Source organism: Schistocerca gregaria, chromosome 1 (genome assembly GCF_023897955.1).
Source record: "Schistocerca gregaria isolate iqSchGreg1 chromosome 1, iqSchGreg1.2, whole genome shotgun sequence".
In the NCBI taxonomy this organism is placed as follows: Eukaryota; Metazoa; Arthropoda; class Insecta; order Orthoptera; family Acrididae; genus Schistocerca; species Schistocerca gregaria.
In genome coordinates, this window is record NC_064920.1 from 182013623 (window position 1) to 182157801 (window position 144179).

General features: G+C 42.3%; 1 protein-coding gene across 1 annotated transcript; it reads right to left on the reverse strand.

Annotated features, from left to right (window-relative positions):
* Window positions 1-43390: 43390 nt before the first annotated feature.
* LOC126336388 (glycoprotein 3-alpha-L-fucosyltransferase A-like) lies at window positions 43391-107691 on the reverse strand. Its single transcript, XM_050000083.1, has 5 exons — window positions 107594-107691; window positions 97759-97909; window positions 71271-71500; window positions 63418-63646; window positions 43391-44070 (listed from the first exon to the last, which is right to left on the reverse strand). Exons 1-5 carry the CDS (start codon window positions 107689-107691, stop codon window positions 43597-43599), a joined length of 1182 nt encoding a protein of 393 aa, XP_049856040.1. The 3' UTR covers window positions 43391-43596.
* Window positions 107692-144179: the final 36488 nt, after the last annotated feature.

The following is a 144179-nucleotide window of genomic DNA, read 5'->3' on the forward strand; positions in this document are numbered from 1 at the left end:
TAAAATGTTGTTCAGTACTCTATCCTCAGACACCAATAAAAATATCTGTACTTATACCCCTGTCACCTTATATAGCATATATAACAAATAATACAAAATAAACCTAGGTGCCAATATGTACTATATGAAAGCCATCCTCGAAACTTTCTGGTTAATACAAATTTAACGCAGCTAGAATTTGGGAAGTTTTGATGCACAAATACATTTACTTACGCTATACGAAAGGAAATGACATAACGGATCTTGCCCTGTAATGCACAGGATAATTCATGACATAACTGAATCAAATTATATTTTTATCATAATTTTTTAATTAACGCACAGATATAAGTGCAGAGATTATACTTATTTATTATCGAAGTTTTAACTTCAGGTAAACGTGAGTTTAGGTCTTTCCTACATGAACCCCTGTCTGTTATCCTATGATTTCTAAAGGCCACGGTATGCATGGTATGTTTCACTTGATCGATTAAAGGGGAAATTAGAAAAGTGTTCAGAGAAATTCAAGGCGGCCGTTGTGGCCGTGCGGTTCTAGGCGCTTCAGTCTGGAACCTCGTGACCGCTACGGTCGCAGGTTCGAATCCTGCCTCGGGCATGGATGTGTGTGATGTCCTTAGCTTAGTTAGGTTTAAGTAGTTCTAAGTTCTAGGGGACTGATGATCATAGATATTAAGTCCCATAGTGCTCAGAGGCATTTAGAGAAATTCACGAATACAGAAATACAAGTCACTTAGGAATGAAATGAATAGGAAGAGCAGAGAAGCTAAGGCAAAAAAGAAATGTTTGTCGAAAGGACTGACTCAGCGTATACAAGTGTCAAAACAGCCTTCAGTGAAATTAAAAGCAAGGAAGGTGACATGAAGAGTGCAATGGAAATTCCACTATTAAATGTAGAGCAGAGAGCGGATGGGTGGAAAGATTACATTGAAGGCCTCTCTAAGGGGGAAGACTTGTCTGAATGACAAGATAGAAGAAGAACCAGGAGTCGAGATAGAAGAGACAGGGCATCCAGTATTAGAATAAGAATTTAAAAAAGCTTTGGAAGACTTAAGCAAGAATAAGGCAGAAGTGTAGGTAAAATTTCACCAGAAATTTTAAAATCATTGGGAGGAAGTGGCAACAAAACGATTATTCACTCTGATGTGTAGAATGTATCAGACTGGTGATTACTATCTTACTTTCGAGAAAACATCATTCACACAATTACGAGAGACGACAAGTGCGAGAATTATGGCACGATCAGCTAAACAGCTCATGCATCCAAGTTACTGAGAAGAATAAAATACAGAAGAATGGAAAAGGAAATTGAGGGTGAGTTAGATGACGATCAGCTTGGCTTTAGGAAAGATCAAGGCACCAGAGAGGCAGTTCTGACGTTGCGTCTGATAATGGAATCCAGACTGAAGAAAAATCAGACACGTCCATAGCATTTGTCGACCTGGAAAAAGCGTTCGACAAAGTAAAATGGTGCAAGATGTTCAAACTTCTGAGAAAAATGTGGCTAAGCTACAGGGAAAGACGGGCAATATAAAAAATAAACAAGAGCCGAGAGGGAACAACAAGAATGGAAGACCAAGAACGAAGATCTCGGATTAAAAAGGGTGTAAGACAGGGATGTAGGTTTTCACCCCCGTTGTTCAGTATATACGTCTAAGAGGCAATGACGGAAACAAAAGAAAGGTTCAAGGTGAAAGGATATCAGTGTTAAAATTTGCTGATGACATTACTATCCTCAGTGGAAGTGAAGAATAATTAAGCGACCTGTAGATGGAATGGACAGTCTAATGAGTGCAAAATACGGATTGAGAGTAAATCGAAGAAAGACTAAAGTAATAAGAAGTAGCAGAAATAGCACACCACAGAATAGCGAGAAACTTAACATCAGGATTGGTGATCACGAAGCAATGAAGTTAAGGAATTCTGCTGGCTATATCAGGAAGTAAATGAAGTTAAGGAATTCTGCTAGCTATGCAGCAAAGTAACCTACAATGGACGTAGTAATAAGAACATAAACACAGACTAGCACTCGCAGAAAGGGCGTTCCTTTCCAAGAGAAGTCTACTAGTATCAAACATAGACCCCGAGGAAGACATTTCTCATACTGTACGTTTGGAGCAAAGTATTGTATGGTAGCGAACCATGGACTGTGGAAAAACCGGAACGGAAGAGAATCGCAGCATTTGAGATGTGCTGCTACAAAATAATGTATAAAATTAGGTAGAGTGATAAGGTAAGAAATGAGGAGGATCTCTAGAGGATCGGCGAGGAAAGGAATTTATGGAAAACACTGCCAAGAAGAAGGGTCAGAATAGTAAGACATCACTTAGAGTAAATTCCATAGTACTAGAGGGAGCTGCAGTTGGTAAACACTGTAGAGGCAAACAGAGATTGGAATACATCCAGCAAATAATTGAGGGTAGGTGTTACTCTGAGATGAAGGAAAGGCATTCGCGGCGGATCGCATCAAACCGGTCAGGAGACTGATAATAATAACAATAATAATAAGAAGAAGAAAACTGTAGTTTAAAGTCTATTTCAAGCTCAAACTTAATATCCATGTTGCCAGATAAGGAGGGCCCTGTCACCATAGGCCGTAGTTTGCCGTACTGCCCCTCACGATGGTTCCAAAAGTTATGTCAGTGAATTCTTTCCTTCTTCCATCCCTGAAGATGGGTTCCTTACTCCTATTCTAGATATTTATGTAGCTCTCCAACAGATTTTCAAGTAGGTAAGCACCTCTGCTATTGGTGTCGCTGATTCCCCACAGGAGTTGTTGGCGCTGGCATCGCAGCCTACCAGTTGTTCAGTCAGCTGCAAACAACTGTATACCAGTCTTCTTACTTCCTGTGAAAGAGGAGCACGGTCTTCGCATGGAAAGTAAGTTGAGGCCAGTCCAATTTACCTCGTGCTCCCTTCCTCACGCTGTTTCATGCTGATGGTCGCTAAGACCCTGGGACAGAAGTTCGCCATCAGGATCAATGGATTCCATCCTTACTGTAAAGGCATGTTCTGAAGGTTTTTTAGATCTCTAGCATAATTCAGCTTATCATCAATTACACTGAGGTCTGATACGTATCCTTTACATAAGTAGGGAGTCTGGATCAGGGCCTTTGCGACCAAGGTAGCAAGCTTCCCACATTCCGTCTTCGACCAAAGAGTGAATGCTACGGACCTTCCGATGTCTTCAGATTAAAGCCTCATTAAGCGAATCGTCACAAACGGGCAGCCAATTCTGACGTTATAGTGAACACTCATCATACCATTGCTGAACGAAACCTAACGTTGCTGTATGCCTTCTTCACTCACCATACTCGGTCCGTAAATAGCACGAATTTTTTATAATGAACGTTAACATTTTGAATTTGACCGCCAGCAAAAATCGTTTTGGAGAACAAATTTCAAATTTGGCGGAATTGTTGTTTGGGCAATAAAATAACTCCTCACTGCTGAAGAAGAGAAATTAGTCAACATCGAATAGAAGCTTGTTAGGAATTCTAAATACTTTTGTAAGGAGCGATGGCTTGAATGAAGTAAGACTTGAACGATAAACAATTCAAACACGTAGAGTGTTGAAGCTTTCGAGCTGAATATGGAAGATGAAAGGCTAGACTGGATAACTAATGAGCAGGTACTGAACCAAATTGGGAAAAAAAATTGGCACGACTTAGCTGGAAGAAGGGGTCAGCTGAGTCATCAAGAAATAGGTAATCTGGAAAGGGAGTGAAGCATGCACGTTCAAAGCGCTGTAAGTAGCAGTAGTTTGCAGAGATGACGAAGGATAGTAGCGTGGAGAACTTAAGCACAACAGTCTTTGGGTCAGAGACCACAACAACAACAGAGTGCGGGTGCCCAAAGCACGGGGACACTGAATCTGCAAGGTCGTGCATGTACTGAGCTTTTCGAGTTCTGTCACATCAAGGGTACTCCGAGAGTCCTGTGATTTGCGAGAAACCGCCCCTGTGTCAATTTTCACAGGGAAATAATGGGTTGATGACAGGCGTTGCAGCCGTTGACAATCACTGTAAAAGTAGACAGCTGGCTATGCTCTAATTCATCGCTAGACTATAACTGGTGAATATTTTTTCCATCCAGTAATATCTCCTAGGAATAAAATACACATGAAAATCAACTCACTGCATTCAGAGATAAGCAATGGCACAGAGTCATCACATTGGACGGTATATACAAGCAGAAAGGTCGCCGGGAGTGGTGAATCTTGGTACACATTGTTATTACTCGGCAAAGGAAACTGAAGGCCTAGCCAGGGTGGCAGCAATGCCAGGACCATCGTGTTTACGTTCGAGCAATGCAACACAGGAGGGGGGGGGGGGGCGAAGTTTAGTAACAGCGTGCACTCCATTATTCTGACAAGTTGAAATGGCTGTAAGCACTATGCGACTTAACATCTGAGGTCATCAGTCCCCTATATTTAGAACTACTTAAACCTAACTAACCTAAGGACATCACACACATCCATGTCTGAGGCAGGATTCGAACCTGCGACCGTAGCAGCAGCGCGGTTGTGGACTGAAGCGCCTACAACCGCTCGGCCACATCGACGGGCTTCTAACAAGTAGAGCGTTTTCATATGGTACATTTCTATGCACCAATGTAAAATGTGCATAGCAAAAAAATTAAATGTATATAAGACCTTTCTTTGATAATTCACATTACAATTATGTATGAATTCTGGCTTCATCTAAATAAACCAGTGGCCGTTTTAATTCTTATGCTTTAAATTTTCGTCGTCTCGTTCGCTTTCCGAGAATGTTATCTCGCGCGATCGAAGACTTACCAGTGAGACCAACTTTACAGTGAGATAGCTGACACGTTAAGCTACATGATCATTCAGTCCGTTTCCTGATCCCCATATGTGACGCACACCCTACCTCTGTAAGATTTTCTTTTCCTAGCCTGGAAGTCCAGGTCTGTACTGATAGCACGTGAAGTTATGGCAAAGTTGGCATTTCTTTCGATTGTTCATAATGTCACAGAAACTGCTGCCCAGAAACACATTTATCCGTAACGCCCATGGAATATTTTTTGTGTACACTTTCCGCCTCAATTCCACTCACCTCAGCGCCGTGTTGCGCCTGGTGTAATTAGCCCACCATCGACTTTCTCAGCGTGACCACTTTGTTCTGTATCATGTTCCACCTGCAGTATCATTTCTTTCTCTTTCTCATCGCCAATAAATACGACGACGTTAACAACCTCATTCCGCTCCTCCGCCTTCTTTGGAAAAGCCGTTTACAGAACGATGGTCATCATAAAGGAAAACCTCGGCCGCTATTACCGATGATTTGAATTAAAAATTTAAGCAGTGTCTGGGTTCGAAACCGGGACCAGGACTTTTATGATCATTAGTCAAAGACTCTCCTTCCTTCCCCTTATAGCCCTTCTATTCGCTCGCCTTTAGTTGCCTTCTCGGCCTGGCTTCTGTGCCTGTCATTTCATACTTCTTGTTAAGTAAAAGCATTTTTTTTCTTTTATCTTGCTGTTAAATCATAATACTCATAATTCTCCTGAAAGATTGGAGAAATTGAAGGAAGTATCGAGTAGGTCGATCACCAGATCCGTCTTCCATCGAGCACATATGGGACATCACCGGACGGCAACTCCGGCGTCATCTACAACCGGCATTAACCGTCGCACTATTGACCGACCGAGTGCAATAGGCATGGAACTCCATCTCATAAAATGACATCTGGAAGCTGTACAACACACTGCATGTACGTTTGCGTGCTTGCATTCAACATTCTGGCAGCTACAGTGGTTATTAATGTGCCAGAATTTCACATTGGCAATGGCTTATCTCCTGCTCACATTAACTTGTGATCTTGTAATGTTAATACTTAAACATGTTACCTAGACAAATATATTCCCCAAATTTCATAACTCTACATTAATTATTTTTTTGGTGTTGCGATTTTTTTGTGTCTCTGTATGTATGGGCAAGGACACCTCTATGTACAGGGTGATTATAATTAAAAAATGGTTCAAATGGCTCTAAGGACTTAACATCTGACGTCATCAGTCCCCTAGGCTTAGAACTACTTGAACCTAACTAACCTAAGGACATCACACACATCCATGCCCGAGGCAGGATCGAACCTGCGACCGTAGCAGCAGCGCGGTTCCAGACTGAAGCACCTAGAACCGCTCGGCCACAACGGACGGCGATTATAATTAAAGTTAAACTTTCAAAACGCTGGTCAGAATTACGTCAACCGCATATTATCGGATAAGGGCGAAAACATATGGCAGAAGAAAAAAAAATAGTGTGAAAATTGATCAACAGATGGCGCTATATGTGTCAGTATACGTAAATGAAAACACCTTTCATGCACACGACCAATTGAAGTTGGTATAAAGACGCCGGCTACACGGCTTTTCATCGTTTCGCGTCTACGACGTTCGCCATGACTGTCTCAATGCACGATCGCGCTCTGCTTGTAAAGCTGTATACGGATGACTGTGCACACGTCGCTCTGCCGAAATTCCTGACACTGATGGGTTTGAAAAATGGCGTTCGTCCGAAGACTGCCATGGGTCTGCGGAAAATGATTCGGAAATTCGAAAAGTCGGGTTGTTTTGGGGTGCAATCTGGTAGTGGGAGGAAACGAATTGATTTGACGTCAGTGGAAGCAGAGGCCACAGCAATGTTTGAGGAGACGAGTGGTGGTGTGCAAACTTGTAGTGCACTGAGAATTGCCCGAACATTGGACATATCCGTGAGCACGATGCGTAAAATCTTACGAAACATCCTTCTTTGCTATCCATTCAAAATTACTCATGTGCACGAATTGCTTCTGGTTGACCTGCCAGCCAGAGATACCTTTGCTTTAGAATTTATTGCTCGCATCGAAGTGGACAATGACTGGATTTTGTGGACAGACGAAGCCCACTTCCATCTGACAGAATATGTCAATACACAGAATAGTTGTATATGGACAACGAAAACTCCACACTCAAATCAACCAATACCACTTCATCCTGAGAAGGTCACTGTGTGGTGCGGGTTTATGGCATCATCATACGGCCATATTTTTTCGAAGGGACAGGTGCTTCCGGTCCTGTTACTTGTAGCATCAATTGTAAGTACTATGAGTGTCTTTTGGCGCAGCCACGTCATTCCAGATCTCCAACAGCGGGAATGTGTGGATGGGATAATTTTTATGCAAGATGGCGCACCTGCGCACATTCCAAATCTAGTTAAGAAGCTGCTGAAGCGCCATTTCGGAAATGCTAGAACAATCAGCCTCCATTTCCGTCCCGATCACCTGACCTTAATCCGCCTGACTTCTGGCTGTAGGGCTATCTGAAAGGTGTTGTGTTCAGTGTTCCGATTGCAAACATAGCTGCACTGAAGGCACGCATTGCGCAACACATTCTGAACTTGACCCCGGAAAACACTTCGATCAGTTGTGGAACATGCTGTTTCTCGATTTCAGTTTGTTGCAGAAAACGATGGTCAGCATATTGAACATATTTTGTGCCAGTCACGCGGATATTATTAATCCGATTCGATTTTGATTTATGCTTTTTATGTGGTTTTTGCCCTAAGGTCAATTAAAAACCGATGTGGTTGATGCTTTTTATGCGGTTTTTGGCCTCAGAACAATTAAAAAGCGATTTTTCCCATCCGATATGATATGACATTGCCGTGGTGGATGGGCTTACGTAACTACCAGTACCACACCTGTACACTCATGCAAACTGAGTAGTACGTCAAACGTACACCTCAGGTATTGTTGTATGATTCGTTTGTCATTTGTAGTCGACCACTATTAAATTATGATGATTACAGTGCCACCTATTGCTGCATTTGTAGCTATTTATTTTTCTTCTGGCATAAATTTTCCATCATAATATTCCGGTGCAATTTGACTTCATTCTGACCGGTGGTGTTATTTCTACAGCGGTTTGAAAATTTAACTTTAATTATAATCACCCTGTACTTTCAGTGCGGATGCACCATATCTTCTGAAACCCTAAGGGACTTGGCGAGTGCTATGAGTAATACCACTAATAAACGGGGGAGCTAATTGTGTGCGACAGGTTGGAGATTGGGTCCACCATGAAGTGTGTCCGGATGGCCGAGGCGGTTAAGGCGACATTTTTAGAGAAGTGGAATGTTGCAGTCCTGGTCTGGCACAAATTTTCAACCTTCACCACTGATTTATTTCAGTGCCCGTAAGCCAATTGAAATCGTGTTCCTTCTAATATTATATCCCCAAATATTGGCCAATAATCCTGGGACACCTCCACCAGAAACAGCACCAATAGAGGAGCCTCTGGGGCAATAATGAACTGCCAATTATGATGGCACTGAACACCTAAATTTATGCATTGGATCACATACCACATCAGTCAGGTTTTATTTCTTTCGACATCTGTGACATGACTAACTTACATAGTAGTTTCGACTTACTAAGTCCAAGCATTGCCGAAACCCACCACATCGTGTTGTAATCGAACTGGTAATAGCTCATCTTTCACTACGCGCAGCACTTGCCAATACATTAAAAGAAATGGATTCTTCGACCTACTCTGAAGACAAGTTCGAAATTATAATTTCGCTTTCCGTACACTTTTAGTGACCTTAATAAAATAATTTTGTGCTCTTACATACAGAATATGCGTTCGAACTTGGATCTAACACGAATGTTATTATTACTCCAAAATTTTAATTATTTTTCCTATATTGGATTTATTTCGAAATTTACTTATTCAATTTTATTTTCGTTTGAAGTTATTAGCATTAAAACCGTTAATTACAAACTTTTAACAAACTTTAACAAATATCGATAAATAATTAATGTTTTATGTATAATAATTTCTTTGACACATGTATTATCTTTGTTCTTCTTGACGAATTAGTGTGAGAAGTTATTGATTTGTGTGATTGGCGGGAAGTTGTTGTACTGCGTGTGTCATGCCTTCTTCTGAGTTCTAGACATATTTGAATGTTGATATTGTGATGTCTCGTAATGAAGAGAACTAAACGCTCTGTGTGAAGGACAAAGCGCCTGCAGAAAGTTATTTCAACGTACATATTCCAAACCAAAACCTTTATATCTTCCTGCAAACACAAATAGCACGAATAGTTGCTGCGCCATAAATCTCATCGAAACACATCGAATAAAGACAATTGTTAAGTACTGAAAATTACTGACTTAATTTGTATCAATATCTGTGATACCTGCGTATGAATAATTCGTGCTCTGCTCGTATTTGTCCTTTGAGACAGATGATATCACGCAAATAGATGCAAAGAAATAATATGTGAGGGTTGTTATAAAATTAAGTATTAGATACGAATATAAAGGTTGGTGACTGAAATGAGAATAAAGGGCAAAAGTGTTGTTCCTTTTTTAAAGGCGAGAAGGGGGAAGAAATTAAATTATCCTTTACAATGAGCGAGGTCATAGGAAAGGAAAATGGAAAATTATCTACTAATAAATGAGGATGGTCCTTCTTAAAGAGATCTTCATGTCATTTATAAATTATGAGAAACGTAGACCTCCAAGATAAGGGCCTGTTATGAGAGCTGGTGCCCCCCCCCCCGCCCCCCTCTCCCTTCTCCCTTCCCCCCACCTCCTCTCCCAAATCCAAATACAAGCCGAATTTTTCCGCCATTTCTTTAAGTCCAGCCATGAAATTACGCTCATATAGTGGTCAACAAACTTTGTGTTTGGCAGCACAACGTGTGCCAGCATTTACAGAAATGAAGAACTGCTTTGAATTTTCACAGATTTGTGTTTCTGAATTGTCGACAATAACAAATAACTTTTCCAGGTTTACGGAAGAGAGTGTCTCTTTGACATAACAGTTTTATATCTCTCTTGTAAAATACTGATCTAATGTGTTGTACGCATGTCTACTTTACAAACGTGTGTATAGTATTTTGTGTTGTTTGAATATCGTACGAAGGTAGGCCAATTTATGACCACGTTTTTCGTATTAATAAAGCTTTTACTCTGTTTTTTATCTCTGTTAAAATAAGCTTTTTAATAGCTCACTAAAGCGTTCACTCATCCATTAATTAGTGCTCTATTTATAAAAGCTCTACATAAGGCAGATAGAAGCGGGGAAGCCAAACCGACAAATGCCGTAATAACTTCTAAGCGCCTCAGCAACGCACGAATACAATGTTTATTTCTAGTTTCTGTTCGATGGCAAAGATGCATTCCGTCAAATTGTGCAGCAGGTATTTAGTGCAATAAAAAAAATGGTTCAAATGACTCTGAGCACTATGCGACTTAACATCTGTGGTCATCAGTCGCCTAGAACTTAGAACTAATTAAACCTAACTAACCTAAGGACATCACACTCACCCATGCCCGAGGCAGGATTCGAACCTGCGACCGTAGCAGTCGCGCGGTTCCGGACTGAGCGCCTAGAACCGCGAGACCACCGCGGCCGGCTTTAGTGCAATAGATACTGATCTTTTTGACTACAGGATTGTTACATCTCGCTAGTTTGATGATTACTGCGAAGCTGTTCTTGTCGAACACTGTTGTGGTATCTGCCGATTTTATTGATGAGATTTGTTCCATTGAAAAAGATTAACGTTGAATTAGATCACTGATATTTTTAGTGTAATTCTTGAAAAGTTTGTGGTAAGATCATATGGGACCAAACTACTGAGATCATAAGTCCCTAGGCTCACGCGCTACTTAATCTAATTCAAACTAACTTACGCTAAGGACGACACACACATCCATGCCCGAGGGAGTATTCGAACCTCCGACGGGGTAGAGCGGCGCGGACCGTGCCGAGGTGTCCTAGACCATGCGACTTCCCGCGGGGCACCGTGTAATTTTGAACACCGTTTTACGATAGTCACTGTTTATCATTTCCATATACTAATTATACACTGCTATACCCTGCAAAACCTCATTTGGCTATCATTCATTTAGTGTTTGGCTCATACGTAAGCAACAGGCAGATCATTTTACTGCACCGAGTGGCATCGCATATGGTTAAAACGTATGGACATCCACGAGTGCTCAGTTAGCATCTCTTTCAGGTTCGTCAGTTGCCTCTAGTGCAGTCTTTCTCGAGATCTATTTTTCCGTTTAACTTATGTTTGCCTCTAGTATCATGAGTTATTTTAGAACGTCTGGCGCAGCTCTCTTTTAACCGTCACGGTTCAGCTTTCCAATGTTTTCACAGGATTCCAATTTAACTTTACAAAAACTTGACAAGATCAGGAATTGCACAAGTACGTTTTGCCACTGTCTTGGCTTTTGGACAGGGCTGACTATTTCCGTTTCACGTGGTTTTCTAGAAAACCAGATTTCTGGTACGGTGCTCAAGCTAAGTTAGCGGCCGAGATCACACGAAGGACAAGGAACGTTCGTTAATCACTGCCTTCGCTCAGCTCTTGAAAAGGTCAAGAAAAACTTAATGTAACCATTGATTCACAACATAGAAGTATATCAAAATCTCTTCATAAACAAAGCCGTGATCAAATAGCCAAAAAGCGGAAGAAACACATTTTTAAAAAGGCAAGAAAGACTCTCATTAGCTGTCGCAGACGATCGCCTGCAGCTCATTACGACTAACACAACTGCAGTTATAGTTCACGTAGAAAACTATGTCCTTCCCACAAAAACCTAGGATGTTACCCTCTTTCAGCTTCGTCAGTTGCCTCTAGTGTAGCCTTTCTCCATCAGAAATTCGCTTCAAACGGAGAGTTGCCTCTTGACCCATGATACTCCTGTTGATGAAACGTCATGCATTTTCAGCAACAGAAAAATTACAGCTGTTATCTATTCAACCAGAAAATTATTTTTGTCGGTTTAACCAGAAAATTATTGGTATTACCGATTTCCGAATAAAACCAACGCCTTGTTTGTGAAATCCTCCGGATGGAAACTACACTAATAGTAAAAGCTAAAATTTCCCAGACAGCAAGAACGCTGAAATTCTTTTGCTTCTCACGTCACAGGCGAGATTAATACTGTGAAGGATTAGCTGTCAGCCGGTGGAGAAAAAACTTAGGCAGAGAACAGATGCCGAATGAATTACCGTGATGGACAGCGCAATTAACGCCGCGTGAACGGTGCTGCCATCTCGCGGACGGGCTGCCAGGCGAGGTCCTAACATCGATTTACAAGTGTGCCGCTTCCCGTCCGTTCCGCCCCCAAAACTTCAGCGTGGCATGAACACTCCTCGACTATTCCTGTAATATATTACCAGGCCGTCAAAATGTAATACGAGTTCATTCACATACTATATACAGTTCCTGCTCGAAAGCAAACTGTATTCCTCTTTGGTTTTTGTTTCTAATGACATTTTGCAATTCAAGCTAAAAATAGCTTCTCAAAACAACATTTTATTGAAAAACTCGGCTTCGGTCTAGCTATCTTCATTTGTTACAGTACAAATTCCATTAGATTCCAAAAGCGTACTTGAAACATAGTGTCAGCGGATAAAATGCGATAAAACCAAAAATTCAAAACAAAAGCGCTTCACCCGCAAGCAGTACTCACGCTTCATGTGCAAGAACATATCTTACATTCGTAGGATAAAGACGTTATGAACGGTTGCATATCACAAAAGTGAATCTAACATATCCAGCCTGCAAAAACAAGCAATCTTGCACAAATACTCTACTGGAAAAAAGAATTAGTATACCCTCTCAGAGATTTCCAACTGACACAAGATTTATTGTTGCAGCAATACTTATGGAGTAATGAGATGATTACATTTACAGATCAATAGCACAAGCTGTTCCAGTGTATCAGGTATCGACCAATGCTGAAATATTCATATTAGTACGTGTGTAGATTCCACTGTCTAATTCAACAGAAGCCTCTGATACTGCGTGCTTGGGGTGGTGGCAATTATTGGAGGCAAAATCTCAATTTCTCAAGGCCTCTTTTATTCAGAAACGCTTTTCTTACCATTGTCAGTCTACATTTTATATCGTCACTTCTTCGGCCATCATAATTTATTTTGCTGTCCAAATAGCAAAACCCATCTACTACTTTAAGTGTCTCGTTTCCTAATCTAATTCTCTTAGCGTCACCTTATTTAGTTCGACTACATTCCGTCATCCTCGTTTTGCTGTTGTTGATGTTCATCTTGTGTCCATCGTTCAACACACTGTCCACTCCGAGCAATTGCTCCACCAAGTGCTTTGCCGTTTCTGACAGCATTACAATGTCATCGACAAACCTCAAAGTTTTCATTTCTTCTCCCTGAATTGTAATTCCTACTGCTTTACTGCTTTTTCAGTGTATAGACCGAACAACATCGGGGATAGGCTACAATCTTGTCCCACAGTTCTTATAACTGCAGTCTAGTTCTGTACAACTTGACACAGTCTTTCGCTCCCTGTATTTCGTGTCTCCTGCCTTCAAAATTTCAAAGAGTGTAGTCCTGTCAACACCGTCAAAAGCTTATCTAAATCTACAAATGCTATAAACGTATGTTTGCCAGTGTTTAACCTATCCTCTGGGCTAAGTCGTAGGGTCAGTAACGTCTCGCACGTTCCCACATTTCTCTGGAACCCAAATTGATGTTCTGCTTATGCAGATTCTACCATTCCTCTATAAATAATTACTGTCTGTACTTTTCAGCCTTGAGTTATTAAACTGATAGTTCGACAATATTCACACCTATCAACACCTGCTTTCTTTGGAATTGGAATTATTACATTCTTATTGAAGTCTGAAGTTATTTTTGGATTTCCAGCATGCAGTTGTATGTTTGTGTTGCCAACTGTCACTGAAAAACTTGCCTAAGACACAAGTGACACTGGAAGATTTCAAATAGATTATACACCCATCAAAAAATGTTTCGTATCACCTCGGTTCCGAGAGTTCCGGAACCTGTACAGAGAATTGGAGTGTAGATCAACATAAACATCATTTCCGACCTTTTTATTGCTCATGAAAACCACACATTGCATGTCGTGCCACCATACCACTATACAGCGAACCTATTCATCACGTAAATAAAAATACCTGAATTTCGCAACTTTGGCTGTTTTCTACATCAAACTGAATGTATCTCGCCTGTCTCGTATACACTGACGGAATAAAAAAGTAATTGTGCGACATAAATAAAGTTGGTAGGCTCGTTTCTACATCTTAAAAACGATGTCTATTCAAATTTCGTGCCATTCGCACAAGAATGGCTCTAGTAGCTCCATTATAAGGATGCAAATCAGATTCCATTTAAGTACATTCTGTAACGGTCGTGAGCGTTAGGTACCTTTGAGACTGGATATGGTGAGTTAATGTTAGTCAACAATGCCTTTAAGACCACAAAGGCACTATTAGCAACACCTCTCAGAGTTTGAACCAGGTCGTGTAATAGGACCACGAGAAGCTAGATGTTCCTTCTGCGATACTGCAGAAAGACTTAGCAGCAATGTAGCCACTGCACACGATTGCTGTCAGCGGTGGTCAAGAGAATATAAGGTTGCAAGAACATTGGGCTCCAGACGGCCACGTGGCGGTATCAAGGGGGAAGACCACCGTGTTCAGCGTATGGCTCTGGCTCATGCCGCATGTGGAGCAGCAATTTGAGCACCAGTTGGCACCACAGTGTCACAACGAACTGTTACAAATCGATTACTCAGAGGACAGCTCCGAGTCACATGACCTGTAGCGTACTTTACATTGACTCCAAACCACAGCCAATTGCAACTTCAGTGGTGCCAAGTGAGAGTTAATTGGAGGGCAGAGTGGAGGTCTGTTGTGTTTTCTGATGAAATTTGATTCTGCCTCGGTGCCAGTGATGACTGTGGGTTGGTTAGAAGGAAATCAGCTGAGGGCCTGCAACCTGTCTGCATGCTAGACACTGCCGGCCGCTGTTGCCGAGCGGTTCTAGGCGCTTCAGTCCGGAACCACGCGGCTGCTACGGTCGCAGGTTCGAGTCCTGCCTCGGGCATGGATGTGTGTGATGTCCTTAGGTTAGTTAGGTTTATGTAGTTCTAAGTGTAGGGGACTGATGACCTCAGATGCTAAGTCCCATAGTGCTTAGGACCATTTGAACCATTTGAACTAGACACACTGAACTGACACCTGGAGTTACGGTCTGGGGTGAGTTCGTGTTACACGAGGAACACTCTCGTGGTTATCCCACATATGCTGACTACAAATGTGGACGTCATTCAGATAATTCGACCTGTTGGGCTCCCATTCACAAACGGCATTCCAGGGGGTGCTTTCCAACAGGATAACGCTTTCCCACATGCCGCTCTTGTAACTCAACATACTCAAGCAGAGTGTCGACATGTTTTCTTGACCTCCTCGATTACCTGACCTGTCTCCAGTCGAGCACGTACAGGACATCATCGGACAACTATTCCAGAGTTTTCCACAAACAGCATTAACTGTGCCTGTACTGCCCAACCAAGTGCAACAGGCATGGAAATCCCATCTCACAAATTGACGCTCTACAGGTGTACGTCAGAATACATGCACGTTTGGTACCATTCATTCAACATTCTGGAGGTTACACCAGTTATTAATGTACCAGCATTTCATATTTTCTATGTCTTATCTCGTGCTTACATTGTCCTGTGATCTTGCAATATTAATATTTAAATATTAATGTATTCGCAAAATTTCATTTCTTCACATTAATTATTTCTTTAAGTTGCGATTTCTTTCCGTCAGTGTATCTTGCGCACCAGATGGAATAGTTTTTTCTTGGCTCACTCTCCCAAGAGTGTCAGTAATGAAAAATGGCGGCTGCCCCAGGGACCTTGTTTCCAAAAGAATTTTGTAACTGGATTGAGGATTTCTTGTTAGAATGGACGCAGCATTTTATCTTCGAGGGAAAGCCATCGACAAACGAAAAAGTAAATCTATGCGCGATCCAGAGTAATGTATTGGGACCTTTGCAGTTCGTGTTGTACATTAATGACGAGTCATACAGTACTAACCTCAGACTGATTGCAAATGATGCGGTTGTCTATAATGAAGTACTGTCTTAAAACGCTGAACAAATATTCAGGCAGTCATTGATAAGATTTCAAAGTGGTTCAAAGATTGGCAGTTTGATTGAAATGTTCAGAAGTATGAAGCTGAGCACTTCAAAAAACGCAAAAATATGACATATTGTGACTACAGCATCAAAGAGACAATTGAAATCAGCCAACTCATACAAATAATTGGGTGTAACAATGTGTAGTGATGTAAAATGGAATGAACGCATCGGCTCAGTAGTGACTTAAGTAGATGATACACCTCCGTTCATTCCTAAGATAATGGTGTAATTCAGTCAGTCTAAATGGGAAATTTCTTACAAAACACTCGTGCAATCCAATCTACATCTAAATCTACATTTATACTCCGCAAGCCACCCAACGGCGTGTGGCGGAGGGCACTTTACGTGCCACTGTCATTACCTCCCTTTTCTGTTCCAGTCGCGTAGGGTTCGCGGGAAGAACGACTGTCTGAAAGCCTCCTAGAATATTGCTCAAGTGTGTGGGACTTAGACCAACAAATAGGTTTACGAGTGGGAACGGGACATTTACAAAGAAGACCAGCACAAATAAGAGGTATGTTTGATCCACAGGAGAGTGCCATGGAAATGCCTAAAATCCTGAATGGTCAGAAACTTCAGGCCAGATGCCAACCACTCGCCGAAAATATACTTACAAAGAATAAAGAAGCAATAGTAAGCAGAGAGTCAATGGGAATATTACAGCTTCCTACATACGACTCCCTCAGGGAGGGCGAAGTCAAGGTTAGACTGAACTACGCACATACTGAGGCATTTGAAGTCATTTTTCCTGCGCAATGGCCAATGGTAAATCCTATGTACCACGCAGTTCACAGTGGTTTGCGAAGTATGATCTAGACTGTGGTATCTAAGTTTCATAATCACAGCTTCAGCGTACCAGCTTCATTTCATTACGATACAATGTAAACATGTTGCTCTCTGCGACCTATAGCAAGACGAGGGATGTCCAGAAAGTAAGTTTCGAACGGTCGCCAAATGGAAATGATTATGATAATCCGATAAAGCTTTTCACAGATGTGTTGGGCAGTGTCTCTAGTATGGCCCTAGATAGCATCACGTCGCTCTTCTCATTTCTGAGCTACAGTGAGCGCGTAAAGATGTCTAGAAAATAGTGTCTCCCGCTAAGTACGCGGACCTGGTGATAAATTTCGCCTGAAGCTGTGCAGCCAACATTACGTAACTGTCGTGCGGCTTCTTCTTCAAGGCAATTCTCAGCCGCATTATCAGGGGCAATGAAGATGCTCTTGCATCGTTTTCAGTTGGAAATGTTTGATTACCCACAATACAGCCCGTAACTGACTCCCTCTGAGTTTCATCTCTGCTCACATCCGCTGGCTATGAAGACATTTTGGCACAGCTGTAAGCCAGCGTAGAGAATTGGCGGAAAGCACTGGTGGCTGTCCTCTATTATGAGGGTATTGGAATGTTGGTACAACGCTATGACAAATGTCTGAGTCAGAACGGCGACCACGTACAGAAGTAGCTGGAAGGCGTAACTAACTGTTACAAATAAAACGTTTCTGATTTTCACTGTGGTTTCCATTTCGCGATCAACCGGAACTTACTTTCTGGACAGCCCTTGCATATATCTCTTTACTCTTTTGGGCGTTCAGTCGTCTTCGTCTCTACGGAGACGAGGATAACGCAAGAGAGATAAGTTTGGTGTAATCGGTTCAATAAATTATGTGCTTTTCTGTCAAGCTCTGCCAGATGTAATTAATCGCCATTACAAGAGGCATAATTATCCGTATTATACCTGAGGAGAAAGATTCCAGAGTGAATCTTATTCAGTATTGTACCTGAGCTCCCGTCTGAAACTCCGATAATTTACGTGCCATAAATAAAACAATGCAGAATAGTAATTAGATACTGCGCTACAAGCTTAAGCTATAAATTGCTCTGAAGCCGACGCCGCCATGTTTGATGACACAAACCATTAGCACACGATCGCTTCTTGTTCTTAATTTCTGTCGTGTGTGCGCAACAGTTCTTTTGTATGGAAAATTTCGCAGTGCTTTCGTGAATAACACAGCGTCAGACGCTTATCTGGTCTTAAGTGCACATTTGATTCAGTAATAACACACATTTCGTGTCGTTTTTGTTATACGTTTCGAATAACCAAGAAGGTATCTGACGCTTCAGCGAGTTCACTTAAGAATAAAACGTCGGTTTTTTATACTTTCGACTGTGCTCAGAATGATTAGTATGCTCGTAAATGACGCAATCTTACATTTTTGATCAGAACTCTTGTAAGAGGTCCATGACTAAGGAATTTATTGCTAGCGCACTCGAGCAGATGTAATTTCGATGGATTGCTCACGCGATGCCTGCGATAAGTAAGCTACAATAGAATCGCAGACCAGAGAGCAGTGTCGGCTGCTGTAGGAGCAGTGTAGGCTGCACTAGTAGTAGTAGTAGCTGGCAGTTGGGTGTATGGAGTTGTCGGGGCCGGTCGTGGAGAGCGATGGCGGTGCCTGAGGGATGTAGTACAAGGCAAAAGCAGCCATGCGCGTATGTAATTTGTAACAACTTATTTTGTATTATCGTTATATCAAGTCGCATGTAAAGGTTTTTTTAAAAAATCTTTTAATAATAATCTTTCTTTTAAAAATAACTTTTGACAATGATTCATCTGAATTTAAAGATTTTTCTAATTTCTCCAATCCATGGTCATCCCTATTATCGTAAAGAAAAATCATTTGTTTCTTTTCATACATAACAAATCTAGTGGCCGGCATTGCACTGGGCTGTGTCAGTAAAAATTTCTATAGCAGCAGATATATACGCCTAATCCGGCAACTTCAATGAGGTAAGAATTTTCAGTTTATTCAGAATGATTTTTCAGGGCCATAACGCAGCATTGCTGACGTCATATTTACCAATTTAGTTTCACAGAACGTTAATTATTGAAGCGTTATGTATGAGTCACAGTTTTATTGATAGATTAGTCACCATTATTATTCCGAGTATTCTGTGGTTACAGAAGTAAACTGTTGGGAGATTACACTAAATATGAATGTTATAATTATTTTTTCTGTTGGGAGGTTACAGTCTCCCACCAGAAGCTAGTGTTTGGGGTACCTAACATGGCGGATGTCTGTGACGTGATGACAATTCCCCTTATTAAACAAAATACTTGTTTCATCATTTCTCTGTATGAACTAATCAACCCAGTTTTTATGTTCCCATCTTAATATGTTACGTATTTCAAATTCCTCTCCACGCAAAGAAGCTACACGATAAACAAATGAAATATCCAGTAAAGGTGTTAGGCGTTTCCTTTCATTAATTAATTCTTTTTGTGTGTGAAAAGACGTAGCCTGATCTAGTCATCTGCTTTAGGCGCTACGAGCAACAATTTGATATGTGGCCTGTTGTGTACATAGTTCTGCGTAGTCAGCGAGTACACAACTTTTCCACAAGAGCGCGCTCCGCTAAGCACCACAGAGCAGGCGCATCGCATCGTCCATGTCCGCACTACGAGATGGCGCTGCCTTAGAGACGGACCAAACACTGCTTCCGCCGATCCACGTATTAAAATGTAACGCAGCCAATGAGATTGCTGCTAACGTTGAACCTTTTCTCCTCGAGGATCACACTCGCGCAGTGATACCTGAACGTGCGAGGTATTATAACGAGTGTACAGACCTCCGATTAGTCAGTCTGTACGAGCCTGCATTTGTCTGCACCAGTCCGTACCAGTTGGCATTAGTCAGTACCAGTCTATAGTCAAGTTTCAGTCAGCACCTAAGAAGATTATCATATTCCTGTACATAGCCATGAAGATAAATGAATAGACACTTTGGCAAGTATCAGAGATATGTGAGAGTAAGATTATGGTACCAAGACCAAAGGAAGTTCAGATTGTCAATTGTAAACAGAATCCAGAATCAAGTTACGTAATGTCTATGCTTTTTATTATTTTAATAAATGTGTGTTAAAATTAATCAAGTTCTGTTTAAAGTTGGTCACTGTCAATCTGCTACTCTAAGTGTGCAAGTGGCATTTCTATCGTCTGACCTAACGGCAGAAGATAAACACGCCACGATAAGACCACAAGACATATTGCTGACACTCGCCTACTTCGTTAGAGCGACAAGTCAAATAATCTGATGGTGTGTGTACCGAAGGTCTTACAGTACGCACACTACATGACCTCTACTCGAAAATAATCCTTAGCGATTCGTGTCAAATCGGTAATTTTCACAGGCCCACACTGTGACAACAGGATACACCTTTTGTTTTTTGTGTCGTAATAATCATCGGCCAGTATAGCGCAGTGCTTCCCAAATTACACTGCGCTCCAGTAGCGACAGGAAGCATATCGGTCGCGAAGGAAAGAGACAATGCATACTGATGCGTCCAAATGACGGGACGCCACTGACAGCGGTGAGTTTATACATGCGATCGGGGCTGATTTGCAACGAAGCCCGTCCTTCTCGTACATTATTTATAAGGAAGGGGTAATCGCCGGACGGAGCTTATTATCTGTCAAAACTAACAAACAGGGAAGTTTATTGGGGCGGCTCGGAGACGGGCGGCTATTAGACAATGCTGGCCGCGCCGCGCTCGCCTATCGTTGCTTATTGACTTCCTGTCTTTATTAAAGATGCTATCACGGCGGTCGAGCCATCTGGTGTTGAAACGCCGCCCCCGCAGCTCGTCCTTAATTTTCCGGATCATTTCACCGGGCTCCAATTATGATTAGCGGCGGAGATGTGTATCTGGCCGGCCCTGCCGAGGGACGACCCGCGCGCACCCTCGCTGGCCTCGCCCGCCCCCGCAAACCCACCCCCAGGCCCGGCGTTTAGTTGCCCCCAGGGGACGCCGGGCTACTGATCGCATAAACGTGCGTACAAGGCCTCTCACTTAATAAGTGGTTTAGAAACGACCTGTTTTCGTCAACAGCATTATACTGTATCTTCATTTTGATTACCTGCGCTTTAAAGTCCCTTTCGACCGGGTTGCAGCATTTTCACTCTTCCCTCATCCCAGCCCTTTACTGTCAGTACCAAAGGTAATTGCGGATGTCAATATTGGCGGATATCCGCAGCATTCCTTACTGTGCTGGTGTAAGTAGGCTGTTTAGGTTTTTATGTTGGTAGCATCACCTAGCGCTCTGTATGAAAATCACTAACTGTGTATGCTGTGTGCAGTCTGTGGCTGGTTGGCATTGTTGGAATATTCGCCATTGTAGTGTTGGGCAGTTGGATGTGAACAGCGCGTAGCGTTGCGCACTTGGAGGTGAGCCGCCAGCAGTGGTGGATGTGGGGAGTGAGATGGCGGAGATTTGAGAGCGGATGATCTGGACGTGTTTCCATCAGAGAGAGTAAATTTGTAGGACTGGATGCCTTGAACTGATATATATATATATATATATATATATATACTTTTGAACACTATTAAGGTAAATACATTGTTTGTTCTCTATCAAAATTTTTCACTTGCTAAGTATGCCTATCAGTAGTTAGTGTCTTCAGTAGTTTGAATCTTTCATTTAGCTGGCTGTAGTGGCGCTCGCTGTATTGCAGTAGTTCGAGTAACGAAGATTTTTGTGAGGTAAGTGATTTATGAGAGGTATAGGTTATTGTTAGTCAGGGCCATTGTTTTGTAGGGATTATTGAAAGTCAGATTGATTTGCGCTAAAAATATTGTGTGTCAGCTTAGTGTTGATCAGAATAGGTAAAGAGCGAAATGTCTGAATACGTTCAGTTCCGCTCAGCTGTTTGAAAATCAAATAATGTAAGAGGTTTATCAGCACAGTCATTCATAAATTTTTCTAACGGGACGTTTCACAGGCAATGATTGAAGAGGTCAGCGGGAAAGAGTGGTGACCCATAAGAGTGCATCTTAAGTCGCTGTTTGTTGGATTTTTTGTTAAATTTATAGGTAAGAACATAAATACCAGTATAGCTCAGTGTTTCCCAAACTACACCTTGTTATAGTAGCAAAAGCAAGCACATCAGTCTCGAAGGAAAGAGACAATGCATACTGATGCTCATAAATCACGAGACGCCACCGGCAGCGATGAGTTTATACATGCGATCACGATGACAAAAGTCATGAGGTACCTATTAATGCCGTGTCGGATCTCCTTCTGCGAAAGTGTCGCCAGTGGCCGGCCGCGGTGAACGAGCGGTTCTAGGCACTTCAGTCCGGAACCGCGCGACTGCTACGGTCGCAGGTCCCAACCCTACCTCGGGCATGGATGTGTGTGTGATGTCCTTAGGCTAATTACGTTTAAGCTAAGTCCTAGGGGACTGATGACCGCAGATGTTAAGTCCCATAGTGCTCAGAGCCATTTGAACCATTTTTGTCGCCAGTGCAGGATTTTGTGCACCTACTGACCTCTCGATTATGTCCCGTAAATGTTCAAATGGCTCTGAGCTCTGAGCACTATGGGAATCAACTGCTGTGGTCATTAGTCCCCTAGAACTTAGAACTACTTAAACCTACCTAACCTAAGGACAACACACACATCCATGCCCGAGGCAAGATTCGAACCTGCGACCGTAGCAGTCGCGCGGTTCCGGACTGCGCGCCTAGAACCGCGAGACCACCGCGGCCGGCGTAAATGTTCGACGGAATTTATATCGGGTGATATAGGTCGACAAATCAAGCATTGCCAACATTGTTCTTCAAACAAGTTGCGAAAAATTGTGGCCAGGCGACATGGCACGTCGCCATCCATAAAAATTCCATCGTCGTCTGGGAACATGAACTTCATGAATGGTGGGGTGGCTGCAACTGGTCTCCAAATAATCGAATATAACCAGGACCCAGTCCAAAATGGTTCAAATGGCTCTGAGAACTATGGGACCTACTGCTGAGGTCATCAGTCCCCTAGAACTTAGAACTACTAAAACCTAACTAACCTAAGAACATCACACACAGCCATGCCCGAGGCAGGATTCGAACCTGCGACCGCAGCGCGCGCGTGGCTCCAGACTGTAGCGCCTAGTACCGCTCGGCCACTCCGGCCGTTGGACCCAGTTCACTTCATGTAAACATATCCTACATCATTATGGACACACCGCCAGCTTGCACAGTGCCTTGTTGACAACTTTCACTGAGTACAACTGACAGCTCCACAAATGCACTGCCCACTCTTACATTGTGTATGCGATACTACCGCCTGAGGTATACGTGCATTTCGCTATCCCATGACTTTTGTTACCTCAGTGTATTTTCAGTCGATGCTTGTTGTATTTTTGTTAAATTTATAGATAAGAACCCAAATTCAAAAAGAAAAAAACACACAAATAATGTAGTAGACTGCTGTTTCTAGCAGTGCATATAGAAAAAATTTGCTACCAGAGCGTAATGTGTGTGTAAGCACTTCATCTTCAGGCCACAAGTGGCCCATCATCGGGACCATCCGACTGCCGTCCCATCCTCAGATGAGGATGCGGTTTGGAGGTGCGTGTGGTCAGCACACTGCTCTCCCAGTCGTTATGATGGTTTTCTTTGGCATCACGAGGCTGAGTGCACCCCGAAAAATGGCAACAGCGAGTGGCGGCCTGGATGGTCACCCATCCAGGTGCCGGCCCCGCCCGACACACTTAACTTCGGTGATCTCACGGAAACCGGTGAATCCACTACGGCCAGGCCGTTACCAATGTGTTTGTAAACACAACACATAATGGGATCAGATTAATCATCACTAAATTGAGGATTGGAAATTTCCTCCGCCGACCCTCAGTTACGTTGTGGCTGAAAGTGAAAGAGCAATACCTACATTACGATGCTTGTTTATTTACGTTTCAATCTTTCGTAATAATAATACACCGATGTGACAAAAGTCTGCCACACCTCCCAACATCGTGTCGGACCTTCTTTTGCCGGCGCAGTGCTGCAGCTCGACGTGGCATGGACGTAACAAATCGTTGAAAGTCCCCTGCAGAAATACTGAGTCACGCTACCTCTATAGCCATCCATAATTTCTAAAGTGTTGCCAGTGCAGGATTTGCGCATGGGTTGTTTTCTGGATCACGTCTTATAAATGTTCAATGGGATTTATATCTGGCGATCAAAGTGACCAAATCATTCGCTCGAACCGTCCAGAATGTTCTTAACTGCAATTGCGAACAACTACGGCCCGGTGACATGCCACTCCGTTGTTTGGGAACACGAACAGCTGCAAATGACCTCCAAACAGCCGAACATATCCTAGATCCCGTTCATTCCACGTAAACACAGCCCACACCATTGTTGAGCCACCATCAGCTTTAACAATTGCTTGTTGACAACTTGGGTCCATGGCTTCGTGGGGTCGGCGGATGATCTGGACGTGTTTCCATCAGAGAGAGTAAATTTGTAGGACTGGATGCCTTGAACTGATATATATATATATATATATATATATATATACTTTTGAACACTATTAAGGTAAATACATTGTTTGTTCTCTATCAAAATTTTTCACTTGCTAAGTATGCCTATCAGTAGTTAGTGTCTTCAGTAGTTTGAATCTTTCATTTAGCTGGCTGTAGTGGCGCTCGCTGTATTGCAGTAGTTCGAGTAACGAAGATTTTTGTGAGGTAAGTGATTTATGAGAGGTATAGGTTATTGTTAGTCAGGGCCATTGTTTTGTAGGGATTATTGAAAGTCAGATTGATTTGCGCTAAAAATATTGTGTGTCAGCTTAGTGTTGATCAGAATAGGTAAAGAGCGAAATGTCTGAATACGTTCAGTTCCGCTCAGCTGTTTGAAAATCAAATAATGTAAGAGGTTTATCAGCACAGTCATTCATAAATTTTTCTAACGGGACGTTTCACAGGCAATGATTGAAGAGGTCAGCGGGAAAGAGTGGTGACCCATAAGAGTGCATCTTAAGTCGCTGTTTGTTGGATTTTTTGTTAAATTTATAGGTAAGAACATAAATACCAGTATAGCTCAGTGTTTCCCAAACTACACCTTGTTATAGTAGCAAAAGCAAGCACATCAGTCTCGAAGGAAAGAGACAATGCATACTGATGCTCATAAATCACGAGACGCCACCGGCAGCGATGAGTTTATACATGCGATCACGATGACAAAAGTCATGAGGTACCTATTAATGCCGTGTCGGATCTCCTTCTGCGAAAGTGTCGCCAGTGGCCGGCCGCGGTGAACGAGCGGTTCTAGGCACTTCAGTCCGGAACCGCGCGACTGCTACGGTCGCAGGTCCCAACCCTACCTCGGGCATGGATGTGTGTGTGATGTCCTTAGGCTAATTACGTTTAAGCTAAGTCCTAGGGGACTGATGACCGCAGATGTTAAGTCCCATAGTGCTCAGAGCCATTTGAACCATTTTTGTCGCCAGTGCAGGATTTTGTGCACCTACTGACCTCTCGATTATGTCCCGTAAATGTTCAAATGGCTCTGAGCTCTGAGCACTATGGGAATCAACTGCTGTGGTCATTAGTCCCCTAGAACTTAGAACTACTTAAACCTACCTAACCTAAGGACAACACACACATCCATGCCCGAGGCAAGATTCGAACCTGCGACCGTAGCAGTCGCGCGGTTCCGGACTGCGCGCCTAGAACCGCGAGACCACCGCGGCCGGCGTAAATGTTCGACGGAATTTATATCGGGTGATATAGGTCGACAAATCAAGCATTGCCAACATTGTTCTTCAAACAAGTTGCGAAAAATTGTGGCCAGGCGACATGGCACGTCGCCATCCATAAAAATTCCATCGTCGTCTGGGAACATGAACTTCATGAATGGTGGGGTGGCTGCAACTGGTCTCCAAATAATCGAATATAACCAGGACCCAGTCCAAAATGGTTCAAATGGCTCTGAGAACTATGGGACCTACTGCTGAGGTCATCAGTCCCCTAGAACTTAGAACTACTAAAACCTAACTAACCTAAGAACATCACACACAGCCATGCCCGAGGCAGGATTCGAACCTGCGACCGCAGCGCGCGCGTGGCTCCAGACTGTAGCGCCTAGTACCGCTCGGCCACTCCGGCCGTTGGACCCAGTTCACTTCATGTAAACATATCCTACATCATTATGGACACACCGCCAGCTTGCACAGTGCCTTGTTGACAACTTTCACTGAGTACAACTGACAGCTCCACAAATGCACTGCCCACTCTTACATTGTGTATGCGATACTACCGCCTGAGGTATACGTGCATTTCGCTATCCCATGACTTTTGTTACCTCAGTGTATTTTCAGTCGATGCTTGTTGTATTTTTGTTAAATTTATAGATAAGAACCCAAATTCAAAAAGAAAAAAACACACAAATAATGTAGTAGACTGCTGTTTCTAGCAGTGCATATAGAAAAAATTTGCTACCAGAGCGTAATGTGTGTGTAAGCACTTCATCTTCAGGCCACAAGTGGCCCATCATCGGGACCATCCGACTGCCGTCCCATCCTCAGATGAGGATGCGGTTTGGAGGTGCGTGTGGTCAGCACACTGCTCTCCCAGTCGTTATGATGGTTTTCTTTGGCATCACGAGGCTGAGTGCACCCCGAAAAATGGCAACAGCGAGTGGCGGCCTGGATGGTCACCCATCCAGGTGCCGGCCCCGCCCGACACACTTAACTTCGGTGATCTCACGGAAACCGGTGAATCCACTACGGCCAGGCCGTTACCAATGTGTTTGTAAACACAACACATAATGGGATCAGATTAATCATCACTAAATTGAGGATTGGAAATTTCCTCCGCCGACCCTCAGTTACGTTGTGGCTGAAAGTGAAAGAGCAATACCTACATTACGATGCTTGTTTATTTACGTTTCAATCTTTCGTAATAATAATACACCGATGTGACAAAAGTCTGCCACACCTCCCAACATCGTGTCGGACCTTCTTTTGCCGGCGCAGTGCTGCAGCTCGACGTGGCATGGACGTAACAAATCGTTGAAAGTCCCCTGCAGAAATACTGAGTCACGCTACCTCTATAGCCATCCATAATTTCTAAAGTGTTGCCAGTGCAGGATTTGCGCATGGGTTGTTTTCTGGATCACGTCTTATAAATGTTCAATGGGATTTATATCTGGCGATCAAAGTGACCAAATCATTCGCTCGAACCGTCCAGAATGTTCTTAACTGCAATTGCGAACAACTACGGCCCGGTGACATGCCACTCCGTTGTTTGGGAACACGAACAGCTGCAAATGACCTCCAAACAGCCGAACATATCCTAGATCCCGTTCATTCCACGTAAACACAGCCCACACCATTGTTGAGCCACCATCAGCTTTAACAATTGCTTGTTGACAACTTGGGTCCATGGCTTCGTGGGGTCGGCGCCTCACTCGAACCCTATCAGCAGCTCATACCATCTGAAATCGGTACTCACCTGACGAGGCTACAGTTTTCCAGTCGTTTAGTGTCCAACCGATATTGTCACGAGTCCAGGAGAGACGCTGCAGGCAATGTGCTGTTAGCAAACGCACTCGCGTCTGTCTAATGCCACCATATCCTATTAACGTCAAATTTTGCTACCTTGTCCTAACGGATAGTTTCATCGTACGTCTCACATTGATTTCTGCGGTTATTTCGTGAAGTATTGCATGTCTGTTAGCACTGACAACTCTACGCAAAAGCTGCTGCTCAAGGTCGTTAAGTGAAGGCTATCAGCCACTGCATTGTCTGTGGTCTATGGTGAAAGGTAACGCCCCAAATTTCTATTTTCGGCACACTCTTAACACTATTGATCTCGGAATATTGATATGATATTGCAGTGCCTGAGTTATTATGATTACGGTGCAAAGTTACTTTTGACATGCATGCATGTCCAAAGGAACAGGCATAACGGCCGTTATGAAATACACTCCTGGAAATTGAAATAAGAACACCGTGAATTCATTGTCCCAGAAAGGGGAAACTTTATTGACACATTCCTGGGGTCAGATACATCACATGATCACACTGACAGAACCACAGGCACATAGACACAGGCAACAGAGCATGCACAATGTCGGCACTAGTACAGTGTATATCCACCTTTCGCAGCAATGCAGGCTGCTATTCTCCCATGGAGACGATCGTAGAATTGCTGGATGCAGTCCTGTGGAACGGCTTGCCATGCCATTTCCACCTGGCGCCTCAGTTGGACCAGCGTTCGTGCTGGACGTGCAGACCGCGTGAGACGACGCTTCATCCAGTCCCAAACATGCTCAATGGGGGACAGATCCGGAGATCTTGCTGGCCAGGGTAGTTGACTTACACCTCCTAGAGCACGTTGGGTGGTACGGGATACATGCGGACGTGCATTGTCCTGTTGGAACAGCAAGTTCCCTTGCCGGTCTAGGAATGGTAGAACGATGGGTTCGATGACGGTTTGGATGTACCGTGCACTATTCAGTGTCCCCTCGACGATCACCAGAGGTGTACGGCCAGTGTAGGAGATCGCTCCCCACACCATGATGCCGGGTGTTGGCCCTGTGTGCCTCGGTCGTATGCAGTCCTCATTGTGGCGCTCACCTGCACGGCGCCAAACACGCATACGACCATCATTGGCACCAAGGCAGAAGCAACTCTCATCGCTGAAGATGACACGTCTCCATTCGTCCCTCCATTCACGCCTGTCGCGACACCACTGGAGGCGGGCTGCACGATGTTGGGGCGTGAGCGGAAGACGGCCTAACGGTGTGCGGGACCGTAGCCCAGCTTCATGGAGACGGTTGCGAATGGTCCTCGCCGATACCCCAGGAGCAACAGTGTCCCTAATTTGCTGGGAAGTGACGGTGCGGTCCCCTACGGCACTGCGTAGGATCCTACGGTCTTGACGTGCATCCGTGCGTCGCTGCGGTCCGGTCCCAGGTCGACGGGCACGTGCACCTTCCGCCGACCACTGGCGACAACATCGATGTACTGTGGAGACCTCACGCCCCACGTGTTGAGCAATTCAGCGGTACGTCCACACGGCCTCCCGCATGCTCACTATACGCCCTCGCTCAAATTCCGTCAACTGCACATACGGTTCACGTCCACACTGTCGCGGCATGCTACCAGTGTTAAAGACTGCGATGGAGCTCCGTATGCCACGGCAAAGTGGCTGACACTGACGGCGACGGTGCACAAATGCTGCGCAGCTAGCGCCATTCGACGGCCAACACCGCGGTTCCTGGTATGTCCGCTGTGCCGTGCGTGTGATCATTGCTTGTACAGCCCTCTCGCAGTGTCCGGAGCAAGTATGGTGGGTCTGACACACCGGTGTCAATGTGTTCTTTTTTCCATTTCCAGGAGTGTACATTAAACCCGCAATTGCGATTGAAGACTACCATCAACTGTGGACCCCGACGGTACAGCAACTGGAACACCATGATTCTCAGCAACGTCCTGAATTTGCTCTTCGGTTCCTGGCACAAATCGAAGTTGACGACATGTGGCCGGGCAATATTTTATGGCTTGACGAGGTACATATTACTCTATAGCATACAGTGAACAGATTAATTTGGGATACTATGAAGCTGCGTGTTGCCCACGAAGAGCTATTACACTCGCCATTTGTGTGCGGTGTGGTTTCACAGGCACCTTTGTTCTCGGTCTTCTTTGAATAGAATGCACCCACAGGTGAACCGTGACCTCTGCACTTCTTGTACAGCATGTGATTCCTGCTTTCGAAGGGCGCAACTGGAACAACACCTCACGACGCTCGCCCGGTGAAAGATCTGCTTAATGCAGCGTTCCACAAACCTGTAAGATCACCTGAACTGAACCCATGTGGCTCTTGCCTCTGGGGATACCCCAGGGACACGTTCAGTCTCTATCTGATTTCAATGCCACTATGCACGAAACACGTTGTTCAGATTCCACCAGAACAGCTGCGAGCCACTGTTGATCAAGTCGTTTTACGTATGCAGCATCTCGTCGGTGTCTCTGTTTCTCACATCGAACAATTTGTGTAAGCGGCGGTTAATGAGAAAATCAACATTATGCCTTTCTCACTTGTCTAATAATTACGTAAGGAAACATTTCTATAGACCTTTCTACCATTCAAGCGCCAGATTTGCACCTGGTGTTAAAAACCGGAAATTATTTCTTTTCCAGGGTAAATCGGTTCCGCCTTAACGCATCAGAATATCTACTAAACTCGCCGACGATTCTTTAGGCGTATTTTTTAAAGATCAGCTATCGTGACCTCGTTTCAGATGATGACATGCTAAGAAGAATTGGTCCATGAATCCTGCATAAAATCGTTGCTGTTAGAAGATTAAAGCTTGCCGGGCATGTTCTACGCATGAAAGATGCAAGAATTCCCAAATCAGCTCTGTTTTGGAGCTAACGGAGGGGTACAGAAACAGAGCAAGACCTCGTAATACCTGGAAACGAACTTTTGCGAAATGTTGCATGACTTGGGAGGAAGCTGAAAAACTGACCGCTGATGGAGTGTGCTGGAGGGAACTTGTCACCCGATATGCTACCTAGCCTTGGAAGAACTAGGTCAAACAAGGAAATAGCCGACCGAGGTGGCCGAGCGGTTCTAGGCGCTACAGCCTGAAACCGCGCTATCGCTGCGGTCGCAGGTTCCAATCCTGCCTCGGGCATGGATGTGTGTGACGTCGTTCGGTTAATTAGGTTTAAGTAGTTCTAAGTTCTGGGGGACTGATGAACTCAGAAGTTAAGTCCCATAGCGCTCAGAGCCAAGGAAATATCACCAACTTGACTCCGTGCTTCAACGGAAAAAAGGATACTTGCACGATATCAGGCTTAGCAATCAATCCAAAGCGAAGAGTTGAGCCATAATTCTGACAGTACGCAGCTATGACTGTCTGAAGGTACAGCTTTTAAATTTCGCGCGCACTAGTTGTTTGTTAGTAGCTCCGCCCCACTGCCGCTCAGTTCTTGAGGGCGAAGTACTGTACAGCAGAGTGAGTAATACTATTGTGATAGTGATAATATGCTTTGTTCATAATGTCGGAGAGTGCGGTTTCTAACCTGTAGCTTGTGCTAGAGATCTCTTTCCTTTGGACAGTCTTATGCTGCGATTCACAAATGCGGTGTCAATGAGTGAAAAGAATAAGTGTCCCACTAAAAAAGTAACGCAGTTCTATTTCATTATTAAAGCCACAGTTATGCTGTTACTTTCTTTGAATTTTAAAGCTGACAGTGTTAAAGTGAAGTAGGCTACATTTGCAGGGAATGCGTTGTCCTCCAAAGTGATTGTCATAGTTAAATTGTAAATCAAAAATAATTAGCTTTATTTCGTAATAATTCTTCACTTGCTAGGTCTATTAAATTTGCTTTGAGGCATGTAGATAAAGCTGCAGAATATCAATACGAAAATACTGTTAAATCATACTGAACGCATATACAGGTTGTTACAAAAAAGTACGGCCAGACTTACAGGCTTACACACAAAGAAAGAAAATATGTTATGTGGACATGTGTCCGGAAACGCTTACTTTCCATGTTAGAGCTCATTTTATTACTTCTCTTCAAATCACACTAATCATGGAATGGAAACACACAGCAACAGAACATACCAGCGTGACTTCAAATACTTTGTTACAGGAAATGTTCAAAATGTCCTCCGTTAGTGATGATACATGCATCCATCCTCCGTCGCATGGAATCCCTGATGCGCTGATGCAGCCCTGGAGAATGGCGTATTGTATCACAGCCGTCCACAATACGAGCACGAAGAGTCTCTACATTTGGTACCGGGGTTGCGTAGACAAGAACTTTCAAATGCCCCCATAAATGAAAGTCAAGAGGGTTGATGTCAGTAGAGCGTGGAGGCCATGGAATTGGTCCGCCTCTACCAATCCATCGGTCACCGAATCTGTTGTTGAGAAGCGTTCGAACACTTCGACTGAAATGTGCAGTAGCTCCGACGTGCATGAACCACATGTTGTGTCGTACTTGCAAAGGGACATGTTCTAGGAAAAACATGGGGCCCAATCAAGACATCACCAACAATGCCTGCCCAAACGTTCACAGAAAATCTGTGTTGATGATGTGATTGCACAATTGCGTGCGGATTCTCGTCAGCCCACATATGTTGACTGTGAAAATTTACAATTTGATCACGTTGGAATGAAGCCTCATCCGTAAAGAGAACATTTGCACTGAAATGAGGATTGACACATTATTGGATGAACCATTCGCAGAAGTGTACCCGTGGAGGCCAATCAGCTGCTGATAGTGCCTGCACACGCTCTACATGGTACGGAAACAACTGGTTCTCCCGTAGCACTCTCCATACAGTGACGTGGTCAACGTTACCTTGTACAGCAGCAACTTCTCTGACGCTGACATTAGGGTTATCGTCAACTGCACGAAGAATTGCCTCGTCCATTGCAGGTGTCCTCGTCGTTCTAGGTCTTCCCCAGTCGCGAGTCATAGGCCGGAATGTTCTGTGCTCCATAAGACGCCGATCAATTGCTTCGAACGTCTTCCTGTCGGGACACCTTCGTTCTGGAAATCTGTCTCGATACAAACGTACCGCGCCACGGCTATTGCCCCGTGCTAATCCATACATCAAATGGGCATCTGCCAACTCCGCATTTGTAAACATTGCACTGACTGCAAAACCACGTTCATGATGAACACTAACCTGTTAATGCTACGTACTGATGTACTTGATGCTAGTACTGTAGAGCAATGAGTCGCATGTCAACACAAGCACCGAAGTCAACATTACCTTCCTTCAATTGGGCCAAATGGCGGTGAATCGAGGAAGTACAGTACATACTGACGAAATTAAAATGAGTTCTAACATGGAAATTAAGCGTTTCCGGACACATATCCTCATAACATCTTTTCTTTATTTGTGTGTGAGGAATGTTTCCTGAAAGTTTGGCCGTACCTTTTTGTAACACCCTGTATATGTGACTTTGCCATATCATGACCTCACGCAGGCAGGGCGTAACTGTGTTGTCGAACAAGATTTCAAAATACGTTGGATAGATGTGTTATCTCCCACCTCCTCTTCCCACGTTTTCAACATCCCGCGAACAGATGGCTCTGGTTATAGCTCCGCTCAACAGTTCTTAGCGGTCGGGCATGAGGCGTCTATTTGGGTGGAGCAACATCAAACATCAAACGGCACGCGAAAGTTCAAAAGCAGTATGTTATAACTGCGTACTATCAGCATTAAGACCCAAATTCTCGCGTGGGATCGGTTGCTGGGGCTGAATTCTTGCGAGTGTATTTTTGTGTCCTTGGAGCTTGATGTCGAATTGGTGACGTTCTCTTGTAAGTCTACATCTCCTTTTTCTGTTGTACCAGAAGCTTCCTCAAATCTGTTTCGTTTACAGTAACAAAGGCCACTTGTGATATTACCTAAACTGCCACAAACCGACATGAAGGCACGCTCCACCCATTGTAACCATCACTTATTGATCTGACTCCTGTTTTTGTATCTCACACGACCTTCCTAAGGGTCGGTGTAAAATTAGTAAATATATCAACGTTCTTCTGACGTATAAGAAGGTACTTCAGCGTATAACATATTGAGAAGTGTACACCGAAGCCATACCAAGTGCTTATATTTTTCACCACATGAAACACGAATAAAAAAACGAAGTTTGTGAAAATTTAAAAGGTAAATTTTCTTACGTTCTGCGACAGCTTTAGTAGCGTGAATGATGAACAGAAAACATTAAGAACAACACTGTTTTAGGAATAACTGTATTTTACTGTGTTTTTAGAAAAGGCAAATAATATTATATACTAATTAAAGTCGTTTGTCGTTCAGCTGTAACACGGGTACGTTAAAATAACAATTTTAGTTGTACCTAGAAAGCCCGAGCCAGGTGAAACCAAGAACCAATAATCTTGACCGACGGGAAGACAACCTTGATGGACTGTTCTAGGTCAGTTACCACTGTTTTTGGATTTAAAGACAGTTGCCTCTTCCCTAAATTAGTTCTGAGCATATGACACAATGTTCAAATATGTTTGCTTCTTCTTATCTTTCATAAGACTGAACACTGATGGTATGTAAGGACCTGCAGAGTAATAGTCGATCGTGAGCAATTAGAGAAAGTATTTCGCTTCATATTGAGAAGTATCATACAACAATACAGTTTCCTGCTGACACAGGTATTGTAGACTGAATTCGGTTGAAAAGCAACATGACCATTTTTCATATCATCATTATTGTAGTTGTCACCTCCGTCTGCGATAAGGCAACTCGGAATTTCCACCTCGGATTTTGACAGTTTCGGCATACTTTTAAAAAGAAAGTGAGTAATAGTGTTGCGAATATACCTTACATCCTTCCTCGTTTCATGTGTTCACGGTTGTCGGGTTGTCATCTACGTCTTTGCGTATAAGGTTTGCTGGTCTTTTATCCAAAACATCGCCGTTTGTTTTAACAGGATTCTACAACATTCTCGTGTTTAACAAGTGTTCTGGAACAGGTGTGTGGTTATGAGTACCATCCAAACTCGAAAATAAGTTTTCGATGCCTGCTGCAAATAATTTAACGTAACACCGCGAATTTTCGCCATAGCGTCGCCATCAGCGTTCTTCTGCTCCTAGAAATCGTCTGTAAGATTTGAATTTATAACCATGGCAGGCTAAAAAACGTAACTTTCGGCCGTATTTTTCGCTTCTATAACTAACCTGAACCACACAGAGATACGCTATGTGATTCTGCACAGATGTTAGCGAGTTACTGCTGCTTACAGGATTGACGAATTCGGTTAGAACCAGAATACCGCCCCCGATGACTTACACCTAGGGTCACGCAGTCCTGTTACCTGCGTAAGAGGTTGCTGAGTTCGAGTGTGAGATTAACGGATCCTTTTGGGGTCATTAAAAGTTGGCGAATATGTCCATAACTAGTACCAGGCGGTCATGTGACCCTATACTGCTGCCGTAATTCGTGGTAATGGCGTGGTGGGTATGTGGCAGTCCTTCGTATGGAACCATGAGTCGACGTGGAGATGAGAAAGAATGGCAGAAAAAGAGTGTTTGGACGTAATCTACCGAGAATGAATTCGCCCTATTTGTTGCATAAACGCGGGCTGTCCAACGTCTCTGCATAGAATGGTGTACCAGACAGCAATGTAACACGGCGTAAGAAGAGTGCTCGTAAAAATATCATAATCGATCGATAGGAACTGGTGACGAATGTCACTTCTTATATACTTATATGGATATGGTGTCTGTTCTTTCGTACTTACAGGACTTGGAAGAATGTCTTCCACGAGTAATGAGTATGCTGGGCAGGAACACTAGAATGTATTGTGTCGACATATAAGGTGACAATGTGGGCCTCGAGGGAGCCGTGCGTGAGATAGTCCCTGCAGTCGCACTATCCTCTGTGTCCTCGGTGGGCCAAATGGATAGAGCGTCTGCCATGTAAGCAGGAGATCCAGGGTTCGAGTAACGATCGGGGCACACATTTTCACCTGTCCCCGTTGATGAATATCAACGCCCGTCATCAGCTGTAGGTATTAATATATAATTCTAATGTCACTTCTTGTCAGTCACAGACGGTTTCATACCTGACAGAAGTTGCTGCTGTTAGTGAATGCACTCCACACAATATATTTGTGAGCGAACATTGCGAAGCGAACTGCATGCGATGGACACTTGGATTCGGATACTTCGCCAGAAGACTATTGGTCAGAGCGGCGAATAAAGCTGCACGTCTTCATGGCCCCAAACAAGATATAATCACGGTTGCTGATGAAGCCGTTTAGTATGGCCCAAGGAGTCGCAGCTTTCTCAATTTTGTAATCATACAAGGTGGGAAATATACTCACGGCTCAATGAGACGTTCCGTCCGCAATATGTGGAGGTTGTAGTTCCAGCCAAAGGTGGTTCTGTGGTGTCTTGGGGGGACGTGTTTATCGTAACATGACAAGGGTCCACTCAGTGTGGTTAAAGTGAACATGAACCAGGATGTTTACTGAAATGCTCACAGTGACCAAGCATAAATCTTTCGTCTACGAGTGCCGAGTTTCTGATGTCACAGCAGTGTGGAATAGCAAGTTGGGGAGTCTTTCCGTACGTGCAGAGCAATATCTAGCGTGTCAGATATCCCGAACGTGCGCTTGAACGTTGACCGATGTGATGGCACAACGCCACCTACGTCACATGGACGCTACCTCCCTTCAGCGCACAGTTGTCAGGCTCCATATTGGCTTCCAGTTGAAGCCTATATGTATATATGCCGTTTCTGAGCACCAGCAAACTGTAGAGCTCTCGAAAGCCCGCTATTAATCGTACGGTTCGCTGTAATAAAATGACGAGAAACGTCATATTCGTGGTAAAAGTATTGGCAAATGGTTCAAATGGCTCTGAGCACTATGGGACTTAACATCTGTGGTCATCAGTCCCCTACAACTTAGAACTACTTAAACCTAACTAACCTAAGGACATCACACACATCACACACATCCATTCGAACCTGCGACCGTAGCAGTCGCGCGGTTCCGGACTGCGCGCCTAGGGTAAAAGTATTATTGTACCTTACATATTGTGACAGTATGCCATTTGAAAGCAACGGCATGTTGAGGAGCCATTAAAACACATTGTTGGTAAAAGTATTATTGTACCTTACATATTGTGACAGTATGCCATTTGAAAGCAACGGCATGTTGAGGAGCCATTAAAACACATTGTTCTTGGTACAAATTGTTAAAATTAAATTTCAGTTAGTAAGGTAGCTACAAGTAAAGCTTTCAGGACGTAACAAGCTAGATGTGGTCACTAAACAGTCATGGTCACTAGTGTGCATTGAGTGGCGTCACAGATTTCTGTTATGATTTGAAGTGTTGGTAGTTCGTGTCTCAATACATTCAATTTTTTTTCTAGCCTTCATGTTTGCAATAGGATCTGATACTTTCTTATTAGTTTAATATAAGTATATACTATAATATTCGATGTTATGTAAATGTAAGTGCGCTTTTTCTGAGGGGTGAGTTTGTTCCATTAGCTTAATTTACAGGTCACATGGCACTACGTGCAGTAACATAATTTGCCCTTTTTTTCTTTTAACTTTTGTGATGCATTTTGTAGGATCATTAATCAAGTAAGAATGACCTTACGGGTTTGCTAAAAAGTAAGAATGATGAAATAATTTTTATCGTATATGGAGAACTATTGTAAATTTGTATCGCACTATTTGTAATGGAACTTTTATAAGCCGATACCCTTACTAACTGGACACGGTACTTTCCTTTTCGTCTGATAAAATTTTCAGGATACTAAAGTTTATATATATATGTACTACAGACAGAACAAACTGACTAGTATATGGACAAGGGAGAAGAGTACACTTTAATAGAGCTAATATAGGAATTTTGCGCCCGTCCATTTCGTAAAAGTGAGATTTACGAGCCAAATACAGCCGAGAACTGGCGCTGGAGTTCGTTGCGACTGCGCACCACGTTGAGACCGTCGCACCGACGCACAACTCGCATCGTTCCTGAGCGTTCAGCAGCACATTGAGCTCGGCAGGCTCAACGTTGACGTTCAGCAGCACAGTCCGTGTGCCGACGGTTTTACCAACCAATCATTATTGGAAGATTCACGTCGCTGCAAGTGAGTAGTGTAGACGTTGCGTCACGCGACAGATGGTCTCAGGGAGTAAGAACTGTGCGATGAATGGGGGCCTTACCGTGCTGCAACAAATACAGACCTCACCTGTGTGACTTGCGGCGAAGGAGTATAATTTCCATCATTCATATGTATTCTTTTAATATTAATACGCTTCTCTAGCTGTTCTTCCGACGATATTTACACTGTTAGCTTGTTAATAACAATAAGTTTTAATCAACACGTAAAAGACTAAAGACAGATTTAAACTAACTAGTATCAACGTACTATGTTCATAAAGTAAGGAAAGTCTATTGTATTACATAATTACTTGGATGTTTTTGTAAGCATATTCTTAGTTATTAACTGAACACTGACTTTCAAAACAACAATAGACTTTTCGTTATCAAATGGTTCAAATGGCTCTGAGCACTATGGGACTTAACATCTGAGGTCATCTGTCCCCTAGAACTTAGAACTACTTAAACCTAACTAACCTAAGGACATCACACACATCCATGCCCGAGGCAATATTCGAACCTGCGACCGTAGCGTCGCGCGGTTCCAGACTGAAGCGCCTAGAGACGCTCGATCACAAAGGCCTGCTTTTCGTTATCAATGTCCACAGTATTCCTATTACTCTGTCAACACAAAAATGGTATCTCCACAGCTCGTGGTCTTTCAGTCCGACCCTTTTGTGTTCTTCTTCGAGGCATAGCCTAAAATATAATCATGAAACTGAAAGTTAGGGGCTTACTTCAGTTTTCATCGTAGCGGCGGCAATGAGAACAAAGATAATTCCAATGCAAACTTCTAACTTTCAACTGTAATCATGACTTTAATGAAAAGTGGCAAAGATGTTAATCAGAACACTAGGAGGAGTTGTGGGCTAAGTAACAACATATTTATTCATACTTAACATGACAAGACAAAAAAAATACTAATGAAACGTCACACAAACATTTTTGTTTCACAAACGCTTTCGCCAATATGCGGTCTATGGTGAACAAAGTGGTCAGTTGGAGATCATCACGCGACACTAACCAGAACTAATCGCTTTACCTGACTTCATACACTTGTATCCGTGCTATGGTCCAAAAACTACACTACTTTCAAGAATCTGTACTCTACTATTCCATAAATAAAAATATGGCTCCAAAGAGTAGGGTGCTGAGAAGCATATATTGGAGCCCTACGCCGTAGGCGTAGCAGCGATTACTTTACGCCCCTGCTGGTCAGGGCGGCACATCACGATGCGCTCACCGACTGAAGTCATGGACGGCAGCAATCTGTAATTAATGGTGCACGACCGAAAAATGCATGTACGCGGTCTCGTGTGCGGCTAATCCGGACGTAGGTACTTCCCTATGAGCCTCTGAAACCCCGGTGGATTCCAGTGTGCAGGTGGGCCCGTTTGCTGGTCTGCCAAACCAGTTTGACTCCGTGCCACGATTATGCGTGATGGAATATTTCAAATGTTTAGATGGCTGACTCGGAACAAATAAGTATACACACGCACCACTTGTTGTGAGATGATGCTAGAAGCAGTACCTCTCATGGTTCAGATGGTGATTGGCACAGGGTCTGTGGCACACTAGCAAAGGACACAAGTCTCACCGTTTAGGTAAAGACCTGCAGTTCTCTACTAGCGAAGTGCCTTTGCAAGAGCGTCATCTTCTCTTTCTCTCCACTTTCCTCGCCAGCTCGGTAGCCTAGCACATTTACATCTTAGACTACTCCCACTTTAGCCAATCCAATCAAGAGCTAATGCATGGCACTCAAAGCAGGAAGACCGCCCCTTGCTCTACATAAACAGATTTGACCAATCAGCGTCTTGAAAAATTAATTGGGAGAAAAGGAAAAAAAGGTTCAACTTCACGGCCTCTTTCCCAAATGTTTATGCCATGTCTTTTGCTAATAGCTTGATCTGGATGGAACCACAGACCTCCATATAAAGATCCTTATCTGCCTTTTTGCATCGATTTCGAACTTTCCAAAGAACGACCATAAACTCCCTAAAAGCCTCGTGCCTTCACAAATATGTTTTGTAGCAGGGTCTGGACATCTGGGCGTCACTGACCTGTCCTATAGAAATTCGTCTCATCGGCTTCCTCCCTAACAAGGGCCCATTATCTGCATTACAGCTGGTCATCATTGCTCTATCCATAGCAGCGGCGACTCCTCGGCGCTAGTCAGCCTAGCTGGATGCGGCCACCAACCGACTGGCGCCATATAATGTGTCTGCCCAATGAGACCAAGGAACTCCGCAGTCAGCAACGTTTTCACCCAGGTTCCACAGAAAATACGCTCCCCTCGGCCCTTAGCCACCGCACACTTTTACTGCACTCGTTTAAATCGGCATCCTCTTCCTTTGAACGCAGATAAAGTTATCTTCACTAGAGCACACAAACAAGAGCGTTAATTACTGCTAACCATTTCATCATATGAATGAAGTCAGATCGTATCCAGGTGTAGCAACCAAGTAATAAACATCAACTTCCCTAAGAACATTACGAAGCATAACACCATATCATAAGTGACAGTGCCCTATAATCTTTCACCATTTACACTTAGACAGAACTAAGCGAAAAACCACGACAGTAAACAATGTCTGTACAGTCAGTGTTGGCCCCAATAGCATTGCTACTATAACATTTTGTTTTCCATTGATGACAACATCAATGACCTAGCAGTTGTGGCATTCAAGTTACCCGGTATGCGTAAGTTACTGCAAATAAACGATTTTCAACCTTTAAACATGAATGTGACCAAAATGAGAATTCACAGAACATTGGTACTTTCATCTGTCATTTCTATGCTATTGAAATATTTGTATATTATAGATATAATTATTTGAATTCTCTTGAATTCTCAGGTCATTTGAAATGCGTCCTTGATAAAGTGCACCGAAAAAGAAATTTTGTGTTAACGCTGGCAAATTAACTTCTATGTGGATGTCATTGTATCATGTACAATAACCTCTGATGCAAAATGTTTTGCGTTACAAAATCTGCAGTATAAATTCATGAAATCGCAATTGTAACTGTCAAAATTATGTGGAATTACCTAAAGAGCGCATTTAAATGTATCATTCAATAAAATAGTTGCATAATCATTATGAATCTCTACATTTCTGCTATTTTCTTCACACAAAGCTTGTGTTTGTCTAACTCTGCGTCTTTCACTCCGACCCGTTAGCATTCTCTTCGTAGGTATAATCTAAATCAAATATAATTTCCAAATAATGAGGGAAGTCGGATGTCGTAGTTGTTCACATGAAGAAATGAAGAATTAGGAACTTGCTTCAAATTTTCTGGCAACAGTGGCAAATGACAACTATGTTATTCTTTCTGAAATGTAAGTGAAATAACGACACCAATGTACAACATTATTTACAGACTTCGATACTGTGATTTTTTATTTCCACTGTTGTTGATGTCATCGAACTATCAGTTGTCGCATTGTATCTGCTTGGCATGTGTGTGTTACTGCAAATGAACCATGTGAACATGAAATTCTCTAGAATGCATGTTTACCAAACGTTGTTACTTCCGTGTGTCATTTCTACCATAGCACCTGATCGGTAAGTAGGACAGAAGCTGATAGACTTCAATTTTCGATGTTCACATATTGCAGATTTTAATGCATTATGAAGAAGCTATCGTCAGAGTTTCAATACGAAATATCTGCTGCCTTCTACCACTCTTAACGGCTACTAACACACATAATTTTTTTCTTTGTGCATACCTATGGGACAGTACCTTTCGAATTACATGAGTTCCACTACTCTTCTTACACAATTTATATTAAGAACCGTTACTTTAGTTTTCGTGTTCACATATTAATATTGTGACGTTACTAGCTGTTATTGTGGGAAGTCACAGGAAAGTCGTGGGCGAGCATTCCCAGGAGGCACCACATACTTTAATGGGCCGAGTCCGCAAAGCTTGCCGTGATTAATGATGGTAGACTGACTCAAACCATTTCTTGATTTTTGGTTTCATTATTGGACATAAATTGAAGGGACATCCCTGTATTTCACGACGTTATTTCTATAGCACCGAATTCTTTCCCATTCACTATTTCGTTAAGCACTGTTTCCTACCAGCCTGTCGAAGCCTGCGGCCACTGGAGAAGAAACCGATCGGGACATCAGCTATGAGACGTCTTTAGAAGGCGTGAGATAAGTAAGTTACCTCCAGTTGTGCTAGGGAAAGTAATCACGGACGTTATTTACTAAAATCCATCGTGTTTGTTAATCCCGGCATATCTTTAGGGTGAGAAGTGTCAAATATTGTAACTCACCGCGTAGTTCACGAGGGTCAAAATTAAAAAAATTAAAAATAAATGACTTACTGCAAAGGAATTCTCCGAATGGGGTGGAAGTCGGTAGACGTGACGTATATGTAGAGACAAACAAATGACTATAATTTCGGAGAAATTGGATGGGTCATTCAAGATACAGATATTGACAAGTGGAGCAACTCAGTAACGCAGTGATTGATCTGTGGCCCTTACGCAAGCCTGGAATCTCACTGAGAGCATAATTTTCTTGAGTGACGAGTCGCCCCTCGAACTGAACCCCGATGACCAGCGAGACTCCTCGAACGGCGGTGAGATACCATTCTGATAGTCACCCGCTGTACGGGCCAACAACCGGGAGTGCTGGTCTGGGGTGCCATTTCTTTCCAGAGCAGAACCCCTTTGGTTGCTATCCGGGGCGCCCTAATAACACAGCGGTACGTCGCTGGTTTTCTACGCCCCGGTTTCAAGTCCTCTGTGGCAAGCCATCCTGGACTTACATTTCAGCGAGATAATGCTCACCGGCATACGGCGAGAGTTTTTACTGCTTGGCTTCGTTCTTGCCAAACCGCACTTCGGCGAGCACGGTAGCCAAATCTCTCCCCAGTTGAGAACGTTTGGAGCATTATAGGCAGGGCACTTCAATCATCTCGGAATTCTGACGATCTAACGCCCCACTTGGACAGAATGTGGTGCCATATCCCTCTGGAGGACATACAACAGTTCTATCAATCAGTGCGAAACCCAGTAACTTATTGCATAAGGGACAGAGGTCGATCAACACGTCATTGATTTGCTCAGTTTGTGATGCACTTTGTCGTGATTGAATCGTCCAACTGTTCTGAAATTTTTTAATAATTTGCTTGTTTGCACGTTTAAACCACATCTACCGATTTTCGCCCATTCGGATAATTCCTTCGTAGTGCGCCGTTGTTTTTTTTATTGTCTTAGAATGTATTACACGTTTCCTAGGAGTGATTATTTTATGTCCAGTGCTCTTATTTTACAAATGCATATCACTCATGACTTCAGCAGTAACGACGGCAGGTATAAATAAGAAGAAAATACTCTTTGTGTAGATTTACCACGACTCATATTAAAATGAATACTGATATTGCAAAATACTGATACTGATATATGGTACATACATTGTTTCTGTTAGAACATGGCGCAGTATAAAAACTTATTTTCTCAGTGTGAGGACATATGTTGAGTACATCAGTTAACGTAGAGGAGGTTTTTACATCATCTCAAGATTAGCTATAGAATCGCGAAATGCACTTTTCATTATTTTTTAACAGTACGTAACAGCAGTTCCTGGGAAAGTTTCACAATAACCATCCACAAACAGTATGAGACATCATTATGAAATCCCCTCGAAAAAATAAAGTTACTAAATTGATTTTTATACGTTTGCGAAGGTGCATGTCGGCAGTCGTACTACACTTTAAAAACACCGGGCCACAGAAGCAACGCAGTGTGATGCTAGAGCAAGCAAAATAACAGGACAAAGTGGTAAAAGTGTCATATCGTGCGCTAATTCTTCTTCTGCAAGAGTGGAAATTGTGCTGCTGTGTCAGGCCTGCACAGGCACCTAAAGGAAGCGTCTGGTTTGGCCTGAGAAATCTGCAACATTTCCGCTGATCCAGGAAACGAATTACCGCACATACGACACTTGATAATGTTGTTTTGCGTCCTCTATCGTCACACGACGGTACTTCCGTGGTGCAGGGATTTCACATTTGTACAGATGCTGCAGAGATGTACCTGGACACAAACAAAAAAATCAGTTAGGTAATTTTATTTTTTCGGGACGATAATCAGAACTTTATTCCTGTCACACTTCAGCCGTCCGTCCAGAGGCGTTCGGCGCAGGTGCCGGGCCCGTTCCACCACTGGTTTATGTCGGGGTACCACTTGGTGGGGTACTCGTCGTGCAGGAGCGCGCACAGCCGGCAGAAGAAGTGCGTGTTGATGAACTCGCCGGTGCCCTTCCACGCGAAGTAGGCGTTGTACTGGTCGTCGCGGGCGTCCAGGAAGTGGAGGTAGCGGGCCAGCTCCTCCGGGGATCCGAAGTGCTCGGCCAGCAGGTAGGAGCCGCGCGGCGCGCTCAGCGCGTAGTCTGCCGGGCGGGCGCCCAGCGCCACGGGCAGCACCTGCCGCCACAGCCCGTTCACGAACAGCTTCTCCGTGATGTAGTCGCGGCAGTTGCAGTTCTCGAACGACAGGTAGAACTTGTAGTCCCTGTCCACCATCTCGGGGCACCTGGGGTCCTCCCTCGGACACTCCAGCTTGCCACACATCCCGTATATATCGACCTGAAAATTTATTTCTCACATTGAAGCCTAGTGTCGGGATAGCTTAACCCCTGTTGTGGTCCATACTACACAGGTTAACACAAAAGCAATATGCAGTTTTTAACGTTAGGACGTCTGTATCTCACATCTGTCTAATGCTAACATGTGGTCTGGTGCTTTCGAAACTTGGAGAAAAATATAACGGACCACAGGATGGATATACAGGGTGGTCTATTGATAGTTACCTGGCCAAATATCTCACGAAATAAGCATCAAACGAAAAAACTACAAAGAACGGAACTCGTCTAGCTTGAAGGAGGAAACCAGATGGCGCTATGGTTGGCCCGCTAGATGGCGCTGTCGTAGGTAAAAAGGATATCAACTTCGTTTTTTTTAAATAGGAACGCCCATTTTTAATACATATTCGCGTAGAACGTAAAGAAATATCAATGTTTTAGTTGGATAACTTTTTTCGCTTTGTGACAGATGGCGCTGTAATAGTCACAAACGTATAAGTACGTGGTATCACGTAACATTCCGCCAGTGCGGACGATATTTGCTTCGTGATAAATTACTCCTGTTAAAATGGACCGTTTACCAACTGAGGAAAAGGTCGATATCGTCTTAATGTATGTAATCAAAATGCCCAACGGGTGTGTGTGTGCTATATGCTGCTCAGTTTCCTGGACATCATCCGAGTATCCGGACCGTTCGCCGGATATTTACGTTATTTCAGGAAACAGGAAGTGTTCAGCCACATGTGAAACGTCAACCACGACCTGAAACAAATGATGATGCCCAAGTAGGTGTTTTAGCTGCTGTCGCGGCTAATCCGCACATCAGTAGCAGACAAATTGCGCGAGAATCGGGAATCTCAAAAACGTCTATGCACCAGGAATTGCATGGCGACGACTTTGAACGTCGTGTACAGTTCTACCACTGGGCTCAAGAGAAATTACGGGACGATGACAGATTTTTTGCACGCGTTCTATTTAGCGACGAAGCGTCATTCACCAACAGCGGTGACGTAAACCGGCATAATATGCACTTTAGGGTAACGGAAAATCCACGATGGCTGCGACAAGTGGAACATCAGCGAACTTGGCGGGTTAATGTATGGTGCGGCATTATGGGAGGAAGGATAATTCGCCCCCATTTTATCGATGGCAGTCTAAATCTACATCTACATCCATACTCCGCAAGCCACCTGACGGTGTGTGGCGGAGGGTACCCAGAGTACCTCTATCGGTTCTCCCTTCTATTCCAGTCTCGTATTGTTCGTGGAAAGAAGGATTGTCGGTATGCTTCTGTGTGGGCTCCAATCACTCTGATTTTATCCTCGTGGTCTCTTCGCGAGATATACGTAGGAGGGAGCAATATACTGCTTGACTCTTCGGTGAAGGTATGTTCTCGAAACTTTAACAAAAGCCCGTACCGGGCTACTGAGCGTCTCTCCTGCAGAGTCTTCCACTGGAGTTTATCTATCATCTCCGTAACGGTTTCGCGATTACTAAATAATCCTGTAACGAAGCGCGCTGCTCTCCGTTGGATCTTCTCTATCTCTTCTATCAACCATATCTGGTACGGATCCCACACTGTTGAGCAGTATTCAAGCAGTGGGCGAACAAGCGTACTGTAACCTATTTCCTTTGTTTTCGGATTGCATTTCCTTAGGATTCTTCCAAAGAATTTAAGTCTGGCATCTGCTTTACCGACGATCAACTTTATATGATCATTCCATTTTAAATCACTCCTAATGCGTACTCCCAGATAATTTATGGAGTTAACTCCTTCCAGTTGCTGAGCTGCTATTTTGTAGCTAAATGATAAGGGATCTATCTTTCTATGTATTCGCAGCACATTACACTTGTCTACATTGAGATTCAATTGCCATTCCCTCCACCATGCGTCAATTCGCTGCAGATCCTCCTGCATTTTAGTACAATTTTTCATTGTTGCAACCTCTCGATACACCACAGCATCATCCTCAAAAAGCCTCAGTGAACTTCCGATGTCATCCACCAGGTCATTTATGTATATTGTGAATAGCAACGGTCCTATGACACTCCCCTGCGGCACACCTGCAATCACTCTTACTTCGGAAGACTTCTCTCCATTGAGAATGACATGCTGCCTTCTGTTATCTAGGAACTCCTCAATCCAATCACACAATTGGTCTGATAGTCCGTATGCTCTTACTTTTTCCATTAAACGACTGTGGGGAACTGTGTCAAACGCCTTGCGGAAGTCAAGAAACACGGCCTCTACCTGGGAACCCGTGTCTATGCCCCTCTGAGTCTCGCGGACGAATAGCGCGAGCTGGGTTTCACACGACCGTCTTTTTCGAAACCCATGCTGATTCCTACAGAATAGATTTCTAGTCTCCAGAAAAGACATTATACTCGAACATAATACGTGTTCCAAAATTCTACAACTGATCGACGTTAGAGATATAGGTCTATAGTTCTGCACATCTGTTCGACGTCCCTTCTTGAAAACGGGGATGATCTGTGCCCTTTTCCAATCCTTTGGTACGCTTCGCTCTTCTAGAGACCTACGGTACACCCCTGCAAGAAGAGGGGGCAAGTTCCTTCGCGTACTCTGTGTAAAATCGAACTTGTATCCCATCAGGTCCAGCGGCTTTTCCTCTTTTGAGCGATTTTAATTGTTTCTCTAACCCTCTGTCGTCTATTTCGAAATCTACCATTCTGTCATCTGTGCGACAATCTAGAGAAGGAACTACAGTGCAGTCTTCCTCTGTGAAACAGCTTTGGAAGAAGACATTTAGTATTTCGGCCTTTAGTCTGTCATCCTCTGTTTCAGTACCATTTTGGTCACAGAGTGTCTGGACATTTTGTTTTGATCCACCTACCGCTTTGACATAGGACCAAAATTTCTTAGGATTTTCTGCCAAGTCAGTACATAGAACTTTACTTTCGAATTCATTGAAAGCCTCTCGCATAGCCCTCCTCACACTACATTTCGCTTCGCGTAATTTTTGTTTGTCTGCAAGGCTTTGGCTATGTTTATGTTTGCTGTGAAGTTCCCTTTGCTTCCGCAGCAGTTTTCTAAGTCGGTTGTTATACCACGGTGGCTCTTTTCCATCTCTGTACAATGTATGCTGATTTCCTACGTAATGTTCTACCAATGTTACTACAAGATGTTTCACTGCATGACAGAATGGCGATGTACTTCCAACATGATGGATGTCCGGCACAGAGCTCGCGTGCGGTTGAAGCGGTATTGAATAGCAAATTTCATGACAGGTGGATTGGTCGTCGAAGCATTATACCACGGCCCGCACGTTCACCGCATCTGACGTCCCCGGATTTCTTTCTGTGGGGAAAGTTGAAGCATATTTGCTACCGTGATCCACCGACAACGCCTGACAACATGTGTCAGTGCATTGTCAATCCATGTGCGAACATTACGGAAGGCGAACTACTCGCTGTTGAGTGGAATGTCGTTACACGTATTGTCAAATGCATTGAGATTGACGGACGCCATTTTGAGCATTTATTGCATTAATGTGGTATTTACAGGTAATCACGCTGTAACAGCATGCGTTCTCAAAAATGATAAGTTCACAAAGGTACATGTATCACATTGGAACAACCGAAATAAAATGTTCAAGCGTGCCTACGTTCTGTATTTTAATTTAAAAAACCTACCTGTTACGAACAGTTCGTCTAAAATTGTGAGCCATCTGTTTGTGTCTATTACAGTGCCATCTATCAAAAAGCGAAGAAAGGGGTCCAACTAAAACATTCATATTTTTGTACGTACTACACGAATATGTAATAAAAATGGAGGTTCCTATTTTAAAAAAACGCAGTTGATATCCGTTTGACTTATGGCAGCGCCATCTAGCAAGCATTGCGCCATCTGGTTTCCCCCTTCAAGCTAGAGAGTTTCGTTCTTTGTAGTTTTTTCGTTTAACGCTTATTTCGTGCGATATTTGGCCCGGTGACGATCAATGGACCACCCTGTATACTGAGGTGACAAAGTCATGGTATACGTATATGCATGTATAACAACGGCGGTAATAACACGTTCACAAGGTATAAACGAGCAGTCCATTAGTGGATCTGTCATTTGTACTCAGGTATTTCAAGTGATTATGGCCGCACGACGGGAATTAACACACTTCGGACGCGGGGTGGTAGTTGGAGCTACATTTCGGAAATCTTAGAAAATTCAATATTACAAGATGTACAGTGTCAAGAGTGTCCCGAGAACATCACGTTTCATGCATTACCACTCACCACGTACAACGCAATGACCGACGGCCATTACTTAACGACCGAGAGCAGCCGCATTTGCGTAGAGTTGTCGGTGCTGACAGACATGCAACACTGCGTGCAATAACTGCACAAGTCATGTGGGAAGTACGAACTTATCCGTTAGCACAGTGCGGCGAAACCTGGCGTTAAAGAGCTATGGCAGCAGGCGACCTACTCGAGAGCCTACATACCCAGCAGCGTCTCTCCTGAGCTTGTGGCCATATTTCTTGTACCTTAGACGACTGAAAAACTGGGTCCTAGTCAGATGAGTCCCGATTTATGTTGGTAAGAGCTGATGGTAGGTTTCGAGCGTGGCGCAGACCGCACAAAGCAATGGGCTCAAGTTGTCAACAGGACACTGTGCAAGCTGGTGGTAGCCCTATAACTTAGTGGGCTCTGTTTACATGGAATGTACTGGGTCTTCTTGTCCAATTATACCGATCATTAATCGGAAATGGTTACGTTCTGCTGCTTGCAGACCATTTGTAGCCATTCATGGGCTTCGTGTTCCTAAGCAAAGATAGAATGTTCATGGAAGACAGTGCGCCATGTTATTGCGCCACTATTTTCGTGATTGGTTTGTGGAACCATCTGGACAGTTCAGGTGAGTGATCTGGCCACCCAGATCGCCCGACATGAATCCCATCTAACATTTACGGAACATAATTGAGAAGTCAGTTCGTGGTCCACATCCTGCATGGGAAACACTTTCGCAGTTATGGACGGCTATAGAGAGAGCATGGATAAATATTTCTGTGGGGGACTCTCAAAGACTTGTCGAGTCCATCCCACATCCAACTCCTGCTCTACGGGTGAAAATGATGTAAAGCACCACATTAGGAGGTATCCCACAGCATTTGTCACCTCACTGTATATAAGGCTGCTAGTGATCAAATGGAGCGGAATGTGTTTACAGGTGGCACAGTGCGTCTGTGCCACGAAAATCAGATCAGATTACCATCTTCTCCATCCCAAGAATGCCTCCAGTAACTAACTGTGACAGGCCGGAATGGCCGAGCGGTTCTAGGCCCTACAGTCTTGAGCCACGCGACCGATACGGTCGCATGTTCGAATCCTGCCTCGGGCATGGATGTTTGTGATGTCCTTAGCTAGGTTTAAGTAGTTCGAAGTTCTAGGGGACTGATTACCTCAACAGTTAAGTCCCATAGTGCTCAGAGCCATTTGAACCATTTTTGAATTGTGTTTTCTTATACATTGTACACTTAGTTTTAAAACACTAATATACATCACAGTAATTCAGCTGGTTTATAGGCAGTTTGTGTACAGTGGTACGTATATGCCCCAGGAAACTTCATAGAAAGCAGAAAACATTGCTGTGTGGTACGTCAAAGCGGTCTTCAAATTTTATGTTGAAAACCTTTGGTCGATATTCTATTTCTCATTTTCAGGGGAATAAATGCAATATGGTACTGATCTGTTATACTTCTTCCATAATTTTCGTAGTGAAAAAATCGTTCTAAAATTATTAAATTACGTCTGAAAATCCTGGGTTCACATGGAAACATGGATCTAGTTAGATTTGAGGAACACATGTGTCGCACTTCACATGTTTTGAAAATCGATAAGCTTAAACTTTTTACTAGTGACAGTGATTCATTTATGCATAGGTAGACAGTTTTTGACATATTGTTTTTATATACAGAGTGAGTCGCCTAACATTACCTCTGGATATATTTCGTAAACTACATCAAATACTGACGAACCGATTCCACAGACCGAACGTGTGGAGAGAGACTAGTGTAATTGGTTAATACAAACCATAAAAAAATGCACGGAAGTATGTTTTTTAACACAAACCTATGTTTTTTAAAATAGAACCCAGTTAGTTTTGTTAGGACATCTGAACATATAAACAAATACGTAATCAGTGCCGTTTGTTGCATTGTAAAATGTTAATTACATACGGAGATATTGTAACCTAAAGTTGACGCTTGAGTACCACTCCTCCGCTGCTCGATCGTGTGTATCGGAGAGCACCGAATTACGTAGGGATCCCAAGGGAACGGTGATGGACCTTAGGTACAGAAGAGACTGGAACAGCACATTACGTCCACATGCTAACACCTTTTTATTGGTCTTTTTCACTGACGCACATGTACATTACCATGAGGGGTGAGGTACACGTACACACGTGGTTTCCGTTTTCAATTACGGAGTGGAATAGAGTGTGTCCCGACATGTCAGGCCAATAGACGTTCAATGTGGTGGCCATCATTTGCTGCACACAATTGCAATCTCTGGCATAATGAATGTCGTACACGCCGCAGTACATCTGGTGTAATGTCGCCGCAGGCTGCCACAATACGTTGTTTCATATCCTCTGGGGTTGTAGGCACATCACGGTACACATTCTCCTTTAACGTACCCCACCGGCACATTTCGCAATTAACACTAGGCTGACCCTTGACAGGATGTTCGACGGGCGTTTCATAGGACGTGGAGGACGCATAAATTGGCCAGCCAGTTCTCCTGATCTTACACCTCTGGACTTCTTTCTGTTCCCTTGGGATCCCTACGTAATTCGGTGCTCTCCGATACACACGATCGAACAGCAGAGGAGTGGTACTCAAGCGTCAACTTTAGGTAACAATATCACCGTATGTAATTAACATTTTACAATGCAACAAACGGCACTGATTACGTATTTGTTTATATGTTCAGATGTCCTAACCAAATTAACGGGGTTCTATTTAAAAAAACGTAGGTTTGTGTTAAAAAACATACTTCCGTGCATTTTTTTATGGTTTGTATCAACCAATTACACTAGCTCCTCTCCTCACATGCGGTCTGTGGAATCGATTCGTCAGTATTTGATGTGGTTTACGAAATATATCCAGCGGTAACGTTAGGTGACTCACCCTGCATATGTACAAGTCAAATACAAAACACATTTTAACCATGAGAGAATTAAATATACCATAGAACATACATATTTATGAGTGGTAACCAAGGTTTTAATACATGCTTGAAAATAAATAAAGTTACATAATCAATTACATGTTGAAACTTCCTGGCATATTAAAACTGTGTGCCTGACCACGACTCAAATCCAAGACCTTTGCCTTTTGCGGGCAAGTGCTCTACCATCTGAGCTACCCAAGCACGACTCACGATCGAATACCCTTTCTTCCAGAAGTACTAGTGTCTCATAGTTTGCAGGAGAACTTAGTGAAGTTTTGAAAGTAGGATATGAGATATTGTCGGAAGTAAGGCACGTGAGTCTTGGTCTGGTAGCTGAATTGGCACAGAACTTGACCGCGAAAGGCAAAGATCCAGGGTTCGAGTCATGGTCCAGTACACATTTCTAATCTGCCAGGAAGTTTCACAACAGATACACTGGGTGCAGAGTGAAAATTCCTTTAGGAATTAATTGATTGTTTGCATGTGTCTGTCTACAGTCCTGGTACAAACATTGCAGTCCCATCGAAGGGAATTCCAGAATCAGAGATACCGACGTTGCTGGTTAATTAACAAAGAGTGGCATCACTGAAGGACATTTCTTCGTATGCCAGCCATATACAAACCTCGTAACCACTATAACTAACGTACTGATTCTGGGAAACCTGTCAGATGACAAAATTTGAAAACACTGCACGGTTTCAACACTCCATTCCGAAAAGAACAGTTCAAAGTTAGAATTTTAGCGACGACATAGAACAACAATCGTAAGAATGCGAAATGGGCACATCTACACATCTGTAAAGAATCTAAATCTTAACCTTCCCGTACTGCAAAGATCAGCCCTCAAACGTAGCAGATCTAAATCACTTTCCGGTTGGAAGTTTCCACTTTGTCGGTCAACAGGCCAAATTTTATAACGCAAACGTCAGACTGGGAATTTCCCTATCCACAACTGTCAGCAACCTTGTCTCTTAGCCAATAATGTATGCCTACGTCGCAAGATACTTTCAAGAGATGGACATTCATCTCTAAATGCCAAGATGTGAAGAACCACAGAAATTACAATACTTAATTAACTCCAAAGATACACACATCCCTCTCCTACCAAAAGAAGAAACCGTATGCAGTCATTTTATAATAGGTTATTTGTGTACAGTATTAATATCCTGCCTGATTACTTATTTAATTCCAATGATGAACTCCATAAAAATTACTCCAATGATAAGTGATTCTCACTTACCAACATTCTCAGCACAAGAATAGGAATATGATCTCTTAAGCTTCTACAGTGTGATTGATTAACATTGTGTTTCAGGGTACTATGAGGAGTTGTTCTTGACAGTCGTCAAAATATTGTCCTTAAAATTAAAATAAAATGCCAGAACTCTTGGTAGAACACATAGAAGCTCAATACACGATAATATGAAAGTTTATATGTGTGTAGTATTTATAGTGGTAACATGTGAGTAAGAAGTATTGTGATGTATCGAAAATTCGTTACTAACATAATAAATTATACAGTGTGTCCCACAAAGGGACTTGCACACCGTTTAAACTTCAATAACTGAGGAAATATTAATGATAACCTTATCCAGTTGTGATTATATGGTGCTCTCATGACTAATGAGTACAGCTGAGCATTTGTTTTTATTTTGTCTATTTTCGGTTGCTAGTAAGTACACGTAAATAACAAGATGGCTGTAAACTTGACCTTGGAGCAGAGAAAGTGGATTTTGAAGTGTTATTGGAATGTGGAAAAGCGAAACAAGCACAGAGACAGTCACGGGCTGAGTTTGATATTGCACCACAGTCATGTGCAGCAATAACGAAATACCGCTCTAATTTGAGAGGGAAGTAAGTGCGCATGATCTGAAGAACAGACGGTGTGGCGGGAAGAAAGCCATAGAGGACAAAAAAGGGGTGGATTCGGCGATCCAAGCTTTCACAGCATCCCCAAAGAGGTCTACACAGAAAGCTGCATAGGAATCAGATGTCAGCAAATCAAGTGTTAACTGCATTTTAAAGCAAGCAAAGTGAAACCCTACATTCCCAAGTCACTTCATTTGATGAATGAGAAAATTTGCTTAATATTTCATGATATGAAACAAAGATTTTAGTTTAGCTGATTCCACCATTTAAAAATATATCTCTCTTAATGTAGGAAATTATATAAAAAATAAAAAAACACAAGAATTCCAAAAATTTATTGGAAATATATAACATGAACTAAACGATCTATAGTTGGCTTTTTACGTTGATAAAAAAATTTAAGCCAACAATTTTCTCGAAATTATCATTTTCTGAAAACATTTTAGTGTATCTATCTGAAAGGTAATTTGGTATTTGTAATCTCAAAGTACTAATACCCTATCACCATATTTAGTTGCCAACATTTCAGCCTTTGAAATATTGTTAAGGTTTTTTTCATTTCTAATAATTTAGTAAACACTTCTGCACAACCTGTGCAGTTCACATACTAGATTTTCAACACAACCATTTATTTCCATTTTGTTTTGCTTTTATTTATACAGAAAATATTAGATTTTTTAAAATTAAAACATTTGTCAAACTTTTAATTTTTAAAATCCAATTTTTTCAGTTTCAATCTTCTCTGACTTTCATGAAATATATCAAAAGGAAATGTAAAAATAGAGATTACACTTTTATATCTTTTCAAATTTTTTTATTCATTTACAGTATGTAATTAAAACTTTTCAGCTAAAATTATATGTTTTGAATCATATGTTAAATTCTTCTTACAGCATTATACATATCATTGTATCATTATGTATACTAAAATTGATTTTTGTTTTCTCACCAACAGTAAATGAGTAAATCTGATAACTCTCTACGTTATTCGTGATTTATTAAGAAAAGATGTTATTGATTCATTTTTTAAAATCATTGTTACACAGGCACCGTTGAAGTCAATCAAATTAACATTTTCATCAGTGACAGTAATTTTTAAATTTTGAATATTATCAAAAATGGGAATATATACTGGGTAATTGTGTTCGTAAAGTATTGGTTTAAAAGAAGAAATAATATTAGTTTCTTTATGAAAATGATTATTATGTTTAACAAACATTCCATCAGCTATTTTAGAACTAATATTTAATAATTCAAGTGGAATAATTTTAGGAATATTACTATCAATTGTGTTTTCATTAGCTTCAATAAGTTGATTACTAAATCCTAAAATTTGGCCAATACAATCTTCATTATCAACAAATAATTTAATATCACTTTCAACTCTATTTAAAATTTTATCTTCTTGAATGTGTATTTAGGATTTTTTGACTAAATAAATGTTTCTAATTTTTGTGAACAATGCTGACCAACAGAAATTTCTGTCTTTACTTCATTAGTATATAATTTATTTTTCACTCTTGTATTTGAGCTTAAATAGTTGAATAAAAACCAGTAGTGTAACATTTTTATAAGTTTCTTTTATTGAAACAGATTAATTATGTTTCAGTTGAAATAATCTACTCATTTGTATTAATAAAACTGTGTAAATAAATAACAGATTGAGAAACAAAAATAAGAAATATAAACAAATATATATGGTAAACATTTATAAAATTCTACTCAGTGTTCAGTAATAGCACCAAGTGGTTGTGGAAAACAATATTAATCATTGATAATTATATTCTAGATCCAGGATGGCTAAAACTGAAAAACATAATCTCCTATATGTGTATTCTATTAACATTATATAAAGAATCTATAAAAAATGTGAAAAGATTGAAGACAAAATTAATGAAAAATTGCTACTTTTACTGAAAATAGTGATGAAATTGTTGTGTTAGAGGACTGTGAAAATAATTCATTTGTAGGTTTTATTGATTTCATTCTTGAAACTCAATATGTTGTTAGAGAATATTTTACTAGAGGCAGAAATCAAGGAATAGATTGTTTTACTTACCTTAGACTTATTCAAATATACCAAAACAATTAGTTACAAGTAATGCTAATTTTTAAATGTCTTCAGTTAACATGACACAAACTTAAATCATTTTTATCACGAATTTTTGTGGGGATTTAAAATTCGACGATTTTAAAATTTTTTAAAGTAATTGGTGGAATAAAGATGAATTTGGGTTTATAACAGTAGATATGAAAACAAAAATTAACGATACTAAATATAGAGAATAGATTAAATTTGTTTAAACATTACACATTAAACATGAAAACATGAAACATAAAAACGTTGAAATAAATGTTAAATGTAAAAACATTGGATATAAAAGAATGAACATGAAAGTTAAACGTAAAAGAGTTGAAGATTGAAGTCTTCAATGTAAATGATGAGTGTAAAATAAAGATATTATTATTGTCTTTTTAATCTTACAAAATGTTTTCAAAATATGGCCTGCAAGTAGTTAAGAAAGGTAAATGGTATGGGTTTAAAGAATGGAAAGAAATGAAGAACAGATTATAAAAATTTTAATAAAGAAAATCAACCAGATAATGACACAACAATTAAAGAAGGAATTGAAGGTTTATGTGTTAATGTTTTGAAAGCTACTGAAGAAGACAGAGAAGCTGAAAAACAAAGGATTCCTTAAAATCCACATCATTTAGAAGAATTGAACAATATTCTAACAATTAAACACTATGATAGTGATAAAAGATACTATACATTATAAAAATCAGAAATACATGATTTACTGAATAAATATGAAGAATTTAAAAACCGAAAAAATAAAAAGAGAAAGATGTTGAAAACATAAATATAAGTGAAAGATTGTTAAAACTTATCAGTCATAGTAAACCTAGTATTTTTGTATTGAGACCTGTTGGGACTTTTAAGTATATTAGTAAATACCCACTTGACTTCAATGGTGATAAATTAAAATTTGGTGAAAAATAATATGAAGGCACTGATGAATTAATGACTCTTTTAACCAAAAAACAAATTACTTTGGATGATTTAGCTAAAAATTTGATTCTCTCGATTTACACAATTTTGCCTGGTTTTATTCGACTCAATTTCTGTGCATTATGATAATAATCCAAATAAAATTAAATCAAGTAAAGGAATAAGTATAATTATTTGATAGAAATAAATAGTGAAACTTCTATCACTAGTTTTTCAGAGAGAAATCTTAATGAATAATTAAAAATGTTTATGAAGGGTTAGTAAAAAATATTAAGAAAAACCAATTGAATATATTTCATTAATGATGTTCATTGGTTAATAGATACATTAACAGTAATCCATGGAGAAGAATTAGCTGAAAATAAAAATTATCATAATGAAAACTAAAAATATTGAAAATGTTTAGTGCTAAATTTAATGATGTTATAATTAACAATCCAAATGAAATTCCATATTTTATTGGAATTTTGAATAATTATCACATACTTTGTGGGTAGGTGTATATGGAAAAGGCTTAGTTAATTATGTAATTAATAATTTACCATTTGAAATGAATATACTTGGCTATAATTGGTGTGGCTCTGGTACTAAATTAAATGAAAGATTAGCACTTGGAGATAAGGAAATAAATCCATTAGATCAAAAATGTAAGGAAATGATATTTTAGACAGAATAAAGAATACAAAAGGACATAAAGCTGTTAGGAAAATTTAATTAGTTGCAAAAGGAAGAACGTATGTTTGAGATGCTTAAATTGGTGAAACATTTATAGCAACTGCAGTTAGAAGAATGATCTATGGGAAGCGAATATTAGGACTTGGATGAAATGTTGATGAAACTGGATGGTATTGTAAAAAATTCTTTCTCAATTTTTGATCTACATAACTGGATAACTTTAGTACTAATTGCACTAAACATCAAACTGTTGAAATAAAACAAAAATGAATTTAAGTTAAATAAAATAATGAATATTTGTATAGTATTGAAACATTATTAAGTTGTATAAAATATAAAAAAAGAAAAAAGCGGTAGAAATTTGTATACTGCATTATTATTACTTTTGTGAAAAAAATTATTGAATATTTATTGAAGATTATTGGTTTTTTAACATTTCTGTTGACTACATTACTATTTTGAGCAACTATTGGTTCACTTGCTGGTGGATTGTAGCAATTGGAAATACAGTTATAGTCAAGACAAAAGCCAATACAAAATTAGAAGAATAAAAAAGACATAATTTAGCAATGGGTATAAAGCAAGAAGATGTAAAAAAAATTCAAAGAAATACTTAAAATTTTAATAATACTTTATCTAATTTTGACATAGAAGTATTACTTAAACAATTGAAAATTAAATATTTTTGAGGCATTTTTATGATTGATGAATTTCCTCATTAATCAAAAATTTAGAATGTGAAATACTAAATTTAGATACATATGATCATGTTAGTACTCTCTGGACCTGTTATTATAAAAATAAAGACACTAAATTGGTTTTTGATTTATATTGGAGGAAATATTCCAAAAAAACTACTTTATTATTAAGGAGAAAATGGTTTATATTCTAACACCGAATGCATACAAAAATTTAACGAATTAATTTGCAAACATTTGCTTTTTATTTGTTTTAAAACTATTATATATGAGTCATATGTGTAATGAAATTTTAAATTTAATCAATGAATATTTTTGGGCATGTGTTGCGTGCCAAACTCAATAGCAATTTGGAAAAAAGATATTGAGATATTAGAACCAAAAATTTATATTGAACTCGTTGCATAATTTGAAGATTTTCAATCAAAAATCACAGATTTTCAATCAAAAATTAAAAATACTCAATCAACAATAGATCCAAACTGAGGATGTGTCCAAAGAACACACTGCTTTTCCTGATGATGTCAGCAATTTCTTCTATCTTGGTATACCGTTCCTGGTTGGCTCGGTTTCTAAATTGACCATCTTCTGTTCTTGGAGGTCCTAATATTCTACTTATAATCTTGCATTCTGACCTCTTGGACACTCCGGTTCTTGCTAAGTTGAGAGTTTTTGCTGCATATAGAGCTTCAGGGATGGTTACAGTTTGGTAATGTTTCAATTCTGCATTGATCGAAATATTCTTCTTATTGTAAGTAATTTTGTTCATTCGTGCTCCCATTGCTTCTTTTTCAGTCAGTTTAATGTCTATCCATTATCCAAGGTATTTCAATCTCTCCAACTTCTAAATTGTACCTGCTTCTATTGATATCCATCTAGGAGCTCTTGTGCTGTTTGCCATATATTGTGTCTTCTCAATAGCTGTCTGTAGGTTTACTTTAGCTGTCTGTCTCTGCAGTACTGTGGTTTGGTTAACTGCCTCTTCTAGTGATTTGGACAGGATCACAATGTCATCTGCGAATGCTACATAATCTACCTGTACTACTTTATTCTTACACCCCAGTCATATTCCACCCAGTCCTTTCATTTCTTGTTGACACTCTCTGATCACCGTATCAAGGACAAATTAAACGGCACACGGGAGAGTCTGTCTCCCTGTTTCACCCAAGTTTTTATCTTAAAGGCCTCTGACAGCTTTCCTCTGAACTTGACCTTGGATGTTCTGTTGCTTAGGGTTTGTTTAACCATTTCACTGGGTTATCCATACAGACTCAGCTCCCCTTAAATTTGGAACATTGTGTGTCTGTCTACAGAATCATAGGCTTTCTTGAAGTCTATGAATGTAAGAACAGACTTTTTGCTCCTATGTTTTTAATAATCGATTATTAGTTCTACATTCAGGATCTGTTCTAAACCCGATCTCGCCTTCCTGAAGCCTTCTTGATACTCATCCATTTGTGGATTTAGTTGTTCTTCAACTCTATTTAGCAGTTCTTTCAAGAATACCTTATAGGTTACAGGTATTATCACCTTTCTTGTGTATAGGATGTATAAGTGTCAATGTCTAACCTTCTGGAAGCTGCTCTTCTTCCCAGATTTTTCGTATAATTTGTGTTAGTTCTATGATCACATTCTTCTTTGCAAAGTTCTGCGATGATCCTGTCTTCCCCAGATGCTCCATTATTTTCAAGGTTCTTATAATGTTCTTTACCTCTTCTATAATTGGTGGTTGCAAGTTGGGGATTGCTTCTTTCTCATTGTATTTGAATGTCTCTTGATGGCGCTTCACAATTCAGGAGGTCTTCAAAGCATTCCTCCAAAATCTGACTGTTTTCCATGTATCTATACACTGACTTTCCTCCTCTATTCTTACAGCTGAGGTTTGGAGGATCATATCTACTGAAGTTGGTCTTGACTGGTCTATAGAAATCTCATATGTTGTTCTTCGAGAAGTCTTCTTCTCTTTGATTTACATTTTCTTGCAAAATATATCCTCTTGAGTTTTCTGTCAGTTATAGCAGTGGTTTTCCTTACTTCTTGAATTTCTTTAGATTTCCTGGTGTTTTATGAGAGCACCAATCAGCCCACCCTTTCTGACACTTTTCGATTACTTTATTTCCTTCTACCTACCGCCATGCATGTTTCTTCCTCTTCTCCAGGCGAACTGTTTCTTTTGTACTGTCAGTCAGTGCATATTTCAACTGTTAAGAATCTTGACAGTTCTTCTGATTCGAGCTCACTTTAAATATTTTCCAGTTCTAAGTTTCACCGTATCATAATTTGCCATACAGGTAGTGTTTCTAGTCTGATGGGCTATTAGTAAAATTTTTATTTTTATTTTGGATAAAAATAATCTGAGTCTAAATTTTCACCCCTGAGGACTCTGACATTTTGAATTTCCTTCTCTGCATGTCTTGATATCACAACATGGTCAAGCTGAAACTCTCCTAGTAATGGATTGGGAGATACCCATGTTCTCTGTTTTCTTGGAAGGTGTTTAAATTCCACTGATTTCATTATGAGGTCAAAGATCTTACAAATGTCGACTTGTCGTTTGCCATTATAATTAGTCCTGTTGTGGGCTGGATAGTTCCCAATTATATTTCTGAACTTTCTCTCTTTCCATAACTGAGCACTGAAGTCTCCAAGTAGTATGATAACATTCTTAGTTGGAATCCTGGATATCTATTTCAATCTTTTAATACTTTGGGAAATTCTGCTTCAAATTCCTTTCCTATGAAACAAAATCATACCTTAATCGTTTAATAAATCTCATTCAATTTTTGTTATTCTGAACATAGTAGCCCAAAATAAATGTTTGATATAATATTTAATACAAGTGTCTGTAAAATTTTCAAAAAAATTGCAGAAATTAATCATTACATTTATTATATTCAACTAAACTATAAATATCGAATTTTTCCAAACTGTTTTTCCACGTTTATAATCTTCATCAGAAATATTTTCTTTACTAAGTCTCAAGTAAAAACATCCGATTTTAGTTAATTTTGTTTCAAGCTATTCTTCTTCAGATTTTGTATGTCTGTAAGGATAAATTCCTTTTTTAATTGTTCCATCTACTTGTTCACCTTTAAAATATTTTTCTGTTTTTCTAAATTGTTGTTTTGTAAGGTTAAAAAAATTATGAATATTTGAAGCCATGAAATTAAATTTATCCAAAAAGCTTAATACTAATACATTTGCAACCTCTTTACCAAAATAAATATATTTTTGTTCATTATTTCTAATAGAATCAGTATCTTGATAATCTATTGCTAATTCTTCAATAAGCAAATGAACATCGTTATTTGCTAAATTATGAATATAAATGGGCATGAAATAAGGATTTTGATACTTAAAATTACAATCTTCATGTGCAGTTCCTCAATAATTTCCTGTTAAAAGACAATGAACTTTTACTTTTTTCTCCTCGTGTAAATTTTATTCACAAATATAGTTTTCGAATTTATAAAATTTATTTTATGATCGTATGTCATTATCACTGGAATATTTTGCTTATATATTGCAGCAAATTTTCTATGTCCTTGTTTTAACATTTCAATTAATTACTTTTGGTGCACCTTTACCAGTAAATGTTACAGGCTTTTTATAATCATCATTAGAAAATTTAACATAATAACTAAATGAAATTGGTAAATGTTTCTGTTATTTATTAATATAAGCTTTTTCAGGATTTGGTTACCAAGTGTTATCATTTTTTAAAGGACATTTGAAATCTGCATAAATTACAAAAGGTACTCGTAACTAACTATTATAATTTTTTAATTTAAGTTTTTCGTCTTCTGCAGGCATATCTATTTTTACTTCTTTGTGTTCTTTGCAATTGTTTTCAGGATTGTATAATTTTTTTTGAGAATATAAATAACTAAGCCTCTATGACAAGATTAATTTTTTCTATTGTGTTTGCTTGTCTGTGAATTAATTGATCTGAATAAATAATATCAATTATTTTTATCTAGAATTAAATGAAAATTAGCGTCTTTCTTGTTTATTTTTGTATTGTAAATAGGACATACTATTAATTTTCCATCATAAACCTGAATATTAATTGAAATATTTTACTGATTTTCAAATTTTGATATATGTATTAATTGAACAAGAATATTCTTTTTTCTTTTTCTAGAAGTTCATCTAATTCTGATACAATATTTGTTTCATTTTTAACTCTTTCAATGTGATCATTTCTAGGATATACAGCTGATTTTACTGATTAAATAAAACATTTTTGATCTGTGTTTTTTACAGTAATTAGCTTTTAAATCTTTAATTTCTTTCGTAAAACGATATAAGAAGAATCCAGAATGCAATTGTGTCCATTAACATTTAATTCTAAACAATTTTTTATAAAACAAAGAACTACCAGATTTTCTCTTTGCATTTCTTCCATTCCAGTTCATTGTTCATTTGTTGATTTTGAGAATATCCTTCTAAGTCAGTTGTTCTTAATGGAACTTCATTACTTGTTTTAAAATTAAATTTTTGATTTTTTGTGTTATTAAAATAACAATAAAATTTCTTACTAACTGAAATCATTCTTTATTTATTAAAATATTCTTAGACGATTACTTCTTTAATTTGATTTAAAAAATATTAATGACATTATTAATTTTGTAAATTATTGTTCTTGACCTACAAGCAGAAGCTTTTCTGTTAATTCGTTTAGTGATTTTAAACATTTTCATCATTTATAAAATTGAAAGAAGGAAAATTTTCTGATATTTTTTGTATAATTTCTTGATATTTATCTTCTAGAGGAATTTGAAAAAATTCACATTATCGATATTATTTATATTACCCACAGGTCTATTTATAAGATCGATTAATTGTTGTTTACTATGTCTATTATAATTTTTTTAATTTTTTGTTTTACAGATTTGATGAATTTCTTCTAAAGATTTTTTATTAAATTCTTTATCATTAATATTGACACTGTCCTCAGATTTTTAGATAAGATCGATTAATTTATGTTTGTTAAGTTTGGAATACTTTTTAATTTTTTTACATGTTTCATGAAGTTACTTTAAATTTTTTCTGTTAATTTTTATTGTTATTAAAATTCTCAACAGCAATTAGAATAAGAGCAATTAATTTATCTTTATGAAGTTTAGAATAATTTTTTTGTTTTAAAAGTTCTTTTATATATATCTTAGTTCTATCCTCTTCATTTCTTCCATATTAAAATAATCTATAAATTCCCCTAGATCTTGTCTAGTTAGATTTGAATAACCTTTTTCTTTACAATAATTTTCTAAATCAACATAATCTAATCCAAGTTTTTCTTAAATTTAAGCCTCTATTTTTTTAAATAGCTCTGCTTTAGAGTACATTTTGTTTCACTTTTATTATATAAAAAAAATTCATTTTTTAAAAAAATTTAGACATTTTTCACTGAAAAGTACCTTTAGGTTTTTAATAAAAATTTCAATTGAGGATATAGATCGATGAAGTTTGACAGAGCTTATTTATTAAGAGAAAAAATTATTGCAGTTTTATTTTTTAAATAAATGAAATTATGATTTGTGGGTATGGATAAGCATAATTTTGGAGAGCTTATTTATAAAGAAAAAATTTATTAAATTTTTTTTAATAAATGAAAATTTGATTTGTGGATATACGAAAATTTTTGAATAGGGGAATCAGCACAACTAAAATCTTTGTTTCGTATCAAGAAAATTTAAAAGAAAATGTTCTCTTTGGTCCAGAACTATCACACTAATACAGTACATGCCACTTACTTCGCTTAGAGTTCCAGAAAAATCCTTGTGATAAAGGAAGAGTGAAACTCTGGACTTACTTACTTTTTATCAACCGTGTGTCCACAAAACTAAAATATTAAGATAAGTTGGATTAGCCATATGTTTACAGAGAGGAAATGAGATCAGACCTGAATGTGCTTCTGCAACTCCTTGGCGTATCCCATCCTATCATTGACTGTGGCGCAGTTGGAGACAAACCAGGCGACCTTCCGCGTCTTGTTCGCGGCGACGTTAGGCGGCTGTCGGCCCCTGTATGCAGCGCCCTCTGCGTCGTCGTAGTACACCCATCGCTCGTACGGCGTCACCAGGTCACTGTCACGACGGTACGTCGCCGTCCAGTTGATGACGTCATGGCGGCTGCAACACAAAGCGCTCCTTTAACTCGTCAGCATTCACGTAATTTTCCTGTCTTTTCTCTTAAAGTCTTTCTTCTCTCTTTGGCGCTCACCATAGGTCTACCTGTCACACCCACATAATGGAAAAATGGAAATAACCGTATGGCGGCAGTGGACGGGAGTTCCCAGGCAGGAAGTTCGGAAACCAAGTGCGACTCCAAATTGGGCGATTTCCGCGTCGAGAATGGGGATGAAATGATGATAAGGACAGCACGACACCCAGTCCCTGAGGGGAGAAAATCTCCCACCCCAGCCGGGAATCGAACCCCGGCCCCCGTGTTTGGCATTCCAACGCGCCGACTTCCTTATCCATTATCATACCAAGCAGCGTCCTCCAAGGATACCAAGGAGTAATTTTTATGATTCAATTTCTGAAACTCGACAACAGACGAAAAGATTTATCGTACAATTTTTGCAGCTACTGTGGCACAGAATCAATTTGCGCTTATCCTTCAGTTTATTAGGTTTAATGATAAGACAACACGTGCTCTGCAGAAAGAAAAGGATGAGTTTGTAGTTATATGTAACTTTTGGAATCAGTTTGTAGGACATTCTAAGAATTTTCTGACCAACTGAAGAAATTAAAGTAGATGAGCAAACTGTCGCATTTCGGGGCTGGTGCCCAGTGTAACACTATAAGAAATCAAATCCAGCAAACTATGGAATCAAGGTCTGGGCAGCTGCAGAGATGAAGATGTCATATTTGTTGAACACTCGACTCTCCACAGGGAAGCTTCCAGGGAGTTGGCGAGAGAAAAATTTGCGAAACTGCTTGGTATGTGACTTGATGGAAACACTGTTTGTGTCTCGAAGAGGTGTGACTAGAAACAGTTTTGTTACAGCCGCCTTAACCATAAAATCTTTGCTGATGAATGTTACTACTACAGAAATTTTGAGAATAAAAAAGGCAGAGTATTTCTTTCAGGAACATTCGTATTCTCAGACTGGGTAGCAGTGGTCACCTATGTCCCTAGTATACGGTTGTGTGAAACACTGAATAGTTGAAATGAACGTGATACTTGATGTTAATAAGGCTTATTTAATTTAAATGTTCTTTTAGACGTCCCAAAAACTTTATTTGGCCATTACAATTGCTACATCAAGAAGAAATGCAGATGATAAACGGGTATTTATTGGACAAATATATTATACTAGAACTGACATGTGATTACTTTTTCACGCCATTTGGGTGCATAGATCCTGAGAAATCAGTACCCAGAACAACCACCTCTGGCCGTAATAACGGCCTTCATACGCCTGGGCATTGAGTCAAACAGAGCTTGGACAGCGTGTACAGGTACAGCTGTCCATGCAGCTTGAACACAATACCACAGTTAATCAAGAGCAGTGACTGGCGTATTGTGACGAGCCAGTTGCTCGACCACCATTGACCAGATGTTTTCAATTGGTGAGAGATCTGGAGAATGTGCTGGCCAGGGCAGCAGTCAAACATTTTCTGTATCTACAAAGGCCTGTACAGGAACTGCAACATGCGGTCGTGCATTATCCTGCTGAAATGTAGGTTTTCACAGAGATCGAATGAAGAGTAGAGCCACGGGTCGCAACACATCTGAAATGCAACGTCCACTGTTCAAAGTGCCGTGAATGTGAACAAGAGGTGACAGAGACGTGTAACCTATGGCACCCCATACCATAACGCCGCGCCGGGTGATACGCCAGTATGGCGATGACGAATACACGCTTCCAATGTGCTTTCACCGCGATGTCGCCAAACACGGATGCGACCATCATGATGCTGTAAACAGAACCTGGATTCATCGGAAAAAATGACGTTTTGCCATTCGATCACCCAGGTTCGTCGTTGAGTATACCATCGCAGGCGCTCCGATCGGAGATGCAGCGTCAAGGGTAACCGCAGCCATGGTCTCCGAGCTGATAGTCCATGTTGCTGCAAACATCGTCGAACTGTTCGTGCAGATGGTTGTTGTTTTGCAAAAGTCCCCATCTGTTGACTCAGGGATCGAGACGTGACTGCGCGGCCCATTACAGCCATGCGGACCAGATGCCAGTCATCTCGACTGCTAGTGATACGAGGCCGTTGGGATCGAGCACGGCGTTCCGTATTACACTCCCGAACCCACTGATTCCATATTCTGCTAACAGTCATTGGATCTCGACCAAGGCGAGCAGCAATGCCGCGATACGATAAACCGCAATCGCGATAGGCTACAATCCGACCTTTATCAAAATCGGAAACGTGATGATACGCATTTCTCCTCCTTACTAGAGGCATCACAACAACCTTTCACCAGGCAACGCTGGTCAACTGCTGTTTGTGTATGAGAAATCGGTTGGAAACTTTCCTCATGTCAGAACGTTGTAGGTGTCGCCACCGGCGCCAACCTTGTGTGAATGGTCTGAAAAGCTAATCTACATCTACATCTACATCTACATGACTACTCTGCAATTCACATTTAAGTGCTTGGCAGAGGGTTCATCGAACCACAATCATACTATCTCTCTACTATTCCACTCCCGAACAGCGAGCGGGAAAAACGAACACCTAAACCTTTCTGTTCGAGCTCTGATTTCTCTTATTTTATTTTGATGATCATTCCTACCTATGTAGGTTGGGCTCAACAAAATATTTTCGCATTCGGAAGAGAAAGTTGGTGACTGGAATTTCGTAAGAAGGTCTCGCCGCGACGAAAAACGTCTATGCTGTAATGACTTCCATCCCAACTCGTGTATCATATCTGCCACACTCTCTCCCCTATAACGCGAAAATACAAAACGAGCTGCCCTTCTTTGCACCCTCTCGATGTCCTCCGTCAATCCCACCTGGTAAGGATCCCACACCGCGCAGCAATATTCTAACAGAGGACGAACGAGTGTAGTGTAAGCTGTCTCTTTAGTGGACTTGTTGCATCTTCTAAGTGTCCTGCCAATGAAACGCAACCTTTGGCTCGCCTTCCCGACAATATTATCTATGTGGTCCTTCCAACTGAAGTTGTTTGTAATTTTAACACCCAGGTACTTAGTTGAATTGACAGCCTTGAGAATTGTACTATTTATCGAGTAATCGAATTCCAACGGATTTCTTTTGGAACTCATGTGGATCATCTCATTCTTCCTGTCGGTTAAATTTCGCTTCTGTAGCACGTGATCTTCGAGTGCAGCAATTTTAATGGCCAGGAGTGTAAAATATTATGTTGAGAAATTAAAAAGAAATGGGTAAGGTCTGCAGAAGACCTCAGCGTGGTAAACCATTGTTGATGACTTATGGCTTGACATGTTAAGCATTAAAAGAACGTACTGGGCTCTGGGTCATTGTAGTTTGAGTAAAGTTGGAGTCAATCGGTCACGTATCCCTCCGCCGCCGCCGTAAGTCGTGCCAGTGAAGTGTTGCGTGTGTGCCAGTCAGTTGTCTGGAATTCACGAAGGGAGATGAGTCGATTTGGAGACGTGACAGAATGACGAAGGAGCTATCGTGTTTCGACTTGCCCATGAGTAGATCGTGAATGAAGTTGCCGGATCTGTAGTTCTGTCAACACAGACTGTCCAACGTGTCAACGGTTTGCCAATCGCAGCCATGTAACACGGCCTAAGAACAGTGCTCGTAAAAAGATCGTAATTGACAAAAACCAGAAACTGGTGTCTCACCTTGTCAATGACGATCAGTTTCAACCCAGCAGAGGATTGCTTTTGCCAGTGAACGCAGGTCCATGATAACCAATTTCCGAGAGAATATTGTGAAGTGATTTGTATACAGTTAACATTTGCTATCGGGTCTCTCTAAAAATGCCGTTTCTCACAGCTACAAATAATACTGCATGTCTTCAAAAGACTAAACAATTCCAAAATTGGCAAGTAGTATAGCCTCCTTTCTTGTACAGCTTCATGATGAGTTTAATGTGCAACCTTACGTCTTCCAAAACAAAAACAGATTTGTTCTCAAGATGCACTTAAGCACCCTATTGCATGTCGACGTACTACGAGGTTTTTCGGGAAGTAATGTTCGAATCGCCATGGTTAATCGAATGTTGCGCGAAAAATAAAACGCGCGCCCCCACCAACTCCCGGCATGCCTTGCTCATCAATCGGCGCGATATGCATTTGTATTATGGCAGTGTGCTGTTTAAAGTTTTACTTCAAAATGTTTAAAACAACAGATCAGCCTACCGACTGTGAAATCCGGTCAGTTATTCGTTTTTTGTCACGAAAGATCGTTGCAACAGTGCAAATTAACCGACAAACAAGTGAGGTGTATGGCTCGAAAGCGAAGAGTAACAGAAGTATCGAGACAGACCATCAGTGATTTCAAAAGATTTGGTCAGTGGCATGGACAAAAAGACTGGTAAAGACTAGCAATTCACAATTTCAACTTTAGCGTTGGCATTTCCGAATGTGAGTAGAACAACTTTGGATAAAATTGTCTCTGAAAAGTCGCAGTTTAGAAAATTGTGTACGCTTTGGGTTCTGAGGTTGCTTACTGAGAAACACAAAATGGTTTGTGCTGTTGGTTTTTTGGATTGATATCATAAAGATGGTGATAAATTTTTAGAAAACATTATCACAGGGGACGAGACGTGGGTTTCTCACATGACTCCCAGAGTCTAAGGGTACGTTTATGCAGCGTCCTTGCTGCAGGTACCTCGCTGCTTGCTGCTGGCAAATTGCAGCTCGCTGTTAGCATGGAGCTTCTTTCATTTACGCTACAACCTGGCTGCACGTTGTCCGCCAGGAATAATTACCCTGCAACTGTTCAGATATCGAATAGAGTGCTAACAGCACCAAACGCGGCACTGCTGGAGAGACCTTGAAGCAGTCAGTCATGGGTCAAGTTGGAGGACATAGAGCGATGGTCGCAGCGCGGAATCATAAACCAGAATCACAAACCAGTAGGCATCATCACATGGCGAGGATCGTAATGAACGTCGGAGCGAGCAGCAATGGTACAAGTTAAATGGGCCGGTAAGACACAGTGTGCTTAATTCATCAACTCCGTCCGATACCAGCTAGCAGCGAGGTGACAGCATAAGCGCACCCTTAACGTCAGTCACTTGATTGGTGTCACCAGTGAAAGTCAAGATCAAGCAAACAATATCCATACGCAAGGTTTTGGCAACTATGTCTTGTTAGTCGAGCTTATGCAGCGAGGCACACTAATAAGCGCAGTCACTTACTGCGCTACATTGAATAAATTTCGACATGCAACACTACATAAGCGATGTGCCCTTTTGACGTCTGGAGTTTTATTGCTGCTTGACAATGCCAGGCTCCATTCTGCCATCCACACCCAAAATTTGATTAGATCTTGCCGCCCAGTGATGTTCACTTGGTCCACTACCTAAAGGAGTTTGGTTCAAATGGCTCTGAGCACTATGGGACTTAACTTCTAAGGTCATCATTTCCCTAGAACTTAGAACTACTTAAACCTAACTAACCTAAGGACATCACACACATCCATGCCCGAGGCAGGATTCGAACCTGCGACCATAGCGGTCGCGCGGTTCCTGACTGAACAATCTCAATAAAATCAAATTAGTATGTGACAAGAGTACTACAAAAATAGCATGAAGAGGTATGTCACATGTAACAGCCTGAAGACACTAGACTTGTAATACCTCTTCAAGTAGTCTCCAGTAGTCTTGTCACGTACTAATTTTATTTTATTGGGACTGTTAATCTAATACCTCTCAAAATATTTCACGTGTAATAACTCCTCATGCCATTCTTCAGCAGTCTTGTTACGTACTAATTTTGTTTTATTGAGTTAGTTAATTTAATTTGAATTGTTCTATAGGCATTGGTTTTTCGAGTTTAGCGTTAACTACTTCCGGTTTGTTCCCTTTATATGTGCACTGATAAACCAAAACACTACGACCACTGCCCATCGCGACGCTGGATGCCGCCTGGTGTCGTTGCGGGCACATAATGCGGAAACAAAAGCATGTAATTGGAGCAGACATGGACGGAGATCACTCTAGGGAAGATACGGACTACAAATAGGGAAATTCGTTGGGATAAGCGAGTTTGACAAAGGGCAGATTATTATTAGCAGAGCCTGTGAACGACGATCTGGAAAACGCCGAAGCTGGTCGAATGTCCACGTGCTACTGTCGTAACCATGTACTGAAAGAGGTAGGAGGACAGTGTAACTAGCACTAGGAACTAAATGGCTGGACGTCAGCGACTTTCACAGAACGTGGGATTCGGAAGTCTGCCTGCTTTGTGGAGTAGGATAGATGGTGATCTGTGGCTCTCTGCTAAAAGAGCACAATCTTGGTACAGGGCGAAGTGCTTCGGAGCACACCGTTCATGGTACATTGTTTAACATGGAGCTCCACGACAGACCATCCCTACATGTTCACATGTGCACCCAACGAGATCGTCAATTACGACTGCAGTGGGCGGGGACCATCGGGACTCGACCGTCGATCAACGGAAATGTGTCGGCTCTTCGGGTGAATCACATTTTTGATACACTAGGTCCACAAACGCCATCATCGAAGTGAACGGCGGCTCGAAACGTGCAGCACGCTACGGACGCAGACTGGTGGGGGCAATATTACACTATGAGAGAGATTCTCCTGGGACCCTTGGTAGCCATCGAAGACACTCTGACAGCTGCGAACCACTTGCATCCCTTCATCCTCGATGTCTTTCCCGGCGGTCATGTCATCATTCAGCAGTACAATTTCTGTGTAACGGAGCCAAAACCGTGCTACGGTGCTTTGAGGAGCATTATAATGAACTCACATTGATGTTTCAGAGACCAAATTCACCTGATGTAACTCCTATAGAATACATTCGGGTCACTATGGGTGCCATCACAGCTTATGCAAATCAGCAAACCCATTATTTACGAGAGGCTATGGCTTTGCTGCAGTGAATACATCGGTTCCCGTGAGATCACCGAAGTTAAGCGCTGTCGGACGTGGTCGGCTCTTGGATGGGTGTCCATCCGGGCCGTCATGCGCTGTTCCCATTTTTCGGGGTGCACTCAGCCTCGTGATGCCAATTGAGGAGCTACTCGACCGAATAGTAGCGGCTTCGGTCAAGAATACCATCATAAGGACCGGGAGATCGGTGTGCTGACCCCACGCCACTCCTATCCACATCCTCCTCTGAGGATAACACGGCGATCGGATGGTCCCGATGGGCCACTTATGGCCTGTAGACGGGGTTGTTCATTATTTATGAGAATTACATAATCTGTGTGTACATATCTATTGCCACTTACCTCTACAAACCAAACTGTCGGATCCCTGATACGCAGAATCAGTGATGTATTTCGTTCCAACGATGGATAAAGAAGCTATTAAGCAGGTGGTCGCAATTTTTTGGCTCATCAGTGTATTTACAGTATAACTTTAATTTTTTTAATTGCGTTAAGACAGCACAGTCAAAGATTACTTTTACTTTGTGTTTGTACTTCTCTCTCGATGTGTCACGTCTTTTTCAGTGTTGTCCATGGATGACGACAGACAGTTGAAGTCTGATGGTGGTTTGGTAATCGTTTGACGAAACAAATTGATACTGTAGAACATACACAATATTATGTTTTTCATTTACATCTGAAGTACAAGTGCTTAAGGACATGAAGAAAGTGTGAACATCACCTAAATCTCTTGCCGTAGACGGGAGGCTCCAGCATATAAAGTATCCATATCTGCTCGGGGCGGCGCGGGAAGGGCGTGTGCGGGATGAAATCCCTGAAGATGATGGCGTCGGCGTCCCAGGCGTCGAGGCGTCGGTCGCTAAGCAAGCACTCGCTGACGGGGCAGTGGGCGAACGGCTCCTCGCCGGTAGGGACGTCCCCCCAGGACGCCAAGCCATTGTACACCACAACCTGCGGGAAAAGTTGTTGTTGTTGTTATTGTTAGGAATGCTTAACTCTAGACATGTAACTTAATCCGTTGCCGTCGTGGACGTTATCCTAGGACTTCAGACCGGCACACATTTAATGTTTTCGTTACGGTAGGTTAACTCTAGGCCTGAAATTTAATCCAATGCGAGAATGGTTAACTGTCATCGGCAACGTCCACCAGGACTTCAGATGACTTCACTACTATCTGCGAGTACAGTTACTGTTGTTGTCGTTATGAAAGGTTAACATCAAGGCTATATTGGCGTAGGGAAACTGTTGTGTTGGCTGAAGAGCCAACACCGTGTTACTATTGGAGGCCGAAATGCACGCGTTTTAGCTCACGCAGGCTAGCGTGAGGAGGGAAGAACTATACTGACGTGAGGTCTGGAACATGACAAGGAATTAGAATTCATAAAGCGGACGTAATTAGTTTGATACTTAACTTTAATCCATTAATGATGAACGTCGCTCTTAACGGTACATAATTCACAATACTATAAGTAATTATAGTAACTGAATATGGTGCCTTACTAGGTCGTAGCAAATGACGTAGCTGAAGGCTATGCTAAACTGTCGTCTCTGTAAATGAGAACGTACGTAGACAGTGAACTGTCGCTAGCAAAGTTGGCTGTACAACTGGGACGAGTGCTAGGGAGTCTCTCAAGACTAGACCTGCCGTGTGGCGACGACTCGGTCTGCAATCACTGATAGTGGCGACACGCTGGTCCGACGTATACTAACGGGCCGCGGCCGATTTAAAAGCTACCACCTAGCAAGTGTGGTGTCTGGCGGTGACACCACAGAAACAACTGAAGGAGTTGAAAACAAATAAGTCACCAGGTCCAGATGGAATCCAAACGCGGTCTGAGGCATCTTGCCACGATTCGCGCGAGTCCCCCCATCGGAGGTTCGAGTCCTCCCCCGGGCATGGGTGTTTGTGTTGTCCTTAGCGTAAGTTAGATTAAGTAGTGTGTAAGCCTAGGGACCGATGACCTCAGCAGTTTGGTCCCGTAGGAACTTACCGCCACAACAATAATCCCAGTGCGCTTTCTCAAAGAGTACTCTACGGCATTGGCCCCTTATCTAGGTGCATTATTCACAAATCTCTTGCCCAGCGCAAAGTTCCAAGCAACTGGAAAAAAGCGCAGGTGGCTCCTTTATACAGGGTATTACAAAAAGGTACTGCCAAACTTTCAGGAAACATTCCTCACACACAAATAAAGAAAAGATGTGATGTGGACATGTGTCCGGAACGCTTAATTTCCATGTTAGAGCTCGTTTTATTTTCGTCAGTATGTACTGTACTTCCTCGATTCACCGCCAATTAGCCCAATTGAAGGAAGGTAATGTTGACTTCGGTGCTTGTGTTGACATGCGACTCATTGCTCTACAGTACTAGCATCAAGCACATCAGTACGCAGTTTGCAATTTTCTCACATGATGTACTGCGAACTATGGTTGTAGTGCAATAGGCAGATTCCATATTACTGTATTTCCGGAAATCGTTTGACACTGTGGCCCATCGCAGGTAGTTAAAGAACGTACGAGTGTATGGAAGAGGTTCACAGATATCTTAGCGGCAAGAAGACCTCTTAACTTGTAGAACCCATTATGCTGTCCTCGAGGGCGTGTGTTCATCAGAGCCGGCCGTTGTGACCGAGCGATTCTAGGCGCTTCAGTCCGGAACCGCGCTGCTGCTACGGTCGCAGGTTCGAATCCTGCCTCGGGCATGGATGTGTGTGATGTCCTTAGGTTAGTTAGGTTTAAGTAGTTGTAAGTCTAGGGGACTGATGACCTCAAATGTTAAGTCCCATAGCGCTTAGAGCCATTTGGACCATTTGTTCATCAGAGACATGGGCATCTTCACGAGTGCCCCAGGGAAATGAGACAGAACCGCTCTTACTGTCTATATACATAAATGATTTGGAGGACGGAGTGGGCAGCAATCTGCGTTGTTTGATTATGTGCCGTGGTGCACGGTAAGGAGTCGGAGTTGAGTGACTGTAGGAAGATACAAGATGACCTAGACAAAATTTCGAGTTGGTGAATATATGGAAAAAAATGGAAAAAAATGTAAGTTAATGCGAATGAGTAGGAAGAACAGATTCGTAATGTCCGGATACAGTATTAGTAGCGTCCTGCATGACACAGTCATGTCGTTCAAATATCTGTGTGAGACGTTTACAAAGTGATATGAAATGGAATGACCATGTGAGCATTCTGGTAGGGAAGGCTAATGGTCGACCTCAGTTTATTGAAAGAACTCTAGAAAAGTGCGATCCATCTGTAATGGAGACTGCATATACGACGCTAGTGCGACCTATTCTTGAGTACTACTTTAGTGTTTTTGATCCATATCAGGTCAGAGTAAAGGGAGACATTGGAGCAATTCAGAGGCGGGCTGCTAGATTTGTTACTGGTGGTTCGAACAAGTCGCAAGTTTTATAGAGATGCGTCGGGACCTCAAATGGTAATCCCTGAATGGAAGGCGACTTTCGTTAGGGAAACACTAGTTAGAAAATGTAGAGAACCAGCATTTGAAGCTGACTGCAGAACAAATTCGGTGCCTCGAAAATACATTGAGCGTAAGGACCACGGAGGCGTATAGATAGTCATTTTTCTTTCGTTCTATTTGCGTGTGGTACAGGAAAGGAAATAACTAACAGTCGTATGGGGTATCCTCTGCCACACGCTGTTAGGTGACATGCCGAGTATCGTTGTAAACGGTTATTTTGCTGAAAAATTTTAATTTTTTGTGCAGAAACATTACTCTGAATTTTCTAATTAATTTGGTGTGTACGATTTATTAAATTTGGCTGACTGGAAGTACATTTAATTTAACTTAAATAGTTGCATAGGACGTTTTTAGGATTTTATCTCATTTGTTGAAAAGTGATATGTAATATATCAAGAACCACATGGTCTAGAACGCTGTGGTTAGACTTAAGTGGAGATCTTGCTGCGTAAGTTGGTATGACTGAAATAACTTCTATGATGTTTGTTTGATTTGTGCATCCCGATATTCTTAATATTACGTGTTTAAGTACTTCATCCCCCCCCTCCCCCCATGAACCATGGACCTTGCCGTTGGTGGGGAGGCTTGCGTGCCTCAGCGATACAGATACCCGTGCCGTAGGTGCAACCACAACGGAGGGTATCTGTTGAGAGGCCAGACAAACGTGTGGTTCCTGAAGAGGGGCATCAGTCTTTTCAGTAGTTGCAAGGGCAACAGTCTGGATGATTGACTGATGTGGCCTTGTTACAATAACCAAAACGGCTTTGCTGTGCTGGTACTGCGAACGGCTGAAAGCAAGGGGAAACTACGGCCGTAATTTTTCCCGAGGGCATGCAGCTTTACTGTATGATTAAATGATGATGGCGTCCTCTTGGGTAAAATATTCCGGAGGTAAAATAGTCCCCCATTCGGATCTCCGGGCGGGGACAACTCAAGAGGATGTCGTTATCAGGAGAAAGAAAACTGGCGTTCTACGGATCGGAGCGTGGAATGTCAGATCCCTTAATCGGGCAGGTAGGTTAGAAAATATAAAAAGGGAAATGGATATGTTAAAGTTAGATATAGTGGGAATTTGTGAAGTTCGGTGGCAGGAGGAACAAGACTTCTGGTCAGGTGACTACAGGGTTTTAAACACAAAATCAAATAGGGGTAATGCAGGAGTAGGTTTAATAATGAATAGGAAAATAGGAATGCGGGTAAGCTACTACAAACAGCATAGTGAACGCATTATTGTGGCCAAGATAGATACGAAGCCCACACCTACTACAGTAGTACAAGTTTATATGCCAACTATCTCTGCAGATGACGAAGAAATTGAAGAAATGTATGATGAAATAAAAGAAATTATTCAGATAGTGAAGGGAGACGAAAATTTAATAGTCATGGGTGACTGGAATTCGAGTGTAGGAAAAGAGAGAGAAGGAAACGTAGTAGGTGAATATGGATTGGGGCTAATAAATGAAAGAGGATGCCGCCTGGTAGAATTTTGCACAGAGCATAACTTAATCATAGCCAACACTTGATTTAAGAATCATGAAAGTAGGTTGTATACATGGAAGAACCCTGGAGATACTAAAAGGTATCAGATAGATTATATAATGGCAAGACAGAGATTTAGGTACCAGGTTTTAAATTGTAAGACATTTCCAGGGGCAGATGTGGACTCTGACCACAATCTATTGGTTATGACCTGTAGATTAAAACTGAAGAAACTGCAAAAATGTGGGAAATTAAGAAGATGGGACCTGGATAAACTGAAAGAACCAGAGGTTGTACAGAGTTTCAGGGAGAGCATAAGGGAACAACTGACAGGAATGGGGGAAAGAAATACAGTAGAAGAAGAATGGGTAGCTTTGAGGGATGAAGTAGTGAAGGGAGCAGAGGATAAAGTAGGTAAAAAGACGAGGGCTAGTAGAAATCCTTGGGTAACAGAAGAAATATTGAATTTAATTGATGAAAGGAGAAAATATAAAAATGCAGTAAATGAAGCAGGCAAAAAGGAATACAGACGTCCCAAAAATGAGATCGACAGCAAGTGCAAAATGGCTTAGCAGGCATGGCTAGAGGACAAATGTAAAGATGCAGAGGCTTATCTCACTAGGGGTAAGATAGATACTGCCTACAGGAAAATTAAAGAGACCTTTGGAGATAAGAGAACCACTTGTATGAACATCAAGAGCTCAGATGGACATCCAGTTCTAAGCAAAGAAGGGAAAGCAGAAAGGTGGAAGGAGTATATAGAGGGTCTATACAAGGGCGATGCACTTGAGGACAATATTATGGAAATGGAAGAGGATGAAGATGAAGATGAAATGGGAGATACGGTACTGCGTGAAGAGTTTGACAGAGCACTGAAAGACCTGAGTCGAAACAAGGCTCCTGGAGTAGACAACATTCCATTGGAACTACTGACGGCCTTGGGAGAGCCAGTCCTGACAAAACTCTACCATCTGGTGAGCAAGATGTATGAAACAGGCGAAATACCCTCTGACTTCAAGAAGAATATAATAATTCCAATCCCAAAGAAAGCAGGTGTTGACAGATGTGAAAATTACCGAACAATCAGTTTAATAATCCGCAGCTGCAAAATACTAACACGAGTTCTTTACAGACGAATGGAAAAACTAGTAGAAGCCGATCTCGGGGAAGATCAGTTTGGATTCCGTAGAAACACTGGAACACGTGAGACAATAGTGACCCTACGACTTATCTTAGAAGAAAGATTAAGGAAAGGCAAATCTACGTTTCTAGCATTTGTAGACTAAGAGACAGCTTTTGACAATGTCGACTGGAATACTCTCATTCAAATTCTAAAGGTGGCACCGGTAAAATACAGAGAGCGAAAGGCAATTTACAATTTGTACAGAAACCAGATGGCAGTTATAAGAGTCGAGGGACATGAAAGGGAAGCAGTGATCGGGAAGGGAGTGAGACAGGGTTCTAGCCTCTCCCCGATGTTATTCAAGGTGTATATTGAGCAAGCAGTAAAGGAAACAAAAGAAAAATTCGGAGAAGGTATTAAAATCCACGGAGAAGAAATAAAAACTCTGAGGTTGGCCGATGACGTAATTCTGTCAGAGACAGCAAAGCACTTGGCAGAGCAGTTGAATGGAATGGACAGTGTCTTGAAAGGAGGATATAAGATGAACATCAACAAAACCAAAACGAGGATAATGGAATGTAGTCGAATTAAGTCGGGTGATGCTGAGGGAATGAGATTAGGAAATGAGACACTTAAGGTAGTAAAGGAGTTTTGCTATTCGGGGAGCAAAATAACTGATGATGGTCGAAGTAGAGAGGATATAAAATGTAGACTGGCAAGGGTAAGAAAAGCATTTCTGTAGAGGAGAAATTTTTTAACATCGAGTATGGATTTAAGTGTCAGGAAGTCATTTCTGAAAGTATTTGTATGGAGTGTGGCCATGTATGGAAGTGAAACATGGACGATAAATAGTATGGAGAATAGAAGCTTTCGAAATGTGGTGCTGCAGAAGAATGCTGAAGATTAGATGGGTAGATCACATAACTAATGAGGAAGTATTGAATAGGATTGGGGAGAAGTTTGTGGCACAATTTGACCAGAAGAAGGGCTCGGTTGGTAGGACATGTTCTGAGGCATCAGGAGATCACCAGTTTGGTATCGGAGGGCAGCGTGGAGGGTAAAAATCGTAGAGGGAGACCAAGAGATGAATACACTAAGCAGATTCAGAAGGATGTAGGTTGCAGTAGGTACTGGGAGATGAAGAAGCTTTCACAGGATAGAGTAGGATGGAGAGCTGCATCAAACCAGTCTCAGGACTGAAGACCGCAACAACAACAACAAGTACTTCATTCTTTGTGTTGTTTTGTTAGTGTTGTATTGATCTAGTATATTAATTATTACATTTGATCATAGCAAGAGCAAAAGGAATGTTGGAGAAAACAAAATACGAAGGAAATCGGTACTATAGAACTTAACTTGGCGCATCAAGTGTTGCGAGTGGGTCAGAAATGAACGTCCACCCAGTACTTCAGCTCCATCCACTGCTACACCTTCAACCTTCTCCTCCAAAAAGCAATGCGATGAACTGCATTCAAATAAGAGAAATGCGAGTAATAAAGACATTAACATCATTATAGATCTGAGTAGTCTCAAGTCCATGTTCAGTGAATTTTTGTGAGATAGGGGCAGGGGGGGGGGGGGAGGAATAAATATCACGGAAATATTTCTAAAATATAAAGGAGTAGGATGTAGTCTGACAGTTTCATGTGAAATCTGTAAAAGCCAGAATCAATTTGTATCTCAGATAACTGTGAAGATAATGAACTATTTGAGTCAATGAGTCAAGCTAAGATATTTTTATGGACTGAGGTGCATTGAGAAATGGCTTACTACTGGCTCCCATGCCCTACTACAAATGTATGAAAGCATAGAGACATTTTACTAGACAATGTAAAAACGTAGCAGATGAATCTGAAAACTGCAACACGAGAGGCAGTTGAGGAACATAGAGACGGAGAGACACTACAGACATAACAATTGCATTTGGTAGCACTTGGGAGAAGAGGGGCCATCAGTCTTTGAAATCCTCTGCAGCTGCCACAAATACAGACATAGGTAAGGTACTACATGTAGAAATTATATTCAAGCGTTGTCAAGGTTGCAATAAAATTGATAAGTCAAATGTAGGGAAAAATTCAGCACGAACTAGAGTGCACCGAGAATTATGTGTATTGCACTGGAAGAATGGAAAATACGTCAGCTGTAAACATTCCTCAACGCTCTCTACAAAAACGAGGTTTCCGCAGTGTGCAGTTCGTTGGAGATGGTGACTGTAGTTCATTCAGCTCTGTTGTTGATAGACGTTATAGTGATAAGATACCAGAAAAGTTACGGTGTGTCAACCACGTACAGAAAAGAATGGGCACACGACTTCATCGGTGGAAGCGGGCACTGTTGATGTTGTCTGATAGTAAGATTGTTAGGGGATGGTCTGCTAGACAACCAGATATTTGATTTCTTATTCGTTACCCTGCCAAAAAAAATAAATTTAAAAGGTCTGCTGCTTATAGTGATCAACATATACCTTTTGGATGGTGACGTTCCACAGTAGTGAGTGTCAGTTTTTAAACTCAGATGAAATTATCTGTCTCGTCTCTTCGAAATACGAATTTGCAGTAAAAACAGTGTCAGTTCTTAAAGTCAAATGCAGTTGTTTGATTCATCTCTTCAAAATAAGATTTTTCGGTACAAATATCAAGTTCTCCTACTTGGTAAGGAGAATGTGTGACAGCGAAAGAAACTAAGTAATGAACAATCAAAGGTGCAGCGGCGAGGCTTATTTGATCATTGCTCTGTTGAACTGTTAATCTGTCTTTCGCAATATTCCCGCCATTTAAAAAATATACAACTCTTCGAGACGCACAGCATTTCTATTTCTTTAATTTTCACATCACAGTTTGGCGATTGTCCAACAGCACACCCATACTGTACATGGCAGATGGTTGGGGGGGGGGGGGGGGGAGGGGTTACTTGATACCTCGGTACTCTACACACCACGCTGGTAGCCATAATCTTCAATTACCTACACGAAATTTCAAACCATTAGAAATGACAGCCAACCAGTTGAAAAATATAGGTTTATTAGACCTTGAGAGTGGTTTCGACGGTTTTAAAACCGTCTTCTTCAGAAGATGTAGGACCTATTAACAAGATTACGACATTGTGTATGGGACAGAGATAGAAAAATTACAACGAGCAAAATTACAGGAAATATTACAAAAAATTTTCGAGAAGCATATTCACGTCAAATCACATTATCTATAGTTAAAGTGAGAGTCGTTGACTTCGTCCAGTATATGTCATCCACTTAATCACCATGTAAATATATTATATAAAAATGTAATAGCCGTTTACTTTAGAGTTTTGTCTTAAAACTTCCAATTTTTTTAATACCACATATCTGACGTAGAATACAACAATATATATAATGTCACTTGAAAGATCTGTATAAAACTGACAAATAAAAAACGTGGCATCAGACCCTTAGAGCGTTAATATGTCACGTTCAGAGCCAGTGACATGCGCCGATTGGCAGAAGAGTGAAGTCACTAGCCTTGAGTTACCTCTGTTAGGTGGCGCTCCTGCGCCTCCTATATGAGCGTAGCTACAAGAGCAGCGTGTGTAATTTTACTACCACGTATTATTAACAGAATTAACATACTAACCAAGTAGCTGAACAGAGGAAGAGGAGACGGAGGTAAAAAGAGTATCACTCAAGTCATATGGCTTATAAAAAGCCCACAGACTCTGGTAAACACAACAGACTCTTTACAAAACGTACAAACCGCACGAGAAGCACTTGTGTGTGAATACGCAACCATAAAAGTATCATGCTAATGGGAGTGGCCGTACTGATAAAGCATGTTATAAGAATAGTTATACTAGAAGGGGGTGTTATAAAATAACCAGAAAAAATAATAAACGAAGCCTCACTAACCTAAAAAACACGATCTTGTAGGTAGAATAAAAACACACTAAAAAAATAAAATGCGGGTACATTACTAAACTGTTGAACAGCAACCAACTGTGGATGACAAAACACATTGTTAATAACAGGAGACATATTCTTACTGAAAATAGAATTTTTGAGGAAAAGAAATACTACGTCGAGTCCAGCAACGAGCATTCAGCTTGGCTACTCGGCCAGAAGTGGAGGCTTAAATGTCTACTTACAACTTGAAGCTTATAGTTTAAAATGTAGCCATATTTTTTCTTTCTTTAAGTGCCTGAAAATTTCAAGCTCTTCTCCATAAATGTAGTCTACGCCCTTGTACTTCTTTGTGTAAGAGTAGGGTATCCTCTAAATCCCTTGAGCATGACATGCAATAAATATATTTTCTGCGAAGGTGGAATTCTGTAGATTACTACCTTTGTTTCCCAATAGATACTCTTTATATCACATCTTGATTGCTCTACCAGTTTGTCCAATACAGTAACTGGGAAAATCATTGCACATCATTTTGTAAATATATTTATTTACCAAAAGGGTCCAATCCCGTACAACACGTTGCCCAGAAACTGGATGGGAATGAATTTATTATTGTCCTCTTTATTGTATGCGGATTTTTTAGCTTGTTGAAGATGTTTTGGTAGTTCTGTTACTGAGGATACGATCTGTTACATCTTGCTTATAACCATTATTTGCAGCAAAGGATTTTATTACACTGGTTTCTTTTTGTAGGTTACTAGGAGACAGCGGCGTTGTTACGGCATGACTGATACCGGAATGAAAAAATGCTGACTGGCGTAATCGTGGATAAGAAGGATCATTTAGGATAAAACTATCCGAATGAGTTGCCGTACGGAAAACATTAAAGCTGAGGTTGTTATTTACGATACATGTTTTAAGATCGAGGAAGTGTAGCTCCGCGTTTTCATTCTGAATATCTTTTGTGAAGCATATTTTCTCATAGACAGTAGTGAACGTGCTGAACAGCTGTTCTAATTCCTGGTCAGTCACCAAAGGCAATAATTATATCGTCTACATAACCAGCACGTAACTAATGAGGAAGTATTGAATAGGATTGGGGAGAAGAGAAGTTTGTGGCACAACTTGACCAGAAGAAGGGATCGGTTGGTAGGACATGTTTTCAGGCATCAAGGGATCACAAATTTCGCATTGGAGGGCAGCGTGGAGGGTAAAAATCGTAGAGGGAGACTAAGAGATGAATACACTAAGCAGATTCAGAAGGATGTGGGTTGCAGTAGGTACTGGGAGATGAAGAAGCTTGCATGGGATAGAGTAGCATGGAGAGCTGCATCAAACCAGTCTCAGGACTGAAGACAACAACAACAACAACATAACAAGCATAAAATCATATTTTCCTTTGTAAATCTGAGTTAGAATTGAGAAAGCGCTTTCCAGGGAATTACCGAAAATGTCAGCTAGGATTCCAGCAAGGCCATATGATAACACAAAAATTTACCACTAAGTGCGAAATACTTATATTTAAATACCACCTGTAACAAATTAATGAGCTCGGTAATTTGTACCACAGTTCATTTTTTATGCTGCAATAAATTATTCTCGATAATGTTGAAAGTCAAATCAGTAGGTACCTTAGAGTAAAGTCTTATTATGTCAAATGAGACCAATCTAGCGCCCGGCGTACATTTTATTGTTTCTATTTTGTTGATTAAGCCAGTATTGTTTTTAATTTAAACGGTGCTTTCGAAAACGAACGAGTCTTTGATTTTGTAATGAGGCCGCCTAGCTAAACTATGGTGTGCACTCCCTATGCCGTTGACTAAAGGACAGATCGGGTGGTTTTGTTTATGCAACTTCAACTGATTCCTAAGAACTGGTGGCTTGGGATTCATGTTACAAGCCATTTCTTTTGAAACTTCTCAAACAAGCTATTAGTATTAGCTAAACATTGCCGTATTTCTTTTTGCAGTTTAACAGTAAGATCGGTGGTATCTCAACGATGTTGTTTTCCTCAAAAAAAATTTTACAATTTTTTCTATATATTCTTTTACTTAAGCAATAACAATAGAGTTACTTTTGTCAGATTTAGTTACTCAAGCATCATTTTATTTCAGTTTACGATTAATACTGTTAATCATTTCTCTTCTTTTGTATAAAGTTACCTTTTAACGCAGTTTCTTCTGCTATAATATTATTACATTCGTGTCCAATCTTGGTCTGTTTGACCTTCTTAGATTAGAGAGCGTATATACTTATTTTGAGGTCGATTACAATTGTTAATAGCAGACGAATCATACGCTTGGGCACAGCATTGTACTTGAACCCTTTGGGTAACGTTACATTTTCCTCTTGAGCGAAAATAATTTCAGTCTTATTCAATGCTCACTCGAGAAAATGATGTTTAGCTCCAGCATCTGCAGTAATCTTGATGTTATTAGTATCCCGTGTACAACCCCCCGATGTCTAGCCATAATTTCAGATTTACGATTATAAAGCCGTTCATTTATATTATTCCAGATGAAATCGATTTGATAATTAAACAGTTCTTTAAATGCTTTTGTTACAAGAAGATGTTAAAAGTATGCTTCTATATTCAAATTGCCTTTTTTCTTTTGAAGTTCTACGGTCCTATCTGGTATGATGTGCTGGAGTAATTTCTTCTTAATGGACGGCACTTCGTTGCTCTGTTTTATATTGTTGTAAGATTCCACGTAACCCGGCGTTATGTCCAGTTTTAAACACCATTTGTTAAAATCAATGACCATAATCTTTTTTACGTTTTTCTGCTTAATCTACATATGTTTAGATGTAGCTCTGGATTTCCTTGGAAATTAAAAAACTAATCTATTTCTTTGAAGAGTGGAGCGTTGTAAGATGTTATACTAAGAAATATGAAGTTTATAAAAGAGGAATACATGTAAGAGTGGGGAGGGAAGGGGCAACGTATAAGGAGGATTCAATTGGGAAGCTGACATGAATAGATTAGTGGTTTGCGATGTTGGAGTAAGGGCTATTCTCGTCGATTTTAGTATCCCTAAAGTACAACCAATTAAACGAATATCGAAGTCGACTAATTTGGGATTGCTGTTTTGAATGATCACGTAAAAATTCCGCATTAAAAAATCATTTTGGTCATTGTGTGAAACAGTGCAGTGCTTTCCATTGCAGTGAACACATGATGAGCACTATTTTTGGAGCTGACTACAGCTATGCATTGCGCACATATACCGAAACACCTCACCACTACAAGTTTTACAAGTGTCTCCAGCCACTAAGGTAGTGGTAGTTGTCCAACTGATCAGATAGTGATCGCTATCAGAGAAAAAAAGAGCTCCAGTACATATTACAGGTGACATAAAAATGATTACTGTACATGAGAACTTTGCTACCCGATTGAATGTTCTGACAGCTCATTACTTGAAATATCCTTGGCAATAAGAGAGGCATGTAACAAAGAAATGTTAGAGCGTTTAATGCAGACTACATTCTGTGTCCAAGAACTGCAAGTTGCAGCATGTCAGTCTTATCGATGTCTATGCTGATACCATGTTGCCCGTGTCTCAGTCTAGCGTACTGGTGGCCTTATCTCAGATTACCCCAAAATTGTAAATAGCAATTGGAGGTGGTTACACGCCGAAGTGCTTAAGAATACACAATTTTAACACACTATAGCGTCATACCTTAATAATGCAGGGACAAATTCCTAATATACCTGAAACATAAGAAAGGTTTTTTTTTAATAATGTGCTGTGTTAATTGTTCAGTCTCACATTTACATGTGTCTTTGGATTACAGGCTGGAAGAGTGCGAGAAAATCAGTCAAAAAATATAACAAAGTGCCCAAAACTGTAAACAGCAATAGGAGTTGGTCTTACGTTGGAGTGTTTACAGAACCTGCCATGACGTCATTATATTACAGTAATTCAGCAAACAGGACAATACATCTTTTCAAATTGTCTGCGAGTTTTAGGTCACACACTATAATGTCAAAGCGTCTTGCATTGCAAATTAAGATAATATTTCCACCACTTTTTATTAGGATAACTATGCTGCTGCTGCTTTAAAGTGATGATCACTGTAGTGCACAGACCTTGAATGACAATGCCTGAGTAACTGGACTAGAGAGGAAAAGGGTAGAGAGAAGGAAAGGGATACCTGTTTTCCAACATGTTCAAAGCATCCTGTTGGCCTATATGAATGGGGAGAGGGTGATCTTGATTTTGGGGCTAGAACAGGCACAGTGGATGGGTAACATTCATTTTCTCACCATTTTTTTAAGTCATACAATGGCTTACATTCGTGAGTGGCGAAAGAGAGCAAGCCTGTTTTGACATGTGATAGGTATCAGATTATGACTGGATATATTACAACCTATTTCCTGAGAGAGATGGACGGCGACCTTGAGGTTAGATCGCTATCTTTACCCATGCCTGCACACCTGCACTACTGCCATGGGCAATGATTCGAGTAGTCGTTGTCGTCTTCTCTTCAACGAATCAATTTCTCTCAGCCGTTCCTGTGACTGGACGAAAATGGTACGTGACGTCATAATTACACAGAGAGAAGACGGCACCCTCTTTTCAGTTTGTGTGCGTACAGTGAAGTGGAAGATTTGAAAGAGCTCCACTCTTCAAACTTATTTTATATCCAAACTGCACATTTCCAGACGTGAATTCCCTACTAAAATATATCTAAAATATATCAGGTATGTCCCTTCTACTATCCCTAAAAACCTGTAACAGGGATTATGAAACAAGCTGTGTATAATAACAGGATTTATTATTTTTTTTAAAAATTGTCTTTCAGTTGGACAGTTGATACGTGACGTTTTTTCTTTCATTCGTGCCTCGAAGGAGAGGGGCAAGCTGTTTGATAATATTTATGTTACACTGTCTACACGGTATATATAGTGAACGACTCCTATTTATTCTGTTGGGCCATGGTTTCTTTCTTTTTATTGGAAAGGGGATACTGTGGGCCACGTTTCTGTATCTGAAATTTACTTGGGAAGCCTTGGGACATTTCTGACATTCACCTTACAGCCAGAGAAAACCTATAATCTGGACAGTGCTCGATTTCCATCTTCCGCCACAGATTTTATGCTCAAATAGCCTGAACTCTGGCGCAATATGGCGTGGGGGTGCTGTCTCTAGTCGAAAGAACATAGATTTATGTTATTGCATCAAGCTGTTTCTTATTTGAAATATATTTTTTTAATTGGTAATTAGCTAATTTCGCCCGTTTGTACATTATCAAGTAACATCACACAAAATCTGGTGTTACATACTTCCAGGTGAACATGTAAGGATCCATATAGCACAGTCAAATATTGCGACCGACCCTGAGGTGAGGAAAGTTATGCGATATCTCTTAATACCGTGTCGGACTTCCTTTTGCCCGGTGTAGGGCAACAACTCGACATGGCATTGACTTAAAAAGTCGTTGGAATTTCCCTGCAGAAACACTGAGCCATTCTGTCTCTATAGCTGTCCATAAATGCGAAAATGTTGCCGGTGCAGAACTTGTGCATGAATTGATCTCTCGATTATGCCTCATACAAGTTCGATTGGATTCATGCAGGGTGATCTGGGTGCCAAATCACTCGCTCGAATTTTCCAGAATGTTCAAACTAATCGTGTACAACTGTGGTCCGTTGTTTGAGAACATCAAGTCTGTGAATGGCTTCAAATGTGCTCCAAGTAGCAAAACATAATCATTTCCAGTCAATGGTGGACTCAGTTGGACCATATGATCCAGTCCATTTCTTGTAAGTAGGACCCACACCATTGCAGAGTCACCACCAGCTTGCACAGTGCCTTGTTGAGAACTGAGGTCATGGTTTCGTGGAGTCTGCGCCGAACTCGAAACCTACCATCAGCTCTTACCAACTGAAATCGGGGCTCATCTGACCAGGCCACGCTATACCAGTCGACTAATGTCCAACAGATATGGTCACGGGCCGAGGAGGGTCGCTGCAGGCGATGTACTAGTTTTCAAAGACACTCGCGTCGGGCGCCTGCTGCCGTAGCCCATTAACGCCAGATTGCGCGGCACTCTCGTAAAGGATACGTTCGTACTAGTCCCACATTGATTTCAGCGTTTATTTCACACAGAGTTGCTCGTCTGGTAGCACCGACAACTGTATACAAACCCACTGCTATCAGTCGTTAAGTGAAGGCCATCGGACACTGCGATGTCCGTGGTAAGAGACAATGCCTGAAATTTGATATTCTCGGCACACTCTTGACACTGCAGATCGCGGAGAATTGAATTCCATAACGATTTTCGAAATACACTACTGCCCATTAAAATTGCTACACCAAGAAGAAATGCAAATGATAAAAGGGTATTCATTGGACAAGTATTTTACAGTAGAGCTCACATGTGATTGCATTTTCACGCAATTTGGGTGCATAGATCCTGAGAAATCAGTACCCAGAACAACCACCTCTGGCGGTAATAATGGCCTTGATACGCCTGGACATTGAGTCAAACAGAGCTTGGGTGGCGTGTACGGGAACAGCTGCCCAAGCAGCTTCAACACGATACCACAGTTCATCAAGAGTAGTGACTGGCGTATTGTGACGAGCCAGTTGCTCGGTCACCATGGACCAGACGTTTTCAGTTGGTGAGAGATCTGGAGAATGTGCTGGCCAGGGCAGCAGTCGAACACTTTCAGAATACAGAAAGGCCCGTACAGGACCTTCAACATGCGATCGTGCAATATCCTGCTGAAATGCAAGGTTTCGCAGGGATAGAATGAAGGGTAGAGCCACGGGTCGCAACACATCTGAAATGAAACGTCCACTGTTCAAAGTGCCGTCAATGCGAACAAGAGATGACGGAGACGTCTAACGAATTGCACCCCATACCATCACGCCGCTTGATACGCCAGTATGGCGATTACGAATACACGCTTCCAATGTGCTTTCACCGCGTTGTCGCCAAACACGTATGCGACTGACATGATGCTGTAAACAGAACCTGGATTCAACCGAAAAAAATGACGTTTTGCCATTCGTGCACCCAGGTTCGTCGTTGAGTACACTATCGCAGGCGCTCCTGTCTGTGATGCAGCGTCAAGGGTAGCCGCAGCCAAGGTCTCCGAGCTGATAGTCCATGCTGTTGCAAACGTCGTCGAACTGTTCGTGCAGATGGTTGTTGTCTTGCAAATGTCCCCAACTGTTGATTCAGGGATCGAGACGTGGCTGCACGATCCGTTACAGCCATGCGGATAAGATACCCGTCATCTCGACTGCTAGTGATACGAGGCCGTTGGGATCCAGCATGGCGCTCCGTATTACCCTCCTGAACCAACTGATTCCATACTCTGCTAACAGTCACTGGATCTCGACCAACGCGAGCAGCAATGTCGCGATACGATAAACCGCAATCGCGATAGGCTACAATCCGACCTTTATCAAAGTCGGAAACGTGATGGTACGCACTTCTCCTCCTTACACGAGGCATCACAACAATGTTTCCCCAGGCAACGCCGGTTAACTGCTGTTTGTGTATTAGAAAGCGGTTGGAAACTTCCCTCACGTCAGCACGTTGTAGGTGTCGCCACCGGCGACAACCTTTTGTGAATGCTCTGAAAAGCTAATGATTTGCATATCACAGCATCTTGTTCCTGTCGGTTAAATTTCGCGTCTGTAGCACGTCATCTTGGTGGTGTAGCAACTTTATTGGCCAGTAGTGAAGAATATTCCATCTGTCTAGCTGTGACAACCATTCGGCATTCAAAGCCTGTTAATTCCCGTCACGCGGCCATAGTCACATCGGAAACCTTTTCAAACGAATCACCTTGTTAGAAACGACAGTTCTGCCAATACACTACCCTTTTATTCGTTGTGTACGCTATGTTACCGCCATCTGTATATGTGCATATCGCTATTCCATGACTTTTGACGCCTTAGTGAAAAATTCCCACCGAATGGTACAATACTGCAGAGTTAGATATGTGAGTTGCTGTATCTAGAAGAAGAAGGTACGAAACGACTTGGATGTAGACACTGTAGCATGGCTTTTCCACATTGTGAAATGAAATGAATGGTTGCACTGAACATGAAGTTATAATAAAGGAACGCTAATAAATAAATTTTGGTACCTTCTGTGTGAAACCAAAATTATTATTCAGCATTACGTTACAAGCACATTCTTCCACAATTACTACGAGAAATTCTAACGAAGGAAGCATACACTCAATTGTTTAGTGATTCCGTTCATCATTTGCGTGACTGTGCTACATAGTTAAGTGTAGCAAATGTTGGCCTAGTGCTTTAGAGAAATCGAAATTTAATGTTTTACGACCCTGTTGAATACCATACGAGAACGGAAGCAATCGAGCAGCCTAGCAGCAGGAAATTTATGACTCGCTAAGCTAAGGCTGTGTTCAACGGCAGGCTTGGGACATTTCTAACATTCACCGTGTAGCTTAACTGGCTCAAAATACTTTTAATCCGATTTCCCAACAATGTTGAGGAGCTCATTAGAGCAATATTTGTTAACATCAAAATGAAAGTACGAGGACTTGTCATAAAGTTATAATTATCGCCTCGAAAAAAATCAAGCTGCTATCACGGTGTCATCCGTTATCTACATACGCATCCTGCAGTGCAGTACGTTTTCCCCAACGATGAATAACATATGGGAGACCTCGTTTGTAAAAGTCTGTATTTTGACTGTTCAGGAAACGTTCCAGCTCGAAAATCAACTCTGCGACATTCTGGATACGCCTGAGATACGATGGTTTCTTGACCCGAGGAAGAAGTCGCTGGGTGCCAGGTCAGGAAAGTATGGGGAGAAAGAGGGGGCGGGGGTGTGAGGCAAAATACGGTAGCCAAAAGGAACAACAAGTACGACTGTGTCCTGCGCAGTATGAGAACTCCCACATCGGACTGTTTCCCGCTATGGCGCTGTGCTCCGTCTTGACAGCTTCCTGTTCAATCGTCAGGATATTTCGGTAGTATGCTCCTTTGACGATTCGCCTCTCAGGAACATATTCTGTAGCCACCACACCATGATAGACTCAAAAGCACACCCAGCATCATCTTGCACTACGATGGTGGTTACGTCTCCGCCTCTTTCGGCCGTCATGAATCCACATGCATCCATTGCTTGCTCTGCTCCTTTGTTTCGGGGTAACGTTGATAACCCATCACACGTCCATGCTGATTCGGCAGCTAAAGAAGTCATCTGGATTGGCCTGACACAGCTACAACATTTCCAGTCATACCTCGGCCGTGCGGGTATTTTAATAGATTAGAGCAGTCGTGGACCTCTGCAGGCGGCGAACTTTGTCATGTCGAAATGTTATGCAAGACTAGCAGCAGTTCATCGTACATTGCTGCAGCAACAAAGGGTTACTAGCGACTGTAAAGAAGTACAAGTCATCATTTTAAAGAAGGGTCGAGGGAAAGTGTACATAATTATGGTCTGTTGTAGAATTATGTAATAAGTTTTGTGCTCGTGTATTATCACGTTTTTCGAGAACTAGAATATCCTCCATGAAAATCAACATGGTTCCGCAAACACAGATCTGTGAAACTCAGCTCGCTCCGTTCCTCCATGAAGTCTACAGCGCTGTAGATAACGGTGCTCAGGTTGATGTCGTGTTGCCTGACTTCAGGAAGGCATTACCAAGTATAGGACCAGATTTTCGACTGGAGTCAAGATTTCGTTACGGAGAGAAGTCAGCACGTCCCTGCTGACAAGGTAACATCGTCAGATGTGAAAGTTATTTCCCGAGTAACCTAAGGGAGTGTAATAGCACCGTCACTGTTTTCTGTGTATGATCTAGTAGAAAGTCTCGGAAGCTCTTTAAGACTATTCGCAGGCTATACTTCGTAACTAGCAACGCCAGGAGACAGTATCGATTTGCAGAATGACCTGCAGAGGACTGCCGAATGGTGCAGGCTCTGGAAGTTGTCCCTGAATGTAAATAAATGTAATATATTGCGATACAAAGGAAAATAAATCCACTACTGTACAACTACGCTGTTGATAACAAACTGCTTGAGACTGTATCTACCGTATAATATCTAGGACTAATTATCCAGAGTCACCTTAAGGGAAATTACCACATTCATATGAAGAATCTTAAGGGAATGTAACTCATCCCTGAGGGAAGTGGCTTGCAAGGTGCTTGTCCGACCGATTCTTGGGTACAACAAGCTAGGACTGGTGGACGAAATAGGGAAGATCCAAAGAAGAGCGGAGCGTTTCGTCACGAGATAGTCTAGTTCGTGCGAGAGCGCTACAGGGATGGTCAACAAACTCTAGCGGCAGGCGCTACAAGAGAGGAGATGTGCATCACGAAGAGGTTAACTTTTGAAGTTTCTAGAGAGCGCTTCCCAGGAAGAGTCGGGCAAGATATTACTTCCCACCATACACATCTCGCGAAATGGCCAAGAAGAGAAAATTCGAGAAGATAGGGGCAATACAGAGGCTTACCGACTGTCATTCTTCACACGCGCCACTCGCGAGTGGAACGGGGTAGTGTAAGTGGCACCAGGAATACCCTCCACCATTCACCGTTAGGTGACTTGCCGTACATGATGCAGATTTTGAAAACGGATCCATGAATGATTATCAGTTTTTGCACTATCGCCTCGATTGTGATACGGCGGGCTTGGAGCTCCAGGATCTCCAAGTCTCTTATTATTCCCAGTTCTTCAAAGAGAGAAAAGTCTGCCACTCCCTTCTTCCTCTTTCAGACCTGTTTCACCACCCTGGAAGCGTCCATGCCGCACCAACTCACGAAAGATTGTTGTAGCGTTTTTCTCCTTCAAATGCAGAAAACGAACTACAGCACGATAACCCACTTTATCAATTGGCTGCGTCATTTTGCTTCGGCTGCGGTATGGTACATTACCGTGCCAACGACTTTGCTGCCGCAATCGTACGACTGGTTCCCGTCAGATCACCAAAGTTAAGCGCTGTCGGGCTTGCCTAACACTTGGGTGGGTCCGCGTGCGTGTTTTCCGACTGCGGCGGGCAAGCGGGGTGCACCCAGCCCTTGAGAGGCCAATTGAGGAGCTACTTGATTGAGAAGTAGCGGCACCGATCACGAAAACTGACAACATGTGGGGGAGCGGTGTGCTGTCCACATGCCCCCCCCCCCCCCTCCCGTATCTGCATCCGCTAAAGGCTGAGGATGAAACGGCGGAGGGTCGATACCGTTGAGACTACTGCAAGCCCCGTTCGGACTATTATTGTTTTAGTTTATTTTATGTATATTACTGTAACACAGGGGTTTCAATGTGTACAGAACTGCAGACATGTACCCGCAAACCCACAAGAAATTAATTACGTAACTTCATATTTTTCGAGGTTATAATTAAGACTGTATGACTATTTCTCGTATTTAACTTACTACCAGGGACATTCAATAAGTAATGTAACAGCTTTTTCTCGGCCAATTTCTGTTGAAAAAATCGGAATTTGCCGCGAGACGTTGTGAAATACTCCCGTTTGAGCCCCTATATTCCCATGGGTGACAGGACTATACATAGCCTTCAAGACGGCGCCGGCAACGGAGGTGCGTTCCAAGCAGAGACCTATCACTGAGTTTCTTTCGGCGGAAACCCAGAGCATCGCAGATATCCATAGGCGCTTGAAGAATGTCTACTGAGACATGGCAATGAACAAAAGCACAGTGAGTCGTTGGACGAGGCGTCTGTCACGCACAACTGTCCAATGTCCGGCGTGTTGGAACGTGCCGACGTTCTCATTCGAGGTGATCGATGAATCACAATCCAGAACTTCACTATTCAACTGGACGTCTTCGTTGGCTGTACTGACACTCTGGTCCACGAGTTAAGGTAATGGAAGTTGTGTGCCAGCTGGGTTCCTCGCCACTTAATAGAAGGCCATAAACAGCAACGAAGGACCATCTGTGTGGAATTGCTTGAGCGTTACGAGGCTGATTTGATAATTTTTTGTCGAACATCGTCACAGGTGATGAAATATGGGATCATCACTTGGAACCAGAAACAAAACGGCAATCCATGTAGATCATCGCCCCTCCGAAGAAAACATCCAAAGCCGCACCCTCAGCTGGTAAAGGAAGGACGGCGGTCTTCTGAGCCTGTGAAGTGGTTATTTCGTTTCCGGCCTCCCTCATGGTGCAACAATCTACTCTGAAGTGTACTGTGCTAGCCTCGAGAAATTGAAGAAAATATTTCAGGGTGTTCGTCACCACAAAAACACAATCGCACTTCTTCTCCATGACAACGCAAGGTCTCACACAAGTCTGAGCATCCGAGACGAGCTCACGGGATTCGCTGGACTGTTCTTCCTCATCCACCCTACAGCCTGGAGCGCGAAGCTTCCAGCTCCCATCCACTTGGCCCAATGAAGGATGCACTCCGCGGGAAGCAGTACGTCGATGAGGGGGAGGTTACTGATGCAGCGAGACGTTTACTCAGACGTCAACGGGTGGAGTGATACTATGCGGGCATACAGGCCGTTCCAGTAAGGTGACGTAACATCGACGCATTGAACAGAGACCGTGTTGAAACATAGGGTTTTCTAACTAAAAGAGTGGGGAAAATATGGCGTACTGGAATCCCGAATTAAAACAACCTACTTACAGAAAAAAGGGTTGCATTACTTATTGAAAGCCCCTCGTACCTGCAAATAGGTTAATTACGTAACTTTATACCCCCCCCCCCCCCATGAACCATGGACCTTGCCGTTGGTGGGGAGGCTTGTGTGCCTCAGCGATACAGATAGACGTACCATAGGTGCAACCACAAAGAACGGGTATCTGTTGACAGGACAGACAAACGTGTGGTTCCTGAAGAGGGGCAGCAGTCTTTTCAGTAGTTGCAAGGGCAACAGTCTGGATGATTGACTGATCTGGACTTGTAACAATAACCAAAACAGCCTTGCTGTGCTGGTACTGCGAACGGCTGAAAGCAAGAGGAAACTACGGCCGTAATTTTTCCCGAGGGCATACAGCTTTACTGTATGATTAAATGATGATGGCGTCCTCTTGGGTAAAATATTCCAGAGGTAAAATAGTCCCCCATTCGGATCTCCGGGCGGGGACTACCCAAGAGGATGCCGTTATCAGGAGAAAGAAAACTGGCGTTCTACGGATCGGAGCGTGGAATGTCAGATCTCTTAATCGGGCAGGTAGGTTAGAAAATATAAAAAGGGAAATGGATATGTTAAAGTTAGATATAGTGGGAATTAGTGAAGTTCGGTGGCAGGAGGAACAAGACTTCTGGTCAGGTGACTACAGGGTTTTAAACACAAAATCAAATAGGGGTAATGCAGAAGTAGGTTTAATAATGAATAGGAAAATAGGAATGCGGGTAAGCTACTACAAACAGCATAGTGAACGCATTATTGTGGCCAAGATAGATACGAAGCCCACACCTACTACAGTAGTACAAGTTTATATGCCAACTAGCTCTGCAGATGACGAAGAAATTGAAGAAATGTATGATCAAATAAAAGAAATTATTCAGATAGTGAAGGGTGACGAAAATTTAATAGTCATGGGTGATTGGAATTCGAGTGTAGGGAAAGAGAGAGAAGGAAACGTAGTAGGTGAATATGGACTGGGGCAAAGAAATGAAAGAGGAAGCCGCCTGGTAGAATTTTGCACAGAGCACAACTTAATCATAGCTAACACTTGCTTCAAGAATCATAAAAGAAGGCTGTATACATGGAAGAAGCCTGGAGATACTGACAGGTTTCAGATAGGTTATATAATGGTACGACAGAGGTTTTAAATTGTAAGACATTTCCATGGGCAGATGTGGACTCTGACCACAGTCTGCTGGTTATGACCTGTAGATTAAAACTGGAGAAACTGCAAAAATGTGGGAATTTAAGGAGATGGGACCTGGATAAACTAAAAGAACCAGCTTTCAGGGATGAAGTAGTGAAGGCAGCAGAGGATCAAGTAGGTAAAAAGACGAGGGCTAGTAGAAATCCTTGGGTAACAGAAGAAATATTGAATTTAATTGATGAAAGGAGAAAATATAAAAATGCAGTAAATGAAGCAGGCAAAAAGGAATACAGACGTCCCAAAAATGAGATCGACAGCAAGTGCAAAATGCCTAAGCAGGCATGGCTAGAGGACAAATGTAAAGATGTAGAGGCTTATCTCACTAGGGGTAAGATAGATACTGCCTACAGGAAAATTAAAGAGACCTTTGGAGATAAGAGAACCACTTGTATGAACATCAAGAACTCAGATGGACATCCAGTTCTAAGCAAAGAAGGGAAAGCAGAAAGGTGGAAGGAGTATATAGAGGGTCTATATAAGGGCGATGCACTTGAAGACAATATTATGGAAATGGAAGAGGATGAAGATGAAGATGAAATGGGAGATACGAAACTATGTGAAGAGTTTGACAGAGCACTGAAAGACCTGAGTCGCAACAAGGCTCCTGGAGTAGACAACATTCCATTGGAACTACTGACGGCCTTGGGAGAGCCAATCCTGACAAAACTCTACCATCTGGTGAGCAAGATGTATGAGACAGGCGAAATACCCTCAGACTTCAAGAAGAATATAATAATTCCAATCCCAAAGAAAGCAGGTGTTGACAGATGTGAAAATTACCGAACTATCAGTTTAATAAGTCACAGCTGCAAAATACTAACGCGAGTTCTTTACAGACGAATGGAAAAACTAGTAGAAGCCGACCTCGGGGAAGATCAGTTTGGATTCCGTAGAAATATCGGAACACCTGAGGCAATACTGACCCTACGACTTATCTTAGAAGCTACGTTAAGGAAAGGCAAACCTACTTTTCTAGCCTTTGTAGACTTAGAGGAAGCTTTTGACAATGTTGACTGCAATACTCTCTTTCAATTTCTGAAGGTGGCAGGGGTAAAATACAGGGAGCGAAAAGCTATTTACAATTTGTACAGAAACCAGATGGCAGTTATAGGAGTCGAGGGACATGAAAGGGAAGCAGTGGTTGGGAAGGGAGTGAGACAGGGCTGTAGTCTATCCCCGATGTTATTCAATCTGTATATTGAGCAAGCAGTGAAGGAAACAAAAGAAAAATTTGGAGTAGGTATTAAAATCCACGGAGAAGAAATAAAAACTTTGAGGTTCGCCGATGACATCGTAATTCTGTCAGAGACAGCAAAGGACTTGGAAGAGCAGTTGAACGGAATGGATTGTGTCTTGAAAAAAGGATATAAGATGACCATCAACAAAAGCAAAACGAGGATAATGGAATGTAGTCGAATTAAGTCGGGTGATGCTGAGGGAATTAGATTAGGAAGTGAGACACTTAAAGTAGTAAAGGAGTTTTGCTATTTGGGGAGCAAAATAACTGATGATGGTCGAAGTAGAGAGGATATAAAATGTAGACTGGCAATGGCAAGGAAAGCATTTCTGAAGAAGAGAAATTTGTTAACATCGAGTATAGATTTAAGTGTCAGGAAGTCGTTTCTGAAAGTATTTGTATGGAGTGCAGCCATGTATGGAAGTGAATCATGGACGATAAATAGTTTGGACAATAAGAGAATAGAAGCTTTCGAAATGTGGTGCTACAGAAGAATGCTGAAGATTAGATGGGTAGATCACATAACTAATAAGGAAGTATTGAATAGGATTGGGGAGAAGAGAAGTTTGTGGCACAACTTTACCAGAAGAAGGGATCGGTTGGTAGGACATGTTCTGAGGCATCAAGGGATCACCAATTTAGTATTGGAGGGCAGCGTGGAGGGTAAAAATCGTAGAGGGAGACCAAGAGATGACTACACTAAGCAGATTCAGAAGGATGTAGGTTGCAGTAGGTACTGGGAAATGAAGAAGCTTGCACAGGATAGAGTAGCATGAAGAGCTGCATCAAACCAGTCTCAGGACTGAAGACCACAACAACCACCTCTAGCCGTAATAACGGCCTTGATACGCCTGGGCATTGAGTCGAACAGAGCTTGGATGGCGTGTACGGGTACAGCTGCCCATGCAGCTTCAACACGATAGCACAGTTCATCAAGAGTAGTGACTGGCGTATTGTGACGAGTCAGTTGCTCGGCCACCATTGACCAGACATTTTCAATTGGTAACATATCTGGAGAACATGATGGCCAGGGCAGCAGTCGAACATTTTCTGTATACAGAAAGGCCCGTACAGGACCTGCAACATGCGGTCGTGCATTATCCTACTGAAATGTAGGGTTTCACAGGGATCGAATGAATGGTAGAGCCACGGCCGTAACACATCTGAAATGTAATGTCCACTGTTCAAAGTGCCGTCAATGCGAAAAAGAGGTGACGGAGACGTGTAACCAATGGCACCCCATACCATCACAGAGGGTGATAACGCCAGTAAGGCGATGACGAATACATGCTTCCAATGTGCTTTCACCGCGATGTCGCCAAACATTGATGCGACTGACATGATGCTGTAAACAGAACCTGGATTCATACAAAAAAATAACGTTTTGCCATTCGTGCACTCATGTCGTTGAGTACACCATCGCAGGCGCTCCTGTCTGTGATGCAGCGTCGAGGGTAACCGCAGCCATGGTCTCCGAGCTGATAGTCCATGCTGCTGCAAACATCGTCGAACTGTTCATGCAGATTTTTGTTGTCTTGCAAACGTCCCCATCTGTTGACTCAGGGATCGAGACGTGGCTGCACGATCCGTTACAGCCGTGCCGATAAGATGCCTGTCATCTCGACTACTAGTGATACGACGCCGTTGGGATCCAGCACGGCGTTCCGTTTTGCCCTCCAGAACACACCGATTCTATATTTTGCTAACAGTTATTGGATCTCGACCAACGCGAGCAGCAAATGCCTCGGTACGATAAACCGCAATCACGATAGGCTACAAACGTGATGGTACGCATTTCTCCTCCTTACATGAGGCATCACAACAACGTTTCATCAGGCGACGCCCGTCAACTGCTGTTTGTGTATGAGAAATCGGTTGGAAACGTTCCTCATGTCAGCACGTTGTAGGTGTCGCCAACGGCGCCAACCTTGTGTGAATGCTCTGAAAAGCTAATCATTTTGCGAATCACAGCATCTTCTACCTGTCAGATACATTTCGCGTCTGTAGCACGTCATCTTCTTGGTGTAGCAATTTTAATGGGCAGTAGTGTATTTTTGGAGGTAATAATTAAGATTGTATGACTAGCTTACTACTATAGTGCGACGTAGCAAAATGGGTGAGCCGATAGGTGTATGCTCCCCTTCTAAGCAGTGTGCGCATTGCGCCACGTAAGACAGAGGTTACCGGCTACGAGGAAAGAGACGGATGCACCTTGCGGCGAGGGCGGCGGCGCAGCGGCGAGAACATGAGCTGCTCGACGATGCGGTCGGAGGTGGCAGGCGCCTCCCCAGGCCAGACACGGCGTGGAGCCGTGCCGTCACCGGGCTGCGGCCACTCCCAGCCGCCGGACATGAACCACGGCCTGCAGCACAAGCGGAGCAGTATCACTAGCTTCAACTGCTGCTGCCTCAGCGTGTCGGACAAAGACCCTCGGCGGTGAAATCTTCTCGGTTATCGGCCGAGCCGAGGCGTCGTTCTGCGGCAACGTGTCGACAAGTTCTCTAATTACGAAGGTCACTCCAAAAGAAATGCACACTATTTTTTTTTAAATCCATCTTTTATTCTACATGTTTGAAAGTTTTACAGTGTGTAGATACATCCTTTAGGAACAATATTTTGATTTCTCCACATAATTTCCATGCCTCTCAACTGCCTTACCCCATCTTGGAACCAGCGCCTGTATACCCGCACGGTAAAATTCTGGACCAACCTGTAGGAGCCACTGTTTGGCAGCGTGCTCAATGGAGTTATCATCTCCAAACCTTAGTCCACGAAGAGAGTCTTTCAGTTTCCCAAAGAGATGATAGTCACATGGAGCCATGTCAGGACTGTAAGGAGGGTGTTTCAGTGTTGTCCATCCGAGTTTTGTGATCGCTTCCATGGTTTTTTGACTGACATGTGGCCTTGCATTGTCGTGCAATAGCAAAACATCCCGCTTTTGCCGATGTGGTCGAAGACGAATCAGTCGAGCTTGAAGTTTCTTCAGAGTCGTCACATATGCATCAGAACTTATGGTGGTTCCACTTGGCATGATCTCCACAAGAAAGAGTCCTTCTGAATCGAAAAACACTGTAGCCATAACATTTTCAGCAGAAGGTGTGGTTTTGAATTTTTTTTCTTGTTTGAATTTGCTTGATGCCACTCCATTGATTACCTCTTCGTCTCTGGTGAAAAATGATGGAGCCATGTTTCATCACCTGTCACAATTCTTCCAAGAAATTCATCCCCACCATTCTCATACTGTTCCAAAAGTTCGCTGCATACCGTTTTTCTTGTTTCTTTGTGAGCCACTGTCAATATCCTGGGAATCCACCTGGCACAAACCTTTTTTAATGCCAACACTTTCAGTATTCTGCAAACACCTCCTTCCCCTATCCCAACGTAGCGTGACAATTCGTTCACTGTGAGACGTCTGTCAGCAATCACCAATTCGTTAAGTCTCTGCACATTGTCTGGAATGTGTGCAGTACGAGCCCTGCCGCTGCGATGACAATCCTCAATATTGCCGTGCCCGCTTTCATCGCGTAACCTGCTTGCCCACTGTACTGCGGTTGACGGCAGCATCTCCATACACCTGTTTCAACCTCTTGTGGATGGTTCCCACTGTCTCGTTTTCACAGCACAGGAATTCTATGACGGCACGTTGCTTCTGACGAACATCAAGTGTAGCAGTATGACATGCTGTCGGCGCCACTCACGGGAACAGGTTGAACTAAGTTTGAAAACAAGCGGGCAGAATGTATCTACACACTGTAAAACTTTCATACATGTAGAATGAAAACTGTATTTTTACAAAAATAGCGTGCATTTCTTTTGGAGTGACCCTCGTATCATCTTCAGATGAAGCGTCAGGTTCATGTGCAGGTCGTTTTCTTATAGGCTGTGGACCACAGACTATTCTGCCTCGTGTGCAAGGCTGGGCCAGCCGCGCGCTTCCGGAAGAGATGTCAAGGATAGTGATAGTGATCAGGGTGAATCGCGGATAGTGGTGCGGGGGGGGGGGGGGGGGGGGGGAGGACTCTCAGCTTGTTGGAGGGTCCTGACACCACGCCCTGATGATTCTGTCTATTCCATCCAGTGTCTTCGCCGCTTTCACACCAGAAATCTCTTGACGTACTCTTTATAGCACTCCCAGTTGACATCACCGTCATTGACCCATATCTCCACTGCCTCTCTGACGATCGAGTGCTAAGAGTCCGTCCGTCTGGCACAACGCCTCTGTCTGTTCAAATTCAAACGGAAGACCTTCGTCGAGGTTGCGACGTGACACTGCAGATTCGTCCGTTTGGCCAAACGCTTCTCACATGTTGTGAGAGGCGCTGCTAAATACGCCGTTGAGTCTGGCCGCGATTTCCCTCCACCACCGTCTGCGACACTCCTTCCCTATGCGTGCGACTGGCCCAGCTGTTACAAACGAGGTATAGGAACCTGTGGTCCAACGTCTATAAAGACACGAACTGGACATGAAACGGACACTTAGCCTGAACATGACGAGCAGAGAACTTGTCGAAACGTTACTGCAGAACAGCGCCTTGACTCGCCTGATGACCCAAAAAGACATCATCATCGAACCTCGCCGAGAAATCCTGCATTCCCGGAGAGATTCTCTGCAGTGGAATTTGCGCTGTTTCGAAACTTGATGACAAATTCGAATTGCGTTCTGGACTGGGCCTCAAACCTGGAATCTTGCATTCTTTTACTGGCCGAGCTAACCAGACACGACTCGTCCTCGCAACTTTGCTCCTGCCAGCATTTTTTTTTCCTCCTTCACAGAAGTTCTCCTTCCCAGATACGTCACGACTGGATAAGGAAGGTTCTGGGTTCGAGTTCCAGCCCAGATCGCAGTTTTATTCCGTCAGCAAGTTTCAAATGAGAGCACACTCCGCTGCAGAGGGAAAAATACATTCTGGAAACAATCTCTTTGCTGTGGCTAAAGCTGTCTTCACTCAGGGCGTGAAAGCTCACGTGGACTAGGATCTGGTCGAATTTTGTGACGTTACAATGTGGAATTTCACGTTCCATTGTATTCCTAAGAATGAAAGATTGAATTAAACAAGTCAGATTTTTGTTTCGTATAGAAGAATGTGACCAATCAGAAGCAAGATACCGTTCTACGTCGAAGCAGAACTTGCAAGACACCATATTGGATTTCGTCATTTTCAGTTGAAGCCTTATTTAGTGGGTTTTGGATTATAACTTACATCCTACGAATACATGCTCCGTAAGGGAACGGGGAAGCAGGCAAGCGATCGTTCAGCTTCCAGCGCGGAACGCGTGTTTCCGTACCCGCTGAGTCCGCACCGCCGAGTCGTCGCCCGCGCGGGTGAGCTATCAACGCGGGATAACAGTGCGTCTTTCTACCTGCCGGGCGGTCGCTTTTGCTGTCGTCAGTCACGGGCTTCTGCGACGGGCTTACACGTCGGGCTCCCGCTTCGTATTCAAGTCGGTACGCTACAAGTATGCTGCCCGCTACAGGGTGTGTATGCAACATGATTTGAATAAAGTTGAGTAAGCCCATGGACTGTGTTCGGACGGCCGCGGTGGCCGAGCGGTTCTAGGCTGGAACCGCGCAGGTTAGAATGTTGCCTCGGGCATGGATGTGTGTGATGTCCTTAGCTTAGTTAGGTTTAAGTAGTTCTAAGATGACCTCAGAATTTCAGTCCCATAGTGCTCAGAGCCATTTGAACCATTTGACTGTGTTCGAATGCTGATCAGCTGCTCGCCCTAAGAACTTCACACTTACACCGCCACCCAACCTGGGACTTAATTAGTTAGCTAAGTACTTAAGCCCCATCTTATGCTATTAATTGCTCCTGTGAACGTGAACGCGTTATGCAGGTCTTGGAGTCACTCACATCCATCTAGAAAGTGTTTACTGAGGTTCAGGAAGGTGATGTTGGCCTGATGCACTAGACGATGCCCTTTAGCTACACTATCTAATGGATCGTCCTAAGAAATACCAAATTAAGATTAGCCTGAAGATGACTAAATAAAGTGAAACGCGTAGTTTACTAATAAAAAAACTAAAATCGCAACCAAGATTGTTTTCAACTAATACTATTAAACACTGGTTTGCTGGTTCATACCACAGATGGATTGGAAGAATTTCTAATTTTCACATTAGGTTGTTTTCGTATTGTAAATTACGTTTTATGAAAGTAAACCATTTCGAGTCAACAGCGCATCAACAGTTTATCAAACTTCGCCGTTCTAGGTACGATTTGTTGTGAATAAATGTTAGTGAATGTCATATCACCAACTACTGCAGCCGAGCTCGCTAACACATTTTTGTGGTGCGCTCGGATAGGAGGTATGTCGGCTCGTATTTTACTGGTGGAAAATTTTCACTGTCAGTATGTAGTTGGCGAGTGGAGAAGTAGTGGTGGCGTAAACTTCCCGATGACAAATCTTTTCCCCGAAGTTCTTGGTTAAATTCCAGATCTCTTCACAACGTCTCAGGATGTGAAGCCCTGTGAAACTGTGACGGTGATCTGTCTGTCGGATGCGGATGTTAAGCTCGGCTGTTCGAGAGGAGGAGGCCATAAGCCGACATTGGGTTTCACTCCTCCCTCCTTCATCCAGTAACACAAACCCAACGCTACACTGCACAAGTAATCATGACAGTCATCCACAGGACACAGATACACATTTCACACTTCATAACAATTTCGAGGAAGAGAATGGGAAACGATCTTCACTAGGACCTCGTCTTGAGCGGCGATACGGGATCCCTACATCTGTTCCCCTGTGCTCAATCCCTGGGTGTGGAATTACTTTGGCATGAATGACCTATCGTATTTAAGATATCATAAGATACAGCTCTAACTAACATCATTTCACGGTTAAATGTAGTTGGGTACTCTTTTATTCTGTCGCGTCCCGACACAGGTCCAAGTACAAATACAGAGTTCGTGAGGTCTGGTAGGGCAATCAGGAGGTTGACGACAATACTGTTATGTTGTCCGGGACGTTTTCCCTAATTAATCTTTATAAGGGAGACGAGGCGAAGTAAAACCTCAAGTATCAGGATCACATGAAATCTTACATTGCCTGTAACTAAGTTTAATCATCATTAAATACATATATACTGTATGTGACATGTCGGATCAACAGGCAGAGGCAGAGTTCCAACACACATTAGCCGCAACACCTTTCACTATTATTCTGTCCTTCTACACATGGGTATCACCTTACCAAGAGACAACTAGAATTTTGCTCTAATCACTGTCAGATGCACCAACTTGGGTGCCTAACTCAGAGACAAGTGCAATTACTGCCACTCTTTCTGTCTTTTATCAAACCAACCATTTCTCTGACCTAATTCACAAGAGACATGTTTTGTACAACTACTTGTTCCTAAGCACTGGATACTAAGCACTGACTGCTTCAGACAAAGATCAACCGTCCTTGTTCGCCACTAAATATGAAAATATATCTGTCGATGACTACTTGATGCGGACTGCCTGTTACTGCTACCCTTTTAAACGCTTTCGAAGACCCTTCTAACTCGCATACAGTGCCTTGTATCCAAGTTTCATTCAGTACCAACTTATTTTTCTGTGTTTCCGGTGTGCGTCTTGTCCCGGCGGAGGTTCGAGTCTTCCCTCGGGCATTGGTGTGTGTGTTTGTCCATAGGACAATTTAGGTTAAGTAGTGTGTAAGCTTAGGGACTGATGGCCTTAGCAGTTATGTCCCGAAAGATTACACACATTTGAACTTTTTTGTGTTTCCGGAATATTCTATCTCTGCGTGTTCGTGTTGACTTTCTACTAGTAGGCAGAGTTCCAAGTCGAGTAATCGATGGCCCGGACCTTCACTCCCCATGGCCTCATGGTGTTTACCCCAGTTCGACTGTTGGCCTCCGACATCACACGTCCTTTGAATGTTCTATCCGTCTCCGTGTCTCTAAGTAGTGCATGCAGAAGTCTCGGCCCAGAGGTTTTGCTTGAATGTTTTCTCTTTGCAGCATAATTGATTTTCTACGGTCACGGCAATTCATCTGCACATTTTCTACAAGATCCTGGAATTTTCTTATTAATAGGCGTAATATTCGATGTCCATCCCGCACGACTGGAAAACCGAGGTCTGGTCAGATGAGGTCTGACTTCACTTGGTAAGAGCTGGCGGTAGGGTCGGAGCTTGGAGCAAACCCCGAGAAGTCGTGAACTCAAGTCGTCGACAAGGCACTGTGCAAGCTGGTGGTGTCTTCACAATGAAGTGGACTGTGTTTAAATGGAATGAACTGGGTTCTCAGGTCAAAATGAACTGATCATTGACTGGAAATGGTTTTGTTCGGCTACGTGGAGACCACTTGCAGCCATTCATGAGCTTCGTGTTCTCAAACAACATAGGAATTTTTCTGAATGACAATGCGCCAGCCGGCCAGAGTGGCCGAGCAGCTCTAGGCGCTACAGTCTGGAACCGCGCGGCCGCTACGGTCGCACGTTCAAATCCTGCCTCGGGCATGGATGTGTGTGATGTCCTTAGGTTGGTTAGGTTTAAGTAGTTCTAAGTTCTAGGGGACTGATGCTCTCAGATGTTATGTCCCATAGTGCTCAGAGCCATTTAAACAATGCGCCATGTCACCAGACCACAACTGTTCGCGGTTGGTTTGAAGAACATTCTGGACAGTTTTTAGCGAATGATTTGGCCACCAGTCGAACATCTGTGGGACATAATCTAGAGGTCAGTTGGTATACTAAATCAAGCACCAGCAACACTTCCACAATTATGGACGGCTTTAGAGGCACCACGGCTCAATATTTCTGCAGGGTACTCCCAACGACTTCTTGAGTCAATGACACATGGAGTGGCTGCACTATGCAAAAGCAGGGCACGCTATTAGGAGGTATCCCATGACTTGATCCCTACGGTCAGCTCTTACCAACTGGAAATGGTACTCATCTGACCAGACGTTGCTTTACATTCGTCTAGGGTCCAACCAATTTGGCCACGAGCCTAGGAGAGGCGCTGCAGGCGATGTCGTGCTGTTAGCAAAGGCACTCGCAGCAGTTGTCTGCTACCGTAGCCTGTCAAAGGCAAATTTCGCCACACTGTCCTAATGGATACATTCGTTGTACGTCTCACATTTGTTTGTGTGGTTATTTCACGCAGTGTTGTTTGTCTGTTAGCACTGAGAACTCTACGCAAACGTCGTTGCTCTCGGTTCTTAAGTTAAGACCGTCGTCACACGTCCCTCCCCTCTTCAGAGAAGACCACAAAGATACAGCACAGTCGCCCCATTTGGAGGCACAGGCCGACGACGTCGAGGACGAGCCCGCACCTCACCCGCAGATCGCTAAAGGAGTGAAGAACAACTCCACAGGGCCCTCCAGCTTTCCGAGTGAATTTTATTGGACCTCAGCGCAATGCTGCTTCCACATTGGACAGAGATGTTCCAACAGTAATTGAGTCATTCCTTTCCCCTACACCAGACTCTGTCAATGGCATTCACACACCGGTACCCAAACCAAAAGGGCGAATGCACATCACCCACTTCCATCCCCTCGCATTCCTCAATGTGGATTATAAAATCTACGTGCATTTCTTGGCAGCACGCCTGTGTGAGGTGTTACCTGCAGTACATTCTCTGGAACAAACATAGCTAGGCTGTGGGGCCACCCTTCAGACAGCCCAGGATGAATATCAGGATTTTATTGCTCTTGCCGTGTCCTGCCGCCTCCTTGCGGCACTGGTGTGGATTGATTTCAGCAGTGCCTTCAACTGTGTCGTCCACTGTTGTCTCCTCTCAGTGGCAGAATGCATGGAGGTCCCCCCCCCCCCCCCCCCCCAGCACCACCACCATTCATAGATGTCATTCGCTACTTACTTTGCAATGCCATACCCAAGGTCTGGATGAATGGACAATTGGCTGGACCGAACCCTGTCCAGCTATCGGTTAGTTAGGTATGCCCTTTGTCCACTATGATGTATGCGATCACCCTCGAGCATATCATCAAAGGCCTCCTACATTGTCTTACATGCACACGAGCTTCCCATTCTCACACACTGACCTGCAGTAATACACAAAGCCATAGCATGGATCCAACTTATGGAAATCGTTGGGTTGTCACCTCAATGTTACCAAATCGATGATCATGAATATCTGACGTGGACTCCAGGACAAGTAACCACTCCCATTTCCCATCGTGACAATGCTGAATTACCAAGGCATCAACTTTACCAGTTCCACTCAGCATACTGTGGCAAAAACGAAACGTCAGTTGCTGCAGTCCATCCCCTACCATGTTTACCACAGCCTCCTGCACAGCCTGAACCCACTCCAGAGAGTGAATTAAGTCAGCAAATAAGTGGCACCTAAATTGGTCCGAGCTGACCAACTACTCGCTCTACTATTGATACTGGGCTGTCAACTCCAACAGGCCCTTGGGTAGAGTCCGCACACATGCCGTAGCTGGAACATGCGCAGAAGACTGGGCATGTATGGGAAGAGCAGTAGTGATGAGGGCTACGGGCAGGTGCTGTTGGGGAAACATCGAGCACTGGAGGGGGAGTGTCATTCCAAACTGAGCCAACACTCACATTTTTTGTAAAAATTAAGTGGGACCCCTCCATGTCCACACTTGTGTAGCGACCATTCAAAAAGATCTGTCACCTCTGCTTTGGTTAGTATCTAAAAAGAATTCCACCGAAAATGCAGAGATTTATTTTCGCCTGGCTTGTTAACCATTTGTAACATTCGGAATAGTGTCATGAGAGACGAGTTTTGAATAAGACCTACACATTTCTCTAGCTGCCATGTTAAAATTTGCTTCTTTCGCCGAAACGCAGCGGAGTCTACACAGTCTCACCTCACTAGCATGTTGTGCAGCCCCAATTGTGAGAGAATTCTGAAACAGTGGTTTATTAAGTTTGGTAATTGGGGAACTGAGGGAAAGTAAGGCCAGCAGCGTGTGATAAAACACATCATAGGTACAAAAATAAACATGTAATATCTTCACTGCTTGTTTCACCAGCTATCAATTGTCCTTAAAAAATTACTTTCTTTCTTCGAAAAAGTCTGTAATTAGTGGAATATCACGGTCGATAAGAAGGTCTTACATAATAACGATATGGCAAAATACTCTCCCCTTTGCTTGCTATCATTTGTCAAAATCTCATTTCGATACCTGAAAGCCTTTATGAAATATGAGGTTCAAATGGTTCAAATGGCTCTGAGCACTATGCGACTTAACTTCTGAGGTCATCAGTCTCCTAGAACTTATTAAACCTAACTAACCTAAGGACATCACACACATCCATGCCTGAGGCAGGATTCGAACCTGCGAACCTAGCGGTCGCTCGGCTCCAGACTGTAGCGCCTAGAACCGCACGGCCACTCCGGCCAGCGAAATATGAGGAACTTTGAGGATATTTCACTCTGGCTTTAAGCTGGCTTGGTGCGATCGCAATTGAATGTTCTACGTCAGATCAATTTTTTCGACATTAGTGACAGATGAACACCGCTACCCAAGTCTAAAGAAAAATTCAATATGTAAGCTAAATATCATATGCATTATTTAACATGCATCAAACGCAAAATCATAGTTACGTCTATTTTTCATTGCAAACTTTTCCGAATTTTGTGCAGTGTCTTACTTCCACGTAAACATCACAATAACTATGGTCATTAACGAAATGATCAGCACATCATCATGAATCTGACATATAAAGATGTAAGTAAAGCAAAAATGAAATCTTTTTTACCGAACACTTTCTGTAATATGGTCTGAGGCAGACTACAGGGTATGCCCATTGATTCTGTCACCGCCAACGGGCCGAAGAAAGGCAAACACTTATCGGCTGATAAACGAATGAACTCGCCCAGCTCTTTGGAAGGAAATTTGTCACTGCGCATCGGCCACCACATCCTGTGCGGGCTCTACTTCGTTTTCTCTGGCACCGTCTTCAAAATCTGATATGAGACCCTTACCCTGCGTGTTACGAAAGGTGGCCTTGGCCTTGTCCATGTTTGGGCCAGAACCACTGCATTATATGTTCAACAATATTGAGACGTTGGTGGGAACCTTTAACATCCCTTACTCACTGCACCTTGGAAATCCTTGTGCCGGAGTCACCTGAACCGCCAATCGCATTGCACATTGCATCATTGAGCACATTGCTCTGATGCCGTCTCACATTCATGCCTATATTATCGAACTTAGTTTTGTACATGATAATCTTCCGACAACACACCCGCTGAGCGGAATGGCGCGCGGTTTGAGGCGCCAAGTCAGAAGTTAAGTCACATAGTGCTCAGAGCCATTTGAACTACATTGTCAGTGACAATGACGTATCAACCTGGCTGCGTCGCCACTTTGTACAAGTTGCCCATGCAAGGTCACTGACGAGCACCATCTTACTTGCGCTACGAAATGTAAGATCTGGTTCCTAACACTATGTAAATTGGCCTGCTACCTCTGCGCCTCGTCAGCAGTCGTTCATCCATTTCTGCACCTCCTTCCACACACTTCTCACATTCCCCCAGTTAAGCACCATGCTATTATGCAATTGCAAGTTGAGATGATCACCTACCCTTTCCGCGATCCCCCAGACTCCACACTTGATTTTTGGTGTTATATACTGGAACCCCACAGTATGCTCGAATGTTCACCTACATATCATTGGACTTTTGCCTGCTATTTTCACAGCGCGATCACAATCCAATCCCCTTAGTTTGGAAGTACCTAAACACCTACATTCTTGACATGTGGACGATCATTTCTGAAATGGAGCAGCATACCAACATGTCCAGTCTGGCGACTTGAATGGGTGAAGGGAATTGGCCTGGTCGACAGATTATTTTTTTCTTAGTTTAAATCTTAGTTCCCCCCCCCCCCCCTTCCTTTCACCAAGAATGGCGAATGGCCTGATATGCTGCCCGCTGTCGTCTTGTGTGTATATATTTAAAAAAGTACAAATAATACAAATAAAAACACAAATACAAATAAAAATTATAAAAACCCCTTATTGTCATATACCTTGATCTAGTCCCTTTCTTGACAAATCCCTTGTAGTGAGGGGCAGGAGGGAATGTCAGGACCTGGCCTCGAGTTTCGACCCCTGCCTGTTTCGCCCTCTTATCCATCCTGCCACGACTCAGACTCCTAAAAAAAAGAAAAAAATCTTGTGAGTGCGATAGGCTCTAATGTAGGGGACTTGGGTACTATTCCCTGCACTGCAAGGAAGCTTTCCTTGGTGGGAGGACTCAGCTGGTGTTTACTCAGAGTTGTGATGCCCACTGAGGAGCTACCTGATTGAGAGTTAGCGGCTCCAAGGACGAAACGGCGACTACGGCTAAGAGTGTAGCGGGATGACCCCACGCCCATTCGTACCGCATCCGCTGATGAATGCTGAGGGTGATATAGCGGTCGATCGACTATGGCGTGGTCATCAGGGATAATTCTGTCATTCTGCGGAATGGATAAGTCTGAGGTGTACCCTTTACCCTGTGGCTCCTGCAAGATGCAATATCCACCCCCACACTACTACAGAAGTCAGACTGCCGCTCCTAAATTTCTAAATAGAAATGCCTGAAAAACTTTCAGCAATAAATATCTTCTGGAGTCGTCCGCTGTAAGGAAATGACAGAAAAAGTCACAAAATTTCTTACATAACTAGTTGGATACTTGGGTGCTGGAGTAGTGCTAGTTAGTGTAAGAAAAACATGACAGTAACGAAAATTATTATGTTTTTGCAAAAATTCTGAGAAATCACAATGGCACTTTTAGTTATGAACTGAACAAGTTATTGCTGGGTTCTTTTCGGAATGAGAAGTTACCTCTTAAGGATAGGTTTCGCTAATGAAATTTCTAAACAAAGTTATGATTGTTATTGACTTGGCAGAATGGCTGAGAGCCATGCCTACTCAAATGAACAACTATCCGTTAGAATGTTGCTAGGTATGATCGAGGCAGTCGCAAGTGAAATGCAGTGAAGTGTACTGTTGTGGAGGAAATATGGGGCTCACAAAAGCTGTAGCGCACAATACTGTAAGCTGCGATGACTGCTGTCTGTGCCACTCGCTGTTGACAAATAAGATAACTCTCATTCTATCTGGATTGACCTTTGATAATGAAACTCTCCCTACGCCTTGATGAAGTCAAGGACTCCTGTTCGCCCCTAGTCTAACTATTGGCGTGGTACACCAGTCAGATAACCAGTCCATCGCGATAACACTCAAAAATTCGCTCGCAGGCGTTTAACTGTAACTCTGTCTGTTCATACAGCACAATAAGTGTGGCGGCCAACACAGTGAACAATACTTAATCGCAAGGACTCAATATAGAGTCGCACTCCGATTCGCTCACAACAGAGGTGCTCTCCCGGTGAAGTACAGAAGAGAGACTTGTTCCTCACTCTTTGAGTACACGTACGAGCGCACACGCTCTCATTACGTGTTCTCCCCCCAAGAGCGACAACGGAACAGCCCCTCTCCACGCCAGACGTGAAGCGGTATATCTTTCAGTTTCTTCCATTAGTCCTTCAGCTCAAGGTATCAGGAATGTCGTCTGCCAATCAGCATTGCTCTTCTATCTGTAGCATCGGCGTTTGGCATTTGCTGTCTCCCTGTGAAAAACTCTGAAACTGCATCCTATGTTGGCTGGGCGCTCCCACACAATGTAGCGGAATTTGCTTTTAAGCCGAACACGGGTCATTCTCCCTTTCACTCGGGCAAATGCTGTCTGCTCTGCTCTACGGGCGGTCGCCGGCCGATGTAGATAGGTTGACTCGTCCTCTGAAAGGACCGCCCTCCTGGTGTGTGGTTTTGCCTCTCCCTAACTAAAAGCTTTTGTGACCGTCGTGTCTTGAATGTATGTGTGTACGCCAGCCTCGAGTATTTCAATCTCAGTGCGCACTTGCGATTTACTAGTTATTTGCATATCGTTTACATGAATTCATACAACATTGGCTTTATCTTATCGAGTTTGGGTTTGAATGAAGCGTCTTGATGTGCGGAACATAATTGTGGGGGCGGAATATGTAAGCAATGAAGGTCAGGAGACCACGATGTCTAACACCCTTTCTCTAGTGTCGTTTTCATGGATATATATGTGCACTGCAGACGGACCAACTAGACTAGCAAATCTGAAAGGGGGGAAATTTGCGTTTTCATAGAAGTAACGTAGCAATTTTAAGTATGAACGCTCCATTGCAGACTGAGAATCTATTCTGGAAACAGTCTCCCAGGCTGTGACTAAGCCAGTTCTTTGCACTATCATTGATTCCAGGAATATTAGTCCTGCAAGGTATTCAAGAGAACTTCTGTTAAGTTTAGAAAGTCGTAGAGAAACAGTCAGAAGTAAAGCTCTGAGGCCGAGTCATGAGTACTATTCGGATAGCTCAGACCTAGTCAGCCTCTGGCAGGGCAACAGAGTGGAGAAGCTAGTGTGCGGAGCGAAAGCTCGCCTTATTTATGTGCTGATAGCTATTGCTTACGGCCCATATTAGCGTCTACGACACAGGGCGAGCCGTTATCGTAAATCTACCCTCTGACTTAATTTCTGCAACGATCATTCCCGCCCCAGAGCACTCGAAGTGGAGCATTTTCAGTGAGATGAAGTCAAGATCTCAGCGAGCGACGTTATAGCAATACACTTGTCGATCGTGAACAGTGCGGTCTATGTTAAAATAACATCCTGCTCGCGACCAAAGAGGTCATGTTAATGGCAATCCTGAGGCGGTGACCGTCGACCACGCAGGATTGAACATGCATAGAATACGCATTTTCAGAATGCCATTCTAACTTCTAACTGAGGAAGTCGTCCTGGCACTCTGACCATACAGCACAGTCCACAGCCATACTGCGGAGAAATGGACGCAATTTCCGATATATCATGTGGCTGCTGACAAGTCACCACTGATCTCTGACGCCACGTACCATCCTACCTACAGATCGGCGGGTGCCGGACAATAACTATGTATTAGGGGCAGCCTCGGACCTGTTCCAGGTGGGACAAAGAAGGCAGTCTTAGATCCGAATGGCTATAATGGAGCATTACACAACTTCCAGCCACCGACGGACCACCGACGTCGCAAAGTACGGTGCTACTGGTGACCTACTCCACTGCTCTCGTTTCTTCTGCCACCTCACAATGATGCCCGGAAGTGACCACTGAGCCAGAACATACCCCAACAGAGGGCGTCTATGGATGGCCCACTGCCTCGGTTGGCTGTTGACCCAGCTTCAATGGTGCCAACTCTGCCAGCTGCTGATCCAACCTTCGCCAACGATATGGAGATCAACCCGCTCATTTTCATTACAGTGGCATTCTTGCAGACATATGTGACTCCCTTCCATAGTCGGACATGGAAGGTCGCGTAACGAAACTATGTTCTCCGAAACATCGTAAGAGAAGGCAGCGAACCGTCTCCAGCCAAGAGGAGACATTGCAGACTGAAGGCGAGGTCGCCATCAACCCATACGACGCCTACACCACCATCGCCGAAGGAAAAGATGTGATCGTGGCGACATCCACTGTCTGTCTGCGCCCGTCCCTGCTAATTATTTAACAGGCATAGCACAGCCGAAATTACACCATGCACTGCGACTCAATCTTCAGAGGACAAAATGGGCGATACACTGATGCCTAGCGTCACGGAATGGCATGAAGAGGAGGTCGAGGAGCAGGACTCGTTACAGGACTCTACATCATCAGCGCCGCTCAAGTAATTATACTCTCCTCTGAACCCCCTTGGGGCGAACAGGATGAAGGTCCACTGCGACGTCCATGTCACAGTGGATCATCCTCCAGCAGACTGCCACCAAGCCTATCAAGTAGCAACAATCAGCACTTACAACTTCCATTCAAGGTGGAAAATCCGCCATATGCAGGAGGTCTTGTTATTTTGATTTCGGCCTCCTGCAGGACGTTCACTTGGCCAGTCTCCCAGATGTCAATGACTATACCGTCCGCACCTCTGCAGGTGATCCCATGGGCTGTGAAATGACCATCTACACACACGAAGGGATTCCTGTCACCAGTGTTGCCTTCCTTCCATCAGCTCGGGTCATGGCACTCACTGCTATTGGGAAATGCATCATTAATTTCTACGCACCATCGACCATTGACCAACAACATGGGTGGCCCTAGCTTCATTCTAAGGACATCACCCCCTGTTCTTAGGACGATATGAACACTGTCTGCTAGGAGGTGATTTAAACTGAGTTATGCACCTAAAAGATCAGGCTCCACAGTATACTACGTGCCAGGAACTACGTTTAGTGGTTCAGGGCATCCTGCTTCACGATACCTGGGAAGTCCAACATGATGACTGATCTGACCATATCTTTCTTACCAGTTATTGTGCAACCTGTCTAGACAGTCTCACGGGATTCTATATCTGCAACACAGGACGCCATTTGCTGGCCACTGACCTCTTCTCACCATTGCACTTAACATCTGCGTGGTCCTCATTCCACCCCAACTTGTATGGCACAGCCGTGCGCCATGGAATTTGAATATTTTTCATCTGCACGATCCGACTTGTCACCAGCAAGTCAATGAGACATGGACAGCCTGCAAGCGACACATTCCCAGCTACTGATCGACACTGGCATGGTGGATGGACTGAACCAAACCAGCGATTTGGTCGAGATTAACGTCATATGCAAAGGGGTTTCAACGAAGCTCACAATTTGCAGCATTTTCCGCAGAACTGATCATGGCCCTTTGGTTCTGAGTGGAGTGGAAGCACTCAACCAGAGACTTCCTAGGCTGGGACTTCCTGGACTTGTGTCATAGGATTGAGAACTGTAGGTCTCCCTAAATGAATCAGGTGTGAACTCTGCTTCATGCGCTGCTACACAGATATCTAATTCTGTATGGTGTGCACGGATAGGTTTTTTTTTTTTAACTAGGCGACTCTACATTCAACCAAGATAACGAGCAGTAGGAAACCTAGAAATATCGGTGTAAAATCGAAAGAAACGCCTCCCACACGTAAGAGTATATCCACAGAGGTAGAAATTGAAGCTGCATATGAGATTGTTTGAATAAAACTCTCTATATCAGGGGTGGGCATAAAACGATAATTGGATCCTCCAATAGCCCATCACCTCCTGATGTAACCTAAAACTTTAGAGAAAACATCAGTTCACTTTTCTAAGTTCCCAAAAGTGGTGGAGATCTGTTCATACCACCCCACTCTGCACTGTTGCCAGATATATCCAATACGGCGGCGATGACGTCATCCAAGATGGCAACAGCACATGATGTCACCCAAGATGGCGGCCATGACGTCATTCAGGATGGTTACTTTTGATGGGAAGTTTGAATTTTGGTGGGAAGATAGGTCAATTGCGCTACCTCCACTAACCTAACCCCCTTCCCCTCCCCTCCCCCAGAAAACGTCAGCAAGTTCAAATTCCATCAGGAACAATCCAATACACCTCTACTAATCTTAGAAAATGGCGGGAAGATAGATCAATTGGGCTACCTCCACTAACCTAAGTCATACGACCATCACCTCTTCCTAGGGATTGGCAGGAAGTCTGAATTTTGGAGGGAAGATATGTCAATCTGTCATATGTCAATATGTCTCTAACAACCTAAGAAAATGGTGGGAAAAAAGGACACTTGAGCTACCTCCACTAACCTAAGTCATCCAACCGCCACCTCTTCCTATCGATTGATAGGAAGTCTGAATCTTGGAGGGAAGATATGTCAATCATGCTATCTCTACTAACCTAAGAAAATGGCAGGAAAGAAAGGGCACTTGGGCTACCTCCACTAACCTAAGTCACCTGACCGCCACCTTATCCTAGGAAATGGTGGGGAAAGAACTCGGCCTATGCTGGACATAAGTTTTTATTTTGCATGCACTATTTAGTTAAACAATTAGAGGCAGTATCACCACCCAGTATAGTAGGCATGGGGTCCAGAGTCCGAATGACCTAGAACAGTACCGCCACCAGAGGGCACTGTCATCCGTTCCGTGACGTAATCCAAGATGGCGGACATGATGTCAGCTGATGACACAAGTACCATTATTCAAAATGGCGGATTTTGGAGGGAAACAGTTTGTTAACCACGATGTCTGGACCTAGTAGACAGTACTGCCACCAGAGACCAGTGTAGGCGTATGCGTGTGATTTTACGAATTAGCTTTATGTAAAATTACAAACTGGTGTAGTGTGGAAAAGTGTTTAGCTTATTGTGAAGAGCTTTTGGAGCACAAGAAAGACTAAAAGTAAGACAGAAAACATATTCATCGGAACAGAAACGAAAATCGATATTAAATTAACAAACACGAAAATAATAGACGATGTCTCATGTGAGAAGTAAATACCTATTTTCCCCTACTCCTATCAGCTGGGAAGGCTTTTGTCCATTGTTCCAGATAAAAATTAAAATTATATATATGGTTTGTGTAGCTCTGCACTTGGTAGTCTGTCCCTTATATATATATATATATATATATATATATTGGTTTGTGTAGCTCTGCACTTGGTAGTCTGTCCCTTTTCAGTAATTATGGAAGGAACGAATACTTTCCAGCTGTGAATTATACCCTGCTAGGGCAGGGCTGTTAATAAATCATGGCTACAGCCTGCATTTTAGAACAGTTACCGTGGAAAGTTCCAAAGGAATGAATATGTAGCAGGTGCACTAGCAACACAGTCACCACTCGGCGCTGCCTGTGTGTAAAATGTTGTGATACAAAACTCTTGTCAGTCAATTGTTCTGACAAGACACAAATGGTACTGAAATGCTTGAAGTTACTAAATTTTAACAGTGAGGAGAAAATCGATGTAATTAAAATAAGTAAATATTTGTGTTTCTGTCCAATAATGGGGTGAATAGCGTAATCTCTCTTTTATGTTGGTGAATCAAATGGCTCAGATGGCTCTGAGCACTATGAGACTTAACTTCTGAGGTCATCAGTCCCCTAGAACTTAGAACTACTTAAACCTAACTAACCTAAGGACATCACACACATTCATGCCCAAGGCAGGATTCGAACCTGCGACCGTAGCGGTCTAGCGGTTCCAGACTGCAGTGCCCAGAACCGCTCAGCCACTCCGGCCGGCGTTGGTGAATCCCACTGTATTAAAAATTTAGTAGGGTCCAGCATCGAACATACTGTGCATTTTAAAGGAAGGATTCAGTAACAGTATCTTTTAGTAGTTACGTTAAATATCGCCCACCCCAAAAATGAAGGAGTGAAGGTCAGCTCCTTTGCACTCTAAAGCAAAATGTATATTTACCTATTTAGAGTCTGAAGTGCTAAACTGTCTTTCAGCATTTTCATTGTCAACCAATGTCATAGAGACACGTTCTGCAAATGTGGCACTCTCAAAAGGCTATGTGATCAAAGGTATCCGGACACTTGGCTAGAAATTACTTACAAATTCGTGGCGTCCTCCATAGGTAATGTTGGAATTCAATATGGTGTTGGTCCACGCTTAGCCTTGATGACAGCTTCCACTCTCGCAGGCATACGTACAGTCAGGTGCTGGAAGATTTCTAGGGAAACGGCAGCCCACTCTTCACGGAGTGCTGCGCTGAGGAGAGGTATCGATATCGGTCGATGAGGCCTGGCACGAAGTTGGCTTTCCAAAACATCCCAAAGGTGTTCAATAGGATTCAGGTCAGGATCTGTGCAGGCCAGTCCATCACAAGGATGTTATTGTCGTATAACCACTCCGCCACAGGCGGTGTATTATCAGGTGCTCGATCTCGTTGAAAGATGCAATCGCCATCCACGAATTTCTCTTCAGTACTGGAAAGCAAGGAGTGCCTGTACTGTGATAGTGCCAAGCAAAACAACAAGGGCTGTAAGCCCCCTCCATGAAAAACACGAGCATACCATAACACCACCGCCTCCGAGTTTTACTCTTGGCACTATACACACTGGTAGATGACGTTAACCGCGCATTCGCCATACCGACAATCTGCCATCGGATCGCCACATTGTGTACCATGATTCGTTACTCCGCATAACGTTTTTCCACTGTTCAGTATTCCAATGTTACGCTCCTTACACGAAGCGAGAAGTCTTTGGGCATTTGTCGACATGATGTGTGGCTTATGAGCAGCCGCTCGACCATGAGATTCAAGTTTTCTCACAGTGAATCCTGATACAGTTTGGAATTCCTGTGTGATGGTCTGGATAGATGTTTACCTATTACACATTACGATCCTCTTCAGCTGTCGGCGGTCTTTATCAGTCAACAGGCGAGGTCAGCCTGTACCATTTTTTTGTGCTGTACGTGTCTCTTCATGTCTCCACTTCACTGTCTCATCGGAAACAGTGGATCTAGGGGTGTTTAGGAGCGTGGAAATCTCGAGTACAGACATATGACACAAGTGACACCCAATCACCTGACCACGTTCGAAGTCCGTGAGTTTCGCGGAGCGCCCCGTTCTGCTCTCTCACAGTGTCTAAGGACTGCTGAGGTCGCTGATATCGGATACCTGGCAGTAGGTGGCAGCACAATGCACCTAATATGAAAAACGTATGTTTTGGGGGTGTCCGGATACTTTTGATCACATAGCGTATGTCGAGATTTCATGAATTGGGGGCACCGAGCGGTGTAGCGCAATTGTTAGCACTATGGACTCGCATTCGGGAGGACGACAGTTCAAACCCATTTCCAGTGATTCTGATTAGGTTTTCCGTGATTTCTCTAAATAGCTTCAGGCAAATGCCGGGATGGATCCTACGAAAGGGCACAGCCACTTTCCTCCTCCATCTTCTCCTAATCCGAGATTGTGTTCCGCCTCTAACGACGGTACGTTAAACATTAATATCCTCCTCTGACTTGCGGTTACCACATCCGGTCTCCTTTGGTAACTCGTAAATGTGTACAAGCTGGCTGGAATATTGTTGCCAATGATTGCGAATTTCTGCAGGATGTACACAATAAATGCAATTTCACTATTACAATTTAATAAATTAGTCATAATATCCTGTTACTGTATGTAGGAACATAATCACAATAAGTGTTTCTAAATTCTGTGCTTCTTCAATAGATGTAATTTTTCTAGTTATGTCAGGAGATTTGGAGGGGTTAAGACTCTAAAAATAAAGATTTTGATATCAATGAGATGGTTAGTTTCGAGATTACATGTCACCAGAACTAAATTAACTGCACAACAGAGTGAAAGGGGCACTTTTTAGAAACCCGGTAATAGCCTCCCAAAGCGATGCAGAAGCTTGAAATTTCTCTCATAGGGGCCTACAGACTTCCTCTACAATGGTGCAAAAGCATGGCGCCCTGCCACGTCACCCTCGGTCTCGGTGACGGTTCAAGCAGTAAGGTCTACACACTTGCGAAAAAAAGGCCAGAGCTCAGAAGTTGATGTGAGGTATAACGTGAGTTATGTCATATTGTCGCCAAATTTCAACAAAATTCTGCCCAGTACCATCGCGGTTGTGTCGCACGATGGGAAGGTCATCACACTTGCTCTTACCCGCGTTTCACAACTTCTTTTGACGCCTCTGCGACGAAGGTCCGAACTACGAACCTAAAATTGAAATCACGCGGTTTCCTTGTGGATGGATGAGGAAAATATTTCATGAGGGGCGTGACATTGACACATGCAGGAATAAAACGGTAAATGATCCCTGGACGACCCCCTCGTTTGGTAACACTTTTAGTTCCACCCACGCACCTTTGTCGATCACTTTCAATGTACCTGTACAGAGACATACCATTCACTGATATCTAATCATTGGTGTATAAGGAATACACACATTACACTTCGCATGTAGGCAGCAAACGCTAGTGCAATGACGTAGCGCTACTCGTCTGTTTTGTTTTGACAGGCAAGAAAATCATTTTGACGGAAGAGAAAGATACATATTTTGATGTCAATGATTCATTTATTGATCACAATAAATATTCAGTAACAGATGACGCTCCCTCTAGCAGTAATAACAGCCTGACATTGGCGTCGATAGCTGAAGATCACGGAATTGACATAGTCCAGGGGGATGTTGGTCCAGAGGCAAATTCCCCAGCTGTTCCTGACTGGGGATGTAGGTGGCTTAGCCTTTGACCTATATAATCACACACATTTTCAATTGGACTTATGTCTGGGCTGATGGCAGGCCACTCCATCACGAAGATGTCGACTGCTTTCAAACGATTTGAACGGTCTGGGCGATGTGATGCCAAGTGGTTCAAATGGCTCTGAGCACCATGGGACTTAACTTCAGAGGTCCCCTAGAACTTAGAACTACTGAAACCTAACTAACCTAAGGACATCACCCACATCCATGCCCGAGGCAGGATTCGAACCTGAGACCGTAGCAGCAGCGAGGTTCCGGACTGAAATGCCTATAACCCCTTGGCCACAGCGGCCGGCCCTCTCCTATGTGTTGCTTCAAATGGTTAAAGCTAGATGTGTGAGCCCTAATTGTGAGGCGGAAAGCAAAAAGGGACCTCTTGTCGCAAGAGTAAAATTTTCAGTACAAGCATTAATGTGTAAAATATCGATTTTGTTTTTTTTTATATTATAATGGTTTACTTCATTCTGTACACGGCCGTATTGATTTGAAACTTGTTTGAATGTAACAAGAGTCAATTATATCATTAAAAGCAACTGATGTCAATCTTCGGAAAATGGACCTCTTGTCGCCGAACAACATGCCATAATTTTACCAGGCAGAAGTAGCACTCAGTATAATGCAAATTTCAAAGTTATACCTTCAAGTGATTATAAAGCCAAAATTTTGGAAACTTCCATGGCTTCCTTTACAAATGATATGCCTGTAAACCAGTATCAAGTAGAGTGTTTTGTAATATTTGGAAGGAGATATGCCCAGAAATAGCTGTCAATAAGCCCAAATCAGATCATTGTGCATTTTCCCAAAGGCATTTCACTTCAGGAACTGCAATGGCTTCACTGCCTGAAGAAACTAAAATGGAAACTATTGAAAAAATGAGGTCCCTTCCACAACTTGTTGCAAAAGAAAGAGAGTTTTATAAGGGAACTATCAAAAACTCTAAGGAAACTTTTGAAGATGGTGATAGAAGTTGTGTATACTACAGTTTTGACATGGCCCACCAGGTTCACATACCCAGTAACCCGTTGCAGCCAGGACCTATTTATTTCTTGGTACCATTCAGAATAGGAATATTTGGCGTTATGAGTGAGACTGTGAACAAACAAGTAAACTATCTACTCCCAGAAAGTGTAGGAACAACAAAGCGATCCAACGTTGTTGTCAGTCTTTTCCACATCTACTTGGAAGACTACAGTCTTAGAGAAGACACAATGTTCATTCATGCTGACAATTGTGTAGCTCTGAATAGGAACAATATCTTATTAGGATATCTTGCTTGGAGATTCACTAAAAACAAAAATAAGAGAATTGTTCTGCCATTCATGCCAATAGGTCACACAAAATTTGCATATGACTCGGCATTTGGACTTTTAAACAAAAGATTTAGGGTCACCTATACCTCTTCCCTACAAGAATTCGCCTACTGCATTGAGAAATTTACACCTACAACACATGTTAACTCAGCTGTTGCTATTGGAAATGAAATAGGTGAAGTTGCTGTGCATACATATGACTGGCTAAATTTCTTGAAGGATAGTAATGCTAACAAAGTACCTCACGTAACTAAATACAACCACTTTGAGTTCAACGTTAGCTACAAAGGTAGAGTACATTGCCAATTGGACATTGATGGAAATGAATTTGTGTACTGCATCTTCCCCAACGACAATCGACCCAATGGGTTTCCTGCTGCAGTAATTCCTCCAGGGATGACAAGACAACGGAAAGAGTACCTGTTTAAAAACATCAGGACCTGTTGCAAAGAGAACTACAAAGACATTCTGTGTCCCGAAGTAGGCTCAGAACGTGAACCAGAAACTCAAGTCAGCGACAGTGAAGATCCTCAAGGAGAACCTGACCAAACAAATATTCCATAACCAAAGAAGAGGAGAAAACACTGTCGTTAAAGTGCCTTTAACCCCATTCAGACTTTTTTTTTACAAACAGAAATTCAAGTCCTTTGGCAACTACAAAATATGGGATCTCAGTAATCTACACTACTGGAGATTGAAATAAGAACACCTTGAATTCATTGTCCCAGGAAGGGGAAACTTTATTGACACATTCCTGGGGTCAGATACATCACATGATCACACTGACAGAACCACAGGCACATAGACACAGGCAACAGAGCATGCACAATGTCGGCACTAGTACAGTGTATATCCACCTTTCGCAGCAATGCAGGCTGCTATTCTCCCATGGAGACGATTGTAGAGATGATGGATGTAGTCCTGTGGAACGGCTTGCCATGCCATTTCCACCTGGCGCCTCAGTTGGACCAGCGTTCGTGCTGGACGTGCAGACCGCGTGAGACGACGCTTCATCCAGTCCCAAACATGCTCAATGGGGGACAGATCCGGAGATCTTGCTGGCCAGGGTAGTTGACTTACACCTTCTAGAGCACGTTGGGTGGCACGGGATACATGCGGACGTGCATTGTCCTGTTGGAACAGCAAGTTCCCTTGCCGGTCTAGGAATGGTAGAACGATGGGTTCGATGACGGTTTGGATGTACCGTGCACTATTCAGTGTCCCCTCGACGATCACCAGAGGTGTACGGCCAGTGTAGGAGATCGCTCCCCACACCATGATGCCGGGTGTTGGCCCTGTGTGCCTCGATCGTATGCAGTCCTGATTGTGGTGCTCACCTGAACGGCGCCAAACACGCATACGACCATCATTGGCACCAAGGCAGAAGCGACTCTCATCGCTGAAGACGACACGTCTCCATTCGTCCCTCCATTCACGCCTGTCGCGACACCACTGGAGGCGGGCTGCACGATGTTGGGGCGTGATCGGAAGACGGCTTAACGGTGTGCGGGACCGTAGCCCAGCTTCATGGAGACGGTTGCGAATGGTCCTCGCCGATACCCCAGGAGCAACAGTGTCCCTAATTTGCTGGGAAGTGGCGGTGCGGTCCCCTACGGCACTGCGTAGGATCCTACGGTCTTGGCGTGCATCCGTGCGTCGCTGCGGTCCGGTCCCAGGTCGACGGGCACGTGCAACTTCCGCCGACCACTGGCGACAACATCGATGTACTGTGGAGACCTCATGCCCCACGTGTTGAGCAATTCGGCGGTACGTCCACCCGACCTCCCGCATGCCCACTATACGCCCTCGCTCAAAGTCCGTCAACTGCACATACGGTTCACGTCCACGCTGTCGCGGCATGCTACCAGTGTTAAAGACTGCGATGGAGCTCCGTATGCCACGGCAAACTGGCTGACACTGACGGCGGCGGTGCACAAATGCTGCGCAGCTAGCGCCATTCGACAGCCAACTCCGCGGTTCCTGGTGTGTCCGCTGTACCGTGCGTGTGATCATTGCTTGTACAGCCCTCTCGCAGTGTCCGGAGCAAGTATGGTGGGTCTGACACACCGGTGTCAATGTGTTCTTTTTTCCATTTCCAGGAGTGTATTTTGAAGGATTTGTGAATTCCAATTTCTTGTGGTTCTAGTCCATTAACTGCTCCAGAATCGAAATTTGATCCAAAGGATGTCGTAACATAGTGTGAAAATATAAATATTATACCAAAAAAATAAGCACAGGGCTTGCTATATATTTCTCAACAAGGGGCCAATTTATTTGGTTTCAAATGCATTTACATTATGATGTGATACAGGTCTGAGTAAATGAACCAGGCAAAAAGGAATACAAACGTCTCAAAAATGAAATCGTCAGGAAGTGCAAAATGGCTAAGCAGGGATGGCTAGAGGACAAATCTAAGGATGTAGAGGCTTATCTCACTAGGGGTAAGATAGATACTGCCTACAGGAAAATTAAAGAGACCTTTGGAGAAAAGAGAACCACTTGTATGAATATCAAAGCTCAGATGGAAACCCAGTTCTAAGCAAAGAAGGGAAAGCAGAAAGGTTGAAGGAGTATATAGAGGGTCTATACAAGGGCGACGTACTTGAGGACAATCTTATGGAAATGGAAGAGGATGTAGATGAAATGGGAGATACGATACTGCGTGAAGAGTCTGACAGAGCACTGAAAGACCTCAGTCGACACAAATCTCCGGGAGTAGACAACATTCCATTAGAACTACTGACAGCCTTGGGAGAGCCAGTCCTGACAAAACTTTACCATCTGGTGAGCAAGATTTATGAGACTGGTGAAATACCCTCAGACTTCAAGAAGAATATAATAATCCCAATCCCAAAGAAAGCAGGTGTTGACAGATGTGAAAATTACCGAACAATCAGTTTAATAAGTCAAGGATGCAAAATACTAACGCGAATTCTTTACAGACGATTGGAAAAAGTAGTAGAAGCCGATCTCGGGGAAGATCAGTTTGGATTCCGTAGAAATATCGGAACACCTGAGGCAATACTGACCCTACGACTTATCTTAGAAGCTAGAATAAGCAAGGGCAAACCTACGTTTCTAGCATTTGTAGACTTAGAGAAAGCTTTTGACAATGTTGACTGGAATACTCTCTTTCAATTTCTGAAGGTGGCAGGGGTAAAATACAGGGAGCGAAAAGCTATTTACAATATGTACAGAAACCAGATGGCAGTTATAGGAGTCGAGGGACATGAAAGGGAAGCAGTGGTTGGGAAGGGAGTGAGACAGGGTTGTAGTATCTACCCGATGTTATTCAATCTCTATATCGAGCAAGCAGTGAAGGAAACAAAAGAAAAATTCGGAGAAGGTATGAAAATCCATGGAGAAGAATTAAAAACTTTGAGGTTCGCCGATGACATTGTAATTCTGTCAGAGACAGCAAAGGACTTGGAAGAGCAGTTGAACGGAATAGATAGTGTCTTGAAAAGAGGATATAAGATGAACATCAACAAAAGCAAAACGAGGATAATGGAATGTAGTCGAATTAAGTCGGGTGATGCTGAGGGAATTAGATTAGGGAATGAGACACTTAAAGTAGTAAAGGAGTTTTGCTATTTGGGGAGCAAAATAACTGATGATGGTCGAAGTAGAGAGGATATAAAATGTAGACTGGCAATGGCAAGGAAAGCATTTCTGAAGAAGAGAAATTTATTAACATCGAGTATTGATTTAAGTGTCAGGAAGTCGTTTCTGAAAGTATTTGTATGGAGTGTAGCCATATATGGAAGTGAAACATGGACGATACATAGTTTGGACAAGAAGAGAATAGAAGCTTTCGAAATGTGGTGCTACAAAAGAATGCTGAAGATTAGATGGGTAGATCACATAACTAATGAGGAAGTATTGTATAGGATTGGGGAGAAGAGAAGTTTGTGGCACAACTTGACCAGAAGGGATCGGTTGGTAGGACATGTTCTGAGGCATAAAGGGATCACCAATTTAGCATTGGAGGGGAGAGTGGAGGGTAAAAATCGTAGAGGGAGACCAAGAGATGAATACACTAAGCAGATTCAGAAGGATGTAGGTTGCAGTAGGTACTGGGAGATGAAGAAGCTTGCACAGGATAGAGTAGCGTGGAGAGCTGCATCAAACCAGTCTCAGGACTGAAGACCACAACAACAACAACAGGTCTGAGGGAGTGATCCACTTACTGTGAAGTGTTAATTTAAAAAACTCCAAACCACTTGATAAAGGACATTTTAAGTGTAATATATATGTAGAATTTGTTTCTTAAATATGTAAAGTTAAGCGATGATAATAACGTGAAACTTAAAAAGCCCATATCTCAAAACACCTCTTTTATGTCATAAATATTCAACCACCTCCCTCAAATTTAGAGATAGAAATAATTTTTTTTTACAGGTTGTTCAGAATTTAATGCTGAATGTAAAAAATACAAAAACTCAAATTCCAAACTTTTCGACAAGAGGTCCCTTTTCGCTTTCCGCCTCAAACTGATATTTTAGTCAAGTACAGTTTGCAACCGAAAAGTATTTCTTCTCCCGACCTGGATACAAAAGTTACGTAAGCATTTAAGTGCGGCCACGGATTTTCGTTAGTTATAGAGCTAGATACAATTCCATGATTTAGTTCCCACTCTCATTGCGCTAACAAAAAGTAATACATCACGTAGACTGTGCAAACAAACTAGTTATTCTCTCTTGCACTCGATTCACACATCTACATGATCCGAACTTGTCAGAATACGATTCCGTGGGCGGCGCTGCGTCCTTTCTATGATAAATACGATGTACCTAATTATCGATTAACGGACTCAAAAAAAGTTAACGGGAGTTAAACAGTCCATTAACTTTAAATTAACTAAAAAGTTAATCCGTTAGTCGAAAAGTTAACTTCGTTAGTAACGATATTGTGCCCATCTATGGTTGGATCATTCGTGGAGTATCATCAGTGTCATCAGTTGTCAAGAAAGTCCTCCTGTTATTCATCGGACTGCGAACTGCTCTTTTCGATCGCAAAATGTGCGGAAACCAAAGACCCAAGAGAAGGGCTGGTTTCTTTAACGACCTTTATGTCACACCTGAGGCCTCTTCGTGTCGATTCTGAGTGGTGGTGTATCTGAAATATTTTCCTCGCCCACTCACAACAACAATAACAAAAATCACGTGAAAGCTTGGTGTCGTGGTTCTGACCTCTGTCTCAGAGGCGTCAAAAGAGGGGGTGAAATATGAGTAAGAGGGGCTGTGACGACGTTACCATCGTGTGGTACGTTCATGGTGACGTTGGGCCGAATTCGTTTGAAATTTGCTGCCAGTGTGACATGATAAACCCACGTTAACTTCTGAGCTCTGGCGTTTCTTCCGCATGTGGGGACAACGTACTGTCTGAATCATCGCGGAGCCCGAAGGTGAGGTAGCAGGGCGCGACGGTTTTGCACCATTATCGAGGAAGGCTGTAGGCACCTTTGAGCAAAGTTTCAAACTTCTGCGTCGCAGTAGGAGAATTCGAAAAAGTGACCCTTTAATTGTGTTGTAGAATGTATTATAGCTGACGCTTAGCGAAATCACGAGAAATCACTTCTGTACGTATAAGAGAATTCCGTAATTAATAAAATCTGTGTGCTCCAGATACCAGGGAAAAGGGACAAGTGCCTTCTCTTGTCCCCCCACTGCCGTCACCTATGCTTACAGGAAGATCCTTTGATAAATTATTGCAATAATGTGCTTATATGATATTTACTTGTTTCATATGCAGCTACAGTCACTGACCTGAGGTTTATAACTTGAAATAAGTAAATTACACTTAAATCAAATAAAGACCTAGTGGAATGGTTCGCCTGACTGCAGTATGGAAGATAATGCAAACGATAGGAATCGTGTTGAAGTGCAAAGCTTCAAGACCAGTTCTACGCTCCTATGTTCTACACTTTAAGAAGCACAGAGATCACTGCATGGTCAGCAAAGTTTAGTATCGCTGGTATATCGACTGCACTAATTTTACAGCGAGAGCGCGCGACCACAAGGATTGTTCGGAGAGCCGTTGCAGAGTCGCAAAGCTGGGAGTGAGTGCTTTGGTGCAGTGCGGATACAGACTGCGTAGAGACTGAAGAGACATTTAAGCAATCATTTTTTCCGCCCTGCAAACACGAGCAGAGCGGAAATACGCCCTAATGTGAGGTATAATGGGAAGTAGCCCTACTGCTATGCATTTTGCAGTGGTTTACAGATTACAGATGTAAACTGATATGTGGAAACAATAAAAGTGTCGGATCGTCTTTTTGGTTTGAAGATCACGAGCGGTAGTTCGAAAAGCGTTCCTCCTCAGTGTACAATGGCCTTTATGACAGCTGTGTCGTTGTATCCGTTGAGTGTAGGCGACTGAAATGGGGTTGTGCACTGTGTCGTGTCATGATGATGATGAGAGAAGGGAGAGGATGATACCTCCCTCTAGAACTTATCCTACTCCTATTGAATAGCACCATGGGGGCAGTACTTCTAAACTAAACGTCCCCATATGGAAGACAGATCATCATCAACAGTAGCACATGCCCTCACTTCATAAGACAATGAAGGTTGGGTTGGTTGGGTTGTTTGGGGGAAGACACCAAACAGCGAGGTCATCCGTGTCATCGGATTAGGGAAGGACGGGGAAGGAAGTCGGCCGTGCCCTTTCAAAGAAACCATCCCGGCATTTGCCTGGAGCGATTTAGGGAAATCACGGAAAACCTAAATCAGGATGGCCGGACACGGGACTGAACCGTCGTCCTCTCGAATGGACAATGAAGGCACATAGCCTTCTCTACTAGGGGCTTACTGTCCCTATCTGAAGGGAAAGATTACCATCAAAACTAACACACGCTCTCACTTCATAATGTGCTACGAAGAGGTTTCGAATTTAATCCAGGGCCGGCCGAAGTGGCCGTGCGGTTCTAGGCGCTGCAGTCTGGAACCGCGAGACCGCTACGGTCGCAGGTTCGAATCCTGCCTCGTACAAGGATGTGTGTGATGTCCTTAGGTTAGTTAGGTTTAACTAGTTCTAAGTACTAGGGGACTAATGACCTCAGAAGTTGAGTCCCATAGTGCTCAGAGCCATTTTTTTAATCCAGGACTTTGGCGCAAAGTTTGGTGATTAGCAACTTCAATCTTCCGTCTCTCCTCCCCTTGTCGGCCAATAACTGATGGACAAAATTTGTTACACCAGAAGAATTCAAACTGGCTACCTCAGAGTCACGAACCACCGCTCTCTACTGTCGAATGTGTCTTAACAATTTCACACAGGTTGCTATTGTGCGACCTTAGACACATTTTACAAACTTAAACGGGTAAACACGGCAATACACAGCTACGTATACTGATAAGAAAACTAATAATTATAAAATGAATATTATGAAACGAGGTTCAAAATTTCTTTTAAAATTACACTCTGCGGCAGCTCTTTCTGTCTCTCTCTCTCTCTATTTTTTAAACATAAGTCTTCTGAATGATCTGACACGGCTCGCCACGAATTCTGTGTGCAATCAATTTCTGTCCCCCAACCCCCAATTTTTTTTCCTCTATAGCTCCCTCTGGCACCATGGAAATTATTACCTGATATCTCAAAACGTGTCCCTCAACCTGTCCCTTCTGCTTATCAGTCTTTTCCACAGGTTCCTTACTTTTCCGATTCCTTAAAAAAAACTCCTCAATTCCCTATCTTTTCAGTCCATCCACTTTTCAACATCATACCATAACACGGGATCTCAAACCCTTCGACTCCCTCATTCGACAGTTTTACCACAGCCTGTGATTCAGTACCATACCATGCAGTGCTCCAGATGTGCGTTTTCAGAAATTTCTTCCTAATATTAAGGCCTATGTTTCAAAGTAGATGACAACTTTTCCTGTTTCCCTGTTCTAATCCGCTTGTGATGTCCTTGATTTGAACGTTATATGTTATTTTGTTTTCAAAATAGCAGAATTCTTTTACTTCGACTGCTTCGTGGTCACCAATTTCAAAGCTAAGTTTATCGCTAATCTCTTTTCTACCATTCCTCGCTACTATCGTCCTGCTTTGGTTACCTCTCAGTCCATATTCTGTCATTATACTGTTCATTCCATTCAATACGACTTGTAATTCTTCCACTCTTTCATTGAGGATAACACGTCATCTTATCACTGGTATTCGTCACTTTGAATTTTTATCCCATTTCTAAAACTATCTTTCATTTCCTTCGTTGCTTCTTCGATGTACAGTTCAACAGTAGGGGAGAAACATTGCATCCCTGTCTTACGCACTTTTTAATTCGAGCACTTCGTCTTCCATTTTTATTGCTCTCTCTCTCTCTCTCTCTCTCTTTTCCTGTACATATTGTACACTATCCGTCTTTCCCTCTAACTTAACCCTGTTTTTCTTAGATTTTCAAACATCTTGCACCGTCTTACAGTGACGAACACTTTTTCTAGGTGACAAACCCTATGAAGTTATCTTGGTTCTTCGTAAGTTTTGCTTCCATTATTAATCGCCACGTCAGAACAGCCTCTCTGTTGTCTTTACGTTTCCCAAAGTCAAGCTCATCGTCATCTAATAGGTCAACAAATTTCTTTTCCAATCTTCGGCACGTTATCCTCGTCGCCGGCTGCGTTGCATGAGCTGTTAAAGACCGTTATTCCATAATTCTCGCACTTATCTGCCCTTGCGTTCTTCGAGGTTCTACACACCAACCTGTATAGTCGTTTGGTTGTCCATTCCCCATACGAATTTAGAAATTCTGGAGAAAGTTGCCCATTCTTTCTCCCTTATTTAATTGCGGGTTTGCCATAGCTCTCTTAAACTATGACTTTAATACTGGATTCCCTATGTCTTCCATATAGCCTCCCACTTTTTCTCCTATCGCTTCTTTTTTTTGAGTCATCAGTCTTCTGATTGGTTCGATATGACCCGCCACGAATTACTCTCTTGCACCAACCTCTTCATCTCAGAGTAGTACTTGTAACCTACGTCCTCAATTATTTGCTTGACGTATTCCAATCTCTGTCTTCCTCTATAGTTTTTGCCCTCTACAGCTCCCTCCAGTACCGTAGAAGTCATTTCCTGATCTCCTAACAGATGTACAATCAGCATGTTCCTTTTCCTTGTCAGTGTTTCGCACATATTCCTTTGCTCTCCAGTTCTGCACAGAACCTCCTCATTCCTTACCTTATTAGTCCACCTAATTTTCAACATTCGTCTGTAGCACCACATCACAAATGCTTCGATTCTGTTCCGGTTTTCCCACAGTCCATGTTTCACTACCATACAACACTGTGCTCCAAACGTATATTCTCAGAAATTTCTTCCTAAAAATTAAGTCTTTGTTTGATATTAGTAGACTTCTCTCGGACAGGAATGCCTTTTTTCCAGTGCTAGTCCGCTTTTGATGTCCTCGTTGCTCCGTCCGTCGTTGGTTATTTTGCTGCCTAGGTAGTAGAATTCCTTAACTTCTTCTTCTTCGTGACCATCAATCCTGATGTTACGTTTCTCGCTGTTTACATTTTTGCTGCTTCTCATTACTTTCGTCTTTCTTCGATTTATTCTCAAGCCATATCCTGAACTCATTCGACTGTTCATTCCATTCAGCAGATCATCTAATTTTTCTTCAGTTTCACTCAGGATGGCAATGCCATCATCGAATCTAATCATTGATATCCTTTCGACTTGAATTTTTATTGCACTTCTGAATCTTTTATTTCCATCATTGCTTCTTCTATGTGCAGACTGAACAGTAGGGGCGAAAGACTACATCCCTGTCTCACACCCTTTTTAATCCGAGCACTTCGGTCTTGGTTGTCGACTCTTATTATTTCCTCTTGGCTCTTGTAGATATTGTAGATTAGCCGTCTCTCCCTATCGATTACCCCTATTTTTCTCAGAATTTCGAACATCTTGCACCATTTTACATTGTCGAACGCCTTTTCCAGATAGACAAATGCTATGGACGTGTCTTGATTTTACTTTAGCCTTCTTTGCATTATCAACCGCACCGTTATAATTGCCTCTCTGATGCCTTTACCTTTGCTAAAACCAAACTGATCGTCATCTAAGACATTCTCAATTTTCTTTTCCATTTTTTCTGTATATTATTATTGTTAGAAACTTGGAAGCATGAGCTGTTAAGCCGATTGTGTGACAATTCTCGCACGTGTCAGCTCTTGCAGTCTTCGGAATTGTGTGGATGATATTTTTCCGAAAATCAAATGGTATGTCGCCATACTCATACATTCTACACACAAACTTGGATAGTCGTTTTGTTGCCATTTCTCCCAATGATTTTAGAAACTCTGATGGAATGTTATCTATCCCTTCTGCCTTATTTGGTGTTAAATCCTCCAAAGCTCCCCTAAATTCTGCTTCTAATACTGGATCCCGCATCTCTTCTAAATCAACTCCTGTTTCTTCTTCCATCATATCAGACAAATCTTTCCTCTCACAGTGGCCTTCAGCCTACTCTTTCCACCTATCCGCTCTCTCCTCTGCATTTAACAATGGAATTCCCGTTGTACTCTTAATGTTAACTCCATTGCTTTTAATTTCGCCGAAGGTTGTCATGCCTTTTCTACATGCTGAGTCAGTCCTTCCGACAATCATTTCTTGTTCGATTTCTTCACATTTTTCATGCAGTCATTTCGTCTTAGCTTCCCTGCACTTCCTATTTATTTGACTCCTCAGGGACTTGTGTTTCTGTATTCCTGAATTCCCCTGAACATTTTTGCACTTCCTTCTTTCGCCGATCAAGTGAAGTATTTCTCCCGTTACCCATGGTTTCTTTGCAGTTACCTTCTTTGTGCCTATGTTTTTCTTTCCAACTTCTGTGGTTGCCCTTCTTGGGTATAACCACTCCTCTTCAACTTAACTACTAGTCATTTTCGTAGTATATACTGAACACATAGCTTACGCTGGTAACCATATAGGCCAAATGTTCTCCCAGATGACTTACCTGCTTGGCCGACGAGTATAGACGACGGAAGGCAGATGTCGCTGTCTCAACATGTCGGCTGGCAAATTGGCCCACAGGACGAGCAACAGAACACTGCCCAAGACGACCAGCGAGACCGACGCAGTCAGAGCCTTTATGCGTCTCATCTGGCTCTCCCCACTGAAACATGTACCCAGACATCAACAATCATTGGCTACGACGCTGCATATCATTAAGTCAACATTCTGATATGACATTTTTGTTAGGAACAGTGGATACTAGAAAGCCTTAACGATAAGAAACTAATCTCACTCTATTTTCATATGTGATAAGAGGGCTGAGAAAAACAAAGTCTGGCCTATCGGCCCGATCTAGATGCTCAACAAGGTCTTCCAATCCATCCTCCTCCTAAGCAGTCATAAACACTTAAACCAACATTTACACGTTTCCACTAAGCCATATTAATGCGCTTTCACCTTTATAGGAGCCTATTTTCATTGTAGCGCAGGATTTGGGTGTAGTGAGGTTTTGGCCGGAGATTGTGCGAGCGGGGTCTTAATTTTTAAATAAGCTTTTATCATTTATTATAACACAGAAACTTTTATCATGTATTACAACACAGAAGCTCAAATAACATGAACAGAAATATCCTAACAGTTACAATAAGAAATTAACGATATTCTTCCCAGGACTAATTCCTACTTAAAATATGCACGTCAAAATAATAATAAAAAACGTATTCTCTTTTTCCAACTAACTGTTTTAGTACACAGTATCAATACTAGGAATAAGAACAATATACGTAAAGATTTAAAATCACTTACTCTTGCCCAGAAAGGAGTCCAGTATTCAGCAACGCATATTTTCAATAAGTTACCAGCAATCATTAAGAGTTTAGTTTCAGACAAGGCACAATTTAAACATAATTTAAAAGAATTTCTGGTGGCTAACTCCTTCTATTCCATCCATGAGTTTCTCAACAACTGCAGTAGACCATTTTAATGAAAATTTATTATACTTTAATTTTGGAAAATACCTGGTTGTAACACCCAAGTAACTACCTACTGTGTGAATGATGGATCTATAGAAAGCAGATGTAAAAGACTGTAAACAGTGGAAGTTTAATTTTAAATCTTGTACATAATCTGACTGTTCTTAACCTAGGATCACTGAAATGAATAATTTACTTTTATTTCTGACAATACTTGGTTGTAATAACCAAGAAACTAGCAAATGTCTGAATGATGGATTTAATGAAAGCAGATGTAAGTATTAAACCTGTAAATATTAGAAGTTTAAATTTAATTCATGTACATAATTTTACTGTTTATTGATTTTTTTGTAATGTGTTTATCTGACATCTTCCACGCGGAGGAGGATTCTCTCTTTTATGGGTCTATTGAATGAATAATTATTCTAATTTAATCTAATCTACAGATCCAAATATTCTTAACGAGTAATGTTACTCAGCCCAGGTGACATTACAAGCGGGAACCAATGAAGAAACTCACATCACATTATTAGCCCATAACAGCTTTACAAGTGGGCACTCAGAATCATGCTATAGAACTAACAAGGGGACCGCGCCCAGTTTTCACCGCCGTTTTCGTCCAAGAATTTTGGAACAGCCAGGGCTTAGCTAGAAATGAAAGTGATAGAAACGGGAGCTCCAGATGGCCAAGTGTTTAGAAAAATTTTTTTGGCAACGATAGAGCGAGGTATGAGTTATTAATGCTAGGCAGCAGTTGGTATAGCGAAAACCGTACGGAACGATGTTCGTGTCCCTGTCAGAAAAATTTTTTAAGTTTGAATTTTATGTCACTTATACTGGAAATAAATAGAAATAATACTCAATATACTCAATATTTTCTTAAGATGCATAAAAATTTTATGGCTGTTGTGGTGAAGTTCTACCTATAGTGGGCCCAATTTCTTATGTTAGCTGACTAGTGAGGAGATCAAACACATCCACAGTTATACGACGAGATTTTCCAAAAAGCTTCAAAACTGCTTTTATGTCACTGAAAAAGAAAAATAGATCACATCTCGGGAAGACTGCATCAAAGTACATTTTGCTGTTCAGCAGTTATTCTCGCCAATATTTAGCGACGTGATGCGTTACATTCTTCATTTGTGTGGCCATAGCTGCTTTATAATTCTTGAGGGTATTTTGTTCTGTCGTTGCAACTACAAAAACGCGTGATTTTTTTCACCAGACGCGTTTCGCTTTATTGAAGTAAAGCATCATCAGTGGTCTGTAATTAAGTTATTTACATTTTGATTTGCTTTTATATTGAAAACCAGTTCTTTAAGAGTAAGTTGATTTGTACTTACGGTGATTTTCGGTTGATTTATCGCTTGAATCGGGAAATGCCGTCTGCTAGCACATCGTCTTTTATCTGCGTTAGACACTGATAGTTTTGGTCTAATTTTTAGTTGTCCTGCAGCACTATGCATTTCTTATGTTTTTCACAGCACACTTTTATGAAAACTACCGTATTCTGTTTGTTTTTGTACTTCTAAGTATGTGTTGTGGTTTGTGCTTTGTTGTGTTGCCAACATAACCTTTCCACTACTTTGTCTTTGACCTACAATATTTTTTAAAAAAATTAAATTATTCTGTGCATGTAATTCTATTTAATTCTGTTTCTGTGTATCTATGTACTCGTAAGAGTAGGGAAGGAATAGCGATGAAGAGACGTTTTATGTAGGGGGGATGGGGTGAAGCCATGATGAGTAGACTGAAGTATAGCATCGTGATGGAGAGTGTGTTGGAGGAGAAGGTGAGGAGCGAGAAGTGAAATGAATTTGTGAGTGGGCGCGGGAGGGGGGGGGGGGGGGGGAGTGAGAGAGGATGAAGGATGGAAATGGCTCTTTTTCATGTAATTTCATCAGCTATTTTGTATAGAGTCTGGTTTCCAATATTTATTTGGTCATTGAGCAAATGTTTATTTTGTGTTTATGCTTTTTGTATGAGGAAATTTTCTTGGAAGGGTAGGAGGTGTCTGTCTTTACTGATTTTTATGATAATCACATCTTTTTTTAATATTGCTTGGTCTATGGTGTTCTTGTTTTAGATTATCCGCAAATGCTGAATGATTTGTACCGTATGCGTTACACATGGTTTGCTGCCAACCTGTCCGACAACAGCAAACCTTTCATGAATGTGAACCAAATTTGTACTCCTACAGAAACTTTTAATCGATCGTGTAATTGTAAAATTGCGGCGTTTTTAGCGTGTAGAAAATGAAGAGGACTACTGTTTCCCCTATTTTTACGATGAAAATCACATCATCACATGGAAATCATCAACTGTAAAATAATAAAAGCGCCTAATTACATACACAACGTTCTCGTGTACGCCTTACAGTCCATTCCTGTAGATTTATTTACAAACATCAATTTTTTCTTTTGCCTTTCGTTTTAATGCTTCTTTATATTATTAAATACGATATATTGAGCATTATTTCGATTAATTTGCGTTGTCAGAAACGTAAAAGTTGAAAATTTAAAAAAAAATGCTTCCGCATAAGACTCGACCCTACGACCCTCGAATTACCATTCTGTATTTTTCCCGCTGCTCCTAACAGTGCCCGGAAACTATCCTAAAATAAAGAGCCCATACATCGCCCAAACCACATCAAAAACCATTTTTTTTCTAAACGCTTATCCATCTGGAGCTCCCGCATCTGTCACTCTCATTTCTGGCCAAGCCCCCCTGCATGTATCAAAAATGTGTGAGAATACGGCGACGACGAGCAAGCCCAGTCAGCTTAGCAACTGCCACAAAAAAGAGGTACGCTCCAACCACAATTAACCTCTGCCAGCTACCGAATTAATGCTAACAGACAACACAACTACACAACTTTGGCCTAAGGAATGGAACATAATACAGGAAAAACTTATGTCTATATACGATGACTGAATCAAAACCTCTGAATGAGTATAATAATCACAGTCCGATAAAATATCACTCTCTTCTGCAACCTGGTCCCCGGCATGCAATATAACTGTACACTGAAACGCCGAAGAAACTGGTATAGGTATACGTATTCAAAGACAGAGATATCTAAACAGGCGGAATACGGCGTTGCGGGCGGCAGCGCCTACATCGGACAACAAGGGTCTAGTGCAGTTGTTAGATAGTTTGCTGCTGCCACAATGGCAGGTTATGAAGATTTAAGTGAGTTTGAACGTCGTGTTACAGTCGGCGTTCGTGGAATGGCACACAGCATCTCCGAGGTAGCGATGAAGTGGGGATTTTCCCGCACGACCATTTCACGAACGTATCATGAATATAAGGAATTCGGTAAAATATCAAATCAGCGACATCGCTGTGGCCGAAAAAAGATCCTGCAAGAACGTGACCAACGACGACTGCATAGCATCGTTCAACGTGACAGAAGTGCAACCCTTCCGCAAATTGCTGCAGATTTCAATGCTGAGTCATCGACAAGTATCACCATGTGAAGCATTCAACGAAATATCATCGATGTGGGCTTTCGGAGCCGAAGGCCCACTCGTGTACCCTTGAAGACCACGACACAAAGCTTTATGCCTCGCCTCGGCCCGTCAACACCGACATTCGACTATTAATGACTGCTCGGACGAGTCTCGTTTCAAATTATATCGAGCAGATGGAAGTGTACGGTTATGGAGAAAACCTCATGAATCCATGGACCCTGCTTGTCAACAGGGGGCTGTTCAAGCTGGCGGTGGCTCTGTAATGGTGTGGGGTGTATGCAGTTGGAATGATACGGAACACCTGATACGTCTAAATACGACTCTGACAGGTGTCACGTATGTAAGCATCCTGTCTGATCACTTGCATCCATTCATCTCCATTGTGCATTCCGACGGGCTTGGGCAATTCCAGCAAGACAATGCGACACCCCACACTTCCAGAATTGTTAAAGAGTGGCTTCAGAAATACTCTTCTGAGTTTAAGCGCTGGCATCAGACCCTGCAGAAATAAACATTATTGAGCATATCTGGAGTGCTTTCAGCGTGCTGTTCAGAAGAGATCTCCACCCCGTCGTACTCTTACGGATTTATGGACGGCCATGAAGGATTTATCGGGTCAGTTTCCTCCAGTACTACTTCATACATTAGTCGAGTACATGCCACATCGTGTTGCGGCACTTCTGCGTACTCGCGTGGGGCCTACACGATATTAGGCAGGTGTACCAGTTTCTCTGGCTCTTAAGTGTAGAATTTCACCCCTCAAAATTCATAACGGGTTCGCAGTATTTGAAAATACCACACTAGGCACCAGCAAAATTTACCACGAGCATCTGCAGCACGATAATTTACTCTCCTCTAACTAATGTCGGTCGCAAAAGCTGCAAGTAGGCTGTTTAGGTTTTTATGTTGGTAACGCCACGTAGCGCTCCGTATGAAAATCACTGACTGTGCTTTGTGCTGTCTGTGGCTGATTTGCATTGTTGCAATATTTGCTACTGTAGTTTAGGGCAGTTGGATGTGAACAGCGCATAGCGTTGCGCTGTTGGAGATGAGCCGCCAGCAGTGGTGGATGTGGAGAGAGAGATGCCAGAGTTTTGAGAGGTTACTGTTAGCGGACGATCTGAACGTGTGCCGCCAGAAAAAGGAAATTTGTAAAGATGGATATCATGAATTGATATATATATATATGATGACTTTTTAACATTATTAAGGTAAATACATTGTTTGTTCTCTATCAAAATCTTTCAGTTACTAACTATGCCTATCAGTAATTAGTGCCTTCAGTAGTTGGAATCTTTTATTTAGCTGGCAGTATTGGCGCTTGCCGTATTGCAGTAGTTCGAGTAACGAAGATTTTTGTGAGGTAAGTGACTCACGAAAGGTATAGGTTATTGTTAGTCATGGCCTTTCTTTTGTAGGGAGTATTGAAAGTCAGATTGCGTTGCGCAAAAAAAAAAAAAAAAAAAAAAAAAAAAAAAAAAAAAAAAAAAATTGGGTGTCAGTTTAGTGATGATCAGAATAAGTAAAGAGAGAAAAGTCTGAGTACGTTTAGTTTTTGTCAGTTGTTTGAAAATTAAATAACGTAGAGGCTTTCCAGCACTGTCATTTATAAAATTTTTCTAAGGGGTTGTTTCAAAGCATACATGGTGCTCAACGCATTACTGCAGTAATTAAATTCTCTACCGTTCCTCGTCTCTGCCTATGGTCTGCCATCTTCTTCTGGCCACTGGGAGAAGACACCGTCCGCTCTTCAAGTACACCAGGTCTGGCCAACATTTTCGCTACCGGAGTGCACTCACTGTCCGCGGGCGCAGTCGAATTCCTGAGCGCTCCGGCTTCCCCTACCAGTGCACTGTTCCTAGAGGCGGTGAGGGAGACGGCTATATGCTGAAGGCTGCACACGCGGGAATTTTGGAAGATGTGTTTGCAACACAGTACAACTAAGAAACTTTCTGGCAGATTAAAACTCTGTGCCACACCGAGACTCGAACTCGGGACCTTTGCGTTTCGCGGGCAAGTGCTCTACCAACTGAGCTACCCAAGCACGACTCACGCCCCGTCCTCCAGCTTTAATTCGGCCAGTATCTCGTCTCCTACCTTCCCAACTTCGCAGAAGCTCTCCTGCATACATTGCAGAACTAGCACTCCTGGAAGAAAGGATACTGTGAAGACATTGCTTAGCCACAGCCTAGGGCATGTTTCATTCTGATTTGTTATCGATTCTGATAAGAACACCTCTGTCACTGAACTGTTCACAGTAACACATTCTCTGCCCAACCTTCCTATTCACAACGAATCCTACTCCCATTATACCATTTTCCGCTGCTGTTGATATTACCCTACACTCATCTGACCAGAAATTCTTGTCTTCTTTCCACGTCACTTCACTGACCCCTACTATATCTAGATTGAGCCTTTGCATTTCCCTTTTCAGATTTTCTAGTTTCCCTACCACGTTCAAGCTTCTGACATTTCACGCCCCGACTCGTAGAATGTTAACCTTTCGTTGATTATTTAATCTTTTTCTCATGGTAACCTCACCCTTGCCAGTCCCTTCACGGGGATCCGAATGGGGGACTCTTCCGGAATCTTTTGCCAATGGAGAGGCCATCATGAGACTTCTTCAATTACAGGCTACATGTCCTGTGGATCCACGTTACGTGTTTTTAATGCAGTGGTTTCCGTTGCCTTCTGCACCCTCATGCCGTTGATCATTGCTGATTCTTCCGCCTTTAGAGGCAGTTTCTAATCCCTAGGGCAAGAGAGTGCCCTAAACATCTGTCCGCTCCTCCACCCTTTTTGGAAAAGCCGTTGGCAGAATGAGGGTGACTTCTTATGCTGGAAGTCTTCGGCCGCCAAAGCTGATTATTAATCAAAATTTAAGCGGCTGTGGGACTCGAACTCGGGACCGAAGACGTTTTGGTTGTGAACCAAAAACGCTACCTCCTTTTTTATCTTATTTTCTTCGATATTGTTCTTTGCATTTTTTCGGTGCGGACGTCCTTTGATAACCGTCCAAGTTCGTCATTGATCCAGTCACTCAGTTTTTTTATTACAGAGGGCAACTGATCCTCTGATCGAACACGCTGAGCTACCACGCCGGCTCCCCTAGACCACCGGTGCAATGCTTTCTTTACATATAGATATGAAAAAAGTGATGGGGACATTGCTTTACATCACACCATGGACAACGTCGCAGATATGTCAGGCACTTAGCCAGATAGAATAGGTACGCATGGACAGAGAAGGCGTCTATACTTAGATGGAAAATTTCAATCTCTTTAACGTAAAGTTAACGACCTAGAGACATATGTCGAGACCCTTCTGAGACTGATCAACGACGTAGATGCTAGGGTTAAGGAACTAGAGACGTACAGCCAGATCATTCTGTGAAAGAAAGTAGACGACTTAGCTGTAAAACTGTTGATAGAACTGAAAAAATGTGACTTAACTGTAAATGTTGATAGAAATGGACAGAATGTACATACGGTGCACCCTGAAAAAGAGTCCACTTAGTATATAACAAGTTGTCGACCAAGCATAAGGTCATCATGGCATAGAAGACTGTTCAAGAGAAGTTACAGCTGCTAAGGTTAGGACATTTGGATCAAGAGCAGACACAGAGAGACATATTGAAACCAGTCGCTGAATCCCTCGCTGACCTCTCAGCGACAATTACACAATGATGACAGTATTGCTGATTTCATTAACTGTTACAGTAATAATAGGATAGAAAAACATTTGGTGTCTGTGGTGAAATACCATACTTGTTGGACACGCAACCTATAAGTTTAAAAGAAAAAACAATACAGATAGGCGACAGGGAATTTCCAAGAATGACTGGTCTAATGAACCTCATTTCCTAAATCCCATAAAAACTGATGCCCAGAGTACCTCCAAACCGATCATGGTGGAGAGTTTTACAATAGTTGTTTCAAGATTGTAATGCAGTGGTGTGGAATATACTATTGTTCAGCATTCACCCACTTGAAGGCGAGTATCATGGAACGTCTGGAAAGAACAACAAAAGGTCAAATGTGGATGCGTTTTAATCTTTGCACTTCATACAAATGGAAAGATAACCTCCCAGAAATAATTGCACATTATTATCTCACCAAATATAGCACAATAAAAATGAGACCAGTAATAATGATAATGGACTCATGGATTCGATATACTGTTGTATTGAAATACTGGACTCACGTAAACAGAAATCTAATAATGGTGATTTTGTGCATATCTCTAAACACAAGACTGCATTTGGGAGGTATTCCCAAACTGGTCGGGTGAGATATTTACATTTTCGAGAGTGGAAAAAACAAATCCCAGTACTTACATCTTAAAGGATAGCGTGACACTGAAATTTCAGGATGCTTTTACACAAAGGAAATGCAGAAGAGCTCAGAACCACAAATGTTTCGTGTAGAGCGGGTCGTAAGAAATCGAGGGACTAGAGCACTAGCTGCCTGTTTTGGTTTTCCTGCAACACAAAACGGCTGGATTGACGCTGACGATTTGCTATATAACGGGATGCACAGAACACAGCCAGAACAGTAGTATAGCATGCACGATAGGAGACATGGTGTAGAAGGAGGTGGTACTCTCGACAGACTTCCAGTATTCAGGAGTATAATTACTGCAGACCTGGCACAAAGCCTCATATACGTTTGGCTCATGGTGAGAAGGGGATTCACATGCTTGACGAGGCATATTTGGAACACGACATCTCTTATGCAAAACGTAAAGATCTGCCAGGACGTCACACTGCAGATCGAATTTTATCTGATAAAGGCAAAGCAATACGTGTGAGAAAGGTTATTGGTATAGGACAACACATTCCAACATTTTCAGTCGATACAACCAAGCATGGTGAAATTAAGTTCGGCTTGGGTGTGAATTTCAAGCAAGTTCTGAACGCTGCACTTCGTGCACAGAATGAAATGAAAACAACGACGAAGATAAAGAAGAGAGTGCAAGACTGTTTAAAAAAAACTGTATCCGGACAACGATGTATGTAGCTAAAAGCGTGCTGAAGTATAAATGACAGTTTAAAGCCGCCAGGCTTCTGCCAATACGCAAGACATCAGGCGGAATCATCCCCTTCTTCATTCCTGCCCACGCAGCTCTGTCAGCATTGAGTTCATTAGCTGGTCGTGTTGCTGCTATTGACATAACAATCAAGAATGCACAGAACTCCCAGTAGCAGCTAGAGGAAGCAGGAAGACATAACCGGATGATGAAAGCAGCAGCCTTCGGGAAAGGACTGTGCTTGAAGCCATATAAAAAGGACTAGATCTCTCCATAAATTAAAAAGAAAACAGCCCGTTAAACATCCTACCGTATAGACCGCTTACAAATGCAGAGCTGCTCAATTTGTCAGGAAACGATTCAACATTCCAAGTTTACGGGTTGTGCTTATACAGTATACATTACTGAAGACTATGTGGAAATCTGAAGAATGTGGAATTGTGAATTTAGATGCTGCTGGAGCACCGGGAACCCACTGGGTGTGTATATTAACAAAAATACCAATAACGTCCACAATACTATTTCGACTCATTTTGATATCTGCAGCCACCAAAAGAGTTACAACGATACTCCACTGGCACAAGACAAGTATCCTACAATTTTCACTTGTGTAGGTATCTGTGCATCATGTTCCCCACTCACCAGTTGAGGTTCAGATGCAATGTCATATACTGTGATTACTTCCCACCGATTGATTTAAGCAATAGGGAGTGGAGTGCTGCGCTGATTGGACTGGACACATTGGTACAACTGCATTCCAAATATCAAATAGGCTAAAAACAAACATCTGGAAAATGATGGTAGAAAAGAAATTGTGGAAATAGAACCTAGTACGTACGATATTGGCGACTTAAACGACGTTTTAAAATGACCTGGAAAAGGGCTTGTTCTATGAGCAAACATCAATACACCTAGATCTGAAATAAATACACCGAATGCAGCGACTGACTTTAATCAGAAACGTTCAATAGCGCAGCTACTGGCTTTCACAAAGGACAGGTTTGGAAGAAGATCCCAGTAAATTTTGCAGATCCAACCAGTCAGTGGATATACTTCTTGCAGCACAATCCGTGTCGAGTGTAACATTGTAACAAACTCCTATCACAACAGTAGATTGATGCATACAATTTATGTCTTCTTCTCATCAGTTGGAACAGAGTATAAGATCGTTGACGACCCTACCAGCTATATTTATATCCCATAAACAGTTCAGACATTGGACTATCTACAGCTGCTTATTGTGGATCAGGATAACTAATTCATCGACTTTCGTGGCGAGAAAATCATTGTACGGCTACATTTAAAGCAGAACCACCAGTGACCGCGAAAGCTCAGAAACCGTCAGGACCCGAAGCGGCGGAGACCTTCAGCCTGCCGGGACTCGCAGAAGTCTTCATCATCCTCTTTTTGTAAACAAAGATGGGATGGTCGTAAGGAACAGAATCACCGTGCACAACGCACAGCGTGGCACTTCACAACAGAACGTCAAGGTGATAACAAGTGCGAACTACGTGTTTCTTAAATCAGTAGGTCTGAAACCTTGCAATGACGTCATTCGAGATAACTAGCGCAGTGGAATACGACGAGTATATTATACACCAGGAATACTTCACGCGTAAACCTTATACATCAACCACGTTTAACAAAGACGATGAAATTAGGATTCTCATTCAACACGGGACACTTTAACCTTGCCATGCATGAGTTTTATGTATCTTGATGAATCATTTACAAGAAGGAATGATACTGTTACAGTGCCATTGAACCTTACATGTAATGCTCTAGCATTTCCGTTTCATGAGATATAATTTGAACTTAATGGATTATAAATTAACTGTACATGCAAAGTAGACATAACACCAACCCTTAAAATGAATTTCTCTGCTTCTCCCTCGGATTGGAACTATCTGGAAAATGCTGCATGGTTCATAGACGAGCCAGTGGGTAAACAGTGTAAGTTTACAAGGTGGTACCGCACGTATACCAATCAAATTGCTTATGGGATACTTTGAAGACACGCGGAATATTGTTCTGAATGCTAAATAGGAACTTATTGCTGTAAGGAGTGCAACACATAATAACTCGTACATTCAAGGAGCCAAAGACGAGAATGAAATCACCATCAGTGATATATGTAAATATGGAAAATGTTGTACGTCACTTTAGTGGATGAGCAGCTTTCGAATCTTTTAAAAGCTCTGAATACTGGTGCATTTCACTGTTATCTTTCCGTTCATGGGAGTTTTTCGAGTACCAAGTGCTACAGACTGCAAGAAGAGAAACATGGTCTATTGAAAACCTTTACTCACTTGGAGATGCCCACCCATCGGTGTTGTGCAACAAGCTGTGTAAATGAATAGGTATGGCTCAGCACCTATTCATTTACACATCTTGTTGCACACCACTGACTGGAGGCAATAGTTAATCACACGGTTATGCTGAGCCATACCCAGGGCATTTTACAATGGCATCTGAAGGGGTGAGTGTCACTGCAGACACTCAAAGTTTCCATGACAATGAGCATAGGCAGTTCATATTTAAAGAGATTGCTTTCGTAGCATACACAGAGGATCCTGGTATAGTAGAGACATTATAAGAAAATATTTCATTGCCAAGACCTTTCAAGAATGTGATGTGTGCTAAAACACGGAAGAGGGCAAAGCGGTTTAATATATTTCTGTCATGAAATTCACTGGTACGATCCTGGTATACTATACAAAGGTATGGTGACATCACTTCAGTTATTTGACCTCACAGATACCATATCTACGTCAAAAGAGTGGAGAGATCATATGGATGCTCCGAATCTTCAAGTTTGCTGCTATTTAAGACCTGAAATTCTATGGGCGTCCTGCTCTCCGTCAACTCAAGCAGAAGATTTGTGAAAATATTGTTGTGTCTGCTTATGAAAATGTAAAATTACTTTTAAGTTGGATGAAAAATAAATGACTTTTTACCTCACAATCTGTGCATTATTTCTTTTCACCCTGCTCCCAACTTGATGGTATACAGCTTTGCACAGACACTACATCTGTGGTTTTGTTCAAGTACTGGTGATATAATCTTAGACATGATTGCTATATGCCTTTGGAAGTGGACATAGTCACATGCTACTTGCTCCCATAATTGAACACATGTTGCATGATAGGCTCAGTAAGATGCAACCATTCTAAATATTTTGTTATATTCCATGTTAAATTTCACATCTGTGTCTTACACACCCCTTATATATACAAATATATATATTTATAAATGACCTAGTAGATAGTGTCGGAAGTTCCATGCGGCTTTTCGCGGATGATGCTGTAGTATACAGAGAAGCTGCAGCATTAGAAAATTGCAGCGAAATGCAGGAAGATCTGCAGCGGATAGGCACTTGGTGCAGGGAGTGGCAGCTGACCCTTAACATAGACCAATGTAATGCACTGCAAATACATACAAAGAAAGATCCTTTATTGTATGATTATATGATAGCAGAATTAACACTGGTAGCAGTTACTTCTTTAAAACATCTGGGGGTATGCGTGAGGAACGATTTGAAGTGGAATGATCATATAAAATTAATTGTTGGTAAAGCGGATGCCAGTTTGAGATTCATTGGAAGAATCCTTAGAAAATGTAGTCCATCAACAAAGGAGGTGGCTTACAAAACACTCATTCGACCTATACTTGAGTGTTGCTCATCAGTGTGGGATCCGTACCAGGTCGGGTTGACAGAGGAGATAGAGAAGATCCAAAGAAGAGCGGCGCGTTTCGTCACAGGGTTATTTGGTAATCGTGATAGCGTTACGGAGATGTTCAGCAAACTCAAGTGGCAGACTCTGCAAGAGAGGCGCTCTGCATCACGGTGTAGATTGCTGTCCAGGTTTCGAGAGGGTGCA

What these genes read in the sequence shown, in the direction of transcription:
- LOC126336388 (XM_050000083.1), bottom strand. Translation starts at nt 107,691, where the DNA reads ATGAATGTGAGACGGCATCAGAGCAATGTGCTCAATGATGCAATGTGC. An exon ending in GTCTACGGCAAGAGATTTAG is followed by an intron (nt 63,647 to 71,270) that starts GTGATGTTCACA and finishes TTTGTGTTGCAG; the next exon opens with CCGCCATGACGTCATCAACT. An exon ending in AGTTGCAGAAGCACATTCAG is followed by an intron (nt 44,071 to 63,417) that starts GTCTGATCTCAT and finishes ATAAATTTTCAG; the next exon opens with GTCGATATATACGGGATGTG.